Below are 141565 nucleotides of genomic sequence, written 5' to 3'. Positions count from 1 at the left end.
TAAAAGTGGTTCCTAGCTATATATCAATGGTATTTTCTAAATAAAAGTAATATTTATTTTATAATTAGAGTATCCTCAATCTAGTTTTCATATATCATTTTAAATTCATCTTTCAGGTTTAAAAAAAACTATTTATATCAAAATTAATAAATTCCTGAAAAAAATCCCTTCTCAACCCTTTTCAAGTTTAAAACCTAGTGGCGCAGAAACCTAAATAACATCGTATCAAGATTTATGAGGCATTCTATGCTCCTTTTATCCATTGCTGGGCTTCACAGTGCTGTTTTTACCCACCACACCTTCTTAGTAGACTCAAGAGTTCTCAAGAGGCCTTGCAAGGCTTCATAAATGTTGGGCTCTAAGGCCTGCTTAAACTTTTGGATCCAGACTCCCTTGCACACTGGGCTTCAAGACATCTCGAGCTGTTTTTGATTGCCCAGCTGTAATCTATAAAATTAAACTGCCGGGATGGAGTCAAACTTCTAAGCATGTTAAAACCGGCGGCGTATATGAAGCACGTATGGGGATACGAGGTGCAGATATAATACGATATCGACATCCAAATACGATAATTCTTAAAAGTTTTAGAATATGATATACATGGATATGTTAATTTCCAAATATTTTATTTAGTATATAATACTAATACTAATACTAATACTAATACTAATACTAATACTAATACTAATTTATTTTAATAATCAATAAAGTCACATTTAAAAAAATCAATTATTATAATCCAATGAATGCAAGATTACATGAAAGAAAAGGATAGGTATCCTTATATTTTAAAAAAAATATAAGGTCTTCACATTAAAATATAAGGTCGCGTATTACCAAAATTGAACTCAAAAGGCAATACATTGCTAAATCTCAAAGTACCTTAGCAGACGGTGCCACCAATCTTCGATGATGATCGATGCGGCTCGAAGCAATGATTCAGGAAAAAGTATTTCACATAAATCAAGCCGCCGTCCACATGTTTCTTTCATATTTGTGTCTTCTTTTAGATCTGGGACTAAATCAGATTCTTCTTTCTTTTTTTTTAGAATAGATTAATTAATTTGTAGTTGTGGCATCAAAATAATTTCACCACTCGGCCAAAATCTGAATCCTAAGAGGAAGCGGCAAACCGGGAACTTCTAGGTTCATTTCTTTTAGGATGCCCTATTTAGATCACATCCTCCTTGCTGGTAGGATTTTGGTACTCAGATTGAATTGAATTGAATCCACAGCTTTTATATCTCACCTATCATATAAGAGATGACCCTTTGAGATTTTATCAAAATGCAAACCCTACCTACAGTTGCATTATGATTTTGGTCAGTTTTCTCTCTGACGTCGATAAAAATATTTTTCGAAGATCCCACCTAGGCACCTAGCTAGCTTACCGAGGAAGTAATAACTTATTGTCATTCTATATAAGCACCTACGACAGAATGTTTAGCCACCCTTAAACCGAGGAATTAACCAATTTGTGAGTTTTCTTCCTTTGCAACTACTCGGGCTCAGGTTTTCTTGTTAGTTACTATAAGAAAAGGGAGCGAGCATCTGCTACCATGTCGAGATCATGCCGAGCTCTCAAAGTATTTGTTTTTCTTCCCTAATTTTGGTGGTCTTGCTGGTATGCATTAACTGTTATGATAACTCGAGCCATGAGCCATCTGTCCCCGTGTCAGTGTGTTTGGACTTTGGAGTATCATTGTACGTTGAACTTTTCTTCGAACAAGACTCAATTGAAGTAATGGGCTTAAAGGACATTGTCTTTGATGGCAATAGTTGTTCTGTGCTGGTAAAGTCATTAACAATATTTGTAAATGTATAGCTACCAAAACACAGCAGTAACTGCTTATTTATGCGTTTTTTTCGTCTTCACTTTTTCATACATCGAGTGGTTGATAATGAAATCGATAGAAATAGATTGCAGTTGTTATACAATGATTCTAGCGCATGCATAAAAGCCATAGCTTTCGTTTTATGTCATATATACTTAAAAGTAATTAATATGAGATTTTATTAGAATATATAGCTTTACAACTGTTGACCCAAACTTGATCTCTTAAATTTTTATTAGATTACTTCCGATTATTATAGTGAAAAACAGTTTTGTTATTTTGAATCATAGGCAATAGTTTGAAAGCATGAAAATTATATTGTAAGAAAATGTGATTTGAAAGAAAGAAATTAAAGTTTATGAGCTATATATGTTCAACTTGACTCACAATTCAGGATAATTTTGAATAGTTTAGGCTCGTTTTTTTTGTTTGTTTAAATGGATTTTCTGGTTGTATATTTTCTTGGATTTTGATTGTCTCGAGGAAATTAAGGAGTGATACCTTGGACAGATTTGACAATCCGTTCTAGATCCCAAGATTTTGTATATTTTACTTGTTGTCAGTGATACCAAACAGTCAGCGTTCAAAGTTCATAGTTGCGTTATCAAGCAGAAAAGAAAAAATCGATTATTATTTATCCTTTAACTTCTGTTTTTCCTGGCCTCCTGTTTCTTGATAGTTGTGTTCGTAAAATGCTCTCCTAGTCTTCTTAAACTGATCAGGCACAGTTAAATCGTATCACTAAAGATCTATGTATCACACCCTGGCTCCATATTGGTTTCTTTGAAGGTGACTGATCTAGTTGTTTTTCCATACATTTATCATGATTTAGCATGTCACCAGCTCTATACTAATTCAAAATATTGCATGTATTTTGGCTTGGGTACAAATGTTTATCTTGGTTCCCTTTGAAAATCTCTTCCCTTCGTGTTCAGATTTCTCTTAAGCAAGTAGTGTTTAGTTAATTCCTACAGTCATGCATATCTGGGCTTTTCTGCTCAACTTGTTTTTTTTTTTTGCTACTTTACATAAATCTATTCAGTTCTCATTTACTCTGGTAACTTAGCATGCATCGTCTGCTGCCATTTCTATTAAAGGAATATAATATAGTATATTGGATCTTTGACAAGTGAACCTTGTATTTTTCTGCAAGTTCCAACTGTCATGCAGCATGTTTCTTTTGGTCTCTTGTATACTCCTTGTGTACATTGAGTTGCTCATGCAGACCCTCTTTTTAGTAGCGGAATTAAAAAGGAATTGAAAGTAATTAAACCATGAATCTTATTGAAAACTAAACAAGAAAACATCAACTTAAGCAACATTCCAATGTCAACCTATCCTTAACATGGTCACCAAGTTGATCATAAGATAGGTAGCACATGAACCTAATTAAATAGCACACACCTACAAAAGATACACCAATTAATTATGCTTTCCACAAACTGAACTGTGAACATGAACAAAAGATAATCTCTCATCAGACTCTGGGCTTGAGTCTGCCCTCATTGGCCAGCTTGAAAAGATGTCCCTGTGCTCCTGCGGCCTTGTTGGAGGCTAGTGAAGCAACGAAATTCTCCCTGACTTGCCTGGTTGTGAAAGGGAACCTGTTGCTCACCATGGAGTTGAGCAAGGAAGCAGTACCTTCTCGGTAGAGTGTCCCGTACCCATCAGTACGTGTGTTTGAAAGTGCTTGCTGCAAGGTCATACTCGTTCCAAATCCTGGCAAGCTAGTCACACCAAATGCGTTTCCCATTGTTCCCCACCAGCCCAAAATACCCCCTATTAGTGCAGGGTGAGTTCTCCAGTAACTGTAAATTAAACAAACAGACATACATGTCAGTTGTTACTATATGGCCACTGCATGACGAGTATATATTTAACCTATTTCATTGCTTAGAATTTCATATTTAGTTTACATTTTGAGTGGTTTATGGAAACTTACTTGCATGAGAAGGGTGAATTTGGGTCAGGAATGAACGGAGGCGTGGGGGTGAAAGGGGTGCCTGGAGTGATACTTGGGGTGGTTGGTGGGCTTACAATGACTGGTATTGGGGGGCTGCCTCCTGTGGTTGGAGGGGTGGGGTGGTATCCACCTCCTCGAGGAGGGTTTGATGGTGTTGGATTGTAGCCTCCACCTGAAGGAGTTGATGGCGTTGAGTGAGATGGTGGGTTAACAGAGCTACCTCCTGAACCATGTGAAGGGGTCCCGTGTGAACCTGTCAATTAGAATTTGAACCATTAGCAGATATATATATATTGTGGAAGAAGTTGATTTACGGAGCTTTCTTTAGCTTAATGCTATTAATAATTTGAGCAATCTCCGATATGATATTTTTCTTCTCACTATGATCACTTGCATATTTAGTTAAAAAAATTATACTATAGTAGCTTGTATACGCGCGAACACATAATTTACAAGTTAGCTAGTTAGTACTCGCAACAAGAAAAAAGTTCGTCGCTTCACTACATGGAGTTGTTTCATACTGAGCATGCAGAAGTTGGAATCAGCACTTGACTATATGTATAAATCATGCATGAAAAGATGGGTGCCAGCACTGTCGTTTAAAGTACGAGTGCCTGCGCGCGCAAGCGTGAGAGAGAGAGAGAGAGAGAGAGAGACCAGAAGGGGGACTTCTTGAATGTGGATCTGGGAAGTAGAAGTTCTTTTGATCTTCAAAGGTTGTGGCCAATACAGGGAACGCCAAGTTGTGAGAAAGCAAGCCAGCGGCCAAAACCCACATCAACATTGAAGCCTGCTTGCTTTCCTGCTTCTCCATCTCAATATTCTTGGAGAACACTAGAAGTAAGCTGGGATATAACTGAAAGGTGCATTCTTCAGTGAAGAAAGCGGGGATTATATAGAGCTGGCTGAGTGAAGTAAATATTAGCAGGTGAAGGAGTATGTGGTTAGTTGATTTGTTGCCGGAGCATTAATTTGTGCTATTAATGACTTGCACTGATGCGATAATGCAAATCCACCTCCCCGCCACATGTATCTCTTTTCTCCCATGATGTATTTATTTTAACTTGCATAAGCTCAGTACTCTTGCTAATGGATTGTTCTCTCTAGTTTTAGGAACTCTGATGTGTGAATTGCCACCATTGCCATGGAGGTTTTGCCAAGGTTACTACGAAATCAATTATTATATATGCTTGTTGGAAGGAAAAAAAAAGTGTGGCAGGAGTTTATTAACAGCAAAATAATAAGTAAAACTAAAGAACAAGAATATTTTAGAGAAAAACAATTTTAATAAGTGTTTTCTCTTGTGTATTTAATTCTCTCAACATATATTAATTATGTTTCTCATTAAAAATCTATTTATAAACCTTAGGCAAATAAAAAAGAAACTATTAAAAAAAATCTTAATCTAAAGAGAAAATGTATTATGTCATCTTCATCGGTCAATTGTTTCTGAATTGATCAATTGATTCCTCTATTTTGCAAAAAAATCAAAATCTAGTTTGCTTTCAATATCCTCTTTTAAAATTGATTTCTTTATAACTTATAATATATTTTTTATTTTTGACAAAAACATCATATTTGAGTGGCTTTATAAAAATATCTACGACTTGGTCTTGTATCTTTATATATTTGACTTCAACTTCTTTGTTTGTAATACAATCTTATTGAAAATTAAATCTTGTGTGTATGTGTTTGCTTCAGTAATTAAATATTGGATTCTTAGTTAAAACAATGACTAATGAGTTGTTTTTATAAATTTTTGTAGGCTTCTCATGTGGCATTCACAACTCTTTTAATAATCTTCTCAGCCATATAGAATGGCAAACACTTGTTATAGTAGCTACATATTCATCTTATCAAGTTGATAATGTGACTATAGGTTTCTTCTTCGCCTATTGTCTTCTTTTTTTTTGGTTTAAGAATAAATTTTTATGTGTCATTCTTTTCAATTGATGCAATCTTTTTATTTATAGCAATTCTCTATTTTTCATCATTTATTTATTTTACAAACACTATAGATTCACATATAATAAGATAATAATATAGTGATAGATCATCACCAATTAGATTAATTATCTTATACAAGTCATCAAGACTCCTCATCTTTCTTGATGAACTGAGATTAAACTATAGAAGTAGGCTCAAAAGCTTTTACATAGACATGATTTTCCTGTAAGGCCATAAGGTGCTGCAACATTCCCGAGTGATCAATGTGACATTCAATTCCAACCTCAATAAAACTGATCAAAACCCATGTCTCAACTTGCTCCATGCCATGGGATTGAACCCTACCGTGTTTCATTATCTCTAGACTTTAAGCTGTTCGAATTCAGGACTAGGTTTTTTTTTTCAGAGACTCCGTTCAGCTGGTCCCGACTTCAACCACTAGAAATGATTCATTTCCCGAGCGGCACATTAAGTTTTTTTCCTCTAATTTATTAAATGTGGAAGAGAAGAACACAGGGGTAGGTGCCTTCCTATTCATTCTCTCATCGGACAAGCTAAGAAGTATTGAGCCCAAGAACAATGATGTCCTGCCCCAATTTTGTTTGGTCCGATAGACCACAAAGATCTGAGCCCTGCTAGTCCACAACCTCCACTATTTGATTATATCTCATATCCCCATTTCAAATAAATTAATGGTGTCTGACACCAGACCATTGAAAACAAGATCAAGCTCTTGTTGGAGCATTTAGATCTTTGTACTAGTGAGTAAGAGGGTAGTTTTTGTAATGTAAAGAAAATACACAATGGTTTCCCTTGACAGCACAGGCTGCTGCACTATATTTGTACACGTTCAACTTGAATTGTAAAGCAGATAAACGCACCGTGCAGGAACATGATCGGATGAAAATGAAAAACCATGACACTTGGCATACAGAGGGAGAAGGGACCCATGATTTCGAAATTACAGGTTGTAACCTTAATGGTTGTGGCAGAGAAGTAGTTGACGCAGAACAAAAATGTCAGGTGATGAGTAAATAAAGACAGCTTCATGGGTCATCCAAGGCAACGGAGCCGTAAACTGACACCAGTGTTGCTGCCTCTGACCACCTCTTCTTCTTAACATATGCAGGGATGGAGAGAGATCTGTGTATTCTCTTACTATATATTTTAATTTTTAAATTTGTAAATTGAAAAGTTATATTACTATTTTCTGTATATTTATTTTCTGCTTTAAGTTAAATGGACGTGACCTACTGAAGTAAAATTTATTAGGAGTGTGAAAGACGGCTTGGCCATTTCTGGAGGACGTTCTGAATTCTGATCTGTCTGGGAGAGGAATGTCAAGTCCCACATGAACGCCAGTAAATGTGAAAGGTCAGCTACCTCATTATCTTTAGCTGGGAGCCCTTTCTTGTGTCTTGAATATCAATCACACCGAAGTCCTGAGTCCTGACACATTATTTTTTCCGAATTAAGTCAATTTTTTGGGACCATTTTTAAAGTGGCCCACATGCTACATGGTAGCTTTTGTTTTTATTTTTTATATATATTTTACTTTAAAAATATTAAATTAATTTTTTTTATATTTATTAAAGATTTTAATATGTTAATATAAAAATTAACAAAATAATATGCTCTTAATTAAAAAAAGCTTTTAAAAAATGTTTTACACTTGTATATCAAACCCTTGCTTATTCAACTCTTTATTTTTCTAATAGGTTTGGTCTTAATTTTTTTTTTTTTTAAGTGCTTAGGATTTAGTGGGTGTTTATTATTTTTGTTGTTTGAAACTATTTTTAAAGTATTTTTCAGATTGTTTTTATCTAAAATTAAATATTAAATTAATATTTTTTAAAATATTTCTTTTATAGATTTAGTATGTTAATGTTAAAAAAATTTAAAAAGAGATTTTAATATATTTTTTAACTAAAAGTAGATATCAAACATTTTAATTCATTGCATTAAAAAAATTCATATGTCACGAGTTGTCAAATTTGGGCTCTCAATGATAGTTGTTAAAATCAGACTCCCGTCATATATAATTGGATTTGGATTAACTCACAAGCCATGTTCTTTGCATTTCTTTTTCTTCTTCTTTTTTATTTAATTGGGTTTTTGATAGGTCATTGGGGTTAACCAGATGTAAGTTTTAATTAGATAAATAACTTATACAAAGCTAACCTAGCTTAGGTAGGTTTTGAGTTATTGATTTTGAGATTAACCCATCATAAGTTGAACAAGATTTAACAATTATGCTTTTGAAAGCAACAAAAGATTTCTTCAATTAGCAAAAACAAGGTATTTTAGAATTTCAAATAAAAGTTTTAAAAAAGTAACATAGGTTAGAAAAGTATTAAGAAAATAACATAGTTTAAACACAACCGCTATTCACAATAACGATTAAACACAATTGTTATAAAAAATAACAGTTATTTCAAAAATCATGTTCTTCTCAATTCAATTAACATATATAAAAAGTCAAGTAACAAATTTATAAAGATCTAATAGCTAAAAATTGGGATTTAAGGTCCCATAATAAAAAAGAATGGTTCACTAAGGGCACATCAAAGCTCTATTTTCGATACACCCATCATTTTTAAAAAAACTTTAAAAAGATGATTAATTCTAACAACACCTTAAATGACAACCAAACATTGTTGTAATTTGTTAAGAGTTTTTTTAAGGGTTAATTATGACCTCTTTTGGTAATTTTTTAATGTGTAGTTAAAATTATTTTGTTGAGATTTTTCTAATGATATTAGATGTAAAAAAAACAAAGTTACAATATGTACTTGGTGACCTTATTATCTTCTTTTTGTTTCTTAGCTATTGAATCCTCAATCCCATCTTTTGGCAATTGAATCTTTAATCACTACTATTTACTATATATAGACTTTGTTACCATTAACGTCATTGATAAAGTTATTTTCTAATTTCAGATAATAAAAAATTACATTTAATTTTGATTTCTAGTAATCATTCCAAACACAATATTAAAAATGAAACATCATTTTGATTTTTTGTATTTTTCGTTCCTAATTTTTTCATTTTTATTCTGGACTATTGATTCATGGTATTAAAACGGGCACCTAACCATGAATTAGCTAGATTTAAGAAATTCCTGGAAAAAAATACGTTAGTTGTCGAAAATTACTTCGTAAGCATGAAGAATCATATGGATTCATGAGTCAAACATCGTAGCCGAGCAAGAGCCTCATGTCTTTTATATAGAAAACACAACACAGAAGATAGATCCATAACTTCTGCTCCGTCCCTTAGTAATTAATGGCAAAGCACAAGATTCAGCCAGTGCAGCGTATCTATATTTTTCACACCATTAGAAGGGCTCAGTTCCAAGGTTGAAACTCCCTCCTAACCAGCTTGCATCGTCGATCATGGGCGAGAGGATCAGATTCCACCCCCTCTTTTCCAGACTTCCTAACAAAGAAATTAATCTCGATTATATTATTTATTGGACTTGCCAGATCTTTAGGGATACTCTGATGATTAAATACTCATTGACGGCAAGGCACCAGGAGATTCTGAAATCTCCGGGGGGGGAAATATCAGAGACATTATGGTTGGACGTTGTCATTCTTCAAGAGCAAAAAACAGATTATTAGCACATGCAAGAACATGATCACTGTTTCGGTACCCTCGTTAATAAGTTATGCAATTCTTCTCTCAAAAAGTCAAAAATAATGGTGGGAAAAGGAGAGTAAAAAATATGGAGGGTCGGTTATGGCTGTGATCGGTTGACTTTCTTAGATGCTTAACGAACTTTGACTTGCTAATGTCTCTCATTCATGCACATGCATATCAACACTCGTTCACCTGGTGATGAAACAAAAGCTATAAATTTTGAGTTCTGAGACTAAAACTCCTCACACCTTCTAAGAAATGGCTATACAGATATGCTCTTTGCTTTCCTGGGCTTTGTTTTGCTCAACAGCAATGCTCCTCGCCATTTTTTTGAAACACAGAAAAGGCTGCGGCAAGAGTGATGGAAAACTACCACCAGGGGAAATGGGACTTCCTTGGATCGGTGAAACAATGGAGTTCTACAGATCACAACGTGACAACCAATTGTTCGAAGAGTTTGTTCAACCACGGATCACAAAATATGGAAAGATATTCAAAACGAGGCTAATGGGTTCGCCAACAATCATCGTTAATGGTGCTGAAGCTAACCGGTTTTTCTTGTCCAATGAATTCAAGTTGGTAATAAGCTCATGGCCTACTGCATCAGTTCAGCTCATGGGCATAAATTCCATCATGGAAAAGCAAGGGGAGAAGCACCGATGCCTTCGTGGAATAATCGCCACCAGCCTTGGCCCTGCAGAGCTTGAGATTTTAGTGCCAAAAATTTGCGACTCAGTTCAGTTGTACCTAGATAAAAATTGGAATGTAAGAGAAGAGATCAGTCTTTACCATTCGACCAAAGCCTTGACGTTTACCATAGTTTTGGAGTGCTTGCTAGGGCTCAATTTTGAGCCTGGAACCCTGAATACTTTTGAGAGAGTTCTGGAAGGAGTTTTTGCACCACCTGTTTCATTTCCTGGTTCCAAGTTTTCAAGAGCCAAGAAAGCAAGGCGGGAGATAAAACAAATGTTGATTAAAGTGGTGAGGGAGAAAAGGAAGAAGATGGAAAGTGGTTTAGGAGGGGATGAAGGAATGTTATTTTCCCAATTGGTGAGCGGGATGATTCGAGGGGAGATCAGTGAAGAGGAGATTATTGATAATGTGGTTTTGCTAGTGTTTGCAGCTCATGACACAACATCTTTTGCCATTGCCATGACCTTCAAAATGTTAGCTGAGCATCCAGACTGCCATTCTCTCCTCCTTCAAGGTACTCTTTTCTTCACTATTTTAAGTTTACAATGGAAAGATTTCTAAAATCAGAGGGGCATACCGTATACCATGACAATTCATAAGAAAATGAGTGCAGTTTCAAACTCGAATATGAATCTAGTGAACCAGCATAAGAAGCACTTTCTTTCCATGATTCTACTAAATCAGTATATATTATTACTCTTGGCAGAACATGATGACATAATGAACAAGAGGAGATCTGGAGAAAATCTAACAATGGAAGACACGAAGAAAATGAAATATACATGGCAAGTTGCACGTGAAAGCATGCGGCTTTTCCCTCCTATCTTTGGCTCCTTCAGAAAAGCTATTGCTGACATTGAATATGAAGGATTCACGATTCCCAAAGGGTGGAAGGTACATATCAATTCCGAGTCCTTTCCTTGATATCGCCACATAAAAAAAGCTCAAAGACAATAGAACTCATGGCCCCAATCTTCCATGCTTGATTAATTACAAGCATTCTAGATATTGGAGAAAACACGCAGCAACAGAAAAATGCATGTTACAAAAAATTAGCCTTGAAATATCTGAACAATGATTCATCACAGATCTGACTTCATCTTGTCTTCTGCAGGTTCTGTGGACAACATATGGCACCCACTACAATGAAGAATATTTCAAGGATCCTCTGACTTTTAATCCAAGAAGATTTGAGGAGCCAATTCCACCATATGCTTACCTTCCCTTCGGTGGAGGACCAAGACTTTGTGCAGGAAACCAACTGGCAAAGTTGAATATCCTCATCTTCATCCACTATGTTGTAACACGTTACAATTGGTCCTTACTCTGCCCTGATGAACAAATCACCATGGACCCTCTCCCATTCCCTTCCCATGGAATGCCCATCAAAGTTTCTCTCAAGTCATCTTAAGAGCAGAACAAACATCGGGATTTTTATACTTCGTACACAAATGTTTAATTTATCAAGAATCATGTCCTACAAACTTGGTTTCACTTTCTACATCTATTGATTCATCCAAAATTCATGTTCCAAAGCATTATAAGGGCTAATCTTGTTTGGATCTCACATCTAAAATCATATACAAGATCTCCGTGGATGCCTGAGATTGTACTCAAGCATTCTTAGCAGGCCTGGACCGAACCTTTTCTCCCAGCTTGTGATATAGCTTTGCACAGTAATGACTTCATGCATAAGCAAGCATTTCAAGCTCGACATATTCTGAAGGCTACCAACACAGCATACTTCAAGATGGAAGTAGTCTAAACAATTTCAATTTGTAACCCAACTCCGGAAATGCCAAACCCACCCTACCTAGATTTACTACTAATAATATAATATTGGTTACTGTATTAATACCTCGGTATCGCTATTAGTGCGTAAAATCACTAGATCCATCTCGACTGAATTTGCTTTTCTTTGGAGTTTCCATCCTAAAATGCTACTGATGTAGTGAACCTTAAAATTAATATCTCATTTTGAAAAGTTAGAAAGAGATCTAATAGAAATATAATACAGTGAAAACTTATCCTAAGAAATTATCATTATTTGAATGAAATTAAATAATAGCACGAAAACAATTAATCTATGATAAGTTAGATTTATTTCATTCAAAAAACAAAGAATACAATAATCTTTCTCATACATTAAACTATAAGGTTCACAATTTATTATTCATCAAATGTGTTGAAATTTAAGCTTTACATGTGTTTAAATACTTCTAAGAAATTAATTCTAATAGATTTACTCTTGTAGGTTGAATTGACTCACAAAAACTAACTCAAAACCTTTACTAATAAGCTCAAACTCTAATCCAAACAAGCCTTAGATTTTAACTAAAAACAAAATATTAATTAACACCAAATAAACCTTAAGTTGCAGCTAACAAAATAAAAATAAAACCTATAAGTCTAAGTCTTATTATGTCATGAGAAGAGAAGAAGAAAAGAAAACATTATACGTCTAATACAAGACTTATTTATAGCAAATAATACTGCCCAGGAGAAGTTATCGCCCCTTTGGTTTCCAAGTTAAAATAAGATTCTGATCTTAGCCTTGTATTTATCCTTCTCTTAGAAGTAAAAGGATGTTCCTTTTAATGCTTCTCTTTGCCACCTTATGTGTTTTCTAAATCAACTTGGATTCATTTGTTTCATTTATAGTGTTTTCTCCTCACCTGACAAGGAAAGTAAAATAAAATAACAAATCATAATATTTAAAGAAAATAATTAATGCTCTCACACATAATAGAAAATTCAAAACTAATTAGCGATTCATAAAACACATGGAAATATCACAAAATAAAACTGGTCGAAACTAATACAAAATCAGCAGTTTTATTATTGAAACTTCATGGACCGATGGATTGAATCCTTCTTGCACATTGATTAAATATAGTAAGATATTTTCTTGATACTTCAAAAGATCCTAAAGTTTAGCTTTGACCAAAGCTTCTACAATCAGTCTAGTCTATTTAATGCTTTTTTTAATGTCTTCGCCTTGTGATAGGCCATTTAGAATGTATAATGAATCCTTGGTGTTGGTGTTTGTGTGCTGATACACATCAGCTAGAATACATAAGTTAATTTGTTTCAGCGGTGCGGCAAATCTTAGATCGACGGGACTATAAAATAACAAATAAATAACCAAAACAAGGAGAAAGAAGAACAGCGTCATTGTATGGTTCAGTTCTCAAAGATGTTTACTCCTTACACCACTCCAGATATCATTGAATGCTCAGAAAAAATCCATTCCTCACATCAGTCCAAATCTCATTACTTGTAAAAGATACATCCCGGCTTGACTGAATATAGATTAGTATTTTAGTACCTCATAGCTAATGTAATCTGAAAGGATAGATCCTAGAACATGTATTTCCAAAACATAACAAGAACTGCAAGAATATTTTATGATGTCATCATTTCTCATGTATGACAGCATCACCTTATCTTACTCTCAGCCCCCCCCCCCCCCAACACACACACACAGAGTCTATCACAAACTACACGATCATCTCTTCATTCTACAGGAACTCTGCCTCCATACATCCCCCCAACACACACACACACACATGTATGGATGCAATTACATGTTGAACACATGTCCTCTAACTCGAATAAGGAATGTCAATAGGTTCACAATGCAAGGAAGAATTGATGATATCTGGCATACGTGGCAACCAATTGTAAATACCCGAAGACATTAATCATCTCCAGATAAGTGGCTCTCCTATAATAGAAAAAACTATGCCCTGTAAATTGCTTGATTGTGATATATGATCAATCTAAGATGAAATTTGCCAATCTAATGAGGCCTTTATAAGTGGAAAAAAAAAAAAGAATTGGCTTTTCATTCTCATTCAGATTGTAATTGACATAAAAACACACATTGGACAGTAATTAATCAATTAAATAAACAAAATTTGATTCCCACATGTAAGAAATGACCTAGCCAAGAAAATTATTGGTAGTTACAAGTATGATGTTGCACCTGACCAAAGTTTTCCTACTGAGGTGGTGGATCCTTGACGCATTGCATGGCATCTGGCAATAGATTATGACTGATTGGCTTCAATCCTCGTTTAAACCAATAGCCCATAAGAGAGGTTTCTAGTTTCCGCACCTGTCAACATTTTATTTCATCCAATCAATCAAGTATTCAGTGGAAGCAAGAACAAGCTACACATTTATCCTCTTATTCTCTGAGATTCCAACAATGCAGAACAAAAAGTATTAGCAAAGAGAACTTGCCGATCCATTGACAACTGCCATTTTAGTTCCAACAAGATTGTCTATCTTTCTTTTTCCTTTTTTTTTTTTTTTTTTTTGAGAATGAAGAGTCAGATTATAGAAATAAGAAAGATGGATACAAGTGAACAGGGCCACATGCTACGAGACAGTAGAAGCAATCCTCAGCTAAAAAAAGGAAGCAAAAACAGAAAATACAGAGGATAAGTCAAGCAGATTTGTCTAATCTTTCAAGTAGTTCTAAGAGTATGTGTAAATGTACAGTTACTTAGTATGGTAAAGCAACTTAAGTAACTATCTTTAGAAGCTACAGCTATCATGTCAACATCCATACGTTCACTTTATATTCCATGGCATCTTATGGAAAAATCTCAAAACATATTATTATATCAGTGTGTTATGCTGCTATAATTGTTTCTACATTCTTTCTCTCCTAAATGACACAAACTTCTTAGCAAAGATGAGAAAGCAAAAAACACAGGCGGTATCACGTGAGCAAGATCAGGGAGTTAGACCCACTTGTATTAGCAGAAACCTAGGTACAATTTTAAAGGGATACAACAGAAATAATGATGAAAATTTCTGAGGGAGAAAAAACTCCTTCAAGATGATAAATATTGATAACGTCAACTGCATGCCAGATAAAAATCTTGGAAACAAAAGGTTAATATTGGGAGGTTAGGATATGCTCCAATGTATACCAAAAAAAAGGTGTTGTGGCATCTTATTTGCAACACTTCAGCCCTTACTTTCACATCAAAACCTCTAGCAGGACCCTTTCAGCCATGAAGAAGAAAATAGCGTACATCTATTCAAAATACATCTACACACTGTTTTCTTATTTTACAAGGATGCCATAAACTCAAATCTAGCATCTCAAAGAGAGGATGACTAACCTGCCTAACAATGAATGGTTCCTCTGCAAGACTCAGTGGCTTCGTTAATACCGTCAAAAAGCCATTTCGATTTCCATAAACAATATCTGTGAAAGGCCGATCACCCACCTGAGTGAAACACAAGCACGCTATTCACATACAATAAACACAAAGAAACCAGGCCAACAACTCAAAGAAGCTCAGTTAGTGTGCACATACCATTATAAGTTGTGAGGATTTACAGCCAAAGTGCTTTTCAATTTCTTCAGATGTTCCAGCAGGTTTCTTTACCCCTATAGTGTGATACGTAAAATTATTAAAATTTGCAAATGGTACTGCGGGCGGCATATTAATTAAGAAATAAGTACAGCATATGAAATAAGCAAATTATGCACAAAAAAATGTCAGCTTCCACATTAGATAACCATAAAATAAAAATCCTATAAAATTAAAGCTCAAACTGGCAGAGACGAATCTTACTGTGCCTTATTACTTTAATTCCAATTGCCTTCTCAAGTACCCTGGCTTTTGAGCCATCATGATCATACTCAAGGAGACCTAACTCATTACACCAACAGCGCACAAACAGGTTAGTAACTTAATACAGGAATTAAATCACAATTGCAAAAGGGTCTTGCCAAAATTACCAGCAGAGTTACTGAACACGGCAATATCATTCCCGAAAACAGACTTACACCTCTCAATGGACGGACCAAGAGCACCCCAAAGCGTCAAAGAGTAAGGCACAGTAATAGTGTTATCCTTATCAAACACCACACCTTTAAAGCCTCTCGCTTGCAACCCTCCCCAGTCAATGTACCTTATGTCAGGCACTACAACATGAGGCAGAGCCAAATGCCGGTCCTTAACAAACACGGAAACCGAAGAAACAATGCCTTCGACGTTAATTCTTTGGCCTAATGCAGCTCTCAAATCCGTCCACCACGAGTTTGATAAAAGCCCTCTCTGATTACCAGTTTCGGTGTCTCCTGTTTCTTCAATTTCTTGGTTTTCGGTTTCTGGGTTTTGGTTAGCGTTGGTGTTAGTGTCTAAAGAACATTGAAATCGGTCAAAAACTGAAAGGTTCTGATCCGGGTCAGGGTAGCCTTTATTATTGTTAGTTTGGGAATTTTTTTGCTCTTTGCCGTTTCTTTTACAATTGCTTGTAGGGTGAAGCGCGACGGAGCAAATGTTTTTGGAGTGTGTTTGGTGCTGTGAAGAGTACAAGCAGGTGGATTTTACGATTCTGAGATGGGAACGATGGAGATGGGAGTGAAGAGAAGATGGCAAGGGCCAACTGGGTAAGGGAGCCACATAGGTGGTGGTGGTGCACTGCATTTCCAATCTACTCCTCTTTGGTTTTTGTGTTTTTAATGTTCATCTTTTCGTAAACAACTCCATTTTAATTTCACAGACAGGCCGGCCAGTTTGTGGACCTGTGCTTTGTGGTTGTGGGCTGGTTCCAGAGAAAAGAGCAGACTATGCACCACTGTGGTTCTAGCTGGGTCTGGTTTTCCTGGACTCGTTCTGGACTAAATGCTATTATACTTTGGGCTTTGAGCCTTAGTTGATTATATCTATTTACCTTAATTGAAAAGAATCACGGGCCTGGGATTTAGGGTTTGCGGCTTTTCACTTGCTCGCACATACGTAATTAAGATTTCTTTGTCCTAAGAAATTATTAAATATATTCTCTCTTATTAACAGATATGTTGTTGCTACCCAATTTTTGACCCATGTTTTTTATATATTTTTTAAAAAAATCCAAAAAAACATTAAGAAAAATTTGAAAATTCAAAAATATTTTTTTCTCTCTCTCGAGTCAACCGCATCTCTTCATTCAAACCATGTAGACTAGGGTAAAAAATGAGTTTCGGGCTGTTTCGGGTCAAAAAACATCATTTTCGACCAAAATCGGGTTCACCGGGTCAATACGGGTCATACCATGTCGACCAGGGTAAAAAATGAGTTTCAGGCTGTTTCGGGTCAAAAACATCATTTTCGACCAAAACCGAGTTCACCGGGTCAATACGGGTCATACCATGTCGACCAGGGTAAAAAATGAGTTTCGGGCTGTCTTGGGTCAAAACCGTCATTTTCGACCAAAACTCGGTTCATCGGGTCGATACCCATCAAATGTTTTTTTTTGGTATTCCATTTTTTGGCGGTTAAAACGGGATTTTTTCTAATACTGATTTGAATTTTTTAGTTTTACCCATGTAAATATTTATTATTATATATAATAAAACAAAATTATGGTAGTTGTGTGCAATATTTTTATTATTATAATAAAACAAAATTATGGTAGTTGTGTGCATTATTTCTTATTATATATAATAAAATAATTTTTTATGGTTGTTGTACCGTGGCTATAAATAGCCACGGGAGGGGGGCAGAAAAAAAAGAAAAAGGGGGGCAGAAAGAAAAAGAAAAAGAGGAAGAGAAAAGAAAAAAAAGAAAGGATCGATTGATAATTTCTAAATTTTTTAGTTTTTCTTCAGGAGAGTAGGATATTGTCTTTAAAAAAAAAACAATTTAACAAATACCAAACATATCCCGACTCATCTCAGCCATTGAAAGAATCCAGGATTTAATCTTGTTGCGCCACGTCATCCGGTGCACCGAGCTTTCGGTGCACCGCGCCACACAAAATCAAATACCAGACAATCTGGACCGTCCGATTAACCTACTGATCTAGCCAATCATAGCCATCCGATCGTTTCATCCAAGATCCAACGGTTAACATCCTTCAGCGGCACCGGTACACTATACACGCGTCCGCACTGTATCAAATCTCGGAGCATCTCTCTCCTCTCGCCGGCGATTCTCTCTCTCTCCTCCGATCTCCACTTTCCGGCCATATAAAGTCTCAGAACCACCACATAAAGGTAGCTACCCTGGTTTAAAGCAAAACCCCGGCGGTTTTAATCGTTTTCGCCGCCTCATCTGGCCGGAAAAAGGCCGCGATTCTCGCCGGCCACCGAAGCTTCAAGTCGACGATTCTCCCTCGTCAGCCATCAACGACCGTCGATACCACCACCAACAGAATCCTCGACCTCAGATCTACCAGAACCGACCATCGGTTGGCCAGAAATCTCGCCGGCAAATTTCGCCATCGTCAACAGTGACAGCGCGTGAGACACACGCTCCGGCAGTGGCATTTTCGTAATTTTTCAAGAAATCCGAGGGTATTTCAGTTTTATACCTATACTGTGTCACTCATGTAATTTTATTTAGATTGCTAATATTTTTTTTTTTATTTTGTATATAAAATTTTCTTGCATGTTGTAAAACAAAAAAATAATAATAAAAAAAAATAACAACGCGGGTCCAACACCCATCCTATTATGTCATCATTCGTGGGTCCAAAGCCCAATTTTTCAAATAATAGTTATACCCATATCTCAACGATATCAAAATAGTTTTATTTTTATAAACGAATATTTTTATCGACACGTCTCTTTTTTCATAAAAGGACCGATGTCAAAAGTTTAAATACCAAATATGGATTATGTCCATAGTTTTTTTGGTAATTCAGACGTATTTCTCCTTTTTAGGGTTAAACGTCAATATTTTAGACGAGTCTCCTATTTTTAGGGACTGATGTCATTTTTAACGTGTCTCCAAATTTTAGGGACCGACGTTAACTATTTTTTAAAAAAAAACAAAATTGCAAATAAGCTCAAAATATAATAGCATTTAAATCAAATAAAAAAAACACACAAGTAAGGGTAACCTTTCTTTTGAAAGGATGTTTTAAGGGTGGTGTCTACCTTCCCTTAATCATAACTAACCCAGTACCTGAATCTCTGGAACCAGTGTCTAATTTGGGATTTCTAGTTCCCTCAAATTACTAGATGGCGACTCCAATATAATTTTCATTTCCCCCAATTAAACAAATCTTTTAATTTTTTTTTTGTTAAATAAACAAAAATGAGCGGAGCCGTCGCCCGACGTCGTGTATCGACAGAATGGCGACTCCACTGGGGACTAGGGTTGAACCAATTGCTTGTGTGTGTTTTTTTCATTTGTTTTTTTATTGCTGTTTATTTTTGAGCATTTATGTTATTTGCGCTATTTATTTATGCGATATTTATTGTCAATCATTTCAATTTTTTAGATTTTGCACATGCATGCATGTTATTTATTTGTGTATTCACACACTTCACGGTGAACCCATAAAAGCTCTGGACCCGAGCTCGTCCTTTTTAAGATTAGAAAAGAAAGATTCAGGTGGCAAGTGTGACTTATGTCCACTGATGCTCATTCGAACTTTCGCTTGGATTGTAACTCACCCTATGCAACGGGTATTGTGGAATTTTCTTCCCATACTCATGTTGTATAAGGTTAAGAGGCTGATTACCCCATGGGTAATTCGGGCAATCTAAGAACCAAAGAAAATCTTTAAGATTAGAATCAACTGAGCCAAACCCTATGAGCTAGATCTTATCAATTAGGATATACCTTTAGGACACAAACAAATATCAATGCATTAACATACATGTTCATATACATTTAATATTCTCATTAAATCTCCACCGATCCTCATAGGAAGTGTGAGATTAAAAAAACCATTACTATTGAGGAATTTTTGACGAGATCAGATTTGAACCAACATGATGAAGGGGATTGTTTGCCATCAGAACATGACATCAAATTTCTCCCCTAAATCGGTTCAAGTCCCTGTAGGTTTGGAGTCCTCAGTGAGAACTTTTTTTAAGAGAATTTGATCTGGTCTGTTCCTCGTCATAATTTAAAAAAAATTTGAAACCAATAACAATCATGCATACACCATATGACTTTTTGCATCCATTTGTGCATTTCATTTAGTTTACTTGCATTCATTCAGGGTGAAATATAGGTCCCCCAAAAGACCATAAAATTCATTACACTCGACTACGAAGGAAGATAATGGAGAATGAAGAAAGAGCCCAACTAGAGGCTCATTATCAAAGAGAGTTAGAGAACATGAAAAACGATATAGCACGACTTACAAGTCTACTCGAGCAGACCCTAGTATCCAAGTCTGGGGAAGGTACCTCTACCCAGCCGGCAGTTGCAATTCCATCTATATCTATGCCATCAGCTCCCTTTGTATTCCCGCCTCAAAATTTAGGGGCAAATCCCTCTTCATTTGAACAACAGTTCACTGACAATGTTCCACCAGCACAAGTGCCAGTTACTGTAAACCTGGCAATTGATGACCCACAAAGGATGAAATTCTCCGAAAATGTCGATTATGATAAATTGACCGCTCTAGAAGCAAGATTGAAGGCAGTCGAAGGGGCAGACTTATATGATCTTGTTTATGCTGCAGAAATGTGTTTAGTTCCAAATGTAGTTGTACCCAAAGAATTTAGGGTACCAGAATTCATCAAGTATACTGGAACTGAATGCCCAGTCACTCATCTTAAATCTTACTGCAATAAGATGGCAGAAGTAGTGAATGATGAGAAACTTCTCATCCATTTCTTTCAAGACAGTCTTTCTGGATCGACATTAAGCTGGTATACAAGGCTGGATAATACTAAGATCAGAAAGTGGAAAGATTTGTCAAAAGCCTTTGTGGAGCAGTATAAATTCAACATGGAGGTAGCCCCGGACAGGTCAAGCTTGTTAGTCATGGAGAAGGGCAACAAAGAAACTGTCAGAGAATACGCTTTGAGATGGCGTGAAAAAGCATCTCATGTGCAACCCTCTTTGTTAGAAAAAGAAATGGTCACTCTATTTTCTAACACTTTTAAATCTCCATACTTTGAACACCTTGTGGGTAGTTCAGCTCAGCATTTCTATGATGCTGTAACTATCGCTGAGAGAATAGAACAAGCGATAAGAATAGGGAGAATGTCCCTTGGGGGCATCTAAAGCAGATATGAAGAACTTGAGAAGGCTAGCCATGTAATTTTACCTGGATGGAGAAATTCTATGTAAAAGATCATTCAATGGCACCGTACTAAGATGTTTAGATGAAATCGCAGCTAAGGTAGTATTGCAAGAAATTCATGAAGGAATTTGTGCAACTCATGCAAGGGGGCATATGATGGCTAGACAAATGCAACGATCTGGGTACTTCCAGATGACCATGGAGAAAGATTACATCGATTATGTCAGAAAATGCCATAAATGTCAAGTGTACAGTGATAAGATAAATGCACCTCCATCTCCTCTGTTTAGTATGACATCATCGTGGCCATTTGCAATGTGGGGAATAGATGTGATTGGGCCAATCAACCCAAAGGCCAGCAATAAACATCAATTTATCTTAGTAGCCATTGATTACTTCATAAAGTGGGTGAAGGCCCATAGTGAAGAAAGCATTTTCCGGAGGGGCTCTGTTGTTAACTAGGATGGATGGAGATGATTTACCTAGGCCTGTGAACTCTGATTCTGTGAAAAAGTATTATGTATGATGTGTTTCATCCAATCAAATCAATGAAGTTTTGGCTAGGAAATTCCCTTTGCATATACCTCACCAAAAAGCTCATGCATGATCTCAATTGCTCAACAATTTGATCTTTCAAACTTTTTTTACAAGAGAGTCCATTTTTCTTAAATGAGGTTTTAAAAGAACTGATTTTGTTTGTGATTTCAATGAAATAAATCAATGATTTGTTTAGAATAATGTTCAGAGTAATTCCCTTGAAAGAGATGACCAAACAAGTCAAAACATGTAATTGGAACAACTATCACCCAAATTATGTCTTGGATCCACATTTTATCAGCATGAATAATGGTTGGTAGTAGATTAGTTTGTCATGGACTTGCAAAACATGGTATCTTACAAATCCAAAGCATTACGTTGGATATGGACAAAGTTTATTGGTTTTAACTGATCTTACTTGAAATGAGGAAAGGCCATCTTTGATATTCCCTTCACTTTCTTTAAAATTATCCTTTGCAGTCCCAATTTGAGTTGAATCTATTTAAGCCTTTTCTTTCATGAGAACCTTAACTAAGATCACACCCTACACTAGGGGGCAAACAGAGAAATATGATTAAGGAAATTGTCTTGAAAGCATGTGAGCTTATAAAGAAAGTTTGACAACAAAGAATTCAATAAAATTCCAAACAATTGAATTCCTAACAAAGATAGGAATAACAAAAAAAAAAAAAAAAGTTCCTCATTTGGAATATTTAGCATCATTTTTGTTGTCAAGGTAGCAAAAGAAAATGCCAAGACAAGATAATAGTGATCTATAGTTTATAAGCCCTTAAACACTTTTTTGAGCTTATGGAATACTCTTTCTTTTATAGCCTTGAGCCATAAAATACATTACGTGCCTTTGAAGTCCTTTCTAATCAAGTAAGCAACCTGGATCAATAAATGGCGTTCTCAAAATATAAGAGACTTTTTCATCAAGAGTCATGGTGTAACAAATAATTACTCATTATTATTCATGCTGTTAAAAAGTGTTTCTAAAGATAAAAGACAAATCGCTTCTTTTGTCTCAAAATACCTGCAAGCAATCGCTTGAACACTTTGAAAACCAAAGCAGAAGGTCATCTCATCACTTACCTTCATCTGAGATTACTTTTACTAAGAGATTTGACATAAAGCCCCAGAGTTGCTTGAACATTGTTATAAACAGACATTGAGAGTTTCAGTTTTCGAGAACAAAACAGATCTTTTGAAAAATCATTTTTGGAAAAAGGTTTTCTTTGTAAGAAAAATGAGCGTATAACACATTATGAGGCACCATTAGAAAACCAGAGATTCTAATGACAACAAGAGCAAAGGAGGAAATGAAATGAGGCAGTTAATTCTCCCAGGGGGCAGAGAAGCAGTTACCAGATCCTTAACGGCAAAGAAATTTGCTTCCCTAGTGGAAAATACACGTGATAAACTGTGGGCTTCTTCTAGCATGAGGACTGAAATAGTATGATTTCCAGTATCTATGAAAGGAGATTGTTGACTCTTACAATATGATCAGTTAGACAACAAGATAACTGATACATCTTCAGTAAGAGAAATGCAGATGAAATCTCAGGACAATGTCGGGCCACGAAGAAGCTGATTCTCTTAGTGAAGTTACCAATAGAGAAACGTGCAGTGACTGTTGGGAAACTCAAAAAAATAGACAACATGGGTCAGCTTGAGTAGACTTGAAGTACGCGTAAATCAAAAGAGCTCACTCAAAGTCAAAACCCTCAAACAAGATGAACGGGGATCTATATTTCAAAAACAGGTAAGATGCATTGCATATCATCTCACTTCACAAGCATCGCATATTTGTTTTGCAGATATCTCTCGAAACAAAACTCCTCATGGGATCCAACGAGACTCGGATGAAATGACGTCCTTCTAAATCATATCAAGTATGGCAATTCCACAAAGGCAAAATTCATGAATGAAGACGAGAAGATGGATTTTTATTCATGGGCATAATGGTTTACAAGTACAAACGTTAAACACTACGAGGACGATTAGGGATATTTCCAGCTCGCTGATAATCCATCATTACTTGAAATTCCTCAAACTGGTTAATTATGCGTTCCATCTGTTCCTCGAACTCGAGGTGTCGTGTGTTAACATAGTCCCTCCAAAAGTCAACACGTGCATTGAGCTCTTCGTTTCTCCTCTCCAAGTCGTTTTTGTAACGTCTCTCATCATGGAGCCTTTTCCTTAAATTCTCAATCTGATTATGGAGCTCAGGAATTTGAGTATTCAACTCAAGTCTTCTGGCATGAAGACGCTCCGCAACGTTCACCAAAGACGACGTAGCTCTGATACTGAGAGCAAGTGACTGATTCACTGCTTCAATATCGGTCCTGGCTGCCAGTATTAATTCATCACGAGGAAGGATCATGTCTCTAGCCACGGCTACAGCAATATCTTCATTGTCCATTACAGTATCCTCTATTGTAACTGGACGACCATTCACTTCAAAAGTAGTATGCCAAACTACAGGCTCTGCCGCAGGAGCAAGGTTTGGATTAGCATTGAAAGAAGAGGAAGACATGGTTAAAACTTCAAAAGTTGAGAACTCTGAGAGTATTGAAAATGTGAGAAGTTGATGATGTCTTTTGCCCGATAGCGCGTGATTTATAGGGAATTTGCTCCTGCCATCATTTTGAATAGAAGCTCAGATCTCAGCTGTACATATAAGACTTTCTTGAGCGTCGTCTTTGAGATTGATTTGCAAATCAGATCTCAACTGTACATATAAGACTTTCTTGAGCGTCGTCTTTTAGATTGATTTGCAAATCAGATCCCAGCTGTACATATACGACTTTCGTGAGAAGCTTACATCATCTTTGAGATCGATTTACAGATCAAATCTCAACCGTACAGGTATGACTTCCTTTAGAAGTTTTCATCAACCCTGAAGCTCATTCACTTTCAAGCATTTTATCATCGGGCAGGTCGCCTGGAACAATTTGACCACTTGCGAGTTTCCTCGCATTTTATCATCAGGCAGGTCGCCTGGAACAATTAGACCACTTGCGATTTTCATCGCATTTTATCATCGGGCAGGTCGCCTGGAACAATTAGACCACTTGCGAGTTTTCTCGCATTTTTTTTCATTTATCGGGCAGGTCGCCTGGAACAATTTGACCACTTGCGAGTTTCCTCGCATTTTATCATCGGGCAGGTCGCCTGGAACAATTAGACCACTTGCGACTTTCATCGCATTTTATCATCGGGCAGGTCACCTGGAACAATTAGACCACTTGCGATTTTCATCGCATTTTTTTCATTTATCGGGCAGGTCGCCTAGAACAATTAGACCACTTGCGAGTTTTCTCGCATTCTATCAATCAGGCAGGTCGCCTGGAACAATTAGACCACTTGCGAGTTTTCTCACATTTTTTTCATTTATCGGGCAGGTCGCCTGGAACAATTAGACCACTTGCGAGTTTTCTCGCATTTTATCATCGGGCAGGTCACCTGGAACAATTAGACCACTTGCGACTTTCATCGCATTTTATCATCGGGCAGGTCGCCTGGAACAATTAGACCACTTGCGATTTTCATCGCATTTTATCATCGGGCAGGTCGCCTGGAACAATTAGATCACTTGCGAGTTTCCTCACATTTTTTCATCGGGCAGGTCGCCTGGAACAATTAGACCACTTGCGATTTTCATCGCATTTTATCATCGGGCAGGTCGCCTGGAACAATTAGACCACTTGCGAGTTTTCTCGCATTTTTTTCATTTATCAGGCAGGTCGCCTGGAACAATTTGACCACTTGCGAGTTTCCTCGCATTTTATCATCGGGCAGGTCGCCTGGAACAATTAGATCACTTGCGATTTTCATCGCATTTTATCATCGGGCAGGTCGCCTGGAACAATTAGACCACTTGCGAGTTTTCTCGCATTTTTTTCATTTATCGGGCAGGTCGCCTGGAACAATTTGACCACTTGCGAGTTTCCTCGCATTTTATCATCGGGCAGGTCGCCTGGAACAATTAGACCACTTGCGACTTTCATCGCATTTTATCATCGGGCAGGTCGCCTGGAACAATTAGACCACTTGCGATTTTCATCGCATTTTTTTCATTTATCGGGCAGGTCGCCTGGAACAATTAGACCACTTGCGAGTTTTCTCGCATTTTTTTTATTTATCGGGCAGGTCGCCTGGAACAATTTGACCACTTGCGAGTTTCCTCGCATTTTATCATCGGGCAGGTCGCCTGGAACAATTTGACCACTTGCGATTTTCATCGCATTTTATCATCGGGCAGGTCGCCTGGAACAATTAGACCACTCACAAAATTCTTTACTTCACATTCTTTCTATTTGGGTAGGTCGCTCATCACAACGAGACCACTTCATCATATTTTTTCCATCTGGGTAGGTCACCCATTACAATAAGACCACACTTCATATTTTTTCCATTTTTGGGTAGGTCACCCATTACAATGAGACCGCACTTCATATTCTTTCTATTTGGGTAGGTCACCCATCATAATGAGACTATTTTTTCACATTCTTTCCACCTGGGTTGGTTACCCATTACAATGAGACCACGTTTTACACATTCTTTTGTTTTGATTGAATGAGGTTGCCTGATGGGATCTCATGTAGCTTTGGGTTAAAGGGAATCTCCATATGGGATTTCAGGTTGACTAAGCTACACACATTTTTTGGTTTTGGTAAAGGAGGTCGTCAGATGGGATCTCAGGTTAACGAAAAAAGAGAGACAGAAAGACAAGTTTTTTTTCTTTACAAAGCTTACTATGCAAAACATCGAGGATTTTTGCTTCGTAAGCATTGTAAAGAGGGGGCATCTGTTGCTACCCAATTTTTGACCCATGTTTTTTATATATTTTTTAAAAAAATCCAAAAAAACATTAAGAAAAATTTGAAAATTCAAAAATATTTTTTTCTCTCTCTCGAGTCAACCGCATCTCTTCATTCAAACCATGTAGACTAGGGTAAAAAATGAGTTTCGGGCTGTTTCGGGTCAAAAAACATCATTTTCGACCAAAATCGGGTTCACCGGGTCAATACGGGTCATACCATGTCGACCAGGGTAAAAAATGAGTTTCAGGCTGTTTCGGGTCAAAAACATCATTTTCGACCAAAACCGAGTTCACCGGGTCAATACGGGTCATACCATGTCGACCAGGGTAAAAAATGAGTTTCGGGCTGTCTTGGGTCAAAACCGTCATTTTCGACCAAAACTCGGTTCATCGGGTCGATACCCATCAAATGTTTTTTTTTGGTATTCCATTTTTTGGCGGTTAAAACGGGATTTTTTCTAATACTGATTTGAATTTTTAGTTTTACCCATGTAAATATTTATTATTATATATAATAAAACAAAATTATGGTAGTTGTGTGCAATATTTTTATTATTATAATAAAACAAAATTATGGTAGTTGTGTGCATTATTTCTTATTATATATAATAAAATAATTTTTTTATGGTTGTTGTACCGTGGCTATAAATAGCCACGGGAGGGGGGCAGAAAAAAAAGAAAACGGGGGCAGAAAGAAAAAGAAAAAGAGGAAGAGAAAAGAAAAAAAAGAAAGGATCGATTGATAATTTCTAAATTTTTTAGTTTTTCTTCAGGAGAGTAGGATATTGTCTTTAAAAAAAAAACAATTTAACAAATACCAAACATATCCCGACTCATCTCAGCCATTGAAAGAATCCAGGATTTAATCTTGTTGCGCCACGTCATCCGGTGCACCGAGCTTTCGGTTGCACCGCGCCACACAAAAATCAAATACCAGACAATCTGGACCGTCCGATTAACCTACTGATCTAGCCAATCATAGCCATCCGATCGTTTCATCCAAGATCCAACGGTTAACATCCTTCAGCGGCACCGGTACACTATACACGCGTCCGCACTGTATCAAATCTCGGAGCATCTCTCTCCTCTCGCCGGCGATTCTCTCTCTCTCCTCCGATCTCCACTTTCCGGCCATATAAAGTCTCAGAACCACCACATAAAGGTAGCTACCCTGGTTTAAAGCAAAACCCCGGCGGTTTTAATCGTTTTCGCCGCCTCATCTGGCCGGAAAAAGGCCGCGATTCTCGCCGGCCACCGAAGCTTCAAGTCGACGATTCTCCCTCGTCAGCCATCAACGACCGTCGATACCACCACCAACAGAATCCTCGACCTCAGATCTACCAGAACCGACCATCGGTTGGCCAGAAATCTCGCCGGCAAATTTCGCCATCGTCAACAGTGACAGCGCGTGAGACACACGCTCCGGCAGTGGCATTTTCGTAATTTTTCAAGAAATCCGAGGGTATTTCAGTTTTATACCTATACTGTGTCACTCATGTAATTTTATTTAGATTGCTAATATTTTTTTTTTTATTTTGTATATAAATTTTCTTGCATGTTGTAAAACAAAAAAATAATAATAAAAAAATAACAACGCGGGTCCAACACCCATCCTATTATGTCATCATTCGTGGGTCCAAAGCCCAATTTTCAAATATAGTTATACCCATATCTCAACGATATCAAAATAGTTTTATTTTATAAACGAATATTTTATCGACACGTCTCTTTTTTCATAAAAGGACCGATGTCAAAAGTTTAAATACCAAATATGGATTATGTCCATAGTTTTTTTGGTAATTCAGACGTATTTCTCCTTTTTAGGGTTAAACGTCAATATTTTAGACGAGTCTCCTATTTTTAGGGACTGATGTCATTTTTAACGTGTCTCCAAATTTTAGGGACCGACGTTAACTATTTTTTAAAAAAACAAAAATTGCAAATAAGCTCAAAATATAATAGCATTTAAATCAAATAAAAAAAACACACAAGTAAGGGTAACCTTTCTTTTGAAAGGATGTTTTAAGGGTGGTGTCTACCTTCCCTTAATCATAACTAACCCAGTACCTGAATCTCTGGAACCAGTGTCTAATTTGGGATTTCTAGTTCCCTCAAATTACTAGATGGCGACTCCAATATAATTTTCATTTCCCCCAATTAAACAAATCTTTTTAATTTTTTTTTTTGTTAAATAAACAAAAATGAGCGGAGCCGTCGCCCGACGTCGTGTATCGACATATGTTATAGAAAAAATAGGGTATAAAAAAGTCGCTTCGTCTTTATTTTTACTCATGTGTTATAAGGATAGTAACATATTTAGTTTTTTAAGATTAAAAAAAAAAAAAAAAAAAAGAGTGAAAGAAATGGAGAGGAATTTTATTTTTTTTAAAAGTATTGTTTTCATGCTCTAACTATCATAACATCAGTTGACAATCATGTCATCGTTTACATAGTTCATGGAGCATGGTAATATTTGTTTTTGAATATTTTTTAAAAATATTTTTTACTTTGAAAAAATATTAAATTTATATTAATTTTTTATATTTTATGATAATTTTAATGTATTTATAACAAAAATTAAAAAAATATATTTTAATATATTTTCAAATAAAAAATATTTTACACCACATATTAAACACGAACTTAATATTTATATCAAATTTACATTAATTATCATCTAAAATCTCATTTATTGTTATAATTTTAAGAGTTTGTAGATAAATTAGAATAAATGAATTTATTGAATTGTAAAAAAAAATACAAATATTGAATATGTTTTTATTTCAGTGTTGTTATTGAAAAATCCGAATTAGATTTTTCAGGTTTCAAGAAACGAATTGGTCATGTTTATGGAAACAAGGTCATTGATTTGAAAATCGGTATCTAGTTTGTTTTTTTTTTTTTTTGTTCATAAAGTCAAATAATTATAACCACTATTAACTGTAGAAAAGAAATCTCATTATTTATTTATCTTTGAATAGAATTTTTTTTCAAGAACTTGTTCGTTTTTATATTTTAAAAATATTTTTTTATTTTAAATTATTTTTTTATTTTTTTCTTTCGTTTTAATATGCTAGTTAAAAATAATTTAAAAAAAATAAAAAATACATATTATTTTAATATATTTTTAAATAAAAAATATTTTAAAAAACAAATAACATTATATTTTTAAATACCTCGAAAAATATAAAACTATTAGCTTACAACTTTAAACAAGCAACGTTTTATATTGCAATTTGCGAGCATTAAATCTCAAGTATCAAAGCCAAAACTTGACACCTTCAAGATAAGCATGCTAGAAAATAATTGAAAGAAAAAAAAAAGACAGCACACGAGGAGGAAAGTGATCCTTGGAGTTGGAATATCCAGAAGCCATAAAACTCACGGCCTGTTGACCGAGGCTAGGCACGTCCAAAACAGGGAACGCCACTTGAAAATTTCTCACCCAACGCGTATTGTCTTTTCTGCCTCCAGTTTGACAATATGCTTTATGCTTTGCCAGCTCGGTGTCATTATTGCAGCACCGAACATTCATTTTGTATGGACAACTCGGTCTCGGCTCCATTAGTCCAACAACTCTCACCTCTCCTGTGCAATTGCGCCCTGACCAAACCTCCTCACTTTCACATAGAAGATAGAACCACTTTTTTCTACTTTCCTAGGCTCCTTCCTCGAATGACATTGCAAGCCTGTGTCCAGTCCTAAAATACTATTTACATATGCCAGCTATAACTATTCTTTAATCAACTAGCTACCCACGAAACCATCTATATAAGGGACCCGAGCTCAGAGTTCCAACATCACACAACACATTTAGCTCTCTCTTGATAAATCTCTTGCTAGCTGCTGGTACATATACATCTCCTGATTGTTTACTCGGAAAAAGATAAGATGTCGTTCGTTCGTTCGAGAAAGCTTTCTTCAATGCTTTTGTTTCCTCTGTTATTTGCCTGTCTGATGAGAGCCTCCAAGGGTGGCAATTTCTTCCAAGATTTTGACATCACCTGGGGCGATCAACGTGCTAAGATACTAAACGGTGGCCAGCTTCTCACACTCTCCCTCGACAAGGCTTCTGGTTCTGGCTTCCAATCCAAGAATGAATACTTATTTGGCCGAATCGACATGCAAATCAAGCTAGTAGCAGGCAACTCGGCTGGTACTGTCACTGCATACTATGTAAGCCTCGATCCTTATCCTCGATTGAATTTCTTCTCTAGCTCGTAAATTTGCGGTTTCTCATATTTTTCTTACTTCTGCAGCTATCTTCTCAAGGGTCGACCCACGATGAGATTGACTTTGAGTTTTTGGGCAATGCAACTGGAGAGCCATATATTCTCCATACCAATGTGTTCTCCCAAGGGAAAGGCAACAGAGAACAACAATTCTATCTCTGGTTTGATCCCACTAAGGCTTTCCACGCCTACTCCATTGTGTGGAACCAACAACGCATTATGTAAGTAAAAAATGCTCAAATTTAAATTCTTCTGTATCGTCACAAGCCGAATATCAAATGCTAAACTTGAAATATGTTGCGCTTTCATTGCAGTTTCTTAGTGGACAACATCCCAATAAGAGTGTTCCATAATCTGGAATCAATCGGTGTGCCATTCCCGAACAAGCAAGCCATGAGGATACATTCAAGTCTCTGGGATGCTGATGACTGGGCAACAAGAGGGGGGCTTGTAAAGACTGACTGGACACAAGCTCCTTTCACTGCTTCTTACAGAAATTTCAAAGCCAATGCTTGTATTTGGTCACCTGCATCACCTTGTACCTCCACCTCTCCCAATTCTGTGCAAGACAATGCGTGGCAAGTTCAAGCACTTGATGCTCCGGGGCGCAACAGACTTCGATGGGTGCAACAAAAGTACATGATTTACAACTACTGCACTGACTTGAAGCGGTTCCCTCAGGGTCTCCCACCTGAATGCAAGCGATCAAGATTTCTTTAAAGAAGCTACACGTTAATGAGTTTGTCACGTATCATGAAAGTTCTTTATTCTTTATGCAAATAAAAATATGTGAATGTAATGTGAAATAAATCAGTTTTAATTCTTTATTCTTTTTACAAATAAAATGTAACACCAAATGAATCGATTTCAATTTTTTAATTATTCTCTACTTCCGTTACGGTCATTGCAACTCGTCCTCCATCTTTTACAATGTGCATGAAGAAATTTTCTCAAGCATCCAACTTGAAGTTTACGGTGCAACCCGTTATAGATTAACTTTACATTTACGGTATGATTGATAGTAATGGATGATTAACTTGAAAAAAATTATAATCCAAAAGTTTTTACCGAAAAAATAAAATTGAAATTTTCAGAGTTCCACCTTTTGAATAGAACTCACAATACGTGTTTATTTGTTATTTTAAGAAAGATTTTATATATATATATATATATATATATATATATATATTAAATTAAGGATGGTCAAGAACAAGAAAAGAACTATTTAATTAACTTTGACGCCACAAGAACTAATTAATTCGTTTCAATAAAATACGAGGACTCGGGCATATTTTTATGTGCATGTATATGTTAAAAATAAAATTTCTCTTCCATAATCATATTCGTTCCAGAACAAAGAGCAATTTTTATTTTCTCACAAAATATGACAAAGAAAAATACGGTATTATTATATTACTCCTTAGCTTTGCAGTGTTTCCCTGCCACTTAATTTTAATTTTTTCCACCATAACTATTTGATTAAAAATTGATTGAGCAGGCAACCTCGTGGTGCTAAGATAAGACTCGATGACATGGAATTAAAGTTAAGCATGTTTGATGATACAAAATCAAATATATTCAAGAATAAAGTTCTTTTATTGAATTATAAGTTAATTAAATATTACTTTAAATAGCTATTTTCTTTAAAATAAAGGGAAATGTCTTTTGATAAATACCTCTGAATACCTACAAAAAAATCTTCTTTTGAAGAATTTGAGGCCCCTCATATAATAAATTCAAAAATCTTAATAAATATATTAGAAAAAATTAAAATTATAAGAATAAAAATATTTTTATGTTTAATATTGATGTTTTTTTTAATGTAAAATATTAAATTTTTTTATAGTGATAACATTAATGAGAAAAAAAAATTACAGGTGTATTAATGAGCGAAAAAATAATTGGGCTTGAAACACTTACTGGGCCCATGAACTTTAAGGTCATATTATTGGGTTTAAAATCAAGACAAGCCTATAGGGGCCCGGCTCATGCTCGAGCCCGCAGGGTGCCGGGCACGTGCCCAAAACCTGGGCTCGAGTGCTCCTCTCGAGCTCAAAGTGCATTTGATATGGGCCATGACTATTCTTGAAATCCATTGTAAGCTTTCTATTAAATATTAAAGAAATATATCTATAAATCTTGTTAGATCAAAGCGACATCAGGAATCTTCTGGGCAATTATAAAATATATGTTTCTAAATATTGGGCAAAGACCCACGAGAACCAAGTGAAACCAAGGCAGGTCAAAAACGGGAAGACTCTTCCACCGTTCGTATTGCGCATATATAGATTAGGAAAACCACCCAGCGCCTACTGTCTCCGGTTGTAAACTGTAAAGTCGACGCTCTGAGCAAGCAGCCAGGCTCTATCTGAAGTTGTCAACTGACCATCATTTAGTCACACAGCTGGGATTTAGTTACTTTATATGGTCAACTTGCATGGTTTTGGCTTCCATCAGTTCAAGACAAGCTTTCTCCTATTTCAAATGTTTCACTGAAACAAAAGGCACACGCGATTTTCTGCCTTCCTGGGTTTGCTCCTCTCTCCCTCTCATTAATTTGCAAGCCTGTCACCTGCAAAAAAGAATCCAAATATGTCAGCTCTCTCTGTGGAATTTTTATATCAACCAGGACAGGTTATTGCCTCAAAAGGACCTATATAAAGGAACCAAGCTGCAGTGCTTCTAACATCATAGAACACAATTCTAGCTCTCTCCTCATCCTTACTGCACATCTCCCTATCTTGGAAAAGCAAAGATGTCGTTCTCTTGTCCCAGTAAGCTTTCCTCAATGCTTCTGTTAGTTTCGTTGCTTGGTTATCTAATAGGATCCTCAGAATGTGGCAATTTCTTCCAAGATCTTGACATCACCTGGGGCGATCAACGTGCTAAGATACTAAACGGTGGCCAACTTCTCACACTATCTCTTGACACTGCTTCTGGTTCTGGCTTCCAATCCAAGAATGAGTACTTATTTGGCCGAATCGACATGCAAATCAAGCTAATAGCAGGCAACTCGGCTGGTACTGTCACTACATACTATGTAAGTCTCGGTCCTTATCCTCCAATTGAATTTCTTCTCTGACTCATGAATTTGAGGTTTCTCGTATTTTTCTTACTTGTGCAGCTATCTTCTCAAGGGCCGACCCACGATGAGATTGACTTTGAGTTTTTGGGCAATGCAACTGGAGAGCCATATGTTCTCCATACCAATGTGTTCTCCCAGGGGAAAGGCAACAGAGAACAACAATTCTATCTCTGGTTTGATCCCACTAAGGCTTTTCACACCTACTCCATTGTGTGGAACAAACAACTCATTATGTAAGTAAAAAATGCTCTCAACTTTAATACTCCTGTATCACCATAGAGGTCCCGAATTCCTAATGCTAATTTGCAATTTGTTGCGTTTTCATTGCAGTTTCTTAGTGGACAACGTCCCAATAAGAGTGTTCCAAAACCTGGAATCAATTGGTGTGCCATTCCCGAACAAGCAAGCCATGAGGATATATTCGAGTCTTTGGAATGCTGATGACTGGGCAACAAGAGGGGGGCTTGTAAAGACTGATTGGACACAAGCTCCTTTCACTGCTTCTTACAGAAATTTCAAAGCCAATGCTTGTATTTGGTCACCTGGATCACCTTGTACCCCTACCTCCCCCAGTTCTGTGCAAGACAATGCGTGGCAAGTTCAAGCACTTGATGCCCAGGGGCGCAACAGACTTCGATGGGTGCAACAAAGGTACATGATTTACAACTACTGCACTGACTTGAAACGGTTCCCTCAGGGTCTCCCACCTGAATGCAAGTGATCAAGATGCCTTTGAAGAAACTAGACATTAAGCGTCCATTGGTTCATTTTTTAGCAAGCTTGTCCTAAATGATTAGAACATGAAATTCTCTATTTTTTTCAAAGAATATAAATAATGCAATGTGAAATAACTCAATTTCTTAATTCATGTTAAGTTACTTTCTGTTCTACATTCTTTACAAACCTTACAACCCATCAATTACCTTGGCAATAAAAATCAAACATTCGATCAACACATCCCCAAATGAGCATTTTGATGAAATCTTTAGTGTACATCAGACGTAATCATGTTATTAAAGATGGTCTAATACAGGCCATATTTCATCTTAAATGCCCTGAAACTCCATTCCGGCTGCCAATCCTCTATCTTTTCAGTACCATGTTAGAAAGGAAAGGTTATTTTGTAAGAGCTGGGAAGTGCTTCTAAGAAGACAGTTTTGTGTTTTCTCACTCACTTACGATCACCGAACAATAGATATTTATTATCTTTTGATACATAATCTTCAATTAATACCCACACATCAAGTACATGAGTTACTACATTCAAAATAAATTACAGGCCACCATATCAAGCACTGGTCAATCTCTATTGTTAGCAAAGACGTCCCTTGTAACCGTGTATTTCTTTGGCTTGCAATTACAGCAACATATGGATCCAAAAATAGATATATAAATTAGTCATCACCTGATGAAAAACAAATCAACCCATTTTGAATTACAGCTTCCTAAACAAAGGAGGGACGGAAAGCAGGAAGCATGGTGGCTTGGGCATTAGAACGGCTAGACATCAAAATATTGCTCTGTTGGGTAAATTAAGTCGGCATGTCATTTCGGGCTCTAGTAGTTTATGGAGCTCGGTTTCGAAACAGAAACACCTTGGCCCTAGTGACTTAAGATACCATGCTCCTCAATCCTCTTCTTACATTTGGAAATCTATTGATAATGGTTTCAATAAATTGAAAGATGGGTTTATTTGCTCAAACTTCCATACGCCCTTTCTGGTAACGTTGTGGTTCTAACATCTCCTCGAGGTTATAAAAAAGAGAGAACAAAATTCAGATCAAACACTCTCCGAGAATTCAACCGAGAATTAGGCCATCGTTTTTCTTCTTCGTCTTGAAATCCTAGTCAGGGTGGTCCGAGTAAATACGCATCACATGTAAGCCCGGCCTACATAATCTGTCGATTGCGTCGAAACCCTTTTGGTATAGCTTTCGGGCTTTGGCCCAATTCAATAAACAAAAACAAGAAGTTACCTAAAACGGAAGCAAAGCGAATGATTGGGCAAGATTAGTGGGTGAGTTAAAGCTGTCCCTTTGTAACATCCGACAAATTTATGGATTAATTTTTTAAAATTTTAAACTCAAATCACATCAAGTTTTGAATGGAATTAACTGATTAGCGGTTACAGTTTTTTTTTTGGTTAAAAAAAGTTTATTTGTTATATTAATATATTAAAATTATCTAAAATCATTAGAAGAAATTAATTTAAAAAAAAAAACATTACTGCATAAAAACACACATTTTAAATTACGCTTATACAATTTAACAACTATTTGTCCCAGTTAACTTTTACTTCTACTTCAAGTATAATTATTATTGAAGTTATTTTTTAAAGAATTTTTTATGAAAATATATTAAAATAATATTTTTTTTATTTATTAAAATTTATTTTTGATATTAATATATAAAAATAATTTAAAATCAAAAAATAAATTTAATAAAAAATCGGCTGAATAGAGCTTCAATCATGGCCTTAATTTGGCTTGGCAGCTCAAGCGGAGCTACTTTAAAAACCTAACCGCCTTTCCAATTTCCAAAAGTTGCCAGATGTCAACCGCTTCAGTTCTTAGCTCTCCAATCAACGCAACGCAAAACCAGCTACCATTCTATTCTCTCCCTCTTCCACTACTTACATAAACACAGCAAACGGTCAAAGACTCTTGAGTCTAAAATTTGTCATTTCCCATCCTCCTCCTCCTACCATTCTACGTCAAGGTACTCATCCTCCTTTTCTATCATTTCAGGTTTTCCTTTTCTGTGGTCTAAACTTTTTCTTAATTTGTTGTTTTCTTTCACTGATATTTTAGAAACCATCATATTGTTTGACTTGTTTCCATCGGTTCTTATTTTGTGTTGAAATTATTGACCTGGAATCCCATTTAAATAAACAATTTGTGGTCTTTACTGAAATCCATAACTATTGTGTTCAATGTACATGTCCTTCCGACAGGAGGAAAAGAAAGAGACGCATTCTTTTTGTCTGTTAAATCACTAGTTTTAAACCAAAATGGAGGAGGCTTCAAATGGGAAGATTGAGGAACGACAGGAAGTTATTGAGGAAGTTGAGGTTGTCGGTTCTGGGGCTAAGCTAGCGAGAGAAGTTGTTATTGATAGTACTTCTGAGCTAGTGAAAGAAAGTCTTGATGAGAGTCTTTCGAGTTTGGATGGCAGCAATGGTTCAAAGGAAGAGGCTAAAGAGAAAAATGCTCAAGTGGAGGAAGCAGGGATACTAGAAATGGTGGAGAAAGAGGTGGTTGATGCAGCTCTTGGATCAACCGAGTTTGTTGTATCTGTGGTGGAAAAATTGACTGAAACTATTGAAGCATCAGTGGAGAAATTGGAAAGTTCTGATGTGGTTGAAGAAGAAGTGAAAGAAACCAAAGAGAAGGTTTCCGTGTCTTTGAATGAGAATGATGTGATTCCTCCAGCTGTCACAGATCAGACTGATGGGGAATTACCTGAGGTGGTATTGAATGCAACAGATGGGTCGTTTCCTGCTGTAACAGAAGTAGTGTCTGAAAAGGTTGAGGAGAAAGTGCTGCAATCTTATGAAGAAAGCAATGCCGGTCCTCCAGCTTTGACCGATGCAGAGTCAACGGGTAGCGAGGAAGTGAAGCAGGCTGCTTTGGAGGAAAATACTGGGGAATCGTCGATTAATGTTGACAGGGAAACTGTGGAAAATGTCGAATCTACTACTGTAGTTGGAAGCAGTGATGCTTTTCCTGAAACCACAAGAACTCCGGTCAGTAACTTTATTGGGATTCAATGTTGAAAGTTTGATTAATCGTCCTCATCTTTAGTATTTTTCAATATCTGGTACTCGTGTTCTGTTTTGAATTTCTTCACAGCCTATTATATCCCTTCGACAGCGTAGCCTGCGCCCATCTTGGAAGAGCTGCTGTGGCCTCTTTGAAGCTCTGCGGCCCTCCGATATATAAATTAAGGTGACCACACTCCTTGAGCAAAAAACTCCCTTCATTGGTTTTCCGCTTTTAGTAAATTGAAAAGTCAGTAAATCATTTCTTTTGTGTCTAGTATGGGTTTGATTATGTTGACAGTGGAATGTGAATGGTTTCTAGTAATTATCTTGTTTGCATTTAGACACGCGGCTAAAAACTTTGATGCTTGCAGTTCAGTCAGAAACTTATTCTGATTATCCGGGATTTTGTATGAACTGAAACCACTTAGCATTTACTAAAATGTTCGTATTTCCCTATGTTATAAGCTTGCGAATTGATAGACAGACGTTTATCTTCGACACTTAAAGCTGAACATCTGGCAGAGATTTTCAACCTAGAAGTCGTTTATTGGTAAATGTTGTCACTTAATATGTGTATTTCATCACACCAGGACAAACTTGTCCAATAATCAGTGATGTATTGGTCATTGCTTTATGCTTTTATTGACCTTAAGATCTTTAATTAAATCGATCGCCTGAAGTGTATTATATACAATATCACCTTCTTTAGAAGGTAGAGATTCTGGTTTCTTTTAAGTTTGAAAATTGGCCTTAAACGGAACCGGATACAGAGTGAAAAAAGCAGGTCCCTGTGGTCAACATCAAATAGTTGGGGCTGAAGTTGAATTGAAGTAACAGAAGGTTAAGCCATAGAGGGCAGGGACTGAAATGAGGTGGAATCTTGCATTCTCTTTTTCAGGAAAATTCACAAACTCTATTAATTTTATGCTGATAAAGACTGAAGTTCCAATAATACATTTTCCTGCAACAAAAGAATCCCTCTAGCGAAGTGTTTCTGTGGCATTATTTTTTCTCTCTTCAAGAACATTAGTTTCCTGTTGGTCAGGTATATGTCTTTGATTGGTGTAGAACTTTTGTTACTGCTACATTTAGGACGCTCTGCATCGATCAGATGATTGTGGAAAATCTTTGCCATGTGCATGGGGATTCTGCTCCTTTATGTTAGCATGTTTGGATTTTCTGAAACCGTATCATGAAAAGAAAATATTAGAGGGGGATCATATGAACTTGTTTGCGCGCAAAAGAACTTGAGGGCCCATGACAGGAAATGATAACCAAGTTTTTTGTACGCGCTGTGTTAGTTATCTTGTGATCCTATTAGCACAGAAGAATTTCAGGGTCCATGTCAGGAGAAATAATGCTAGAATCTTGTTTGAATCTGTCAGTTATGTGATCCCAGAACTTTTGTTCCACTAGAAGTTGGGCTGTCAGTGTGTCTGGACTTTGGATCATAGTGTGATTGTCGTTTATTGGGAATTGTTGAGTCCATTGGCTTTTGGTTAATTGGATGGCTTGATTAGAGCCTAGCCAAGACTCTGTCCTGTCAAGAGTCAGGACCTACCTGCTTTTTGTTGTTTACCTTTGTGACCTCATCTGGTTTGTTTTAACCTCACTCCCTTCGGCGAATCTCCGAGCTTGATGAAGTTATTCTCCTGATATAACTATAAAAACGCTGCTTTATTATAGGCATGTAGTTCGATGACACTTTCATTTTCCTAAATTAAGTGGAAAGTTATCTATTAATTACTCGTTGATGTGATGCATAGCAAACACCAATCATGAAGTTTGTATTTGGAAGTGATCCAATGCTTGGACATGAAGTGCTCATTCTCAACAAATTCTTTTCCTTCTGTGTTGCAGATGAAGAACATCATCAGAGAACTTCTGTCAAGAAAAGGCAACAAATTTTATAATTTGTGCAGTGGTTTCTTTCTTGTGTCGCGAATAGATGAAAACTTGGCAGCTGGCCTCCAGCTCATTGGCAATTGTGTGGTGTGTTTAGCGTCGTCGTCATTTTATTATATTTCTTGTTCTTTAAGGTTTTCTGATTGCACTCGAGTGGTTTGTACTTTTGAGTTTGATGGCAAGAATTTTCTTACTTTCGAGTGTTTATAAACAATGATTTATTCGACGGGAGAGGTAAATTGAATTATTGATGAAGTGTTTGTTCTTACTGTCTTTACATTCGAAACACTCTGAGGGGAGCTCCCACAACTCTTCAACAATCACTTGATCCATCCAACATTTTTTTCTATAATTTCTTTTAGAACTAAATTTAAAAAATGAACAATTTTAACAGCAAGAACAATATTCTCTAAATTACAAAATTGATTTAAACAGATTACAGAAAGATATATATATATATATATATATATATATATATATATATATATAGAGAGAGAGAGAGAGAGAGAGAGAGCAACTGACCTCATTGAAATCAGTAAACTTGAAATATTTTCCTCCTGCACAAATAAATAATCGAAAAGGCATCATTTTACACTAGGGAGATGTAATTGAACTTTTTAAAAAAACTATATTAATTTTAACGTGCTAGAGAAGCCTGCCGTGGTTAGCTTTAGGATTTAAAAATTGAATGGGACTAGTAATCAGGTAGCCCAATACTTCAGCCCAAATTCAATTAAAAGATTAATTAGAGATTCAATGCTTTTCTTTCCAGCCAGGATATTTCGGGGGGCGGGGCGGTGGAATAATAATAATAATCAAAACTTCCAGCTGCAGGAAAACAAAGCCGTTGGAGCACCGCTGCCTGTAGAGAAAGCGGTGCCGCTCCAGCTCAGTCAGTACTTCTCCGAAAACTGGTTGCCTCCTTTTTTTTTTTTATCAGGTGCTTGTAAGCGCATTCGTTACCTATATTATGAAGAATTAATTAATCAGTGAATGCTGTAGATTTCATGATCAGCAAAATGAAATTCCTTTGGAATTAGGGTGTTTTTGAAGAAGTATAGCAGGAATAATTTTTGAAAATCCTAGGGTGTTTAGAATTACAATAGCAATTATTTTTCAATGTAATCAAAATAATTTTTTTTATTTTTTAACATTATTTTTAATATCAACACTAAAATCATTAAAAAAGAAAATTGACCACTCTCCACTCTAAGAACACCAACTGCTTCCGAGTTTTCAATGAACCTTCATATGACTCTTCACAGCATTTTAACAAAAAAATAAATGATCTCCAGCAAACTGCATCATTGTTTCTTATGAACAAGAGTCCAATTTGGATGGAATCAATATTAATTGCAGACAGGGAGGTTCGATTGAGAAAATTCTATGACTTTGAAGACCAAGTAGACAAAACAAGAAAAAAAAGAGAATTTTTCCAACAGAAAAACACAACATAGGCGGGGGGAAACAACACATGATCCCATTGCCAATGCGGAGCCAAGTTTTTCACAAAGCAAAACTGCAAAACGTGCCAATGCAGGAGTTTCCATCCGTTAAATGCATTCAAACCAGCTCATGAGATGCCAAATATTCAGAATAGTTGCGTGAATTTCAACACCAAAGATGTCCTTACTCGGTAAGGTGTAGGAGAACGAGCAAGATTCAACAACACTTCTCATAAGCCCAGCATCATTGTGCTCACCGGGCAAAAAGAAGGTGAATTTCTACTCATAACCCATGCACCATTCATTTAGTGGTCTACACTTCATACTTTCGTAAGTTCCTTGGTGGGAACCATGATGGAACAGCAGTGTTGTAGTGAAACACGCTAGAGGAAATGAAAGGTTCCTCACTCACTGAACATAACAAAAAAGCCACATCCAGAAGATAAGAGTCACTTTCGATTAGTGGGAATTCTACGGAATTATCATATGACCTAATTATCAGAAGGCATCAACCAAAAAGGATGGCTATGAAGCAGGGAGACGTGCAGAGTACTGAAAATCACATGGGTGTATGCCTTGCAAAATCAACAACCCATAGGGTTCAAAAAAAATAAAAACAATTGACACAAAGAAACAGCAAATAGCAACCATGGTCAAGAAAAAAACAACATTCCAAATCCGGAGATCATAGTCAATCTAAATGCGGGTGTTCCAAATCTGGAGATCATAATAAATCTAAATGCAGGCATTCCAAGAAGTTGGGAATTCAGACGCTAGCAATCATACAATGATTGTACATGGAATCAGAGTTGAATCTTACTAAAGACAATTTGTCAAATGTTTTTCAAGCAACAGGAAAAGCTACCAGAAACAAGGAAGCAACAAAAATACACAACCAAGTCACTGCTTCAGAGACTATAACGAGCAATGGAACTTACTTGTGTGCTTCCGTTCACTAGAGGAACTCTTAAAAACTAAAAAAATATACAAGAAGTTCAAGAGTGTGCAAGACTTATCACAAAAAAAGGCCTCAGATAACATGATCTTCCAATCACATTGGCCATTCAATAGCACAAAAAAAGTAACATGCAAAAATGCGAAAGATGGAGAATGTTACATGTCTGCAGTATACCTTACTTAAGTTCAAAATTGAAGGGTAAACAAGCAATTACTAAAGAGCAATCTCAATCATGTCTAATATCTTCGATTAGACATCATTTTTAATTAGTAAATCCTCTATAATTTATCAAATAACTCAGCATTTTTAACAACAATTGAAAGCAAACATTTGAACTTCAAAACATGCCAGATATTAATATAATCAAAATCCATGATAAGGCTAAAAAAACAAAGCCAAGCAAAAAGACATCCATCCAACAAAACTGAAACATTTCTTTTAGTGATCAATGACCCTAACCTCCAAATCACCGCCGCCTCCAATAGCAAACATAAACCACAGCAGCGGCAACAACAACAGCACTCACTGACCCTATGGCCACCACGGGTGACTGCACCTTAAACCCCTTCTCCCTACTATCAATCTCGATCCCATTAATAACCTCCCTTGCCCTCTCCTTCAATCCACCAATCACTTTTTCCGCCTCTTTGGCCTCCTTTTGTAATCCCATCATCTTCCCTTCCATTTCCTTCACCTTCTCTTCCGACTCCCTCAACTTCTTCTCCAACCTCTCCTTCTCCACCACTAGACTCTCCAACTCCTTAATTCTCTTTTTACAGTCAATAATCTCTTTATCTTTCTCACTCAATTTTTCTCTCATATCCTCCTCAAGCCTCACTTTCTTACTCTTCTCCTCGATCTCCTTGACCTCCAAAACCCCAATTTTTCTCTCCAATTCCCTCACTTTCTTCTCCGCCTCCGATTTCTCCTTCTTCACCTCTTCAATTTTCACTTCCTTCTCACTCACCTCCCTCTTCAACTCAGCAACCTCCTTATTCGCCTCATCTCCTTCACTCATCGCCGAAATCAAGTCATGTTGAAGCCTAGAAACATTTGTTTCCAGCTCTGCAGCTCTCCCCGCTATTGATTCAAGCGCTCTCTGGGTCTCCTCAGATTGCTCAACTTCCCTCTCCAACTCCGCAACCCTCAGCTTCAGACTTGACTCCTCTGATTTCATCGATTCAAAGTTGGCCTTCAGTTTTTCGACCTGACATTTGACTTCTTCGTTCTCATCGGCTAGTGACTTCTTCTCGGTCTCCAAAGACGCAATCTTTTGCTTAAGCTTTGTCTCATTTTCCCCTTGATCAAGATCATAGAAATTATCTGCAGCCGCCTGATTCTCTTCGACACCGTTGGTCATTCCCGTCTCATCTGCCATTGCTCAACCCTAAAATAACACAAATATTAACAATTCAATAAAAAAACAAAATCAGAGAGGAAAAGTTATATACCGTTGCAATTTTAACTACACATTCATACAGAAATAGAGATAAAAGCATTGTTTGGTTGCCGAGAAAGGGTTGAATTGAATGTTAATTACTCATAAATTATGAGATTCTATAAACAAATCCGAGAATTTTTTATTAGTTCGAAAGAATAGCATTTTCTCGACAACCAAAGAAGAAGATAGGTTTGACCTGGGAAATCGGAGAGAATTTTCTTACAAAATTATTATTATTTCTTGAAAGTTACAGAAAATGGATTTTTTCAAGGAAAGTGAGGGATGGGGAAAGGAAAAATAGAAGAAGAAGAAGAAGAAGAAGAAGACCTTTACTTTTGAAATCTAAAAATGGGAATAATTCGATTCGCACATTAGGGTTTCTGACTTTCTGTTGTTCCGATTCCTTCTCGTCTTTTTATTTTTTTAATCAGGGTCTGCGAGAAATGGACGGCTGAGGATGGTTTTGAGGAGCAAGTGATGGAAGAATTGGGCCCACCTCATGATTTGGTCATTTGGACCGTTGAACCTGATATTTTCCAGTTCGGCTGGAAACATAATAGGTTGGACGGGTTTAGACGGCCGGCCCATTACGACCCCATCTCACCATATCCAATAGGGTTTTGTGGTAATTTTCCTCTCCATAAACCTTAATTTCAGGAAACTAAAATGCTTATTTCAACTGGGAGTTCTTATTAACCACTTCGTGTGTGATTTCTTGTATTTTCAGAGATTTCAAAAGATTCTAAATTATATATTCATGGATTTAAAATATATATTAAAAATATATTTATTTACATATAAACAATTAATTAGATGATTATTCATACTTCTGGTAAGATAAATTTTTTTAACATAAAAAATATCTAGATTGTTATTGGCATGTTTTTAAGTAGAAAACAATTTAAACCTTATACGAATAGTCAATCTAGTCAACATGATATATTCAAAAATGACTTAAACAACTTATAAGAAAATAGTTTGACTATAAAATTTTCAAGGCGATATCATTTTAAAAAAAATGTTATGACGAAGACATAATGGACCAACCCATATCAAACTATGTTAATCTATCAAATTCATGTCTCCGTTCACGAGAAAAGGATAACTCATATAAAACAAATTATGAAATCTAATTCTCAATAAATCTAATGTTGAAGAATGAAATAAAAAAAAACAAAAAAAAACAATTTGAGTTAACCTATTAAAGCCGCAACTTGGATCATATGATTGAGATGATTTTATAAAAAGTAAATTGAAACAAATTATACAACTTAATTCCCAATCAATCAAGTGTTGAAGTGTGAAATAAAAAAAAAATAAAAAAAAATGACATGATGCAATCTTGGCTAACCCACTAAACTAGTGTCTCAGGTAATAAGACAGTAATAACCTCTTAGAAAACAAAAAGAAAAAAATAGGAAATTTATTCCCAAAATCAACAAAATGTTAAATGATAAAATTGAAAGGGAAAAAAAATTCAACTAAAAAAAGACAAAAGAAAATCAAGTTCATCTGTCAAACCCACGACCTGAGGCATAAGACCAAGACAAGCAAACCTAATTTTGAAGGTTAATTTTTTTTTTTAAAAAAAAAAAAAACAACTCAGGTTAAAATTAAAAAAAATATATATAAAACATAATTTCAAACCAGTCAGATATTGACTAGTAAAATTAAAAATAAAAATAACTAAAAAATACATGAAAAATTAAAGTTAGCTCTCCATACTCGTGATTCTAATAATGAGATTGAGATAAACAAATTTAATATTAGAAAAAAAATTGAAGAAAAAAAAAGCCATTGTTGAAATGAAAATTAAGTGCTTTGAGATGAGAGTAACAATGAACTCTTCCTCCACTAGTTTATATTAATTATAGAGTCTTCATGCTCCAAGTGAACAGGATCAAATAAGAACTCTTCGATTAGATTCGATTTTGTGTACTCGTAAAAATGCCAAGATTCTAATTATGCATGTGCTGAAATGCTGGTTAGGAGATGTAGCATGCTTGTTGGATACTCACCAACGTTTAGTTTTATTTTTTCACCTGACAATAAGATTGGCAGCATGCTTGCAATACTTAATTCCAGGGCATTTCTTAATTTCTGGATATATTCTTGGGATTCGTTTTGCTTCAAACTAATTTTTTTAGTATGTGCATTATTTGTTTATTTTATGGTATTTTCTCTTTCTAATTTGTAATGGATTATTGAATTATTAATAAATTGAATATTTATCAAATCACCTGATTGCTTGAATTTTTATTTAGCTCTGTTAGCGAAAGAGTTGCGGTTTGTAAAGTTTCTATGTTACCTTTTAAGGGATCAACGTTTTTTTTTCTTTAAATAAAAACTAATTTTTACATAATTTAATTAATTTTATAAATTTTAAAATTAATAACTATTTAAGTCTATAGTGATTTTAAAAATATTCAAACTTAAAATCATTAAAGTATAAATTCAAGACTGACTAGTTAAATTACCACTGAAGTTAATTCAACGCTCACTTTATTCCAGCTCTCTGGGCTCTGCTAGCTTCATGAATCCTTTCTTTTTATTTATTTATTATTAACAAATGATTCAACAATCTATAGCCACATATTTTCCTCCGAAACTTAGGCAGACCTGAACCAAGATTTTCAAAAAATTCCTTTCTCTGGGAATGTTAGAATCTCATTTTAGAAAAAGAGAAATATATAAATCTCTGGCATTCTGACTTTATAACTTATCATTCAAACAAATAAATTCATAAGAACTTAAATTTCCGATCCGAGACAAGATCGAACACATTCTGACTTTATATTTTGAAACCTATAAATATCTCGAATTAATAATACATTCTTATACTAAAACATGTTTTCGAATTAATAAACATATATCATACTTTTATGATTTTTATTTGATTTTTAAGTTTTGTATTTTATGCTCTGTTATTCTTTCTCAAAGCATATGACAAGCTGTATATGATTTATTTGCAAAAACATTTTGCATAAAAAATATAAAAAAAACTAAGATTTAAAAATGTTGGGTCTATCTGCAAAGCTAGACCCAATAGTAATATTTATAGTATTAATTATAATTTCAATATTAATATTTATAATACAAATACTAATATTTTTAATATTAATAATAATATTAAACTTGCATGACTCAAGTTTAAATGGGTCTGTCTGCAACGTCCGGGCTCAATAGCCTTGGGTCCGGCTGCAATACCAGAACCCAAGAGCCTTGGATATGGGTCTAGTTGCATGGCCGCGTAATAAAAATGTGATAACTAAATAGAAAAAAAAATATTACATAATGAAATTAAACAAATAAAATATTAATTGACAAGGAAAAAATAAAGAAAAAAACAACAAAGCAAATAACTATTCCAATGAATAGTGTTTTGCGAGGAGGAGTATAGTAAAAACCCTTCTATGAGATCACGATAATCTAATAAAAAGTAAACAAAACAAATCATGAAGTTTAATTCTCAATCAAATCGATATTAGAAGATAAAAACTAATTAAAAAAATCTGAATTAATTGGTTTACCCTATCAAACCTGAAATTTGTGTCCTGAGAGTGTGATAACTAAATAGAAAAAAAAAATTAATATTAACAAACTAAATTAAAAAAAAAAAAAAAAAAAACCTATAACTAAAAAGCATTGCCTTTCATTGTGGATATATACAGTGCAATCCACAGTGAAAGGTTGACCTCTTTTAGTTATAGTTACAATATTAAAAAATGAATTTGGAAAGAAATAAACTAATGAAGAAGAAAAAAAATTCTGAATCAACGAGGTTGACTTGCTAAATTAGGTTAATCTATTAAACTTGGAATCCGTGTTATGAGAGTGTGATAACTAAATAGAAAAAAAAATTAATTACAAAGAAAGAAAAAAAAACCCTATAACTAAAAGGCATCCGCCTTTCATGGTGGATTTGCACATTGCAATCCACGATGAAAGGGTGATCTCTTTTAGTTATAATTATGATATTAAAAGACAAAAATTAAAATAAAAAAACTAATGAAGAAAAATAAAAAATCTAAATCAATTGTGTTAACTCGCCAAACCAAGTTAACTTGTCAAACTTGTGATCCGTGCTATGAGATGAGAGTGTGATAGCTACATAGAAAAAAAATTTAATATTAAAGAAATAAATTAACCTAAAAAAGAATAATTAAAAAGAAAAACAAAACAAAACAAAAAAATCTATAAGAAGAAAAAACTAATTAAAAAAAATCTAAATTAATTGGGTTAACTTACCAAATCAGGTTAACCTGTCAAATTTAAAATCTGTGTTACGAGAGTGTAATAACTAAATACAAATAAAATTAATTTTAATGAATTAAATTAAACAAAAAAAATAATTAAAATGAAAAAAACAAAGAAAAAAACTATAAAAAAAGCCCTATAACTAAAAAGCGAATGCATTTTAGTTTATAGTTAATGTGACTATCATTAATTTTTTTAACTAAAATGTGCTATTTTACTTTAAAAAAAAATACCCTAAAATATTTTATGAAAACTTTTGGCCAGGAGTAATAGAATGCAAAAATACGAGAAAAAAAAGGTAAAAATTGCATGAGGATGCATGTGATGGCCAGGACGGTGGTGCATTTTAGGCTTTTTAGCCCCAGAGGAACAACTACACCAGCCAGCAAAACCCATCACCGAATATCAAGTATTTATTATGCATTGTGCGCCCATCACTCTCACACGCACCACTGGACAACCATTATTTATAGCGAAATCCTCCATACTCCGAAGCTTCTCTAAGTCTAGACGCAGGAACATACCCATTTTTCAAGCCCAAGTAGACACTCAAATATATACCTCTTTCTGTTTTTCTTTTCTTTTTCAACTGGCCTTCTAATAAGTTTATTTACCTATCAATCATGCATTAGCGCCATATCCCATACTCTGGTTATTTGTATCAGATCAGATCAATTTCTTGGTGACTTCGAAAGAGAGACGGGAGCGATTAAAAGAGTGATTGCCACATGAGTGACGTAACAGCTTATGAATCATACCTTCTTGTTTTTTTTTGTATGATTTCTAAAGGATCTCTAGGTTACTGAATGCTAGCTTCAAGTGGACTCGATTTTGAATTGCAAATACGTACAGTTTCATTATTATTACATAGAATGCTGGGTTCTCATTGAATCTCTAGCTAATATATATCAAATAAATAATGGTGCAAGAGCAAAGAGCGCGGATTGTTCCTTTAGAACCCATCCTGTTTCCCCTAAAGTTGGCAGCAAGAGAAAATGTGGAATGTTAATGGATTAGTCGTGCAACACATCAGATATTAATTAGGTTTTCTTATTAGCGAGGCATGATTTTAATTATTTTGGGCCAGCATTAACTATTGTTTTCAACCTCTGTGTTAATTGAAATCAATGTCTCAAAATTAATTACGATTTGAAGCAAAAAGGATAAGATCAATGCAACAAAATAGCAACATGTAATCGTTTGTTGGATCTATCTAGCTGTGGCAAAACGAAGAAGGAGAGCTCCAATTAAAGGCAGATCATAACCTGGCAAATAAAACTCTCCACGACTTAAAAAATTCCAGCAACCATATGTAGGAAATCATTCTCACTCGTTAACTTAATATCTAAGAATATCAGCAAAAGGAGGAGGAAAAAGAAAGAAAGGGAAATCTTGCTCCCATCTTTAAGATAAAAATAAAATAAATGAACAAAGGGTGAAAAAAAATTATGTGAAAAAGAAGAAGACATGAACGGACCCTCGAAAGTGATACAAGATGGGAGTCCATGCTTAATTAACCTCCAGACTTCCTCTTTTCCTTTTCTAGACCTTCAAGAAAACCAGCAAGAACTCTCATGGCTTTTATTTGACACTGCAAAGCCATTATATAACCAGCAGTCTCTTCAAACAACTTGTCTACCCCAAACGACTCGCCCCCTGGGATAATCATTTGCAATGCCACAATCTTTCTATCTACTTCTGCCTTCTCGTCATCTTCACCTGCACCCACCGTCGACGCTTGATCCTTTTCTTGAACCTTTGACATCTCTCTCTTTCTTCTGCTTCTCTTGTGAACATTCTCTGCTCTCCTGCTCCTTTTCAAACTAACTAAAGATTCATGCTTTGCCATCTCAGATTTGTCGTGGGTGGTTTTCCTTTCTTTTCTTTTATGAAATGTGGGTATCATTACTTGGTTTAAGCTATCCTCCATGGATGCAATATATCCTGTAAAGAGAAACAAGGAAAGAAACGGAGGATTGAGGAGAGAACTTAAAGAGAGAGAGGGGAAGGAAAGAAGCTGGGTTGTGCTATGTGTTTTCCGAGCCTTGTGAGCTAGCGGTGTTGCGGTATGTATGGAGGAGAGGGTGTTGAATTATTGCTGAGTTCGAGAAATGTCAATGCCAACGAAGATGGGCCCATCTCTATTCGGCTTCCCAATTCCTAGTTTTGGACTCTAGTGGAAGGTGTCATGTACACTCGCTAATGGCGCGTGCTCATGCTGAGCCAAGAGAGCCGACATGTGACCTATCCTGTGGAGGTATTGTCACCGCACACAAAAAACTGTGCTGGACCCGACGCGTGGAGAAATTACATCAAAAAAATTAGGTTAATAGAAACATAAATAGGACACAAATACATCCATAAAATCATTACATAGGGTTCCATATTGATTTTTAACTCTTGTATCCTGTTTTTATTTATCAAGCATCTTTTGTAACTGTTAAAATATTTCCTGAATTAACGTTTCGTGTTCGAAGGTTTTCTCTTTTTTATTGAGTCTAGTTTTGAAAAAAATATTTAAATCTCTCAGCAATTTTTTAAATATAATACAAGAAACTAACCCATTTACCAGGTGAACTTAACAGCTCACAAACATGTATTTTCATTAATTTCTTAAGAGCGAGCTGGATTTACAAATTAAGGGTTTTTTGTGTAAAATAATTCTCAAAAAAGAAAAAAAGTTATTCATGTAATAACAAACGAAGCCCACAGGCAAATAGGACAAAAGAAATTAAAGATTATATATATATATATTGCCAAGTAAACCTTGGGTGATGATGATCACCTGTGGGATAGGGTCCATGGAGGAGGAAAACGGGTCCACCAAACAAAACAAAGGCAAGAGGGAGCACATGTGATCACATGATTTTCTTGAACCCAACACCGCCCATGTGCAGCCCTCTTCCCCCCCACTCTCTCTCCTATGATCTTTACCACTACCTCCTCGGCATGGAAACCACGTGGCACTTTTTCAAGGGACCCATCTTGAGCCCCACAAAGAACCTAAACACCCCTTTTTTTTCCTTACCACGACGTTTTTTACTATTTCTTTTGTGCTTTTTTTCCTGACTGGATAGAAATATGAAAGTGGAGCTAGCTAGCTAGCTAGGGTGGGTGGTGGTGGACAAGTGGTGACGGTGTAGGGGGAGGGAGGGAGGCAGGGAAGTGAGTGGTGGTGTTTCCAAGAAGGTAGGAGGTGGTTTGGTCATCGGGATTGTGAGAGAGAGATTTTGTGTTGGGGATATGGGGCTCCATGTGATCAAAACCACCTCATCTTTTGTTGGTCTTCCACACTACACGGCTGCTTCTTATATATTTTTATATTCATACCATACAAAATACAAATTTTCTTGGATCAAATCCCACATCTCTACATCTGTAATTTTATTTTCACTTTTCTTCTCCGTGTGCTGCATTGATTCCGTACTCATTTACGTACATAATGGCAACCTAACACGCTCCATTTATTCTCGTGGACATTGAAAATCATCAGTTTTTGTCTTCGGTTTAGCAGCAAGAACATCGAAGTTTTAGTTACGTTACTCGTTTCCCACTCTCGTCTTGTATATGATCCTATCAGTTTGTTTTTAAAGCCATTTGGAAGAAAAATGGAGTCGTGGGCTGTCGCTTCGTGCAAGCACAATTTAGGGAATTATCAAGTTTGAAATCTTCTCCCTATCACTGTTGCCATTTGCTGGGTCTCCACTTTTAACAATAAAAAACTCTGTAGTTGTGCCCATTTTCCCAGGAACAATGAAAGCGAAAGTGAGTCAAATGATTTTGAACTTTACAGAGGCATAAATCTAGGGTGAATATTGGTAATCGAATACAATCTAATTGGGCATAACTAAGTCATTTTAATATTTGGGATTCATTACGGGTTAGATAATTTTTAACAAAAAAATAAATATATAATTTTTAATTTTTTTTTAAATTCTAATTGTAGATTAAAAAAATCCATGCATGAATTTAATTAAATACATTGAGGACTATTTGTGGTAATAAATATACAAAATAAAATGTTGATGTATTTATTTAACTCATTTTGTTATAGGTTGAATAATTTTTTTCTTATTTAATGCAAAAGAATTAATATGGAGGTGTTATTAGTATATTTTTTACTCCCTAGTTGTTTCCATTTCCTTGGTCTTTTTTATAATATATTTTTTTAAAAAGTTTAAATAAAAAAAAGAACAAATTATAAAAGAATAAAGATAATAACAAAAACAATTATATAAAGAGATCAAGTGTGGAATGATAAATATTCAAGGTGTGAAAATAAAAAAAAATATTTTTTAAAAAAAATATAAAGAAAAAAACTAAAAAAATTACTAAAAATAAAAATAAAAACAATGATAAATAATTAAATAGACCAAGTATTATAGAGAAAAAAATATAAAAAAACTTGTTTTTCTAGTAACATTACAATTTTTCCATTAAAAAAATTGATGAGATTTACAAAAACACACTATTTCCAAATGTATAATGCAGTGGCAAAGCGGGTCCTGGGTTATATGGGGACAATGCATGCATGCAGATGGGGCCCTTCGGGAGACAGATAAGTAGGGTTTGATGAACTGATTAATGATGGGGGCAGGAGCACTGGACACATGCATAGCATCGAATTATGTCAACCCATAAATAAAATCACAAGAGCAATAGTTGCTCGGTTGGTGGTTGGCTTTCGCTGCCACCTCATCTCATCCCTTTTCTCCTTTGTCCAGCATTTTAATTTTTATTTTTTCCTGGCGGTGCTTGTCGTTTGAATCCTAGATGCAACGTCTATTCTTTCTAGTTATGCAACGTAAGCATAACACCATGCGCTATGATTGAGAGGAGTGCTGTGTTGAGTTTATTAAACTCGGTACACCACGACGAGTCGATTCTCAATTCTACTTTTCTTTCGTGTCAAGTTTAAAAAAATTAATTTAAAATTATCTTGATTCGACATGATTAATAAGTGGGTTCATTTCAGTCCGGTGAAAGACTAATTTGAATAATATTATTTTAATTCTGCCAGGTTAATTCACGCAATCCTTTACGATGGACACCGTACCAGTTTTAATAATTCTGGTTGTGTTGTGTTCCGAGAGTTACATTGACTTTTTAGTTTTTCCGAGACGAATGTCGTGTCAGTTCTTAGCTAATTTAGAGGGTGTTTGAGAATGTGGTAACGGTTGCTTTTCAAATAGCTTTTCGTACCGAAAAATATGCCAATAATATTTTTTTTATTTTTTAAAAATTATTTTTGACATCAGCACATCAAAACGATTCAAAAAGTACAAACCAAACTCAATTTTAACAAAAAAAAATTTGAATTTTGATGAAAAGTCGGTTTGGCCGCAATGCCAAACAGGCTATTAGTTGGGCTAGCTGCTTCAAGTGATTTTTCCAAGTCAAATGTTAGAATAATCTGCTTCCTTGTATGGAACAAATGGCTGTCCGATTTAGGTGCTAAGAACTAACCGATTGGTCCAATTTGACCATCGAAACTAAACTTGCTAATTAATTGGACTAGTAGAAGTTAGGTTACTGCTGTGGGATATTTACGAAAGCATGCCACACGTACAATTATTTATTTCTACGATAAAAAGCAAGGTTCATCTCCGAATGCTCACAATTGCAACTTGGAGAGCCAAACCCCATAAGCAGACGGGAGAATAGGTTAGGAACTTTGCTCGGTAGGAGGACGTCACGGGAGAAATTCCTTGACCGAATGATCAATTGCGAGGCACCAAAACAATTAGCCTGGATTGTGGGGTTCTTTTCAAGAGGGGTCATTCTCATGTAATATTTTTTTTAATAAAAAAAAAAACTGGCACAGAGGATTCACTGTGTTTTTAGAAACAATAGTATAATTATTATTTTACACTTTCAACAAAGAAATTGATGAAATTCGGTTTAAATTAGATTCTGGTTAATTCAGATTCTAAATAGGTATCCAGTATAAATGGCCTTTTAAAATTGAATTGCGTCAAGATTCTGTCTACAAAACGTTCTCGGTGAAGTAATTCACATGCTGTCATGAACAGTGAATAGTAATACCTAAGAGATATATTTGTCCTCGAATTAGGCTATATCTGTTTATTGAAAAATAATTTTTTAAAATTTTTTATATTTATTTATTATTAAAAAAATAGTTAACAGAAAACACTTTCCACTTAAAAAAAATTTTGATTTAGTTTTCAGGAAAAAAAAAAAAATTTTGGACGGAAAACACCTTCCAAAAGTTTGTAAAAAATTTAGAAATATCATAATATTTGCTGATTATATCAAATTTGATCCTCAAACTTTTGATATATATATATATATATATATATATATTCAATTTCAATTTCATCCCTTGAAATTTAATTTTTATGTTAATTTTGATTTTTATTTTTATAATTGTTATTTTCTTTTCCTTTATTATTTTTTAATTAAAATTTTTTATCTATCAAATTTGGTCCTCATTCTTTCGGTTGTTACTTATTTTATTTGAAATAATTTATGAAATGTTAATTATTATTATTAATTTGAATTTCTTCATCTTTCAATTTTTTTATTTTTTAGGATTGATTTCTATTATTTTGATTATTAATTATTTTATTTGAGATAATTAATGAAATTATACATATTTTTTCAATTTTATTTTTATTCATCTTTTTAATTTGTAAGATTTGTTCCTTATTATTTTAATAAACTTGAAAAAATAAAACATTAATAAGTTATTTTCCAGCTCATTTTCCATGATATAACCAAATACTAGAAAGTGTTTTCAAATTTAATTTTCATTACATTACAAAACATCAAAAAATAATTTATTTTTTTGAAGTTTATTTTAAATAAAAAAATTACTTTTCAGTAAATAAACGAAATCTTAATTTATATAGATCAATTCGAGAACAAAAAAAAATTCGGAGGTGATAATAAAAATAGGCACTTCAATGCCATGCTCCCACCGATTAGAGCAAAAATGTGCAATTTCTGTCCTTCTGTTTTTATCTGGAGTTGATCACAAAACTTTTGGAGTTTGGAGAGACGAGGGTTCGACTGGTTACGGTGAAATATCGTTGACAAATGAATGTATTCGAGTCAATTTCACTCCTCTGAGGCTGTATTTACTTAATTAGATTCATTTAAGCTGATATGTAAGTAGATTAAATTAGTTAGATGGCGAGCATTGAAGTATAGCACCGATGAAACATGCTCATTTTCAGAGAGTGGGATATGTGCTTGAGCCCTTGTGCTGATCTGCTTGATAACCGTGGACATGGATTGAGAATGGGATTCGTTTCCTTGGCAATCAATCCTCTTGGTATTCTTTTATCCCTATTACTAGCTGATATTGTGGGGGTCGTTTTGTCCTATTCAAGCTCTACTTTTTCTTTTTTTTTAGCTTGGACTTTTGTTCATTTGCTACCTAAAAAAACAAAGTAAATTACAGAAATATTCTACAATCATTTTTTTTTTAAAAAAAGAATAAAACGTTTTCTAATTTCTTTTTTATACTATCAAGAGTTTAAAAAACACAGATAAAAATGACTGAAAGAGAGTGCAAGGAAAAACGCAAAATAGAAACGGATAGTTATTTCTCAAAAAAATTCTCTACCTGCAGAAAGAAAAGTTAAAAGAGAAGATGGAATAGCACAAAAACAATGACAATCGAACCAAGCTAGTTGAATAGGAAATGTGGGTAAATCGCATCTTTCAGCCGTCTGTCAGGTTTGTATAATTTCTTCCATTTTTTTTCACTCGACGACGCGAAATCACTCGAGTCGGCCCTTCACCAGTCACCGTCCAGGCTATATGTTTTCCTCTTGTATTCCATGAATCAATGAATGATTCTTCAAATATGAAAAAATATATTAAATCATGCTTCTTTTATGTTTTTGTAAAACTAAATAAAAAATGCTATTAATTTAGTTCCCAGTGAACAATAGATATAGTAATAAGTTCAGTAATTAAGAATGGACCGTATGTTTTTCTTGGCTCCTGATAAGTTAATTTTTCAGTTTCTCTCTTTAACATTTTATTTTCAGTCTCTGTTATTTTAAAAAAAAAAAACTAAGCGAACTGAAAAACCCTTCAATAGCCATATTCGATTCTGCCAGATGAGTTCCATAGCTTCTCTTTAACTGCTCATAATATCTATTGATTATCTACGCGCCTGAACTAATTTTTATTTAAACGTCGTTTGTTTTGCTTTTAAGAAAACAAATCACCAGGCACTTCAACCGAGTTATATTGATTTAAATAATATATTAACCTGGTTTATTATTCATATAAATAAATAAATAAACCGAAACAGCAGATGCTGCGGCTGACCTGAGAAGAGACGCTTCTTTGTTAAACATGGAGTGGGAAATCTTGTGAAGAACGAAAGCTAATTTCTTTTCTTTAATTGTTTCTTTGACGGAGTGCCTTTTCCATTACGAAACTTGCCACTCCACGTTGAACAAGTGCTGCAAATCATTCACAGAAAGAATCTCTTGTCAAGTCATTCGCAACATTTGCTGTTTCTAGGTCTCGAGAATACAGTACAATTCAATATCTAATTGATGAACTATAGACTTTACAAAACAAAATGCAGTCCAGCAACCTCACATTATATCCACAAACTTCCTGTATCCTTATTCCTTAAAGCGATTTTCCCAGACCGAATCTGGCTCCACATGGATTTTTCCACTACGAGACTCAAGACACGTTGATCTTCTGAGACCTTTTCTAGTGCATCCTTAATTATGCCATACTGAACAATTCCAATCTTTCTGTGAGCAGCTGTCCTTTTCAGTACATCATTGTCATACCATGTTGAACAGCTCCAACCTTTCCTTGAGCAGCTGTACTTTTCTAGTACATCCTTGTCATACCATATTGAACAGTTCCAACCTTTCTGTGCGCAGCTGTAGAGGCGGCAGCGGCAGAAGCACCAATCCCGCCGTACTGAGCCTTGGCCTGCAGCAGACTTGTGTCAATCATCACCCGGTCATCCACATGCTCTACCTTGTTCACTCCTACCCGTGTCATAAAAAAAGGGTTGGAGTCTATGTTGATAGCAACATCTGGTGCATATTTGGCCGCCATGCCACATTGCTGGGCTTGCTTTTGTGAGGATAAGTCGCTATCAGCTTCCATGGTAGATCGTTCTTGCTTTCCCGAGTTGGATTTACGGTAACAATATGCAGAAGGGGCAGCGTGTGGAGGAAGGACTGCACTTCTGATGTGTGTTCTCGGGTCATGGGCATCTTTCATGATGCTCCCATTCTCGTATGATACAACTTGCCCTACAACCTTTCCAGGTTTAGCTACAGAGGCAAATTCAATGGATTATTACACTGGAAATGTAAAAAGAAATTCAGTTAGTTGAAAAACCATGGGCAACAAGAAAACGAGTACCCAGTGGAACTCTCTGCTGTGCCTGCAACGTCCTTGATATATTTACGGGAATTCCTTCAGAGTCTCTGGGATTTTTTTTGTATGCTTCCTCTGCAGCGTGCCGGTCCTTAAAGGAAGCAAGATTCTGTTGTTCTTTGGTACGGATTGCGCTTGAATGCACAATTGTAGACCTGCACATATCTTTCGAGGATCAGAGAAAACTTAACTGACCAAAAGTGAAATACTTACAAGCCAGGAGAGCAAGTCAGAAAACAAAGATAAAGAGGAATCCTCATAAAAAAAATAAACAAAATAAAACAGAAACATTTAAATCAACAAAACTCGGTAGCCTTGCTGAAATCCAGAAAATAAAATCCCCTAAAGAGTATCTGAAGCACAATACAAAAAAGCAAAATCAATTATCTTACCCTATAAAAGCACGTGTAAAGATACAGATCTTTCAAACCATCTAAACATACCAAACAACTGCAGACAACACATATCAGGACAAATAATCTAACTCCAAAGATTAAATGCATCAATCCATTCATCCTTCTAACAGTTGCTTTCAATTTCTTCCTCGACGCAAATGCAATGGGACAGCTAACAATTCAGAGCAACAACAACCAATAATTTTAATACAGCTAAATTACTGCCACTGCTGTCATAATTGTTTTATGCTTGCAATAGATTACATGTCACGCAGAACATCACATGTGCCCCAACTACTATAGCATCCTGTTATATTCTTATTGAGCTTGTCCCCACACCTCTATCTCTCAACAATCAGTAAAGACTTGAAAGTTTAGATGAAAAACTGAAAGGACAAAAAAATCTGATGATCATTACAACAGTATCCACTAAAGATCATCACTGACTTTCCTATATCAACAATTAGTGAAAACTACAAAAGTTCAGAAGAAAATGAGAATGCAACCCCATGATCATTAGAAAAGTTACCACCAACATCACTACCTTTCTCTGATCCCCATATACTATGTGACACACCATGAACTGCAAAAAGCAAGGCAACAAAAACAAGAATATTGCAGCAAATAAACAAGAAGACAGCAGAGCAGCATGCCTGGATATATTTACCTAGGAAGAGATACATGCTTTCTTTCAAGAGGAATTACTGGTCCACTTTTACCACCATTTTCCTCAAGATGTGCAAACTGCTTTCTGAATTGATCAACGGCACTGTGTACACCACCAAAAGTCAGGGTAAAGCGGAAGCAGACAGAAAGTTAGAGTAAACTATCTCCAAAAGCGAAAAAAAATAAAATGTAAAAGAAGAAGAAGAGGGGGGTCTCAAAAGCTAGAACCTTGGATAAAGAAAGTTAGTCCTCTCAGTTCCATTTACATAGTCCTTGAGCAGTTGAGGATGGTATTCCAGTATCTCCCGAAAAATTAACTCTCGTACATCCTCCTTTGTAACTCTTCGCCTCTCAAACTCAAACTCCATTTTTGTTATTGGCTGGCAGGAAGGCTCCCTCTCAACTTTTGCCAATCCCTTGAAGTAAGGATCTGCCAGTGCCTGATAAAATATAAGCAGGCCAAAATAATTCAACAGATTAGCCATGTTCAAGTATTAAGAGAGAATAACATGCAGTAACACAAGCAGAATGGTTCAGCAAAGAATGGCATAAAATTTCAGAAAAACTAAATTAATTTTGTAGAACACACCTCTTCAGCAGTTGGACGATCTTTGGGGTCAAAAGCAAGTAGCCTTCCCAACAATCGTAGTGCCAAAGGATCAGCATTGGGAAATTTCTGTGCGAGTGGAACAGGCTGCTTTTTCCTCATGCTGGTTAAATATCTCCTTGCCTTATCATTTCGAACCTGGATTCATAAAGACAAAAAAACAGTAAATACCATAAAATATACAATGTGTTCATTTTGTGTTTTATGAGGGCTGAGCATGCGTGCCTTTTTTTTTTGGGGGGGGGGGGGTTTTGGTGGGTGGTTATTGATGGAGGTTGAAGATATGAGATATGACAATAATATATGTCCAGAACAAAATACAAAATTCATCGCAACTTTGCACTTACCAGAGAAATTGTATCCAATGATGGTGTACCAAGTAGATCAGTCATCAAGTCCAACTGGTGAACTACATTTTTGCCAGGGAAAAGTGGTTTCCCCGTTAGTACTTCAGCAAAAATGCAGCCTATACTCCATATATCAATTGCTGGTGTATACTGCAACCAGATGCCATTAAAAAAATTAGAAAAAAACTGTAGAATTAAACCATATTGACATTTTTACAATTAAAATTGCAAGAATGCCAGTTTTTTCCACTGAACAATAACTCTGTTTACATTAAATCCATTGACAGGAAACCTTCTCTGGCTCTCGCCCTCAGAATTATGAACTAACAATCCAAAACAAAAATCAATGATTGATGGAAGTTTACAGATAAAACTCCAACATACCAAAATTGAACAATAGAGTGTTTTTTACAGAATTAAGAGATCAACACATCTACACCTGCTTCCTCAATCTTTCAGAACAAAAACAGTTTCAAATCTAGTATCAATACTTAATTAAAGGATCAATATTTTCAGCAATAACACAAGAATACAGGCAGAAAAATCATTTTCCATCTGCAAACCAGGGCACCAACAATTTTAACTTAACTATAAAATTGTCAAACCTATGTGTTCAAAACCATTTGGTTTGGATATACCTTGGAGAAAAAGGACCCACAGAGTTCAGGAGCTCTATACCATCTTGTAGCAACATAATCCTGTAAATTTACACAAGTTTTTAAGTCAATGCTCCCTGTTCCTATTAGATTTATTGAGCAAATATAAGCACATCAGGGACCAATCTGTTAGAAGAGTACCGTCCAGAATATTGTCGAGGGTGTGTCATTGAAAGCAACTCTTGCTAACCCAAAATCACAGATTTTAAGCTTACAGTTTGCATTTGCCAATATATTTTTTGGCTTTAAATCTCGATGATAAACATTTGCTGGAGAAAAGTAGATAAGAGTTAGATATACGCCACATCCTCAACAAATGGAAATAATTAAAAAAAATAAACAGAACAAAGAAAAGGTAGATGTGGACAGAGCAACTATATAACAAGGAATGCAGTCACCACAAGAATACCAGAGAAAGAAAATACAGATTGTCAAACTTATTGTCAATCTAAAAGTTGATGTATTACAAGAACACATTTTGAAGGAGGAACCAATAACGCCGATACCAGAAAAAAATATGCAAAATGACACCTTGCAACCATTTATCCACAGCTCCATGAGCAATTCAAATTGATTTACAAACTGCCATAATCTTTTCTTGTGCCGTGAAAGCATGTCAATTGAGATAAGTGATCTATAAATGTCACTCCCATGATTTATGCATGATATCCAAGCAGCCATTGATGAAGCTCCTAGAAAGAACTAGTAGGAAAGGTGGGGTCTGGTGGGGAGAAGACAATGGAGGCTAGTTCATTCTGTTTCTGATCCTAAAGAAGGATTTTTATAGAGAACTTGGCCATTACCTCATATACACATAGGACTGGGTGCGCCTACTCAATGTTAATGGGTTTAAGGACCAAATCCCATGAGTTTCTGAATATATGTCATTTAAAACCCTCTTTTAGAAGCTTAAACCTGCAGTGTGCGTAGTAGCCTCCAGTGTGTTCTCGTTACCAAACTCTTAACACAATGCAATCATCCCTAAGAGAACAGTCAATGGCTCCTCATATTTGGTTTATAAATCATGAAGGGGAATTTTATCTCCTCTTGATCTACACATTCATGACACATGAAGAGGGGTTGTGGTGGTTGTAAGGCAAACTGAAATGCTTATAGGACGGCTGGTGTGTAGGTAACCATTATGGCAGGCTTCCACCAAATTTTCCTTTATTGGTATTGGAGCAATGGGCCTCTTTTATTTTTATAATATCGGGAAACAATTAATGAATGTGCACATAGGCTTTTGCTGGAATTAAGTAAATTTTCTCATCAAAGAGATAAACAATATCGTACCTGTGTGGATATACTTTAATGCGCGAAGTAGCTGGTAAAGAAAAAATTGATAGTGCTCTCGTGTCAAGTCATCATTGGCTTTGATGACTTGATGAAGATCCGACTCCATGAGCTCAAAAACAACATAGATATCTTTAAAATCCCTTCTTGAAGGTGGTAGCATAATGTGTTTAATTTCCACAATATCAGGATGTCTTAGGAGCCTGAGCAGCTTTATCTCACGCAATATACGAGCAGCATCAGAAATGTGTTCGAAAATATCATGAATTTTCTTTATTGCCACTTTCTCGCCGGTGTGAGTGTCAATTGCAGAGCAAACAACACCATAACTGCCTTTCCCGATAACTTCCTGGATTTCGTACCTATTGGCATCACCATATTCAGAGAAAAAGTCCATCTCTGTTGAATTCTGCAACATAGGAACCCAAGTTAGTTGAGAAGACCAACAAATTTAATAAGATCAATAAACATTTCTATGCCTTTTTCAACTGTATGACACTAATCATGTCTGACAAGTTTATATTTTCTATTTGATATCTTCTTTTACTATGCTCAACAGCATGAAAATCAGTGCCGATGAGTCTTGGATCAAATGCAACTGTTTATATACTACTGATTCCAGCATGTGCCACTTCAGATGAATGAATCTTGCATCTTATGAAGAAGCGTCAGACCTCTGAAGGATCCCTCAAGTAAAATTGAACAAAATGGTACCCACATTGTAAATTTTATAAACATGGAAGTTTCTTATTCAAATGTCAAATGAATTCTAACTAGTAAAGGACAATCCAATCAAAATTGATATTTTTTTATATAAAAAAAAATTGCATCTGTCCTTCACACCATAAATTTTACTTTATTTTCCAGTGGTTCCATGTGATCAAAACCCTTGTTTTCTTCTTTGAAAAAATAATGGCTGTGGGCAAGAAAATGAGAATTCATCAAAAGCATAGAAAGGAGAAAAAGAAAAGGAATGCAATGCAGATAGTTTGAAGTAATGAGTACGTAACACTGACATTCTATAGCTTCCAGAATAATCAGATAATATAAAACCAACATAATAAATAAACTGAATGCTTACAAGTTCACTCTCCCAAATCCATAATCAATAAGAACAACAATAGGTATCTCAACAACCATAACATCAAACTAGCAGCCTCAAAATCTCCGCAACGAAATAGACAAATTCATCAGTTTCCACTTGTACAAAATCAGAATAGAAGGAAAGTAAATCCAAGTCAAAACATTTTACACTGAAGATGAAGTGGGGCAGAAAATTCCAAAAAGAGTATCAAAATCAAAACTATTTATTGATGAAAAAAATCCAAGTCAAGGCAATCTATAGATGAAAAAAATCTACTGACAATAGAATCAAATCCAATTATAAAAAAGAGAGATAAAAGTGCTATTTAATGAAACCATAGGGAAGCATGTGCGTTTAAGTCAGCGGATAACATTCACACAAAGCAAAGAGAAACCCCCTTCTCTAGAAAGTAATTCACATTCAATGATACCGTTACCATTACAAAAAATAAAAATAAAAATTCCAAAGTATCTCCCATTAAGAAAACAGAAAAAACATAAATTAATTCTTTTATCATGTATTGAAAAAAAAACATATAGATGATCATATAAATTGCTACATAGCTTAACTACCAAACACACTAATTCAATCTGCAAAAATAATCACAACTCTTAATTATTCACAATTTTCTTCATCTGATGATGTTCCCTTCTTTCCTCTCTTTTTAATGCATATTTTACCAAAAACACTTTCAGCACAAACAACACAGTCAATTCTGAATCAAAATGTTGAAATTCACATCCAAAACAAAATAAAAACAGTCTTAATTTCACCTTTTTTCTCTGATCTTGCTGCATATTTTTTGTCTCCAGTTCCAAAACTTCAACCAAAAACCCCAAAAAGAATAAAAAAATAAAACAGTTTCCCTCCACCAAAATCCGAAACTTTTTAAATCAGATGATATTGGGAAACAGATTACAGATCCTCGATTAAGCAAATCAATCAAAGTTGATGAACCGCATTTTCCCCGTCTCCCCCGGCTATCCCACCTTATTATCCTACTCGAACCCTTCACCGAGCGTACATTCAAAGCCAATCCCCTTCTTCTTAGACTCCTCCTCCAAATCCCCTCCCTCCAATATATATAATAACAATTAATACAATAAATCAACAGCCACCGTCTCTTTTTGACAACTCAGTAACAACAACAACGATGACAAGTCCTCCTCTTGCATTTCTTATTCTATCAATCGCTACTCTAACTAACCTAGCCCCAAAAAAATATTTTGTTGAGTTAACAGAACGGAACTGCTTTCGGGTTTGCGTGTAGAGCCGTATTTTGAATTTGGTAAGAGAATTTACAGTGTCTGTGAGGGTTTTTGAGTGTAGAGAAATGCGAGATCTGTACACCGACCGACACGAAGCTCAAAGTAGTAAAAAAAAGAAAGGAGTCAAAAAGGGATTGTGAGGGGAGATAAAACAGGGAGGGAGGGAAAGGTTTTTATGGCATGTGTCTAGGGGTATTTTTGGGGTTTTGATGCTTTGCTTCCTACTTATACATTATTAATGTTTTTTTTTATTAATCGATAGGATTAGATTTATGCCGTATGAATGAACGGATAAAAGGATTTGAATACGGATATGGCATCGGAGTGTAATTATATCCGGTTATATAGGGGTAGAAATGGTATGGGGTTGTGTTTTGGCAGGTGGAGTGGAATTGAGAAAGAGGATTAGGCGCAAGTGTTTCTAACTTTCTATGGTTTCATAGACACCTTTTCTGACACGTGGCGAGATCATGGAGTTTTGAGTGAAGAATCGGGGGGGCATAAACATGGATGGTGATCATTCTTCTTTTTTCTTTTTTCTTTTTTCTTTTTTCTTTTTTGAGATGGAAACAATTTGTGCCTTGGTAAAAGGTTTTTGCATGCGATTTGACCGTTTTATGTTTTATAATATATCAATGGGTTAGGCTAGGGTTGAATTATTATTTTTAAATAAAAAATTATATTTAAAAGAAGAATATTAGGTTGTTGGGAGTGATTGAAAATAAATATATTCAACTAAAAATAATAATAAAAACTAAACAAATTTTAATTTTTTATCTCTCAAAACATGCAATCTAATTATAAGATCAAAAATAACCTTTTAAAAAAAAATTATAAAAATTATAAAACCCAATTAAAAATATATTCAAGTTAAAAAAAAACAAATATTAATGAGCAAAAATCAATTCAAGTCAATGTGTCAAACCTTCAACCCGGGTTATTAGATCATGATAATCTCATAAAAAATATAAAATTCAGTTTCCAATCAAACCAATATTAAATGATAAAATCAAAATAAAATTAATTAAAAAAATAACTCGAACCAACTCGAGTCAATCTATTAAACTTGCAACTTTTATCACGAGATCATGATAAATTCACTGGAAAAAAAACAAAACCTCACTTTTAATAAATCTTGTATTGAGAGTTGAAATTAAAAAAAAAAATCTAAGAAACTTGTATATAAATCAACATAAAAAATTATAAAATAGATTTTTCAAGATAACAAAACAAAATACTATTAAAATAAATAATATTCTAAGGATGTGGCTACAGCTAGTGTTTTGTTAATATTAATAAATATAAATGGAGTGAAACAAGGATTAAAATGGTAATTGATAATCTTAATTTAAAATTGAAGATCAATTATTAAAGAAATTTAAGTTTTTTAAAATACATTAATTTAATTTAATGTTAAAACAACAGATTTAAGCCCTCTTTGTTTTTTTGTTTTAAAAGAATTTAAAAAAAAAATAAAAATTTTATTTTTTTATTTATTTTAAATTAATATTTTTTAATGTTTTTTATATCATTTTTAATGCGTTAATTTTAAAAATAATTTTTTAAATATTTATATATTTTAATATATTTTTTACATATTTTTTTTAAAAAAATAACAATAACCATACTCCTAATACTCTAGCCCCTAATCTCATACATTTTAACGCAGAATAAAAAAGGTCGAAGCGACGATAAAATTAATTGTTCTTCCTTGCGAATATTTCCAGGGGAAGAATGTTGGTTTTTAGTGTCTAGATGGGACGTCTTTGAAATATAAAAACAATGATGATATTGTCAGACAACACCATTCACTTGTGGAGGTGGAATTGATGTGTGGACGAAAATTCAGATAATTGGATAAGTCAGCCTGTTTATTTCAAATTTCAACTTGTGGAGACCGTTTGGTAGTGTGGTTGAAACTGCGTTTTGTTAAATTTTAATTTTTTTTTTTTGTTAAAATTGAATTTGATTTATACTTTTTGAATCATTTTGATGTGCTGATATCAAAAATATTTTTTTAAAAAATAAAAAAACATCATTAGCATGTATTTCGGCATGAAAAACTATTTGAAAAAGCAACCGCTGCCACACTACCAAACACGCTCTTAGTTTATAATCATGCATGCGTATAAAAAACAAGTGGTATATTAAGTAAATATATAAACTTGTAAAAATTATAATCATGCATGCGTATAAAAACAAGTGGTATATTAAGTAAATATATAAACTTGTAAAAAAATCATATAAGAAGAACAATTATACCATGCAAACTAAACAAGTCAACTAGACTAGTTTAAAGTAATTACTGGTTAAAGTCCAGGAAATAAAATCTAATTTTTTTTTTTTTGTGGTTATGATTAGTTTTTTGTTTTGTGTGCTTTCTTGGACATTGTTAGGTGTAAAATGATTTTCCTCAATAATTTTTTTTGTATTTCAGCAACTTTTTAGTATTTAGATTCATTGCTAAATAACGTTTTATAGATTTAAATGAATAATCCTCAATATTTTTCTATAATTATCGGACATAAACTATATAAATAGGGAAAAATAAAATTAAAGAACAGGCCTTTAGAAAAACCACCAACTAAAAAAAAAAACGCATGAAATTCTTAGTATCTTTTTTCTCTTCTCCGATACATCTATATTTACCGGACTTTGCTAAAATATTAAATATTTATAGTTCATGAACCACTCATGATCCATGAATGTTCAATATGGTTCGTGAATTTTTTTATAATTCATGGATATTTAAATTCATTAAATAATTAATAAATGTTCAAGCTCATGGATATTCATAAATAAAATTAATAAATATTTAAATTCATGAAATATATTCATGAATGTTCATGGTTCATAATAAATATATTCATTCCACATAACATAATTAATGTATTGATTCATGTACTGATATATTTTAAGAACTAAAAATAAATTATTAATCAAACAAAACTTAATAGCAAAAGATATTTTTTATCAATCAAACTTAAATCCAAACTTATAAGCCTACATGCTTATAACATATTCCATAAAACTATTTTGATTTTGAAACTTTTACTATTCAAATATTTATTGAGAATAATTTCTCATCAGTTTTTAAATAGTTTTTTAAAACATGTTAGTATTTAATATTAAAATGTTTATGCTATATCACATAATTCAATATGATATTAACCTGGAATACGAGCGGAACCTCACGTATGATTTGACTTTAAAAAAACTCTCGGTATATTTTATAAATTAATTCCAACACGATGTTTCATTTTGTAGTGTTATTCCATGTTACCTGGAATCAAATAGACCCATGTTTTAACGACTCGACTGGAATTGTATAAATTTTTATATTTTTTTTTTATAAATCAAGTCATCAATCAAACTGGTCTAGGATTAAACATTCAAATAAGTGATTTCCCTTATTTGAATGAATTAACTATAAAAATTCGAACATTTCACCTACAATCCTTCAATAAAACCAAAAAAAAAAAAATCTCTGGCCAAGTTAATTTTATTCATTTCATAATCATAGACTGGACACACAATTTAAAAACGAGTCCATTCAAATGATCCCAATTTTTTTTATTAATATCATAATGTCACAATCCAAGAATCTTGAAGTGAAATACTTGAGATTAGGATGGCTCTTGACCCTCTCTCCTTTCCTATCTTGTCGAGAGGAACGTGACTCTCTCGGCTTAGATTTACAACGGAGTTGCTCCGAATTTGATACTGAATTCAGATCTGCTGTTGAATATTATATTTTCGACTATAATATTACATCTCTGGGTCTATGTATGTTACCGAATTACAAACTTATGCTCTCTGCCATTGTTTTGCAATTAATGTTGATGCATAATTATAATTGCTATATAAAATAACATCCACTTGCTTTATTTCTGCATCTCTTCAAAGGATTCCAATAGCAAGTAGTTTGGACTTTGTTCGGTTTAGTGGTACGTGTTACAATTTATTTTTTTAATTTTTTTTATTTAAAAATAAATGTATTTTTGGTTATATTTCAGTATTTTTTATGTGTTAATATAAAAATTAAAAAAATATATTATTTTAATATTTTTAAAATTAAAAAAGTACATTTATAAAAACAATATACATTATCAAATACACTGTCGAAATTTGTTTTTCTAGGCTCTCGGGGTGAAAAAATCAGGTATCTATTCGACATTTTTTTTTAATTTAATAATCTACCATGTTCTTCACATGTTTTATGTTCATGGGTATAGTTGACCAGCACGGTTTCAATTAATTAATAATTTATTTAATCTTTTTTTATATGACAAGACAATAAACACCTTGAGTGAACTTGGAGTCACCACATGAAAAACCTGCAACGCGTTAGTTTAACCTTTCCGGCAGATGAAAACCAGCTCCTCACCGAATACTTGCCCTCCTACTTGGACGTTTCACCCTACTTGAATTGACGCCTATTTATTTATTTATGTATTCTAAAAATATATTGTATTTTTTTTTTTTTTTTAATTACTTTACTATAATAAAATAAAAAATAATTTTTTAAAAATAAGAAATAATTAATTTAAGATATTTTAAAAAAGGATTCACTACCCATCTTCATTTCTAATGTTATAGATTATTTGAAATTGTATTTGCGGTTATTTTTTAAATAATTTTTTGTATTAAAATATATATATTAATGATGTTTTTTTTTTTTTAAAATTATTTTTGATATTAGCACATTAAAATAATTTGAAAATACTAAAAATATATTTATTTAAAATTAATAAAAAATTAAAAAAATATATTTTTTTAAAAAATATTTTTTAAAATGTAGAAAAAAACAGATACTAAAGGATCTCACTAATTTTTGCTTGGGTTAGAAAAAGAAAAGCTTAACCCTTTTCCAATGCTTCAACGACGCTCCCGGTGCTTTTATGTGGCTGATGTTGACTGCAAACACTAAGATCTGGTGGTGGAATTGTTGCTGGTGCTGCAAGGCTTTTTTTCTCGTAGTTGTTTTCGGTTTAAAATAATATGTTTAGTTAAGCTGTGTTTTGTTTCGAAGGAACATCACTTGATCGTGACTAGGGCAAGTGCTATTAAAAAAACAATTAATTATCTGAATTTCTCGAACAAATCCTGGTAAAAATTTCTGAAAATCTCCGAAGAAGTAAAAATCTAGATAATTCTCCGAGACAAGTTTTCATTAAACATCAATTTGTTCTTGGTATTTCAAAGAGCCTCGATATTGTTGAATATAAAACCACACCAAACAAATCTTTCAGACTGACAGTGATCATCTTGCAAAAAACCTTGCCATTAACATTAAAGGCCACCCAGGTCACAAGGCATTATCCAATTGAAGCCTCTTCATGTTATAATTTTATTCCAAAGTTTCGAAGTCGCCGGCCAATGTAATCATCTTCATCTGTTCAAGAAGACTCATGCAGTACTGGTGTAATTAAGCTGCTCGTGTATATAAAAAGTTCACAAACAAGCCCAGTACTATATACATATAAATACCTACCCCGTCTCCAGAATATTTATATTTTTCCATTTCACAAAATTAAAATTAAAATACGTGACTAATTAATTAATCACATCCACGTAGAGTGTGGACACTGCTGGCAAGTATTTTAAAAGCACAAATAAAGGGAAGAGGTGTGAGTGGATTTGCAGTCCTCGTCCACTTGAAAAGCTATTGCATGTATCAATCAAATAGAAGGGAGAGCATAGGTTGAGGGTAGGCTGGTGCTTATAGCAACCAGCCCAGCTCTGGATTTTAAAATCTTTAAAGGATGTCAAATTAGCCATCTCCTTCAACTCTTTTCCTTTTTTTTCTTTTTAATTAACTTATATATATATCTTAGTTAACTTTGCATGTCCTAGAATTAATAGTCATATAAATCTATAGTTATTAAAATTTATAAAATTTAAATTAATAATTTTTAAATAATAAATTTAAAATCTGATCAATCAAGCTATATAATACTATAGAAGGATCCCACGCTAAACACCCATTTGTCAACTATAGGGACACTCTACTTCACGTTTTCAAGATCTCTCGAGCAATCTCATGATTGTGTCTAATGGGTGTAGGCTAGATCTACAAAGATCTTAAACGATGCTGTATTCTGAAAAGTTCTTTTTTTTTTAAAGGAGTTAATAGCATATAGAACTTGAACTTGATTGTTCTTTGATTGTGAAGGAGAGCTGATTGCTTAATTAAATAATTGGTCATTGGGAAATTTGATAATTTCAATGTTATAAATGGAGCCCGTGATCATATTTGTATACAAGTCCACCGTACCAGCTTGCTTAATCACTATCATATGGCAATAAAAGACATTCCTAAATCATATTATTTCGCCTTCTAGCTAATTTACTTGCTGTTTTTGCTGTCGATTGTATGTTTTTTTAATTTAAAAGCAAAATAATAAAGATAAAAAAATAAATATTGATCAAATTATTTAATCTCGTAATATAAAATATTTATTTAGTTGTTGTTGTTAATTTTTTTTTTAATTAAATAAAAATAAAAATAAATAAATACATATAAAACTAATTAATTTTTTAAAAAAAAAACTCAAGTTGCTTGATTTTTCATATATGTATATACACGCCTGCTGTATCATTTTTTTTTTTTTTCTATAACAACTTGGCAGGTTGCTTAATTTTTTTTCAGGAGCTGGGCAGTAGCTGAGGACAACGAACAGTTGAACTAGAGCAGCAAGTAGCGAATATTTACGCGTATATTTCTTCTCTCAATTGACATGTCGTGAGGGTACCACCAGCAAAATGATTAAAGAAAGACTTGCTGGCTCGTGATTTAACACCTGAACTCCCTTTTCCGGCACCATTGCATGTGAAAGATGCCTAAAAGGCTAAGACTTGCCCGTCAAAAAGTAGATCCCCTGTCATTCCACCGTTCAGTTCTTCTGTTTATAAAGAGAGGGGAGGCGGATAAAGCTAGAAACTCGAGATCTTTATCCATCTCCGGCCTCGAATATCCAGCCCCGTGATAATACAAATTAAGCTGCCGCCCCTAACATGTTTATCATGTGTTTACAGCTTCGACATTTTTATGCGAAGGTACCATGTGATGATTCCTTGAAATAAACCTCCCAGGTTCAAGATCTCTGCTTCTGTTCTGTCTTAATCAAATCTGTGATGAGTTAATGATACTGTTCCATGTGATGATTCCTGCAGCGCGGCATTAAACGTGAAATGGCGATTGGAAATAAGTTTTTACAGTGCTGCCGACAGGACGGCGTTGCTTTGCTAAACCAATCATGCTTCTCTGGTTGTTGGGGAAATAAAACTAATATAGAGACAAGATTTTGAATCTCCGGGGAGAAAAAAAACAAGGGAAATAATGAGATCCAATGTCTACGGAGGACAGAGACATCTGAACATCACACTTTTTGTATGTGTTATTATATTTTCCCCCGACTGTAATAACAAAAGTGATCTTATTTCCAGTTGGGTTTTTTTTTTATAATCAATTATTTTTGGTCATCCATTGCAACTAAATTAATTCAAAAACTTAAACTTAACTAACTCTCGAAGGAAACATTGCCAACTTCAGCTTCACTTTCTATCCACGTTAAATAGGCAAGGGAATTGAACCGTAATTTCTGTGCTAATTTTCGTAGGGTGTCTCGTTTTATTTATTTTCTTCAGGCAAAGGACAAGTAATCATGATGACTAAAAATCTAACTCTGGAATATAGCTTCTAAATAGAATAATCAGTAGTCAATTAATTGGTTACAATAATTATACTTGATTATGTAAGCTCAATCTCTATCTCGAATCTTGTACTATTATTTAAAAAAATCGAAAATAAAAGGTCAGGGTTATGATATTAGGGTTGAAGATTATATACTATAGAGTTAGGTGGAACAATATGAACCTTAAAAATGATTCCCAGTCTCGATTTTGATTTCAAATAATTTTTTATACCATTTATGCGCTCAAGTTTCAAAAATTCCCAGTTATGTTTTTCTATTTATATTTGATCGATGAACTCTTTTATTATAAACGATGTCATTTTTTAGTGAAATCTGTATTTTTCTTAAGAAATTCCAACATAAATCAAAATTATTAAAGGATAGATTTGATATAAAAATTTGTTCGAGAATAAAGTTGATATTTTCAGGTTTTTCTTGAGAAGAAGAAGAATCAAAGGATAATTGCATTATCAGTTATCAATTTCACTTATTTTTTCAATTGAGCACATTTCTTCATTCAAATACACTCATTTTTTTTTGTAATCTCGAATCTAGCACTTTCATCCAAATTCTAGCTTTGTTGACATGTGATTTGACACCTACATCATGTTTATTTTTATGTCTTAAAGTAATTTTTTTTAAAATTAAATTTTTTAATTTTAAAATTAATTTTTTTTGATGTTTTTAAATTTTTTTATATATTGATGTAAAAAAAATAATATTTTTAAAAGTAAAAAAAAATATTATTTTGAATACATATCCAAGTAAAATTACTAAAACAATTTAAGTAAAGGTATAAAAAATTTTTTGAAAAAACGATCCAAAAAAACCTAGCCGAACCGAAACCGGCCGTTTCGAACTGGTTTCGGTTTTTTAAAAAAAAAAAAAAATTCAGCTTGGTTACTTTTTTTGATAAAACCGAATCGATCCGGTTTTGCTCACCCCTACTTCTAAGCATTCTCTTCACTAAAACAATTACAATGCTGGTGTATCAACTTTTAATAATTTTTTCTTGAATTTGGTACGTGGGCTTTTTCTTTCTTTTTGTTTTTTCATTTTGACACACCACTTTTTCAATTGTGCCAGTCTAATACTTCTATGAAAAAATTCATTGATTTTTCTTATTTATATTGCAATCACATGATATTTATTTATCTTGTTTTACCAATAAATATTTTAATTGTATTAATAATTTATTTGTTAGTTTTAATTAATTAAAAAATATTTTTTACTCTTTATATAGATGAATAACGTACTATTGATGGCAAGAAGTTTATATCTTAAAATAACTTATAATATTTTAAAAAAAACATTTATTTTAAATTTAAACATTTTAATTTATTATTTTTTAAAACTAAAATATTTTTAAAAAACACATAAAATCAATGCCAAACATCAAATCCCCTTCTTGCCACTTCACTTCACTACTCTGCATCTCATTTTTACACCAGGAAGAAAAAAACATCCACATACCACCACCTATACGTATTTTGTATTATTTAGCGAGGTGTTCGTGTATGTAACGTATGGTACGGAGAGAGGATATACTTAACCTCCATCATAAGCATGTGGTATACCCTGTTGCAATCATCCCACGTGGCCACGTGAACGCTCCTTTGAACTGGTGATTGTAAGAGATGTGGGGCCCATTGCATGAAGGTCCACATCTTTTGGTGCGTACCATTCTAGACAAAGAAGGTCACACTGTCCGTCGTCACAAGTCACAGGATAATTGTTCCCATTTTTTTCTTTTCTTCTTTTAATTTTATTTTAAAAAAAAAAATAATAAGATTTTTTTAAAATTTTTATATATTGTTTTGGTATGTTGATATTAAAAATATTTTTTTAAAAAATATATTATTTTAAAATATTTCTAAATTAAAAATACTCTAAAAAAAAATAATTCTCACATAATTAAACGGGCTATAAGGGATAAAAAAAACAATTTGTTTTTGTATTTGTTAAGTTTTAAGTTTGTTTTGCAAATAACGATTATTTTTTAAAGTATTTTTTATTTAAAAAAATATATTATAATAACATATTTTTTTATTTTATAAAATTTTAATTTTAATATTAGCATATCAAAATAATATATAATTTTTTTCAAAAAATACTTTGCTTTCCAAACAAAAAAATAAACAGTATCTTTCCCTTGATAAACAAAACGTGGCAACATTTTAACATGTGATAACGTTTCTCCTGTCCTCTCCATGTCTCTTAACTCCTGTTTTTTTTTCTTTCTAGTTTTCCAGTAAGTGCTTTCCGTTTTCTTTGTGATGTCGCTTGATATTATAGATTCTAAGATCGTGGAAAAGCAGTTCAGCGCCTTTCCGCACTACAAATCTCCGATCATGCGTGGATAGTTCTTGAGTTTACTCTTAAATTGTCATTTACCACTTCAAACATTTTACACAAAAATCTCCATTTGCGGGTGGAAGGTTCTTGTGCAACAGTAGGCTTTGTAGCCCAAGTGCTTAAATAAGAAAGCCACAGGCCTCTGACTCCCCAATTAAGCTCACGTTTTGTTGGACCCACTGAAATTACGAACGGACTATTATTTACCAATCAGCGGCTCGTGATCAAGCCCGTGATCTTGTTTCCAAATTTACAGTCACCTCGTGATTCACATTTTAAGGCCCAAATATTCAGCCGACAGCTAAACATCAATCATTCAATTGACAGTAAAACACCGATGTTCGATGTCTTCATCGTGTTACCCTTGGTTCGGTAGGAGGCCGGTCTCCTCCTTACAGTATTTTTATTCGTGATGGGTTCAAGTGTGGTGGTGTTTATCAAGTAAAGACGCTGAAAGTCCACATGGTTTTCTTTTTCCCGAGCATAGAATTTGCGTGTTGTTTAATGGATTAAAAGTCGAAAATGTTTATGTGTCCTTCTACAGTTTACCCATGACTTTTTCGGAATGTATAAGTTTGTGGTTAGGATTATTTTTAAAGTATTTTTTTATTTAAAAATATATTAAAATAATATTTATTTATTTTTTATATTATCGTATCAAAATAATATAAAAACACCAAAAAATATATTAATATGAAGTAAAGAAAAAAATAAAAAATTTTAATTTTTTCAAAAATACTTTTAAAATGTAAAAAAACAAACAAGGTTTTATGTTTTTAGGTTATTAACAGTTAAAGCATAAATAGAGATTTATAAGTTGGGTTTAGTATCTTGCTGTATAATGTTTTTTAAAATATTTTTTATTTCAAAATAATATTTTTAAATTTTTAACACCAACTTATTAAAATCATTATTTAAAAAAAATATATAAATTTAATAATTTTTTAAAATCAACAATACTTTTAAAAAACATGTACAGAGGTTATGATAAACACCCTCCCAATTGAGTTATGACTAATCTAAAAAGATTGATTTATTATGAATAGATAGCTTATAATTTTTCTATGCATTCAAAATTTTAAATGTATTTTATTTGTGTTAAATACAAATGAATAATAGAAAAGAAAGAAAGTTTAATTTCTTGAGTTGGTTTGTCTTTTCATTTTAAAAGTATTTTTTAAAAAATTAATTATTTTTTATTTTTAATTACTTTTTTATATTTTTATATCATTTTAATGTTCTAATATTAACAATATTTTTTAAAGAATAATAATAAAAATTATTTTTATCTATTTACATGAAAAAAAAAATTATAATAGCAAAATCACATACATGAACTTGCAAACCATAGTCACCACTTTCCTTCCTTCTTTTCAGCCTCGTCGACAAGGGGCACCAAAATTGCGCCAATCACCCCTCCCTCTCCCTCACCACGCGCCAACCATATTGCCTAGTCGCCCATCCCTCCTCCGCTTCTTCAATCTCTACCGCCAACACACCAGCCATGAAGTTGTATAGAGGATAGTGAGAGAAATTAATGTTTTTTAGAAGAAAAAAAAACACTTTAAAAATGCACTTTCACATTAGGAAAACAAAAAAATAGGAAAAGGGGATTATCACTGAAAGTCTCGCAAAATTGGTGTAAAAACAAAATTCCTTACCAGAAACGTAGAGAAGACTGCCAAGTTGTAAAATCTCATCTCAAAGTAAATGAATAAACCACCAAGAAAAACAAGCAAGTAATTAAACTCGTTGAAATTTACATCACCGTCTCCCTTGTTAACAAAAGAATTATACTCTTCAGACAGATAAACTTGAACTTCATAATCTCGATCTAGTCATTTTCCAAGCTTGCACGTTCGAAGGTCAATAATAGATTGAAAGTACAGCTTAAACCGTTTGTCTCGCTAAACCTTTCTCCTGCGCAGGAAATTTTAGCAAAGACTAGTTTTTTTAACCTGGATTCCATCACGGGGTTGAATATTTCTTTTTTGAATAAAAAATAAATTAAATATACAATCATTCTTAATATGTTTTTTATACAAAAAAATTTAAAGTGTAAATTAAAAAAATCTATACAAACATCTAACTACATGAATCAAGAACCATGTATGCTGATAAATAAAAAAAATTTATTAATAATAACTAAAGATACAATCTTATATATTCAGTTGTTTTACTTGTTAAAATTAAATTTTAACTCAAACACCGTTTTAGAATTACGTTTCACATGGTATTTCATAAAATTTTGATTTTTTTAATTTTGATTTATATTTTTATATCGTGTTTTGATATGTTGATTTTTTTAAAAAATGAAATTATTTTAATATATTTTTTTAAAAATATATATTTTAAAAAAACAATCTCCACGTAATCTCATACTCCATCAAAATCTCAGTATAGAAGTTTTCTCAGCTTACAAGAGTGGATTGAAAGTCGAGCTTAAATTGTTTGTCTCACAGAAACTTCCCAGACAACAATTTTTAGCAAAAGATTAAAAGAAAAGATTGGTTGATGTACTTTCGGAATGGGACGTGTGATATTAACCATACAAACCAACGATCCGATAAAAAAAAATAATGATAAAATAATATTGAGAAAGCAAAAGAAAGGCGGTGGATGGGCTTCCAAGAACCAAGACCCAGAAGACAATATCTACAGTGGATTTATTTGGAAGTTTTGTTCGAGGAAAGATACCCAACAGGCCCGAAAATCCAGAGTGACACGGGACAGTTCCTCGAACCGTGTTGACAAGTATACTGGATGGCATCGACGGAGGCTGCCCATGTGATGACAGAGTCATGGATGTTCGAGTCCACACTTCACACGATGGATATTGATAATGAGCACAGATATAAACTCAGTCTGGGTCGAGGGGTTGCAGATTTACTTTGGCGACACGCGACAATAGCATGTTAATTGAGTACTGGGAACTCCGTTTGTTCTTGGTGCAAAATAGTTTTTTTTGGGAAATAAATTTTAAAAAAAATAAATTCTAATAAAATATTTTTGATATTTAATAGTGTAATGAAAAATGAATTGGAAAAATACTTTTCAGTGTTTTGGTTATGTCATGGAAAATGAGCTGAAAAATAACTTATTAATATTTTATTTTTTTATTTTTCTCAAGTTTATTAAAATAATGAAAAACAAATCTTACAAGTTAAAAGGTTGAATGAGAATGAAATTGAAAAAAAATATAATTTCATAAATTATCTCAAATAAAATAAATAATAATCAAAATAATAGAGATCAAATCTAAAAATTTAAAAAAATGAAAGATGAAGAATTAAAATAATAATAATTAACATTCCATAAATTATTTCAAATAAAATAAGTAACAATCAAAAGAATGAGGACCAAATTTGATAGATAAAAAAATTCAATAAAAATATGATAAAAAAAAAATAAATAGCAATTATAAAAATAAGAACCAGAAATTAATATAAAAATAAAATTTTAAAAGATAAAATTGAAAAATAAATATTCAAAACAAAATATATATAGCAATCAAAAATTTAAGGATCAAATTTGATATAATTAGCAAATAATGATATTTATAAATTTTTCACAACTTCCGGAAAGTGTTTCCCCCCCAAACTTTTCAGGAAAACACTTTCCTGAAAACCAAGCTAAATTTTTCTTTTACTGAAAAGTGTTTTCCATTGATTAACTTTCCTACTAGCAAACAAACACAAGAAAGTTTGGAAAGTGATTTCCCGGAAACCACTTTCCGAAAAACAAACACAGCTAAAAGGAAAACATTTTCCTGAAAACTAAGTTAAATTTTTCTTTAACTGAAATTGACCGGAAAGTGTTTTCCGTTGACCAACTTTTTTAATGAAAAACAAACACAAAAAAATTTTAAAAATTATTTTCCAGTAAACAAATATGGCTCTGGCCTCGGATAATTTTATCTCGTAATCTTAGAAAAAAAAAACCCATTTTAAGATGAACATCAACTATTAATATGTTTGGTTGTCAGTTTCCATTCTCTGACAGAGGACAGCTGCCATTAGTTATGCTCTAGCAAAGAAAGAAAATATATTGTGTTGCTAAGGATTTTTAGGAGGCAAGGAGGGGGCATATGAGATGGATTTTGTGCTAGCATGTGGTTATTTGTTAAAACATTAATCTGAAGAGAGATTGACGCGGCAAATTAAAGAATTTTTTATTTCGAATTTAAAATTTAAATTAATATTCTCAAAAAAAATTTAAACAGCTATTAATTTTTTTACATATAATAACAGCACAGTTTAGAAATTAATTCCAACTTCTTCTTTTTTTGTTAAAATTTGATTTTTGTTGTTTTAAATGATTTTTTTGTGCTTTTGTATCATTCTGATGTAATGATATATTTTTTTAAAAATTTTATAAAAAAATATTTTTTTGATATATTTTTTAATAAAAAAACATTTTAAATCACAACCGTTATCATATTTTAAAAACATAGTAATAAAAAAATTCTAGTTTTTCAGTGACAAATCTCGGGTGTGTTTGAGAACGCGGTGTGAACCGTGTTCCCTTAAATTTTAATTTTTTGCTTAAAATAATTTTTTATGTTTTTAAATTATTTTGATGTACTAATGTTAAAAATAATTTTATTTTGATATATTTATATAAAAAAAGAATTTTAAATCATTATTCCTACTAGGGGTGCTCATTCTCGGTTCGGTTCAATTTTTATAAAAAAAAAGCAATCAAACCGAATTTTGTTTTTACAGGAAAAAAAAAAAAAATCCGAACCGAAATCGGTTCAAATCAACGGTTTAGGTTCGGTTTGGTTTTTTAGGAGAAAACCCGGTTCAAACAGGTTTGACTTAGTTTTTTAGGTTTGACTTGATTTTTTTGGTTTTGACCCAGTTTTTTTCGATTTGACTGTTTTTTTCTGGTTTTGATTTTTTTGAAATCAAAATCAAATAGTCAGTTTTTTTCAACATTTTAATCAGATTTTTTTCACAACTCAATTTATTTAATTTTTTTTTTTTTAATTTAATCAATTTTTTAATTTTTTTTACTTAACCCCTAATTCCTGATCCCTTGTATAATTCCAATCAGATCAAGTTGACACCGCTGATTCCGGCTTTATAACATTCAAAATTCCCAAAGCAGGCGCAAATCCGGTTAATTGAAAAACAAAAGGAGATGTATCTCGGCGCGTGCAAGATGAAAGGACAGTACAATTCCTGGGAAGAGAATCCTTAAACTAGCACGAGAAAGCAGCAAGTAGCCCGTGCAATATACATGCCCCTTGGTTCCTCGATCTCAAGGCAAGGGACTTGCGAAGACAGTTTCAATGATCAGGATTCGTGTCTGGATGTCATGATCGGGCATTCTGCTTTTTATACTTCATCGGACTTTCCAAACATGGTTCGATTATTTCTCAAATAATCATAAGTTTTCTTGATTAATTCAGCTGCGTGCTGCAATATCTATAATAGGAACAACACTTTTTTTTTTTTTTTCTAAAAGCAGACACATTAAATATTTTATGTTCCTAGCATTTAAAACATGAATTCCATTGCCACGGAAAATTGACTATGAAAGTAGCTTAAATGATCCCTTTTTGAGTGTTATTTGGAATAATTATGAGTTTGAGTTCTTTACGGGTCGTAAACTTCGACTTCAATATTTTCACAACTTGCACCGCAAAAAGATTTTCATTCCAATTAAAACGGCCGAGTTCCGTGTGTCTCGTTTTCTAATGCAAACGGAGGTGGTCGAAATTAGCAAAACTCCTTCGTGGGATCCACGTGTCATAGGACCCCACATAATTCATTACAAATGTGGCGTTATATAATTGGTTCCATTTATTCCCCGAATGTATCTAAAATAAGGAGCTGCAGAATCCATCCACTTTTGCTGACGCTAACATTACGTCACTCACCCCACCACTTTATAAAGTGACACACAAAATGTGTAGCAATCAAGTACACTCAACCCCACGTAACTCCCTTAATCAACCAGTTATTAGTATTTACGCCAACCAAATCACGCCACATCCTCGACAAGGACTTTCAATGCGACTCAGCATGGCAAACTCGTAATTCAAATAATTCCAGATGTCAATTTTCTTATAAAACTATCTAAAGAGCCTATTCTTTTTTTACCCTTTAGATTTTTATAATTATCTCAACAGAGAGTATATTTTGAAGAGCCATGGATTTGCGTCAACGGACGCCAAACAAAATTCAAATACAGCGGAATTGTGTTTTACTATTTCTAATATCAATATAAATAAAAAAACATATTTAATTTCCTCTCGTCTCCTTCAATAATTAATAATAATAATTTCTCTGAAGAAGTTCACGACACTCACCACTACGCCCTTCCTTCCCTCTCCAATCATATTCTCTATTACTCTACACTTAAATTCTCTATCTTAAATATTTTATATTTGCTTATTATTTTTCTTTCTAATTTCCCAGCGAGAGAGAAAGCAGATGAAGTAGAAGAGTACAAGAAAGATATATCTATACTTCTAAGAAACTCTCTCTTGATTATAATTTATTTACTGTGTTTGTAAGTTAAATAATAATAATAATTTGATCGTCAATACAAAAGCTCAATTTGTCTGGAATATGTCTTCAATGGTCTCTTTTTAACTGCTCTGGTACTCTTTCTTCCTCTCTTCTCTTATCACTTTTTTTAAAGTCATTATTTGTTGAAGGTAATTCCGAGTTTAAGCTTTTTATAGTTTGATCTTCGATTGTTTTCTTTTCTTTTTGGTAAGATAGTTAATGGTGATGTTAGGGGTCTCTCTCTCTCTCTCTCTATCTCTCGTTTTTTGGGGATGCTAAATTTGAGTTTAATATTTTTTTGGCTAATTTTTGGTGTTCGGAGTTTAGGGTTGACTTGAGATTGAGTAAACTGTGAAGTGAACCTTGTGAGCTGCTGCCGACCTGTTTTTATTTTTTTTTTGCGTGTGTTGGTTGCATGATTTTGATTGTACTCAACTTTTGCTCCGTTTGGTGTTGATGGATTTTTTTTTCTCAGATTGTTGACTTGGTACCTACTGCTAGTGTTTGTGTTATAATTGTTATTCCGCAGCCGTGTTTAGCCTTTGATAAGATTTAACATGCGATTGAGATTGTAATTTTGCAGAATAAGAACGTGGGAGAAGGGGAAACAAGTGGAGATTTTCTTTAACTGATAGGTCGGGAGAACGTGTCTGCATTAGGGTTTAGGGATTAATTTTATTTAATTTTTTTACTGAAAGTGTCGGAAATTGTTTGTTGAACTCAATTTAAGTTCTCATCGTTTTTGAACGGTGCTGAATTGATCTTACTTTATTTATGTGCATGATGAATTTATGCTCGTGTCTGCCTTTTCAATGGTTTGACTCCGTTTTTTCTGTTTTCTGTGTTAGTGAGAAGTGATCAAATGGAGCAAGATTTGAAGGGCACAATGTCTGGTAAGTGTCCTGGTGCATTCCTTTTCATTTGACTCCTTCCTTTCTTGAAACCCAATGCGTGCACCCCTTTGTATCTTGTTAGTATATGTGTATGCAGTAAATCGGTAATTTCTCGACTGGCCTTCTGTTCTGTTTATAGGTCCATCAAAAATTCCAGTTGTTAATAGTAGTAAGAAAGTGGGCACTGGAGCATGGGGGATCCCGCTTAGAACTGATGCAAGATTGTTTTCTAGCTCATTGCCTGTCCTTCCACATGAAAAGCGTTTGTCTAAGCTCTTGTTGCTAAGTTATGGATTTACACTCAACAGATATTTTGATTTCTGAGACTTTTTTTTCCTATGCAGTGAACTTTCATGAATCAGAGAATTGTGGTCGATCTATTGATGATAGCTCACCTAACTTGAATAAACTCGACCTTGAAACTGAGGTTACAGATCTATTTGAAGACATCGAACCAAGTGCAATTGGAAATTTGCTTCCTGATGACGACGAACTTCTTTCTGGCATAATGGATGATTTTGATCTTAGTGGGTTGCCTAGTCAAGTGGAGGATTTGGAAGAATGTGATTTGTTTGGTCCTGGAGGGGGGATGGAGTTGGATTTTGAATCCCAAGAAAGCCTTCGAATTGGTATGTCCAAGCTAAACATGTCTGATGGGATTCCTGCAAATGGGGTTGGTCATTATCCTCTTCCAAATGGTGTGGGAACAGTGGCTGGGGAACATCCATATGGGGAGCATCCTTCAAGAACATTATTTGTTCGGAATATCAATAGTAATGTGGAGGACTCTGAATTGAGATCTCTCTTCGAGGTATTTTTATAATTGTCAAAAATGCCAGATATCACTTATCTAAACCACAATGATTTTTTTAGAATATCAATAGTAATGTGGAGGACTCTGGTTATATATTGTGAATATTGCTATTTGTCATAAATGTCTTCTTCAAGAGCACTGTCGAGGTAATGGAAGGCCTTTAGGTGATAGAATGGTTTCGTTGCAGTGAATCTACTTGCCTGCTTTCTTTCACTTTTGAAATTTTTTTTTCTAGTATTTTTGAGCAAGCTATCCCTCTGGTTTTAAATCAATATAAATTTGCAGAAGTTGGTGCAACTTGCATCTGTATTTGGCTATTGCGATGAACCTTTTTAATGATCACTAATTATGGTTTGACTGCATTGTATGATTATATTTAAACTGAAGTCTTGACCTCTTTATTGTATTTGTTGATATTCTGATGTCTGGATGTATGTAGTGTTGCTTTTTGTTAAATTGTAAAATAGATATGAAATTTTTTGTTTTGCATTGTGCTGCTACTGCTAATTAAATCAATTTAGTTAAATACTCTTCAATGAAGCAAGGGGTCATAGTAGTATAATTAAATAAATGTTGAGTTTTTGTAAATACCTAGTGCTCGCTCTCAAGCTTTCTCAATTCTTGTAGCAATTTGGGGATATCAGAACATTATACACTGCATGCAAGCATAGAGGCTTTGTGATGATATCTTACTATGATATTCGAGATGCTCGGACTGCAATGCGTGCGCTACAAAATAAGCCCTTAAGGCGGAGAAAACTGGACATTCATTTTTCAATTCCCAAGGTTTAAAGAGAGTTTAGATAAATTTGTTTGTTTTTTACGTTGTTGATCCCATCAACATCTTTACCATATTTTATTCCCCTGCCTCATACCAGGATAACCCGTCTGAAAAGGATATAAATCAAGGGACTCTTGTAGTCTTCAATTTGGATGCATCTGTATCAAATGATGATCTTCGCCTAATATTTGGGGCTTATGGAGAGGTCAAAGAGGTATGTATTAGGATGGTCTATTTGATTTATTTATTACTTGTTTAGAATGATTCTTCTATGTAAGCTTTCAAGACTTTCATTATCTTTATGGGTTGTTATTCCATTACTCAAAATACAGATAAGAGAAACACCACACAAGCGGCACCATAAATTCATTGAATTTTATGATGTTAGAGCTGCAGAGGCAGCTCTGAGAGCATTAAATAAGAGTGACATTGCTGGAAAGCGCATTAAGCTTGAACCTAGCCGCCCCGGTGGAGCCCGTAGAAAGTAAGTATTAGCATGATGGCGATGTGTAGCAATTCATGCTTCTGTGTTCTTGTTGGAGTTGATTCTTGCTCATTGTCAAATTGGTTAAATAAATGCAATGGAAAAAAATGTGCATGTGAGAAAGTAGTTTTGATCAATACATGAGGTTCTTATTGTCAATTTTAGACGGACTTGTTTCTTCAACGCTTCCCACAAAAATTGTCCCCAAAGCCTCTTTGTTATGTTAAGCCTATTATTAGGTGCAGTAGGAATCGTTCCCCCTTCCCTCTTTCTGGAAAAGGTTGTTGCAACAATAACTTTGAAAAATGACAGTCATATATATGCTAAAATAAACATTAATGGGAAGGGGCAGAATGATACTTACTTTGTGTGGGTATCTCATGACCAGAAACATCAGCTGGAAATATGTTGTATTAAGCAAAGTTTAGGAATTAGTAGTTGATTTCTAACATTGTGAATGCTATGGATTCCAGTTTTTTGCCTGTAGTAGAAATGGGAGAGTTTCTGTTCCATTTCCATCAATGGAACGGAATTAATGAGGATCTTTTTATTTAGGTAAAATGGACAAGATAATTGTATTTTTTTTAAGTCCTAATCGACATTAATATGAAAAGATTCTGAAATTCATAGGAAGGCCTTGCAACTTGGAAGCACATTCAGAATATTGATAAAAAACGAGACTATATTGCTAAAGATCCTTGGTTTAAGTAACAATCATCATTCTGTATTGGGTTCATATCTGCAGAGTGGTTGTTACTGTTTTACTTCAATGTTTGCTGGTATTATTCACACCTCATGATTATGGGCTTCAAAATATAAACTGTGTATATTTCTTGAATCTTCTTTCACAGCATGATTTATGTCATAGTCACTGATATCCTAAATTTGAGTCTCCTTTATCTACAGCATGATGCAGCAAATAAGTCAAGAGCTGGAACAAGATGAAGTTCGAAGTTTTCTGCATCAAGTAGGCTCACCAGTGGGGAACTCTCCTCCAGGTAAATGATTTCTTAAGTTTCTTTATACTTATCTGAGAACTCAATTATTGTTATTCATTTCCTATCAGCTCCAAGGTCCAGTACTGTTGAAATGCTTTTGGATTATGGGCTGAATCTATGATACTTTTGTGACAGGTGTCTGGCCACAGTTTGGCAGCCCAGTTGAACACAATCCATTGCATGGTTTTAGCAAGTCCCCGGGTCTTGGAACTTTAAGCCCTGTAAATGGAAATAATTTGCCTGGCTTGGCTTCAATTCTCCCCCCTCATGTCTCTAACCCTGCAAAAATTGCCCCAATTGGCAAGGACCATGGAAGGGCTAACCATGCAAACCAGATGGTTACCAACTCTGGATCAATGCAAGGAGCACCCTATCAACATTCTTGTTCATTCACTGACCAGAAATTGAGCACTAGTCCTGTTCCAACATCAAATTCATCTGGTATAGGCACGTTGACTGGTCCTCAGTTTCTCTGGGGAAGTTCTGCTGCTTGGCCGACATCATCTGTTGGAAATGCATTTCCATCACGTGGGCAAGGACAGGGTTTTCCATACACCAGTAGGCATGGATCTCTTCTTGGTTCACATCACCATCACGTTGGATCTGCTCCATCTGGTCTTCCTCTTGATAGGCATTTTGGCTTCTTCCCTGAATCACCAGAAACATCTTTCATGAACCAAGTTGCACTGGGGGGCATGGGTTTAAATCGCAACACTGGAAATTATATAATGAACATGGGTGGCCGTGCAGCTGTGGGTGCTGGCATAGGACTTCCAGGTCCCCTGACTGAAAATGGTTCACCTAGTTACCGGGTGATGTCATTGCCTAGGCCCAATCCTATGTTTATGGGGGCTGGTTCTTATTCAGGACCAGTGACAATCGGCAATGAGGGATTTGTTGAACGTGTTCGAAGTCGGCGAGTAGAGAATAATGGGAGCCAGATAGATTGCAAGAAGCAGTATCAGCTTGATTTGGAAAAAATCATTAGCGGGGAAGATACTAGGACAACTTTAATGATTAAAAACATCCCTAACAAGTAGAGCACTGCTGAGTGTTTGAAAACAGATGAGATGTTTGGTTTTGACTAAGTTGGCCACTTGGTGATTTCTTATGCCTTTGTTTTCCTTTCTAGGTACACTTCAAAGATGCTGCTGGCTGCTATTGATGAGATTCACCGCGGTACTTATGACTTTCTCTATCTTCCCATTGATTTTAAGGTGATGATATTTCAGAAAACATTCACTTGTTGTTATTACATAATTTGTTCAAGTTGAATGTGCTGATGGTTTAACTGCTCTGGTTGCAGAATAAATGCAATGTGGGTTATGCCTTCATCAATATGGTGTCTCCCTCACACATCATTTCCTTCTATGAGGTTCGTTTTGGTACCTTAATTGCTGTCTTAAAATAATTAAATTATATTTACTCTTATGTCATCTCTGTTCTAAAATCTGAATTAAGGTTGGTTTATCATTAACTGAACTTTGTTGTCATTTTCCTAGTGAATGTTTTGACTCTTAAGCGAAAAAGTATTGTCAAATTGTTTAACTAGGATTGGTGAATCACAAATTCAGGCAATTTTTGGCTTGACTCTTATGCATAAAAATGAACGCAGGCATTTAATGGGAAGAGGTGGGAGAAGTTTAATAGTGAAAAGGTTGCTTCACTGGCATATGCTCGAATTCAGGGCAAGGGTGCCCTCGTGACACACTTTCAGAATTCAAGCTTAATGAATGAAGATAAGCGGTGCCGCCCAATTGTCTTCCACTCCGAGGGCCAAGAGGCTGCTGATCAGGTAAAAAGTTGTAGTTAACTTATGCTTGTGATAAGAAAAGTACTGAGTGATTATTCTGTAAACCAGTTGGAATGTTATTCAAAAATACTATCTTTGAGCTTATTGTAGATATAATGCATACTTTGTTTAAAATAAGAAATCAAAGAGGAAAATGATGGACGTCATTTTGACAATAGTTAGTTATTTTATGTCTGACCAAATTAAGGGTTAGAAAACCTTACACCATCTGTTTTTCTCTTCTTTTTTTGATGAATTGTTACACCATTTTCTATTCGCTGACCTTATTTTTCATGGATCCTCCAGGAACCTTTCTTATCTGGTAATTTAAACATTTGTATCCGTCAGCCTGATGGATCTTATTTTGGGGATTCGTTCGACAGTCCAGAGGACATTCTGGATGAGAAAGCGGAGAAGAATTAACAGCCTAAACTTGCTCTTGGCCTTGAATGGTGGTCAGGAGTGCTAACCATTGTGTAGGCATTTTGAATGTATAAATTTGGAAGAGAGACTAAAGAGTGGGTACGATATTGGTTGAGTGATGAGCAGTCTCCACTTTTGGGCCATGGATGCTGCATGATATCTCACAGTTGGCAGAGTGCATTTTGTTCAGATGTAGAGCAACGCATTGTGTTTATTTAACCAAGGGTGAGAATAAGGCATAACATATTTTGCTGAGAAGTGAAGTATCTATCCACCATGAAGGCATTTCTCACTGATCTGTACATGGGAACTCCTATTGAGTTTTTGCATCAGGTTCTGGAGTCCGTTTGCAAATATGTCAAAACATGTTTTTATGCACACATGTTAATTGGATAAATCTGGGATCAAGGGCTGTTATAAGTTGTATAGAATGGAAGATGAACAGACCCTGGATCCGATTCATCCTCTCTTGTTATGTTTTCGCCAAAAAAACACGTCAATGTGTATATGCTTGTACACTGTACAGTCGTCCAACTCTCTCCCCAAGCGTGGGTAAAAAATGTCCTTTCAGCTCGCCAATTTATATTTGATTGCCTTAGGTTCCAATTTACGGATACAATGCATCCGAAATGATTTTAACAGGACGCATCGAGTATCCCGCACATTCTCATCATCCAAAATCACCAACTCAGATCCATTAAGAACTGATCATGGAGCAAATTTAAGCTCATCAATCGTATGGTGCTATACTCACCGAGTTGAGCAATTTTAAGCTCATCAATAGTATGGTGTTCTACACTCACCGAGTTGAACAAATTTAAGCTTATCAATAGTAAGGTGTTATACTCACCGAGTTGAGCAAATTTAAGCTCTATTTTTTACTAGACAACCGGGCCACCTGTATCAAGTGGCATAAATATCATGCTAAGGGCTTTCTTCAAAATTTATTGTCTTCAAGCTCCCTTGGGTATGTAACAGTTCCCACAATACGAAGCCCCCTTGAGTATCTCAAGTCATATTTGTAAAGCATCAGCAATGGATCCGGCAAGGCTCAAAACTTCAAATGGAGGCTTATTTGTGATGGCTTTCACAGTGTGAGGGCAGGAATCTGTTATCCAAAAATAAGCAAATGCATTCTCCATGCCTGAAAAAAAATGGCAAAGTTAAAAGGTTCAGCAGAAAAATATACGAGAAGAAAACAGAGGAGTATGCCTTGTAACACGCAGGCCTTTACCATTATCTTTGTGAGTAAATCGCTCCCAGGAGCGCTTAGGAAACACCCCGTGGGTGACATATGCACTGACTTTTGCTGCCCCATGAGCTGCCAATACTTTCTGAAGAACAAAGTGGCAAGGATAAAGAGCTAATTTGCCCGAGTTTCACAATTGTTGCAGATAGTCAACGTGAATAAACTTGACCAACTGGTTATACACAGATGCATGTGCTATATATACATTGCTTATTAAAGATTGATGGACCCAATTCCTATACACAATTTATCTGCAAAAAATAGGTGATTCCTCCTTTAAAAAAAAAACAAAATAAGGTGGCATCTAAACAAACTCAATGATGGCCAAGGCTTAAACTGATGGCCATACTCATAACTCTTGCTGATCTCCTATATGATAATGCTAATTAACACTCACAAAACTTTAATCATAAGCAAAACAAGGCAGGACCCTCCCTCAAACCAATGAGCTATAAACAAACAAACTAAATTGGGAACTTTATGTTACATGGGTTTTTTCTTGAAAATTGTCAGTGAAAAGCAGTTAAAGTTAAGTCAATTCCTGCAATAAATGGAAGTTTATTAACTTTTATTCCCACAATTGAGCCTGATGTTTTTTTCCAAAATTTGGATCAAAGGCTCTTCAGGATATCATAAAAATGAAGTTCAGATCTGAAGCGTATAATTTACAAGTCAAGAAAATTTAAAGTTTGAGAAAAGAGCATGGTGGAAAATTGGGAAGGTTATACAAACCACAACTTATATAGATGACAAAAGAAGTGTTGACAGAGATATACAAAATATGTGGGTTACCTATGTTAACAAAAAAAATCAGCCTGAAATTGGTAAGAATTTGAATTCTTAAATCAGAATACAGTGATTGAAAATGAAAGAAAGGAAAAAAAAAAAAAAAGGTATGTAGAACAGAATGAAAGAAAGAAAGAAAGCAAAGAACTGAGTAGAAAAGGATTGCAGGCCTTAAAAGAAAATGAGAAATATTTTTTTCCCAACTAAGTAGAAAAGGAATCGAAGGCCTTAAAAGAAGCGAGAAGTGATCTTTTCCGACTTTTAATTGAAAGATTCAGAGGAGCAAATGATTAGGAAAATAGGGTTTTCTGGAAAACTAGTACCTGGCACTCAATAAGGGTGCCTCCAGATTGTACCAAATCATCAACAATAACCACGTGGCAGCCAGCAGGATTTCCCTCCTTTATTCTAACTATCCTCTTATCATCTTCACGAACCTTCGCACATACCACCTGAAATTCATGCTCCAACAACATTAATTACCCATCCAACATGTAAACTGGAGAATGATATCATTCAGTCCATTTGAGAGAAATTAAACCAACCATAGGAAAATGATCCAACAGCTTGTGGAATCGCTTCCAGGCTCCATCATCCGGAAAAGCAACAACAATCTGAAATTAAAATTGGAGAACACAATCAGTGGCAAGCAAGATAACCTATTGAACTACAAAATTCTTCAAAGAGGCAATTGATTTATAGTCACGGCAATGACAAAAAAATCATCACAATGATCAGAAACAAGACCATATTTCACAGAGATGATCAGCATTGTGGTACTACGAACCTTATCAGATTCAGGAAGTTGGTGAAGACGTTGCTTTAACAGAGGAATCCCAGTAACAAATAAAGGCAAAACATGGTCCCCAAAATAGAATCTTTCCTGCACAAGGAAGATAGACAAACAAACTATTACCTTCTTACTTGACACCAAAGAAAAAAAAAAATAGTTGAGAAATGTTCAAAGAGTATAGATTAGAAGAGGAGAATGAGAACCAAGCTGTTTTTGAGATGCTCAATGAACTGAATATGATCAGAGGTTAAATTTTGGTAGATGACAAAAAAAAAAAAAAAAAAACAGAGAAAAGGAAACCCCTGGAGAATAAATTTAACTATGGTTCAAAGAGAAAAACAACTCGAGGCATGCCTGGCATCTCAAATGTTACAGAAAGACTAGTGATGAAGCCTGCTATTAATAATAGTAATTCATAACAAAGAACATATGATATGCCATTCAATAAGATATTTTCAATGCAACAAGGTGAAACATGTATACTTATTTATTGTGGGTTCACTTGTGGAGCAAGAGTGAAACAACCTGCAGTGCGTGTATGTCATAGATGACTAAACTAGTGGGGCCACCTCTTGAAATGGGAATATTCGACAATATCCTAGCCATGGTAAATGCAGTTGCAACATCCCCTTCTTCTTCCATTCGCTCAAAGGAGCCAGTTGGAAAGAAAGGCAACACCAATGAGAAGGAGGCAACAAACAGACGCGGCAGTGCATAAATGACAGAAAGCTGTTCGAAGATAACTCCTGGAGAACTAAAAGATGCAAGGAAGGCGACATGTTGACCTCGCAAATTTTCAGCATTGTTTATAAAAAGATTAGGAAATCCATCATCGAAACTCCTGATAACAACAAAGAATCATTAAGTTTTTCCGCTTAAATAACATTCAACCACAAGATAACGCAATAAACCGAACACCACAAACTCAAGGTCACTTGCCACTCAATCAAAGACTTGTTTGAATGGGATATGAAAACTGAACAATAAGTTAAGGGAAATATTCAAACAGAATAGATAGAATGACTCACATTCAGTAACTAAATTTCTTAACAGATAAATTCAGAAGTAATATTTCCAGCAGTCCCCCGGAACACTAAAAAAAACTTGTAATTCCACAGTAGTAGATAATGTTGTAGTATTTTTCATAATGGTTGTGAATTTATACAGTAAACTCTCTATTTCTAGAACCGTGAAAGAGAATTTATTTATGACAAAACAAATTCCATATGCACTCGAACACTTCAAGAAAAGGGGGTATTCTTTATCAGGGAACAAAGAAAAATGACTAAAACAGCAAATACCCACATCATATTCATGGATGAAGAACGAAAATAAAAGTAAAGAAAGAACAAAAAACAGAACATGATGAATATGAGCAGTAAGAGAGGGAAAGGGAGATAGGGAGGGACCTCCAGTTGATGGATTGGAGCGTGATGAACTCAGAGTGAGCGGCAACATTACGGGCAAGCTCTTCGGATTCCACGCAGTAAAACAGATGTACTTGCTTCTGTTTCTGTTGTTGTGTCTCTACTTTGTCCACCTCCATTTTCTCTGCTCTCTGCCTTTCTTTTTCCACGGTACTGCCCCTTCTCTCACTCCCCCGGCTCCAACACCGCTATTTCTTGGTGACTTGTTGTAACACGGGCTCCGTACTAGGTTGGGGTCTGTTTGGATACTTTACACGCGTGGGTGGAACGCTAATTCTAGCAAAGGTTTCTAATTTCAATTGTACTAACTAATTATTTTTAAACGGCGACTTAATTCATTGGTGGGGGTATTTTCTAGTAATTGTGAATAAGGTAAAACAATAAAAAATATAAAAATATATTTTATAATATTTTTTGATTAAAAAGTATTTTTATAAAAACATCTTGTATCATTACCAACACATACAAAATTAATAAGTCATTTTGACTTTTAACTATTAAATTTTTTATTATAATTAATGTTTCCATGTGATATCATAATGGGATTGGAGAATTATTATCAGTCATTATGTTTGAAGAGGGAGGATATACGTTTACATATTCTAGGGAGGAAATTAGTTTAATTTGTTTTTATATTTTATATTTTAGAGTTAGTTTTTGATATATTCTTCGACGTTTAATAATTCCTAATTTGTGTTTATATTTCATGACATTTTTAAATCTATTATTGTTGTAATATATTATTTTTAGTAGATGTTTTTATTCTTATTAACAAAAAAAAATATTAAAAAAATATAAATCATATTTTATTACCTTACCAACAATTCAAATTAAAAAATATATATATAAGATGGGCTTTGGAAGTGAATCCATTCCAACGAAAATGCTTTGGATTTTTTAAAAACGGAAGAGGTGTTGTAAGGCGAGAAGGAAACCAGCATAATCTATTTCTCATGCAGGCTATTCTACCCCTGTAGCCAAACACTTCTTGAAAGGATCTCATAAGATGGGCCTCCGCCGCGTCAATTCTGCTGGAGGCTGATTACCCTACCGTTTCGATTGGTGCGTTCCTGTACTTAAAGCGGCGAGATTCTCCCCTGCGTCGTTCTGCGGCTACAGCCTTCACCTTTTATTTTTTATTTAAAAAAATTAAAGTTAATTATACGAAAAATCGATTATTCTCCATAGCCCATGGGGCCTATACATATATTATTGTCCAGCTTGAAAAATGATTCCCACCCCTAAGAGTCCTGAATCGTGCCTTCTATTTTCTGGGCTCCAGACCGGCTCTGTCTATAATATTCTGCAGCACTTGAATATTATTTATCTTACCCTGCAGATATTGTGGAGAGTTATTAAACTCACCGTTCTCGCGGTTTAACATGCTTAACTTTTTATCTAGTTCAATGACGATGTTTCAAGATGCATGATGTTTAGAAATAAGATTTTTTTATGGTCGGATATTTTAATCAAGTCCTTTTCTTTTCTATTTTTTTAATGTAGGTGGTAGTTTAATGGAGAAAGCCAAGTATATATAAAATATATATTTCAATTCAAAAGTTTTAATAAAATTTCGTGTTTAGAATCTTATTAAATGTTAAGAATTTAATTTCAAATGAAATTCAATATCTAAAAATACTACAAAAATAATTAAGAAAGTTAAAAGTCTAACCTAAATTTTGGCGTTTTGACAAACTAATCAATGCCCTGCGGCCAAAAGAGTCAGCGGCGCACTGGTGGGCTACGGCGGCCCCATACTTCAAAAAAAGCTCTCAACTTTAATCTTCCAAAAATAGCGTAGTAATTTAATTTGTGCATAATGATCTTCTCAGGACAAAAGATTCAACATTCCAACCCCTCATGATCATCCTGTCTCTTTGGATCCATGCCCTGCATCTGCATGATTTTTCTTCCAATGACTGAAGCATTTACAGGTCCATGTGTGAAATTAACGTTGATCAGGGCGGTTGATCAACGTTCTTAAAATCTGGAAATTTTAATGAAATCAGATATTTACTATATTTTTACAGTTTGAGGAAGCATGGCGGGGACGGGAGGCGATGGTGGTTTTATCTTTGAAGCACATCCATGGGAGTTTCCCCCCTTTCCATACTATACTGATATGCGTGCTTGGTTTCAAATCCCCTGCACTTGCAATGAATGGATGAAAGGGTAATTGCAAAACTGTATATATTCGTGAAAGAGCTCGGGCATGCTTGTTAAACGATATGTTTTAAAGTGTTTTATATTTATAAATATATTAAAATAATATATTTATTAAACTTTAACTTTTAATGACAACGATCCTTTCACATTCACAAGCAACTATCCTTTGAAAACGAGCAGCCTATATTTTTATAGGCATGTCGAAGTCGTCGTGGAAAGTACTTGAGTTTCAAAGCGACCGGTGTGGCCCAAGGTATAAGAGATATGAATGGGCAGCGGCGGAACTAGGAGGGGCAAGCAGGGTCCCGCCGCCTGCAAGATTTGTTTTTTTTTTTTTTTTTTGTTCGAGCCCTCGTTCCACAAATTTGTAATTTTAGCTCTAAAACAAGAAGATTAATTTAAATTTGTGATTTTTTCTTTAATTTGTTAAAAATTCTTAGCTCCGTCCCAGGAATCACTATTATATTCAGGCGAGGCTGAACAAAGATCAGCCGAGTGCTATGACATAATTTGAGAATTCTGGGAATGTGTATTCATTTTATAGATCTCTAGGAGTTCTTGTAGGTGGGATCTCTTGGCCTGGGTTATGAGCACTTTTATTTCTCTCGTTTCCCTGCTGGGATTGGAAATGCGAGGCAATGTTTTAGCTGTCTCGGAGCTTTTGTCTATAGCAAGGCAATTCACAATTTGCGGTTCTGATTCTTGTCTTTTTTTAGGTTGGTTTGTCTAGACTCGGTCGGCATCAATGGTATAATCTTTTGCCTTTTGTCGTGAACCTGCAAGGTTCTTTTCGAAGCCTGAGTCCGTGCTTTTAAACTCTGGATTTCGACCCTTTTTTCTTGTGGAAACAATCGATTCATTCATGAAAGAAAGGGCTTCCCTTTTCTTCTTCAAACTTCTTCTAAGGTTTTTTGTTACCACTCAGATACATGTAATTCATTAACTCTTGTCTTGGTAATCTTCGTCAGCACCATATGATGCCCTATTTCTTTCTGTTGTGCTCTTAACTTTTTGGATACATACAGAGTCTTCCATGTCCAAGAAAAAAGAAACCAGAGGATTTCATAACATGGCGGCCAAGATTTCGGCGTGGCTCTCACTGCATTTTGTTCAATTAGTTTTCCCTGGTAGAAAATAATCTCCATTTGTTAGCTCCATTTGCTCGCAAGTTTTGTGAATTGGAAAAAAATAAAAAATAACATGAAATTTGTTAGGGTCTTCCATGAAAGGATGTGTAAAAAAATGAGTGGTTAAGACATAATAATGTAGCACAATGAATGGCTAGGGCCCTCTTAGTCTTTGCTGGCCAGAGCTCGAGTATGTGTTTATCATTCTATTATGTTAGAAGTTTGGTTTGGTTGCGCAACTGGAATAAAAAATCACTAATTTGGAGTCGAATACTGTTTAATCTCTACGAGAAATGCCTGATATTTAGTGACGGTTTCACGTCTAATAAAAATAAAAATAGTATTTTAAAATATTTTTATTTAGAAATATATTAAAATAATATATTTTTTATTAACATATTAAAACGATCTAAAAACACTAAAAAATAACTAATTTTAAATAAATAAATTTTAAATTTTAAAAAAATAATATTTTAACAGCATTGCTAAACAATTCTGTAGTGTGATTTTGATGTTGCCATGTAAGCACTTTTAAAAAATGTTATATCAACATGTTAAACCATTAAAAACAGAGCTCACTAGGTAGCCCACCAAACCAAACCCGACTACATAAAATTCTACACTGTGCAAGACATCTGAGACAAGCTTAGGAATCCAATTTCGAAGACAAATATAAATTACTTCCTCCGAGGACTGCAGGGCTAAGATTGTTAGAGCAAGCCAAGAGATTTTGTATCCTGTCCAAGAACTCGATTTTTTTTTCCCCAGATAAATCAACAGCTGGAGCACATCTTAGCAAACGAACAAAGTTAATTTCTTATTCTCATCACCAACAAATACAGAAAAAAGGAAGATATCTGCAAATTCTTCTACCAGTACAAAAAAACCCCACCAACAAAATAAGATTTCTTTCTCTACACTACCTCCCTTCAATGTGATCACTAAAGACTAATTTACACATCAAATATAGTTTTGTAACAAAAAAGCCAAGGCAACGAGATATATACCCCTAGCTTTCATCATCCCTGCACATGTGCTTCTAAGTCTCCTAAAAAGCATAGATTAGCAAGCTATCGATCAGGACAGTACCGTTTAATTAATGTACCGAATCGAATAAGTGTATCCACTCTAGAACGGAGATGATGTTAATTTAGCCAGAAACACGATGAGAAATGTCACAGACATAAAATGTGGTGTCTCGTTAATTCTGGCAGCCACCGATGGGGTAGGATTTGAAGGGACGGCGCCATAAACAGTTGCTCCATTTGAATTTGTGGTGTTCAAGATTGATGAGCTTGTGCTGCAAGACATTTCCAAATCCAGGTAAGTTGAGTTTGGAGAAAAATCAACCAGCTGAAGTTTATCGATTTGACGAAAAAAAGAGAAAACTATGGCTAGTAAGAAAGATCACCTCGTGGAGGGAAATTGACATGTCCCAGTACCTGAAATTGCATTGAAAAAAAAAAAAAAAAAAACAGAACAAGTAACTCAGAGCACAGCTTTTTTGTTCATTAGCAGAGTGAAGCACTGTTCAAATAAGAGCTTGAAGATGGGAAATTAAGCATAAATAAAAGAAAAGCATTGCTTTTTCTTTCTTTCTTTTTTGTTCAGAATAAGGAATAAAGAAGCCGAATCCCCTGAAACCTTTACGACCGATACTTACAGATGAGTGGAAAAGGTAGACTTACAAGTGTGTGACCGGGAATTTACCATTGATCATTCATAAAAATAATAATAATAATAAAAAAAGACAGAAATTCAGGTGTTAATTAAAAGGGAAAATTAAAAACTTCACCGTAAAGTGCGAACATAGAAAAGAAAACCGTGACTCCAAGCATTTGTCGAAAGGAAGTTGTGTTAACTGGTCAATCAATTAATTCGGTGTGGTAAGTTTTACCAACCCCCATTGTTGATTTCTAATCCAAATCCACTCGTAGGGTGTATATATATATATATGGTTGGATATAATGAAGAGTTAATTATAACTTACTTCCAATTGTTTATATATATAAAATAATAATTAATCCTAATAATATTAAAAGAGAAATTGTAAAATAACAAATAAATATTACTAATTACTCTTTAAGCACCATAAAATTTTTTATATTAAAACTTATTAAATAGTTTTTTGACCACTATTGAGTATACTCAATTTAGTAGTTTTATAGACCAAAAAATGCTCAATTTTCTCATTAATCTTTTATACCATCCACTTATTATCTTTTTTCTTTCTTTCAAATTTTTAAATTTTTAAATAAAAATAAATTGAAAATTAGCATAAAATGAACGAAAATGATTAAGCTATAGATGTAATTTTTAAAAAAAAATACAAGGATTAAATATTTAATTTGTGAAACCACGAGTGCTAATTAATTAATTCTGATAAACTACGGGGACTAAGTTATAACTAATCTCATATAATGAATGAAAATGCGACATAGAGAATGAGTGGATACGGCACCGTAAAGGCCCCAACTTACTTGGATTGGTGCTTGTAGTAACAGCAGTTCCTCCAAAATTACAGCTACTGGGCACTGGATTCTTCTGATAATAGCTGTTGAATGCATAAGAGGCATGATCACGGAGAGTATTTGGATTGTAACAGCTTCCACTTGGCTGAATTGCTGAGCAATCAGCACCGCCATAGCCACAAGCATAGTCCAAAGCAACTTGCAACGCTGTTGGTGATGCACTTTGGCTAGCGATACACCAGCTAGCTCCGGGAGATACAGGTGATGCCGTTGAGGTTGGGGTTACCATTGGTGTCATGGTAGCAGGCGATGTGGAATCAGGCTCGGAATTTGGGTTTATTTCTGGAGTTGAAGCAGTGGGAGTGGTGGGAATTATTGTGGGAACAGTTGTTATCGGGGTGGTGATGTCCTTTCGGGAACTGGAAATAGAACTCGCATCCACGACAACTTGTTTTGTTCCATGGTCTGCCTGTCTACTATTCTCATTTGCTAACGTTTCTGCAACACTTGAACCTGGATTTCAAATCAAGAGTAAAATCAAGCCTTCCTTGGAATCGTCGAGTTTTTTAGTGCTGTTCACACACTATTTCAGACTTAACATCAAGATATTATTATGTGCATGGTTCCAAAATTCACCGACTAGCCTAAAGTCACTAGTAGAATGGTAATTTACAGTGCAGCAAGAGTGTCCAACTGGAGTAGGCCACCATGTTTAATAACTGACAAGAAAAAAAAGGAAGGACAGGCTTTGAAATTGAATAAGAACCATGATTGGAAATTTGAAAAATCTACTTCGTACAATAGACTATAGCCCAATGGATAGGAAAGAATCATGTGTGCAGAAAGAAGCATCATTTTCAAAAAGAGGGCTAAAACCACATGGAAGAAAGCTATCAAATTCTGCTTCCGACATGTAAAAAAAGTAGCGAAAGCTTGGCTACAAAGAACAGAAATAAAACAAGAACTTGAATGAGGAGATAAGACTCACAGCAAACCAATTTAATAAAAAATAAATCTCCATATTGTTTCTGAAATCTAATTTAAGTATATCATGTATGTTTGAGTTAACAAGAAATTAAGAACATCAGTAATGATTTATATATCAAAAAGAAAAAAAAAAACAATAATGTGAAATTGTTGCTTCCTTGGTCTGATGGAAACGAAGTTGTGAAACACAATTTTTCTGCAATAGCGTCATTCCAATCATACAAAGCAAATCATCACCTGAAGAAAGGAAGAGACCGAGTAAGAAAAACATCAGGGAGTAGATGACTCTGCCACCCATGGGCTTAAACCCCAAGCCCTCTTCTTCTCCTTCTCCTTCTCCTTCTTCTTCTCTTCTCGTTCTCCTTCTTTCTCTTCTATGATGTATTTATCCAACCAGCTTACCCTTTATTCAAAGCAAGAAAAGGGAAAAGAAGCAAATAAATCTTAAACTACAGAAGCGCGCATCAATGATCTTGTTGAGAAAACAAGATTTTGCATCCTTTGTGCTTTATAAAAAATATATATCTTGTGGAATAAGTACAGTCTTGAGAGAGAAAGAGTAGCTCTGTGTGGGTGTAGATGAAGACTTGAGAAAGGAGACATGGGTGTAGAGGAGGGTGCAAGCAAGAGATGGAACAACAAAGGAGGGAAAAGGTGAGAAGAAGGGTTGAAAAAGAAGTAAAGGGAGAGAATCGTTTTGGAATTTAGATTTGGTTTGTGGGCTAACAAGTGATGGTTGTAATGATGACGATGATGTATACATCTTGCCTTTTGTCTTAATATTTTTTTTTAAGTTTATGCGTCTTCTTTCACCGTCTTATAAACAATGAGAGATTGAGAGCACAGGTCGAACTTGTATTGGATCCAGTCAATTTCTTTGCTCTATATTATGTGCTGCATGTTTTTGTGATCAATCTGGCACTGCACAACTGACCTTATGTGGGGTGATCGAGCCTGGATCTCCCGAAGTGGGGTGAGTGATACTCAAGTATACTCTCTGCTTTTTGGTTGGGTTAAAGTATTCGCTACAGTTTCTTGTTGGGTTGTTACTGATCAAGACTGCCAACTACATGGAGAGAATGTGCCTTTCATTTCTTATTCTTCTCGGTGACACAAACCTGTCGAAGTTTTCACTTCGACATGGAAATAGATAATGATTCCCTGACTGTAAAGAGTGGTGCTTAAGGCATACCATGCCCATCTCAGGTAACGCGTCGTCGTATATTGATGTCGAGCAGAAAAGCCGAAGCAAGATTTTTAAGCAACCACGCATGGAAAAAACTTATAAAAGAAAAGAAAAGAAAAGAGTAGAGTAGACTCACAGTCAGCTCCCAGGAAAAACCATGCAGGACAAACCGATCACAACTAAGTTTTATTCCTAATCTCGTGAAGAGGTCTAACAACTCCCTTTTCTTCTCTTAATTAATATTTTTTAGCCTAAATTGTTTTTGATTTAGGATCGGAGGGGATTCAATTTTAAAGAATTAGCTTTTAACCTTGTTTGATAGTTTTGTTGGGGAGAGAGGGTTAACACTTGATGATGCTAGGAGGGCGAGGGAAAAAATAACCTGAGAGGAATTTCAGAATTTGTACATATCATTTTTTAATTTCAATATTTATTTCATTTCAAGACTACAATTGGCTTTAACCATTAGCCATTATTTGTTATTTATTTATTATATTTGATTTTGATATTAATTAAAAAAAATTATTGAACCTCGTTATTATAAATAGCTTTTTACAATATTACCAAACATCATAACAATTTATTCTTTAATCACTTTTTTATATCCTGGGCACGTAATTCCTTGATTCCAATTTTTAACCTCAAACTAAACATATCCCTAAATTGATTATGACTTGCCTCAAAATATAGTTTTTAGACCTGATATGATTTAAGATCCGGGTTCTGATAAGATCATCGGATTACTCAGATCAATTCTTTTTATTTTAAAAAATTAAAGTGACATCGTTTTAGAAAAAAAAACAAAAAACAAAAATCAACGGGTTGCAGCGAGATTTTTTACCAGGTTTTGTCGAGTCAATTCGCTGGATCATACCGGTTTTTTCCTTCCTTTATTTTTTCTTCAATCAGGCTTGGTTCCAGTCCCGGGTCGGCCGGGTCCTGAGTCGCCTACTAGACCGAGCTGAATTTCAAAATTATACCTTAAAACGTATGTAGACCAAACGTGTTTTGGTCAGGATCTTAAGATAAAACTTAATTTTAATGTTTGCTATGATTCAAAGTTAAAATTTGAATAATTGATGATGTATTATTTTATCATTTCAAGAGATATTGTTAATTTTTTTTAATTTTAAAATGCGTTTCTTAAAAAGAAATGTGTCTTTTATACTTATAAAAAATAAAAATCATCGTCTCCTAATCAACGTGTAATTAGTGGCATCATCAATCATCTACTAGTGTTTAGCATTTGATGGCCACTAATACCAAACGTTCATATGAACCACCATTCCAACAAAATTTTATATTTAAATTTGCAAGGAAGGGGACCATTGTAAAAAATGTTAAGAAAATTACTAAAATTGCTCCTCAAAAACAAAAGGTGAGCCGTCCAGAACTCTATCCCGAGGCTGCACTTTTGACCAATTGGATACATTATTTAGTACTGCTATATAATATACTCCTAGTCTTAATTTTTTTTTATAAGTGCAATTAAAGCCACTTCTCGATCGTTGCTCTCTTGCTGGATTATATTAAGTGGGCATGTGTTTGATGGGGACAATTTGAAGTAAAAATATTTAAAAGAACAAGCATTATTGTTTGATAATAATTGCTATAGCCATCACAAATTTATCTTTTTAATGTGGATTAATCTTAAAACATACACATGCTACATGCTACGCACTTCGAAATTAAGAATATATCTGGAAAAGGAAGATAAAATCTCACCATTTTATAATGTCGTTTGAAGAAGGAACTCTCTAATGATAGATTCTAAAATTTTGTGCTATAATCTAAGAGTCCCCACCCAATAATGTCATCGAATTGTAAGATATTAGGGACTAAGAAATAAGTTTTGAGATTGAGTGACTAAAATAAAAACACTGATAAATATTGAGGATTATAAATTAGTTTACCGGTCCATCCGCTCCCCCAGAAAACAAGAGGTTGGGTGCCCACTTTCGGACTTCCCATTAGCCCACTCGAAGAAATAAGCGGGCAAGAAAACCCAAATTACTGGTGTGGATCTCAGAGTCACAGAAAGTCAAGCCCAAGGTAATAACCCAAAATATTACATTTTCGTCAAATAGAGGTGGCGGAAGGTAAAAAAAAGTTTGTGCGAATCAGTTCATACAATATACAAGCTGTAAATTGTGGGTTTTTGAGTGAAGCGGAAAAAAATATATTTGATGGAGCTATGGGTTTGATGTTGTTACGTGGAATACAATGATCTCAGGACTTGCTAAATGCGGAGAGATTGACAAGTCTCTAGGAGGTTGTTTGGCAACATGGTGCTGAGGAGTACAGTGTCATGGAATTCTGTGATTAGTAGGTATGTCGGGAAAGGAAGGTTCTTTGAGGCAACGGATCTGTTTAGAAGAATGAAAGAGGAGAGGACGAAGCCAAGTGAGCTTACAATGGTGAGCTTGTTAAATGCCTGTGCTTGCTTAGGAGCACTTGGACAGGGAGAATGGATTCATGATTATATAGTGAAGAACAACTTTGCGTTGAATGCTATTGTTGTTACAGCAATTATAGACCGTGCTCAAGTGTGGAAGCATTGATAAGGCTCTCCAAGTGTTCGAGAGCGCCCCCAAGAAAGCATTGTCATGTTGGAACTCCCTACTTTTAGGCCTAGCTATGAATGGCCGTGAGAATGAAGCGGTCCAATTATTTTCAATGCTTGAGTCTTCAAATTGCAAACCGGATCATGTCAGTTTCCTAGGTGTCTTGACGGCTTGTGATCACGGTGGTATGGTGGACAGAGAAACGGACTATTTCTTGTTAATGACAAAAACAATCAAGATCGAACTATCGATAGAGCATTATAGCTGTATGGTTGATGTTCTAGACCGAGCTGGACTCCTCGAAGAGCTAAAAAGAAGCATGCCTGTAAATCCAGGTGCCGTTATATGGGGGGGGGGGGGGGGGGCTTTACTCTCCTCTGCAGGAAGTACGGAAAAATTGAGATGGCGAAACGAGCAGCGAAGCACGTGACTGAGTGAGTTGAATCCAAAAGAGAGCTCAAGTTTTGTACTTCTGTCGAATGTTTATGCTGTCATTTGGAAGAAGCAATGCAGCAAAGGTTTTCTTTGAAAGAAAAGCAGATAGACAAAGAACCTGGATGTAGTTCGATTGAAGTTAATGGAGAAGTTCATGAATTGGTTTCCGGGGGAAGGCTGCAGCATCCAAAGAAATCTAACATGAATCTGATGATTTGGGATGGGTATTAAAGGCGATGGAACAGGATTGTTATGAACCAATTAAGATTGTTGTTTCTAGCGAATTATATCATGACTTGAAACGGGTTCTTTCGAGTCCCATGAGTCCTAAAATTTTCTATGTTTTAAATGAACTAGGATGCGTTCTGATACTGGTGGTTGAACTCCAGTGAAACAAAGAACAGCTAAAATCACCAACGATGAATTAGCTTCTTAAGATTTTAATGATCATCACTGATTTGCATGTTTTCTTTGATTCAAACACAAGGCCATATTTTAAAGGCGTGTCCAAACGAATCTCCCTCTCTCTCTACACACACACACACACACACACACGAACCTTGCACTGTGTTTTGAAGGAACTCCAGATTGATGGAAAATAAATAGTTCATGCCAGGTAAAACAGGTAGCTAATCTTACAAGGAAGCCCGAAAACAATAGTGAAATGACACAACATTGATTAATATTATGATTTGCCAATTTGAGAGACTAGAAGATGTGCTGCTAACTAGGATTTTGACATGGTTCGCCCTGGTGTCCAAGAGTAAATCTCAGGGGTCACAGCACCATTGGTAAGCAAGTTCTGCGGCATTCCGTACAAATCTGAAATATCAAGGTGGTGGTGACGACCATTTTGGTAATGCTGATTCTCCACAGCCGCAGTTATTTCATCGTCATCCAGTGGCAAACGATCAAAAGTTGCCTTCATGAATGATGCAGCCATGATTACTACAGGGCCCGAAGCAATGAGCGCACCGACTACACCTCCACCAACAACCTGCCCTTGAGCCCCTGCCAAGTAGATAGTTAGTCCCGTGATCCCCTGCGGAGCAGGTGGGGGCAAGACAGATCCTAGCAGTGAGAGTATCTCAAAACGCCCATGAAGGGTTACAATTGCCCCGGATGAAGTTGGTTGTCTTAGGGTAACATTGGTTACACAACCACTCCCGCTAAGTACAGATATTCCACGCTGCTTCCTTCTTGCAAAGTTAGCTAAACTCTCACACACATCACAGCCAGAGCTCACCTCCATTGCATGGGCTCGGAGTGCGTTTGCACTATCTCGAGTGACAATAATAGGAGGCTTTGGCTTGTTTTTTGAGCCAGCTGGCCTGCCACGAGGACGCCTGATAGTTTCACCCTCCGGTGCTGAAGAAACTGGTGGAACCGCCTTGGGCAATTTTGGGGCCATAAGGATTGGTTCTATGCTCGGTCTGTGGTTATTAACCTTCTCCGAGCCTTGGCTTCGATCCATGATTCTTTCAGATCCAACAGAAGGGAATGTCAGGTCTGCAGCTCCAGCCATTCATAAACAAAACGAATACACAGGAACTGTGCTCGGTTTCTGAGCTTATGTAGCACATTATGCACGAATAAATTTATTGCATGGAGCCAAAAGAATGATCATGTTTAGGAGGAGGTTAAGTGGCACCAACCTTCTAATTAACTAGTTTATACTTTATATGCATTCCTGGCCCTGCCTACCTCCCATCTGGCATGCCCGTCATGTCGATCGACTCCCAGAGTAAGTGAATGTTTGGGAATGCACAGCATTCCCAAAATTTTAAATTTTTTCTTTTGATTTTGCTTAAAATATATATATTTTTTAACATGTTTTTAGATGATGTATTAATGATAAAAATAATTTTTTTTTAAAAAAATTATTTTAATATACTTTCAAAATAAAAATACTTTAAATCAGTATAACTGCTTAAATTAATTATACCATGCCCACACGTTAAAAGAAATTATTTTAATATACTTTCAAATAAAAAATACTTTAAATCAGTATAACTGCTTAAATTAATTATACCATGCCCACACGAAGACTTCCATGATAACCTGCTCTCAATTTCGAGGAAACTATCAGATAGAAATCTCTTTTTTCCCCCCTCTATTTTTAACAGCACGGAAAGGTGAGGTGAATTATGCTTGTAAAGCATAACACCATGGAATCATTTTTCTAACTAATAGCATGAAGCAGACGTGTGGTACTTTCGCATTGAGGAGAAACACATTAGCGAAGCTACATCTCAAAACTTAAGACATCATGCCACAATCAATTTGGCAAAATACTTGGGTGCTGCATCTCAAAAACTGAGGCATTGGATAAACCTGTTTAAAGTATTTACAAATTGGACAGAGCCAAACCGTCGATTAACTTTTAACTGCAAAAACAACCTAATTTGCTGCTTTTTAACTCGCCACAAAAGGAGCTACAGAAACCATCAGCAGCTGTTCATTCAAAGTGGTCTGATCAGTTAGATGATAAGTAGCTCTGCTGCCAGAGATGTTGTAATTGCTCGGGTGCTGGCCCTTGAGAACTACTAAGGTCACTAAGGCTTTGGGGTGGTTGTTCTGGTCGGATTCCGGCTTGAGAATGATAAGCATTTGCATGATGAAATGGAGCACCGTAATCCTGCGAGAGCTGCTGACCTTGTTGATAATTATGTGTGTGCAATAGGGACCAATGATCATGTGAGCGCTGCTGCTGACCTTGTGGATATTCAGAAAGTGGTTGACTCTGTCCAGTCAAACTCAAATATCCGTTGTCTAGGAGGGCTGCCATCGTTCTTGAAGAGCCATCGTTCTGTTTTTTTTTTTTTTAATAGAGAGAATTACAAAAGCAAAGGACAATAAATTAAAGAAATCTCTTTTTAAGTACTGAAGATAGTGTAAAGAGCTTGCACAAGTCACATGACAAAGCAAAATGAATGTTCATACAAAAACAGAGGGAACCCTATTACCATTACCTGTTGACGTGTGGTGAAATTATTTCTCTCTTGATACTGAGAATGGAAAATATCATAGCCACCTGCAGAACCAGTAGGGGCAGCAGCTTGCAAAACAGCTCCAGGAAAGTTGGCAGGGATCCCTAAACCTCCATAACCAGAAATGTTCACATCAGACAAGGGCAAATTGCTCCTGGAAACACCTGTTTTGTATTGTGCATGGCTGTAGCCCATGTTTGACAGGGAATCATGGAACACAGTGCTATCTTGATAAGCTTGCTGAAAAGCAGATGGATTACGAGCATAGTTCCGAGGCATAGCAGGATAGCCAGTCAAATTGGCCAGCTCTTCCAAGGAAACAATAGACTGATTGTGCAAATTAGTTGACAGATGCTGGGGAAGTGTGGTTTGTGGGACAATATTAGCACTGGGCAGTGTCGGTGAATATGACATAGGTAGAGAAAAAGCAACCCGGCTCGGAATCTGAGCATTCACGAGTACAAATGAAGAAAAATTAGCTTTGTTGCATTCACCTATGAGGTTCTTAGCACTGCAATGTGACATGTATATAGGTGGCATGTAACAATAATACGCTAGATGCCAAACAGCCAATACAGGACTAATCAATCATATGAACACCATAAAGCAAAGTTTTTATGAATTATAGTTTATCAAAACCAATTTACATCACATTGACATATTATAGTTATATCAAAATCAATTAACATGATTGTACTAAAAATTGAAATTTAATCTCATGTATGCAGCCTAATCTAATCTTGCAAATCAAGCATACAAAGTTGATGTAGTTATAGAAGCCTGGAATTCTGAGGTCCATGATTCTCCATAAATCTATTCAGAGATTCATCACAGAGAAATTCTGTGTCCCTTACCTTAATCTTTTTCTTTAAGAGATTAACAAATTAAAATGCTCATAAAATATGCAGGCACAAATACATAAAGTCACCTAATTCAAAATTCAGCAGATATTCCTTACACACCTCTGACTGGGAGATGGCTGGATTGCCAGTGGATGATACAGTACTATCAAATCTTGAGGGCACTGATTGGGTTCCAAGGAAAGATGAAGCATAATCAGAATCTCTTGAAGATTGAATACTTGATGCAAACATATCCGTTGGCATAGTTGTTGCACTAGCTTGCTGCAACAGAATGTCTGAGATTAGGATCTAACAGTCCATGTTTACTAAAATACAGCAATTCAAAGTCCAGAAAAAGTAAATTAAATACCAGCAGTTTGAATAGAAAAAGATTAAGGCCGACAATATTATCTACATAAACCATATTGTCCAACAGCTGATGATGGAAAAATTAGACTTGCAAGAAAAAAAATTACAACCACAGGGGCATTGCTATTCTTTAACCATTTGAGATCAAAGAGAACTACTATGAAACAGAAGTAAACCAATAAAGAAATGCAGGAAAAGATCGCGCACACAAAAAAAATATAAATCTCCACATGTAATACAACAGCATCATAATTTCATCTTCACTGTTAGCATGTCATGCAAGACTGGTTCCAAGAGCAAGCGATGAAACTGAGAATAGAAAAGGAGAAGTCCAAACCAAAACGAAGGGGGCTATGAACAAATTTAGTTTGGTACAAATCCCAAAACACAGAAAAGAGATGGGATTTATAAGAGAAGAAATGACAACCACCCAATATTTTCTTTTTGGCAGGTTAGCAAGTAATTCAGTAAACAATGAGAGCTTCTCCAATAAATTCATGTTTAAATAATGAAGACAAGTCTAGATAGCATTTATCATCAAAAGTTACTATAATGGTAAACGAAGAAAAACAACAAAATATTGGAAGTATTATTACCAGTTCCATATGAAGAGAAGAAAGGTTCCTAGCTTGTGGATGTATCCTAACATTCAAGGGACAATCCCGTTCTTGGGTTTTCTTAAAACTAGAATCAGGTACAGATGATGGATGGCTGTGCCTATGGGATACTTCATGAATGTTTTGTCTCATTTGCTCTTGCTGTGAATATACATGCATGTTATTAATCCCAACACCTGCGGTAAATCGATGTGTATTGGATATGGATCTGAGTTGCTCATCTCGAAGGTACTCATCAAGGTGCTCTGGATTTCTGCGCAGAAAGAAAGCATGTGATAAAATGAGCCATTAAAGCACACAAATATTACTACTGGAATTAAGCTAAAAGACCCGTGCCTAATCTCCTTGCACAGAGCAGATGAACTATTTGCTGCTGCAGAAGTCTCCTCCAGGTTAGTCTTTACAGGAGTTGAAGCTATTGAGCCCCCAGAGACTGCATTGTAAGCCCCAGATTTGTATGTACCAAAACTCAAATGTGACCAGTCAGCAGCAAAGGCTTGCATATAGTCAGGAAACACCACCGCATGATTATCCTCAGATGGAGGCAATGCAGGCTCCTCCTTCCCCAAACTTAGCCGCTGAAAGTTCACAGCAACTGATGATACTTCATCATTCAAAGGTGCAGCACAATTTGGAAAACGTAAATGGAAGCTACTTCCAGTTCCTAAAATTCACAGTGATGGGACAAGGAAAGAAGAAAAAAGTAAGGCTTGTAAAATATATTTGGAGTATTAAAGAACAGAAAAGAGAACATTCTCATTTAATAGGCCATTACCTAAGCAGTATTTTCATCTGACCTATCACATAAAATATTTTGAAAAACACAATGTGCCACTGGAAGCTGAGTTAAATAATTGTGCAGTATCATCACTTGATCTCTTTTGAGCCGACAAAATGATGGAACAATGTGAAATGGTTCAATTCAATCAGACACTCAAGGATAATTATCCTAAAATGAATTACGAAGGAGTTAAAAACAAAACTCTAATAAATCAATGCTTTAAAAACCAGGGACTCTTCAATTCTTGTCATCTTCCAAACTAGGTTTAAGCTTTCATAAGAGTCCACTAAATTCACATAGCAACTCCTTTTCAGGCCATTCTCAGCAGGAAAAACAGTGTCCATTACTAAGAGCCAACATAATTTCTCTAGAATAGAAAATAAAATAAACCAGGCTTGCCTAGAAACAATTGTCTTAAACATTGAGCTAAAAATTAAGAATAAAATTATAAAAGCTATCTTCATTCTTATTCTTGATTTAAAAGCGAGATGAATCTGTTTGCTTCATTTTTGTTTTTTTTTAAAAGACCTCAAATAAGCAGACTTGAAACAATTTAACTTCCCTGTTGCTCTTGATCAAATGCGCCTTCATAACCAAATAAAAAAAAGGCTCCATTACATCACACCAATTAAAAGCCCACAACAAAGAAGTCAACCCCAAACCAAGAGGAGAGGGAAACAGAAAGAAATGTGAAAGAGAAAAGATAGTGGTAGGCAAAATGAGATTCTTAAAGAATAACTTTTGGTAGTTTCGGAATTTTTTGGTTTCTTGAAGATCCGGGGTTCAACTTAGGGCCTTTTGGGTTCTACAAGGGAGAAGTGATGAAGGGATTGAGAAGGTTCTTGGAACTTTTTGGGTTGTGTGTGGTGGCAAAGAAGTGGGGTGAACTGAAGAAATAATGCTGTCACATGAGATAGGCTATTTTTAATAGGGCTACATGCACATGCAATGATATGGGCATGTCAAGTTTAAGACCTGCAGCCCAGCCCATCATATCTATTACATGACATTTGAAATTTTACATGCTATATTACAAAGGCTTACTAAATTGAATTGGGGCAGCTTAGATAAAACTAATATAGCAGATTTTTCGATTCTTTAAACACTCCTGGTAAATATTGGATCTGTGAGAACGTGTAAATCATAGCACCATATGCTTTTTGACAAAGGCAATGTTGGCATTCACAGAGCGCATGATAACTGTTTGGCAAGGGATCACTCACATTTATTGGGAAAGGAGAAACAAATATTAGCATCAACCTAAAACCATGTGAATTACCTTCACAATGATCATCCATGCAGCTCCGAGAATCGTAATTTTTATCCTTCAGTAAACAATCACCCCTATGAGAATCACCTACAACAGTATTCACATTTTCCTGTCCTCTACATGAAAAGGCAGATTCAGCACAATAAGAACCTGGATTCTTGTTAGCAGCATCCCTATCTGATGCTTGTACCTCCTCTAATTGGTGGTCTTCATTCGAAATAGTTCCATCACCATAAAAGTAAGATTGATTAGAAAAGATATCAGTGCTGGAGGAATTAAACACATTAAAATTATATAACCCACCAGCAGCTGCTTGCTGCTCAAACACTGGCCATTCATCATGAGAGCTTGCAGCAACATCAGACTCGTGAATTGTCTCGGGCACCTGAGAAGGATGTGGGCATTGCAGACATTTGTGCATTTCTGGTGGAGATGGAGAAGAATCACATGAAGATTTATGACAGTACTGGGATGAGTATACTGAACCTACTACATCTTGAGGTGTGCAAGAAGTGTCCATCATATTTTGGGAACCTTTGCTGCGCGGCCTGCCCATCCTAACAATGTCAGCCATTGAAACATGTCCTGTAGTACCTCCTGACCAAGCAGCTTGAGTTCCTGATGACAATTGTGCAGATGACAAAATGGTATCTCCAGTTCCTGTAGCTTTAGTTTGCCTGCTGTCATCAGGATTGCAAGAATCACTGCAGCAGAATTTTCAAGATCAATCCAAAGAAATAATGAAATGTCTATACCATCAAAACATTCAAATGAGGTAATAAGATTGCACATCTAGAAAAAAAACCCATAAAAACAAAGACTGTAAATGTAAAACCTAGAAAAGAATAATAGAAATTCCTAGTCTTAGAAACTAGTTGGACGAGAATAAAGATTTCACAGTGCGATACTATTTTTGGAATGGGCTAGGGTCATGAACTTATAATCTATAATCTACAATCAAGTCAATTCCATGGTAAAAAGTTCATTTCATCTCAAAAATATCTCTATTAAGTTATTAAAAGCACAACCATTTAGCACAAGCAGCAAATTCCAAAACTAAATAGGCTAAAAACTAAGGAAGAGACAAATTATGTAAAGAATGCTGATGGTAACTAAGATGGCAAAAAAGTCCTAACTGCATAACATCACCCAGGACCAAGTGCAATGTTGCAATCAAGGCATCCACCTGGAAAAAATTAGAAACCCCCTGCTTCTCATCTATATGAAAATTTATAACTAAAATGAGATAGGCAATGCCATAATCTACTTGGAAAAAATTCAAGCCTTTTCAGAAGAACTAAAATATTTTCCCCTCTCATTTTTCTTGTAAAGATAGCATCATATACTTTCAAATGTTAATATAGCATGTAACTATCAAATACAGAATAACATTTTCCTAATTAAACTTAAAAGAAAAGGCAGCAAGACCCTGAACATTTATAGCACAAACATGAGTTTCTTCTGAACTCATACCATTTCAAGAAAGGGGTAACTTGTGAGATATTTAAAGAGAGAGAAGAATTGTGCATGGTAGAAATCCGATGGATAGAACTGAGAGATGGATACATGCATGCATTTACACATACCCAAATATGTGTGTATAAAACTGGCAAGAAGATTTTAAAGGACATAGTAAACAACATTTGCCGGCTGAAACAAGAGGAAACTTGACATGAGACAGATAGGTACGTGCAACATCATTTTCGAATTCAGAGACTAATCACTAGAAAAATTAGTTAACATTTTTAAGTTACTCCACCAAAACTAATCAATAATATGAAATAAAATTGAAGAAAACTAAGTATGGGTATATTATAGTATAGTTATTGATAATCTGTTTTAAAACTTCGATGTATACTGGAGATCAATTGACTTGAATTCGTAATAGAACTAACTTGTTGGATGAAGGCTGCTCATTTTTCAATTTCACACGATATATTAAAGTTGATGAAGGCCCCGGATGAGCAACCGACCCATTCTCTTTCCTATATGCAGCTTTACCAAGGTCTGAAGGGGAGAAAAGTTCACTTAGTAAGAATATACAATAGCAAATCCAACTCAGTATCACCAATTCATCCACCACAAGCATCTAACATTGTTCAGTATAATAAACACACCATTATTGCTGATTTGACATGGTACAAGCCCAAAATTATATTCGCCACCAGCTTTAACTCCATGATAACCATTGTTATTACCCCGAGCCATTGATTCTTGTGTTTCCTTCATCTGCAGGAATGCAATCTAAGATATTAAAAAAAAAAATAATAAGGCATGAATAAAACCCTAGTCTATGGTAAGGAGAATAAAGCGAGCCTGTTGATGTAATAAGCCAAATATAGCAAAATGATTGATCTGGTGCAGCACAGAGAATAAATAAAACGAGTAAAAGAAAGTGGAGAGAAAAATACTTGAGACCATAATTAACTAAAAAACCAAGCAGCAGATATATGCCAACAGAAACCTTCAGCAGCTGTTAAACACTGATTTTGAAATCCCTGACTACTAAAAATCAGCCTATAAACTGATCTCTTATGCTGAACAAGTTAATTCATAGGCAATATTTGGGAAATCATCAACACATCCCAAACAGCCAAAGAAAAACCATTTGACACATTTCACATGCCAAAGTTTATAATCCGTTGAAATGGAAAGAATACAGCCCCCTCCCCCTCCCTACCCCAAAAAAGGAAAAATACTTGAGCTCTTATTTACATAAGGTACCTCTTTTCTTCTTTCACGTTTGCTCTTCACTTGATGAAAAGGATCTACACAAATGAAAATACTAATTTAATAAGGACTTCTAACCGAGCACATCACAATCGGTAAACTTTACATTTAAGAAATGAATTAGATCAACTAACTATAGAAGAAGTGAATTTTCAAATAACAAGATCCACATATAAACCCTCTATTAAGGCACCAAGGGTAACTCAAGCCGAAATATCTTTATCAAAGCTACATATTGCCCACCAAGAGAAATTTTTATTTGCAATTTCTTTTATTCTATTTCTGCAAGCAAAATCACGCTAATCGAAAAGGGATTACAAAAAAAGTATATGTTTCACTAAAATAAAAACAGTTAAACATCAATCCATACTCTAGAAAACAATAGCAAATACAAAATCACCAGCATTTATCAATGCATTGATGTAAATTAAAATCAGAAAGAAAATCAAGTTCCGTTTTAAAAAAAAATTAATATGATGCAACTGCATTGGGGACTCGGCGTTTTCTTATAGCATAAAATAAAGAATTGAAAATCAAATTAAATTTAAAAAGCCTTTAGGAAAAACGCAACGGTACTAGTTATTTTGAACAGTTTTCCCAACAGCCAAACAGAATTCAACAGAGAATACTAAAAACATAATTAAGAAAATCTTCCTTATCAAAAAAAAAAAATCCACTATCAGAACCCTAAACAACGCCAAAACTTTTTTTTGACAAAAACAAAACAAAACTCTGTACTCCACTCAATGCCACTATTTTTATCAACAAAACACGCACTAAAAACACTCAAAAGAAAAATTCAAGTAACCTTGATTAAGGAGGTTTTGAACAGCGGCATCAGCGTCCATATTAAAATCGCAAAGTACTGAGTAGATCTCTGCGTCCGTACAGTTCTTGTTAACAATCTCTTTAATATTCTGCACTACCTTTTTTGACGCCCCCGGTATCTGCATAACTTCGTGTTTGCTTTCACTCCCCATCTCTTCTTCGCTCTCTATCTGTTCTTTTTATTTGTGTGTCTGCGGCCTCTTCCTTTTGGATTATCAGATTCCCAACAAAACGGAACAAAAACCTATTCTTATATTTTTTTTTTACTCTCTTTTAGGTTTATTTATATAGTTTACTTTAGAAGTATAAAGTATAAACAGTTTTTTGTTTTTTTTTTTAAGTTATAGTGTTTCGATCTAACAAGTTTGTTGGTTTTATTTTCTTACGGTTCTTATCAGCCGTTCGATTTGCATGCGTTTGAGAATCTAGTGGGTCCCGCAAAAGAGATGTTTTTGCGATATTTAATTAACGGTGTGACTGCTGTAACGGATATGATGTTGGGATTTTGTGTGGTTTTGTTTTGGCGTAGGGGGTTTGGTTTTTTATGAGTTTTTTTTTTAAAAAAAAAATTTGTAATTTAGACTGTGTTTTTACACTGTGATTTAACTATATTTTTTAATTTTAAAATATTTTTTATATATTTTTAAATGATTTGAATATGTTAATATTAAAAATAAATTTTAATAAATAAAAATATATATTTTTTAAAAAATAATATTTAATACACTTTCAAACAATCATTGTACTAATTTATAGTTAATATTATGGATTGGATTAGTGGATTTAATATCATCAAAAAAAAATATTATTTAAAAGAAATTTAAAAAATTCAAATCAAATTGAATTATTATCCAAATTTGATCTGTCAATTTTTTTTTTTTAATTTAACTTAAACTAAACACAGAATCTTTGAATAGACTCACCTAAAAAAATTTAATAACACTGCTTTAAGTGAAATAGTTAGAAACAAAAGAAGAAGAAGCAAAAGTCGACTTTGCTTTAGTTTCGGTTCCACGTTTCCCTTTACTGGAAAAGGAAAATCATCTCTTTTGATATAAATTATATGTTTGAGCTTTCCCAATGACATTCAATTTTTACTATTTTTCTTTTGATTTTCTATATCCTTTTTATTCAGATCGTAGGCTCATCGTGAAATTACCATTCCGGTCGTACTGTACATTAAATTGCCTTCATCCATTGTCGGTAGGGCAAATTTCCTTTGAACCCAACCCAAGAAAGTTTTGCTCCTCTTTGGTATGTGTTTTAAATAGGTTTTGGGTAAATTCTTATTATTATTTAAAATTAATTTTTTAATATTTTTAAATTGTTTTGATATACTATATCTAAAATAATTTTTAAAAATAAAAAATATATTATTTTAAAACATTTATCAAATAAAAAACACTTTAAAAAAGCAACCACTACCACACTTTCATATACCTCTCCTTAATTAAAATGCAATCAAGGGCCTGTTCATTTTGTATTACAATATCTTCAAGATAAAAATTCAAGAAGATATTGATTTTTTTTTGGGTAAATTAACAACATGTTGCAATTAAAAAACACATATTTTAAAATGTTATTGTTGGAATATTGTCAATTATGTTGCTGCCATTGTCAAAGAAGGAGGCTCCAATGGTGGGTTGTTGGTGGCAGTCAACAACCATTGACTAATGTCAAAGTTTAGCAAGTTTGGCAACCATCATTGTTGACAAAAAGAGCATGAGAAGCTACCATGGATGCTTATAAATAGAGGCATACATTAGAGAGTAAAATGAGAGAGTTGAGTGAGAGATATTAGAGCTAAAGATGTGAAAAATATAGGAGAGAGTGGGCTGCCATTGCAGCACTAAGAAGAGAGAAATAGAGTGAGGTTAAGAGTTGCTAAAGAGGGAATAATTCCTCCTTCTCTATTGCTGTAAATCTTGTTATCTCCCTATATAATCAAATGGCTTCTCCCGTAGATGTAGGCGGTTCGCCGAACCACGTTAAATATTGTGTTAGTGTGCTTAGTCTTCGATGGACAAATATCAGTATATCACCAGTCGGAATTCCCTACAATTATTAGTGAAAAACACGATATTTTCAAAGAAATTATTAGATAAGCTAGTATAAATTACAATGATAAAAGAAATAAAAGAAAGATTAAAAAAAAAATCTTAAAGATATATTGAAATTTCAATTATGATATTATTGATATCATCAAAAAAATTTCTATGAAACAAATTTAACAATATCAAAAGGATTATTAATGATTACTGAAATAAGTCACACATGACATCAAAAAAGGGTGGCTACCAAAAAAAATAATTTATTTTTAAAATGAAAATACTTTATTTTTAGTTGTGGTTGAGATCATGGCTTAAATCCCAAATTATTACGAGGATAAGTAGATCTTATCATATCATAGTACAAGATCGAAACAACATGCAGAACATTAATTAACAAAAGATCTTGGTTCAAAGGACTTTTGATCAAACCAAAATTAGCTAGCTAATCAGTTGCCGAGTTTGCCTCCCGAAATACGAGTTATCGTCGGTTTTCAATCTCTAGCAAGCAGTTCCTGCTTTGCTATTTCAATATCAGTGATCAGCCCCCAAGTTAGCTAACTAGTCTTTTTCCCCGGGCTTGACAAGGGTATTTCAGACATTCCTCGCTAAAGGACACTCTCTTAACACGTGTATCACTGATTATGTCACTTGAGGACAGTTGCTGCAACAAGGATCCGTAGCGTAATGTCTTCGAACCATCTTCACCCACATAGGCTTTGGAAGCCGACTGAATTAATGAGAAAGTACACCACTACTAGACTGTCTCCACCCAAATTCGCAGCTGGTGGGGGTGGCTAGCCATCGCCATTATTATTATTTTTTAAGTACACCACTATTGTTTGAGTGCGCAACGTTTATTACATCTTAACTAATTTTCTGAAATTTTAAAATTAATAATTAGATAAATTTCAGTAATTTTTATATTTATAATATTCAAATTAATAATTTTTAAAAAGTAAATATTTTAAGGTTATTATTATTATTACTATTATTATTATTTTTAATTAATATAAATATTCAGACTAATTTACGTGTATTTCAATTAATTTTATAAATCTTAAAATTAACAATTTATAAACTTCCACCAACTATAAAAATAACCGATCACTATCATTATATTTTTTTATTTATATGGAGTATCTGGACCAGCTTGTATATATCTCGAATAATTTTTATGAGACTTGAAGTTAACAAGATTTTAGTGGTTATTAATATTAATAATCACATTATTCAAATATAAAACTATAAAAAAAATTAAATCTTTTAATTTCAAGTTTTCATGTACCTACTAGATGCTTCCTATCATTTTTACCTGCAAAGGAAGTAGATGAGCGAATGACTGTCATCTCAACTCTTGATTCGACTGCGTCCACCGTCTTAGGCCAAGTTTTACATAAAGCTTTCGAAAGCGGAGAGTCTCTTCCTCTAGCCTGTGGAAAGGGTAGACTACCATCTGTCTTTAGGTACTTTCCCCGCAGCACACCTGTCCAGAGACTTGAATTATCATGCATTACTCCCCACCCTAATTTCATGAACCTTATCAAACATAGCACGAAAATATGCAGGGAGAGAGGATCCCCATGGGAGGGAAACTTTCAGTTGGACTTCCATTCCAAAGGACTCGCAGGGAGGCAGCTTCAATACAGCGCATTATAAGTGGTGATGTTGTGATTATTGTGAAGGCAATATAGTCGTTCCGAAACTAGAGAGTAACAGTGAAAACGAGCTTGATCATGATGAGTTATAATTAATTAATGGATGGATACGATGAAAAGGATGTTATCAGCAATGGCAATAACAACGGCGAAATGATTTGGCAATTAGTAGTAGTTAAAATGATTAGATGATGGTATCATCGAAGATTGAGATTTGATAATTGTACAAAAATAATTTTAGTCAAAATGATTAAACGATGATTCAAAATAGTTTTGTTTCATAAATATGAATTGCCCATCATTGTATTTGATAAAAAATTCTTCTAAAATTGATCTCTCGGAAGATGAATAAACATCGTCAATGGTAGCGATTATATTTGATTATTTATGCATATAATAACTTTGTCCTACTTGCTGACGAGTCAAATTAAGGCAACATGGGAGATCTTATTTCGATCTCTGTTCATGGAGTTCCAGTGTTCTGCCAATCCACACCAAGGTGTACAAAAAGGATAAACTTTCCAGGCTATGATGTTCCTCATTATGCTTGTGCTTCTTTCTGTAGGGAGACAGCCTTTCAGTGACATAATTTATCCATCATCACTGGAATGTTTTGGGATCCATATGGGTGGAATGCTGGAAGCTGTAGAGCTACCTTACGCATTCACTCTGTTTTCTGGCGTCCTTGTCTCTCCGGTAGTCATACTAATTGCAACTGGGTCGCTATGCCTTGGATCGAATAAACCCATTCCTGAAGAGCATGTTGCAGTTTGAAGATTAGAGCTCTATCAACTGGTTACGATGTTTGAGCACGAACACAGGTCAGAAAAAAGCTGTCCAATTATCAAGCTCCCAACTGTTGCAGGTGCATTCCCTGTTAGTGCCTCTCCTGTGCTTATGTTCTCGTCAGTTAAAGAAATTACATGCGAGAAAGCTAATGAATGTCGAGGCAGAAAGTGCAGTTGGTTCTTAATAGTGCATATCACTTGTATTTATGTGCCACATTTTGCCAGTAGTTGTCGACTATGGATGGCCAACACATCCACAGAATCAAGTATAAGATATTGCGGAACATGTTTTCCATACTCGTGTCCACCAGTTTCCCATGAAAACAAATTTTGACGAACTCATTGCCTTCGAGTTCTTCGCCATTTTGCGGTTTAAATTGACCACGACCAAGTTGATCCCCGTGGGTGAAAATCTTTAAACAACGATTCGTAGCAAGCTAAGGCCTATGATACTTCTCTCTTACTGCTGCTGCTAACTTTTTTTTTTTTTTTTTTTTTTTTTTTTTTGTGGTAGGGGACCTAAATCTGAATATTCTCCAACCTCAAGGCTTGTACTCGAGTCCTTGGGCCTCGGCCTCATCCCTTTCGCACTCTCATAACCCATTAATGAGATTGTCGAAAGATGAGATAATTCTGTCAATACTAATTCAGTGAGTGAGGCTTTTTTTGGTTGTTTAGAACCGAAAGCTCTGATTTATATACAATGATGCAGCAAGATGTGTTCGACGTATGGCAGCTCAGTCGCCTTGCCAAATAATCATTTTGGTCAAGATTTAGTGAGACGTTAGCAAGATTTAATACTATTAATTATATCACAAATTCACAATGTTGTAGCGAATGTGTAGTCGTAACCATTCAAGTAGTGATACTAGTCAGTCGCCACAAAACATTGATTTTTGCAGCTGCATGCGAATGTACTAGCAGCAACTTATAAGAGAATGGAATTGAGGGAGTGGCCCTTGCTTGATGCAATCGGGTTTATATCATTGACTAATGGCTTTAAATGGAGAGGGGTAGCTAACCCAAATGTTTGGAAGTTTTTCCCAACAACAACAGACACGTGAGTGACATTCGAAATAGCGAGTTGCTACATTTGACTGTTAGATGAACCAAAATCAAAACAGGAACTCTACCCCAAGTGTATTGACTTCTTGCTGGAATTGTTCGGTAACACCTTGGAAAACAAGAACATCTCTAGCATGGAAAACCAAAGAATTGATGCCCCCTGTCTCAAATCATGCTGATTTAACATGGATGAACCTTTTCTCTCCAAAACAGTAGCAGAAGAGATCAGCAGGTCATCACCAAGAAGAGAACATCCCTCTAACTACCTTGATCTTGGCCAGTCTCTACGTCAATCGACTGCACATCTTGTAACTCATGATGTCATTATCCCCATTATCACTACACCAAACACTTCTTCATTTGTAAATCTCATAGCCAATTTGAACAAAGAGAAAACAAGACTCGCTCACCGATCCCATTCAGCTCCATCTGTGTTTACTGACTCCAAGGAGTCTTTTACGGATTCTTTTGACCCCCGACAAGCCCCAAAATCTACTCCTTTGATCGTTCGGCAGGCTTTTATTGCCGTATTCTTGTATATATTGGTCGTTGTGTTGATATTCCTTGTCGGTGGTAGATTCAAGGGAACTGAAACAATCAAGCCTGTAGACGCCTTGTACTTCACCGTTGTCACTCTTTGCACCATAGGCTACGGTGATATTGTTCCAGATACAACATTTACCAAGTTATTTACTTGTGTTTTCGTTTTGGTTGGTTTTGGTTTCATCGATATTTTGCTAAATGGTTTGGTCACATACATTTGCGATAGGCAAGAAGCAGTTCTGTTAAGCACCATGGATGAGAGCAAGTCCATCACTATGGTCCAAGCTTATATGATAGACAAAGCTAAAGGTAGAATGAGGATCAGGATGAAAGTGGGCTTGGCTTCAGCAGTTGTCTTTGTTTGCATTGCGGTAGGAACTATTTCAGCGCACTGCCTAGAGAACCTGGATTGGGTTGATAGTTTTTATCTGTCTGTTACTTCTGTGACAACCGTAGGCTATGGGGATTTTGCTTTCTCGACCATACCTGGAAGATGTTTTGCCATTATTTGGCTATTAGTAAGCACATTGGCAGTTGCCAGGGCATTTCTATACCTGACTGAGCTAAGGATTGACAAGAGAAATCGCAGGATTGCGAAATGGATTCTTCACAGAAAGATGACACTCGGCGATTTAGTAGCCGCAGACCTTGATAATGATGGATCCATCAGGTAATGTTCATGATTTTCTGTAAACAGGATTCTAGTTAAGGCTAGGTTGATCAAAATCCTAATAACCCTTCGCTGACTGCTATATTCTTTTACTTTTCCCTTCCTACCTGATATTTCCAAACTTGATTTCAATCGATAACTTGGCACAATAATGCGGTGTTGTGATGGAATTAAAAACAGGGTTCCTCTAAGCTTCGCACAACTACCAGGCAACATTGATCTGGGAAGAAAGAAGCATGAACACAGCTTATTACATCTTAGGATTGTTCTAAAGGATGTCCTTAAAGTTATATCTAGCAATTTCGGTATTTGTAAATCAGATTATGTAGCATGTTTAAGATTTCAATGCAAGCATAATAATGGTAACACACTGTACAGCAATTTGTTCAGGCTGTCTGTGCTTGATACGCCTTGTTGGTTTCTTTTATGGTTGCAGCAAATCTGAATTTGTTATTTACAAGCTTAAGGAGATGGGGAAGATAGCAGAGAAAGACATGCTTCAGATCTGCAACCAATTTGATTCATTAGTTAGTACCAGCTGTGGCAAAATCACTGTTGCGGATCTCATGCAACGTCACTAGGGTTGTTCATGTTTTACTTTTGGAACAGGGCATCCAGATTTAGCCATGGGAATAGGCAGGGCTTGATGACGTTCTGCAGTGTAAACAAGAAGAAAGCTAGATGGTATCATTGCTGAGAAATTTGTTTAAGAACATCGTCAATGTTAACATTTGAACTCAAATGAAAAGTGGGTTCAATCATTTTTTAGCTTAAAACTTTTTTTGAAATTTAGTAGCGCTGTAACATGGAATATAAGGTCTTGTTTAACATTATGTTTTTGAAATTTTTTGATTTCTTTTTAGCTTTAAATTAATTCTTTTAATATTTTTAGGTCGTTTTAATATTTTAATATTAAAAAATATATTATTTTTGGGTATTTTCAAGTAAAAAACATTTTGAAAAAACAATCTTATATCACACTTTCAAACATGCCTTAAATATGATTTAAATAAATTATGGGTGAATAAAAAATTGATATTAAAGAATTGTTGATTGACATGTTTTGATAAACCCAAAACTCTTTAAAAGCTTCTATTTCATATAGAAAAAAAACAAGACTTTCTTAACATTTATAAAATAGGTATTTTGAAAGTTAAAATTAGGATCAAAGCATCCAAACTTTTAGAAGGGAGAGATTATAAATAAAGTAGACTTTTGATTTAAACTCATACATGCACGTCTTGGACTGACTCAGCTCATGTATGAGTTTGTTGTAAAATAATATTTTAGTTTATAAAAAATTATTTTTTACTAGCTAAAATTAGCTAAAATTTAAACTTTATTGTGGTCCATGAATAACTATTTCTTTCAACTTGTTATTTATTTAGTTTAATTTATGAATATTAACAGTCTCTTTTAGATACAAATCTAAACAGTTTTTTCAACTAAAAAAATATAAATTTAAGATCATATTTAATTTTATTTTATGATGGTTAATTAAATATTAATAATATGAGAAATAATTATGATTACTACTATTATTAATTATTTAACCTTTTAACTTTTAAAAAGGGTAAATGAAAAGTTTTCAATAATGTTTTTTCAGATTTTCATACACTTTTCTTAACTCATATTCTCTCTCTCTCTCTCTTTTTTTAATTTTAATTTTCCTCTCAAATTTAGAAGTGATTTTCATGTATAGCTACAAAAGAATAATTTAAGTTGATATTGTGGACATTGTGGCATAAAATAAAGTGCAACCATCCTCGAGCAGCATCTCACCAACAAATTTCCTCAATTTTGTCGCAATAATATTGCTCAGGATCCTCGGTGGCATACTTCCAAGGTTTAATTAATGAACGACCTTGTATGAGTCCAGGGAGCTTCATGCGGAAGCTGGTTCACAGATTTGCCTTCAGTTTTCCCGGCAGCTGTAATTCGAAGAAAGAACCATTAAAGATGCTAATAAAACAGTCAAAAACACAAAATGTAGGTGCTAACTTCTCCTTCTCAAGTTTTTTCTTTTAGACTACCAAGTCCAACCAACATACTGCTTAAATCTGAGATCAACACGAAATGCTTGGACCTGGTTGTCAATGGCTAAAAGAAGAAACTTGGGATGGAATAGTTAGCAGGTGTATTTTGACTCATATGGAGTCAAAGAAGATGAAAACAAGAAGATCACCGGAAAAAGAAATTAAAAGGACAACGGTCTTTCTCCTGCCATGGCAATTCCTCGAGGAATAATTTCTTTCAAGAACTAAATATACCCTACTGGAGGCCATTTTCAGCTGGTCAACCAAGCATAAGTAGCAGACAGAGGGGACACACATTTGACTTTTGGAAACGGTATTTGAACGCAAAATGAACCGCGCTATGAAGGTGACAAGAAAATTATTTCATCCAGCATCACAGCTGCAAAATGAGTAAGGTCATTATAGAAAAAGAAAGTGCATTTGAGTGCAAATCTTCTTTCCAGTTCCAAGTTTAGTTACCTTAGATCGGTAAGCAATAAGCACTCGAAAGCACAATAACTTTATTTATAAATCATAAACTTTGGTATAGTTGAGTGCAAAGCTGGTCTGTGTTGGAAGCCAAGCACAGAAGCGCCTTCCTCAGTTCAAGCCTACAAAGCATATAAGTTCGACCTTTTTTTAAAAAAAAAAAAATGTTTCTAAAATACTTTTAAAAAAATTAAAAATTTTAAAAAATACATCTTTTTTGATAATTGGAAAAGGAAAACGACTGTGAATTTGATTTGGGCAGACTCTTAAATAATTGTTAGGCCTGAATTTGGGGCTTGCTGAAGCCTAACGGGCTGTTAAAAAAAAATCTCCATACTAAACTGCATTGGATTTAGGCCTTTATGAAAGAAATATTTCCAAGGAACTGTAAGCCTTTACATCATGTAAATGGGCCTTAGATAAAAGTGGTATACAGTTTATCGGCACTATTCAATAATTATTCGCTAAAAAGTTCATTTACACGCTAAAGCCACCTACGCTTTCAGGAAAAAAAATATTCTAAATAAATAAATAAAGGAAAAATCTAAAAAACACGCTCCAATTATATAGATAATATTTGATGATATCAATTTTATTCTCAAATTTTAAAAAATCTTCAATAAAAAAGTCCTGATTAATTTTAGATTTTTATCCATATTTATATTTTATTTTATAATTAAACGACATCGATTTGTATAAAATTTGATGATTTCATTAAATGAATCTAACGAAAATATAATTAAAAAATCAGGATAATTTAAAGATAAAAATGATAAAAGAGAGTTGAAGTAAAAAAATCAACACTACCCTCGATAGTTTTAACTTTAAGAGTAAATATGATTTTTGTCTTAAAAATAAAAGGAAAGACTCCCCGATCAAACGCCGCTAACAAGCTGAAAAGGTTGCCATGATCAACAAAGAAAAGTGCGTGGGTTCTTATCTTGACCATGGTTCCTGGCCCCACTCCACCAGAGAGTGGGCCTATATGGGTTCCGTCGAATATGAGTCTTTTTCCTTGATTTCTTCCCTCCTTGGATTTGGTAAAATCAAGTCATCAAATGTTGGGTCCACATGAAATGACATTCGAGACGACTCACTCTCGAGCCCATTCTTTAATCTCCGAAAACTAGTTCGGAAACCAGCCCGCTCCGTAGTTGGACCCCGAATCCATCAGCCGGGGCTTCGAACCGGGGCTGGTTCAGTGACAAAACTCGGATTTTTTTATATAAAAAACATGAAAAAATATTTTATTTTTTAAAATATATAATGACCCGAACTTAGCCAACTAAAATTATACCAATACACACACACGCATATATAAATAAGCATGACAAGCTGCTCATCAACAACGTCCACTAAGAACTAAAAAACGAGATTTTGACCATCTCCTAATTTCACACTCGGGGAGCCATTTACTAAGAGACACAAGGAAGTCTTGCATTGCCTAAGACACGAAATTAAGGACCACTGGGAGAACGATGGTAAGTGAGATGTCGAGGAGAGGGAAATAAAGTGAAACGTCTTTTGATTTCTTAAAAAGACGACTCAAATACTATCTATAGCAACACATTTCTGATAAAGTAGCCAATACAAATTGTAGTCGTTGAGGATATAAACATCAATCAATCACTGCCTAGGAGCTATGATCTATGGAAGAGGTAGAAGTTGATTCGACATAAAAAGAAAAAAAATAAAATTGCTAGTTCAACCTAAGATGTAAGTATGTTTTTATCTCGGTCAATCTGTCTGGTAATTAATCCCTTGATACAGTTGGTCAACCAAAATTTAATAAGCCAAAAAATTAAAAGTTGTTTTGTTTGTATATTTAAATTTTTTTTTTTTGAAAAAATATATTTTATTTGTTTTTAAACTAAGCCAGACTCTTAAATATTTTCATTTATGTTAAAAAAATTCTCATAAAATTTGTAGCTTATATAAGTAGATGAAATAAATATCAAAGTTCATAATATTATTCATTTATGTTATAATATCATGTATTCACATAATACCTTCGAAAATAAATTAGATTATTATATATTTTCTTATATTAAAAATAACGGCATAAAAACAAAAACTATTGCTCACGCATGGTGAATAATATTAATCTCAGTAGGTGTTCAAATATGCAGAGCTATAGGAATTTCTACTTGAAATTTGCACGAAAAGTGACTTGTTTTACCAAGTAAAAGATCATTAATTACAAGTAGTGATGGTTGAGCTAATGAATTTAAGGCTCGGAGCTCAGACAAAAATAATTAATTAAAATTAAATATTTTTCTTTGTGATGCCTGGCTGTCTTTTCCCAGCTGTTGATTTTTGGCTTTATGTCTTTTCCTTTATTAATATCAATCTACTCTTGTTTTATTTTTAAAAAAGGTAGGTTCTAGCAAAGAGGTGTTGCTTTAGTCACTGTTTTATATTGTAGGGTTTTAATTTTTTTTAATATTTCTTAACTTTAAATTAATTATTTTTTACATTTTTATATTACTTTAATGTGTTGATATCTAAAATAAATTTTAAAAAATAAAAATATAATTTTCAAGTAAATAAACACTTTAAAAAATAATCTCTAATATATTATAATTCTCAGACAAGCAATTCATCTTCAATGGCTCTGAGCATCCAATTCTCACTCACATGCATGGCTTGCTAAAAGAGAAACTGAACTGAATTGATGTTAATTATTGGAATCTAGAAGACAGCTTACAATAACCTAGTCAATCTCCTATCCCCCACTTGATTGCAAGAGGATATATATATATATATATATATATAGACTGTCTGGTTCAAGCGTTTTTATGCTCGGACTGTAGCATCGCAAAGGTCAAAATTCCACTCGAGAGCGTTGCTTTAGCAGTTTCAAAAGGGTAGTTGTTCGGCTCCACCACATCACAATATTATTAAACCAGTTGAATATATATATATACAAGGATGTCATCATCTTGTCAATGCCATCCTCTCTCCAAAGAATAGTATCTTAATTCCTGGGTGGAGTAGGATTATGTGTGTTTAATCTTAATTAATCGAGATCAATCTAAGACAAGTGACTTCGGTAGGGAATGGATTCACTCATGGTCTAAACACTTCAGTGGTTGTTGGGAGCTACATAGTCAGGAACAATTCAAGTCCTATACAGCACCAATATTTTTAAAATAATCTGATTACGTTATTTGCTTTGGCTGGCGTTATATAATTGAATTATCTGACAGTATGATTCTAGAATTATTAAATTAAAAACTGAAACATGCATTTCTTTCATAAAGTAACAGGAATTTATATTGGGTAGGGTAGATACATAGAAATTAAGTGCACTAACAAAAGTCAATTGTCTGACTTTTGCAAGCACAATTACACAATTATTTGTTATCTTGGCAACATCTTTAATATTTAATATTATTTGTTGTTTGGTTTATTTGAAAGTATGATTATGGTTGTTTTTTAAAGTATTTTTTTATTTAAAATAAATATATATTTTTAAAAAATTATTTTTTATATCAAAGCATTAAAATAATTTAAAAACATCCAAAAAAATATTAATTTGAAGAAAAAAATAAAAGATTTTATTTTTTTTAAAATATTTTTAAAATATAAAAATAAAAAGAATCATAGACTAATATTCCTGACCGTATATAACTTCAGGTTTGCCATCATGCTTTATCCACTCAAGTCGTTCTTTGCTTAACGAGCTCATGAGTTTATTTAATAGAACGAACAAGTGATGATACCTTATCATTTATTGTATAGGATACAAGAGTTTTAGTTATTTATATAGTATAAAAAACATTTTTTCTCAAACAAAATACTTTTTAAAAGGATAAAATTTATTATATAATTCTAGTGGGATAATACCTCGATCCTAGGAGACCTATGATGTACAAGTATAAACATACATTATTATTGGTATTATTTGTGAAAACAATAGTCATGGGTGACTATTTAAGCCCCACACCTAAGGACTATTATGATGCTATTATTCGCACAGCAGCTAGGAAATGAGGATCTTAATTATTTATATAACACAAAAGATATCTCTTACCTTAAGATGAGTCTTTAAAAAAAACAAAACTCATTATGTAATTATGTAATTCTAGTGGAAAAATATCTTTTAAAAAACTTATTTACACACTTCATCATCAATCATGATCTGTGTTTCACCTGATAAGTGTGAATGAGTATTGAAAAAAGTGAGTTTTCAACATAATTAATGACTAAACTGTGGTGTGATGCATTCAGAGTATAAGAAAATTTGAATTCAATGGTCAGATTGTATTATTAAAAGAGTTTGAGATTAAAAAGTGAAAATAATTTTAAAAGTTTAATATCCAAAATACAAAGAATGAAAGTTCAAAAAAATCTTTTCGAATTTTGATTTTAACATCTGGTTTGAAGCGTCAACTGGTTGTTTAAAAAATCAGTTCAAATGTTAAGCGCAAGTTTTATAAAAATAATCTTGAACAAACATTAAGTTTGAGTTTTTAACCGCTTAATTGTTTATAATATGCAATTGAAGCCTTAATTTATTTTTTCAAAAGTCATATTGTTCTTGAGAAATTAATTGCACTTTCTAGATAAATAGCGGTATCGGTCACTCAACTCTATAAATACAATTCATTTGATTGTTTGGAAACTTTTCTCTTTTTTTTTTTTTTTCATTCTCTCTCTTTTACATGGAATTAAAAAGGTTTTTTTAAATGTTCTTTAAAGAGTTCTTTGTTTTCTTATCCAAGACTCTTGATATATTTGTATTAGTTCTAGAAATGTATTTATTTTAAAAATAACGAATCTTTATATTACAAATACACAGACAATCAATAACAGTTCAATTTAATATTTTCTTATTGCTATAAAATATATTTCTCCACCAAACTGTAGGGGCTATATATATATATATTAACTTCCGATCATTGTAAGATTGGTTCCCGAGCCATTAGATGAAATTGTATCCATCTCGGTCTCCTTTGCGGTATCATTCGGTCGAGAATTATCTAGTGGAGAATCTGGATTGTGGTTGTCTAGTCAACTGAGCTCATTGAATCCTGATTGTGATTTAAGCTATATATGACCCAACTACACAAGACAATTGTAGCATTTGTTAAGACTTTGCGCTCTTAATCAAATAAATTATATGCATAACGTCTCCGAGGGACTCTAAATAGTTAATGCCAGAGCAATATTCGGAAGGAAAAATCATACTTCCATCATTACTTGGGTCTAGATCAAAGCTAATTTAGTTCATTAATCTTGACCAAAGAAAATGAAACAAACGGTTGAAATATTGTGAGTAGAAATCATCGATAAAAGGCCACCTTCGCTTAATATCCCGACTGACTCTCGGTTTTATTGCTGAAAAAATATCGGTTCTGCATGCAAAATATTAACTGACTTAATAAATTATAAGGTTAGGGGATTATTTTTATTTCATCTTTACCATTAGCCTTTTCTTAAGGTCAATATCTAAATGATAAGGGTTTAAACCAATGGTTCTCTTAAAAACTCCAAGAAGTTCGCAAGCTACTCCTATATAGAAAATTCTACTAGTTGAAATATAAAATTATTTATTGAGTTTTATCCTACCGTTTTGTTTTTTTGTTGAAATACTTATTTAACCTGCCATCAAAGTTTTGGTTTTCTAAATAATTAAAATTTTGAATCTTATTATTTTTAACTTTTTAATAAAATGTAAAATAGTAGTCAAGTCTAAATAATTTTCACTTAAAAATAATAGGTCCATTCAAGTTTTAAATTTAAATAATTTTAACTCGAAGAGGTGTTATAATGACTTAAATTTTCTAGTAAAGTGTTGGAATTTAACGTAATTTATATAGAAATTTACTAGTCGTAAATTCGTAATATATAATAGATTGATAAGAAAAACATTCTCTGGCCAACGTTTTTTATAATAATCTTTGTGTTGTTGGATCCCCTACAAGAATATGAAAGTAGTAACTCCCTCCAGTGTTAACCGGTGGCCTTAAATTATCCTGAGTAATGTTTATTAGAGAATGATTATAATTTTGATTGATAATGAGGGATGTGTATTACGTGATTTTTGTTTTAGTTATTTTTATTATATTTTTATAAATTAGATTGACAAGTTCAAGAAAATAAATTAAACTAGTTAAAGGATTTTTTTTTTTAATAAAAACATACATGATTTTTTTATTTAACTGTTAATTTAAAATTTAGCCAACACATTCTACATGCCCAATTCCTTGTGAATTGAAATTGCTAGTGCTATCCAAGGTCAGTATTATATTCAAATTAGGAGCTACTATTTTGAAAAAAAAAATATTTTTTATTATTTTTAGATTCATTGTGTTAGAATTTTATTTAATTTCAATTTTAATTGGCTGGACCTATTTAGTTTATTATTTAAATAGGGTTGCACACATGTGTTTCAATCTTTATTTATATATCTTATATGCATCTTTGTCCAACTTATAATTTATTTTTAAAAAAGCTTCAATTAAAATATCAAAAAATTATTGTTTACACAATAGTTATCCTTCCTTTTTTTAGTGTCAACTGATCTATCGATTTAGCTAACAATTATTAATTGGTTGATCGATTTATCCTTCCTAATAATGCTGTAATTTAATTAATTTTGTGATTATGTACAGTAACATCAATTAGAATATTATTATTGTTATAAATTGTGATATTTAATTGATATTACAGTTTTTAATTATAATATTTAAATAAATATAGCATTTTTAAACCATGATATTAACTAAATATCACAATTCAAAATTATTACATCTAAAAATATGCAATTTTATCCTCTCTTTTTTTCTTGATACTATTATAATTCATCATATGTTTTATTTTTTATTTTTTATCCTAATTGTACAATTTGTCCTCATACTGCAAAAACCTAACTATCACCCTGCCGCCTGTTGACTTAACTTCAAATAATAATAATAATAATAATAAAAAACAATGGCAAGCAAGCAAGTCAACAATCTCAGGCTATTCATTGGTTGTCTTTAAATTATAATTATTCCGTTTTGGGCGGAAAGACCCTCCACCTAAATTATTCCACCCATATCAGATTGGACGGCTCTCATCATTACTTCTCATGTTCTCTCATTCAGAATTGATCTTGAACTCCTTTTATCATCGCCCCTCACCTTTCTTATGTGCATATCAAGTGACTGGTCGGAAGCCCTGCCTCGGCATAACACCGAAATTAGTATTTCTTTCTGATTTAAGAAAATAAATTTATAAATTATAGTTTTGTTTTACCCAATATTTTAAATAAATATTTTTTTTGTGAAATTCTTGCAAAACTATATTATATATTAATTAATCAAATACTTTCAATTTATAATTGAAATAAAATGCACACCCACACAATATCACAAAAAAAAAAAAAAAATGAATCCAGGATAGGAAATTGATCTATGGCTTGTTGTTCATTGGTTTTTCACCTTCTATAATGTTTGACATTGTGATGATTATTGTTTTTAAAATATTTTTATTTAAAAATGTATAATAAGGTATTTTTTTAAAATTTATTTGTGACATCAAATAATTAAAATTATTTTAAAACACAAAAAAATAATTTTTTTTAAAAAAGCAAGATTTTTAAAAGCACGACCACGTTTCAGAAGCAAACAGCCCCTTCACCCTCTAAAATAATATTTTAGATTATTTTTTGAAGTGTTTTTTTACTTGAAAATATATTAAAATAATACTATTTTTTATTTTTTTAAAATTCATTAATGACATCAGTGTATTAAAATAGTTCAAAATAAAAAATAATTTAAAGTAAAAAATTAAAAATATTTTTTAAATATAAAAAAAGAGACACTCTAACTTGTAATCATGGTTTTAAAAAAAAAAAACTTTTTTTTTCTGTCGTTGTTACCGGCGCCGAACTGGCACAAAAACACAATCGACGCAGATACAAACGTCTGTGGTCTAACCGGTGATTAGATATTGTCACCGAAATCCATGCTGATGTCGGCGTCAAATCAATTTGGCTCTTGACAATTTTGAAGTTTTATTGTCAAACATACGCTACGGCTTCTCTTTCGAGGGAGGCAGGCATGTGTTCCTTGCGCATCCAATTGAAGTCATGTAGGTCCAAGCGTGCCTAAGTAGAGAACACTCCTTTACTTTACGTGTTTTTTTTCTAATGTAACTATAAATATATATAGTTTGTATAAATTATTTGGTATTATTATTAAATTTAATTTAATAAATCAACTTTATAATATTTTGATTTAATTTTTTATCTAACTTAATTAAAATCAAATTATATAAAAGTTATTTTGATATAATCCAATCGACTAAATTAATTAAAAAACAACTTGATTAACAAGTCAAAAAATATAAGGGTAAAATTCAAAAAAAAAAATTAACAAATAAAAAATTTCTCCACTCGATTTCTCATCTAGCTCGGATTTAAAATAAAATTATATATAAGTTTTCAATTAACTTGATCGGTTCAAAGATAATAAAAACATCTAAGGAAAAAATATATAAACATTGAAGCTTCATGAAATTTCTTGAATTTTTAATACAATATGGTAATTTATAGGAAAAAATTATTCAAAATTAGAAGAATTTTTTAAAATTAAGCTTCGCACATAACAATTTTTTTTTTTCAAATCATACATGGCACTGGTGTTTTTGTTTTAACTACTAAACACATCTAAAACAAGACCAAACTTTAACTAACCAACAACAAATCCTACATTAATTAGGAAATCAATTTCAACAAGGACAAATAACTTGTAATAATTGCTAAAAGGACTAAGTTGCAAACTAATTGAAAAATATAAAGATTAAATAAATTGTCTCAAGAACTATAAATGAGAATTGACTAGCTAGCTTTGCTAACTATGATGACTAAGCGACAATTTACTCTAAATGCAGCCATCTGTTCTTCAATATTTGATATTCATGCTTGCTGAATGGTGGCAGAAAGCTCCCGGACCACAATTGCAATTATATAGGTTCGAGCTAAATATGCCAAAAAAGTCGACATTTGATAAGGAAACCTTTGACACCGCTTTTAGACTCGAGGAATACCTGGATTTATGCTAGGCTGCCAATAAGTTAGTAAAACACGTCTAACTTGATGAGCTGATGTGAGACGTTTCTCCTTCAATTAAATCCGGAGAAAATTTTGGATTTTTTTTTAAATTAGTACATTGAGTCAAAATTTTGGGCGAATAACATTATTCAAAATAAAAAAATTAGTGAAATTGAACTCTTTCACCTTATTGTGCTTCTAAAGTGCAATACTTAATAAATGTTAGGCTTGTTAATCTAGTTGTATCAATCACTTAACTATTTCACACAAAACTATAATTTTTTTAATATTTTTTATCAAATATATTTTATGAATGTCAATGATATAGTCAGGTTTATGATAATATATGATTTTAAATAATTAGATGTGAATCTATCACAATTAGATGAGAATATGGTCTAGAAAGATTATGTAAATGACTTAAAAGATACATTTATAAACTTGTGAGGATAAATCTAAGATCAAGAGGAGATTTGGTTATGCCAGATAAAGATGATGACTTTCATATTGCCTTATTAGCTTTTTTTCCCTTTCAATCACATCTTTTTTATAGCCTAGTTAGATAAAATTAGATTTGAAATTAAGATAAATTTACTTAATTAAAAGCTATAAGACTAAAAGTAAAATGCAAAGAGAATATATGTTGAACACTAAATCCATAACAACTATCATTTTAGAGCAAAAGTTTATTTTTTATTTTTTCAATCTTTTAGTTAGAGAGAGAAGAGAAAAATTCATCAAAAAATAGCAAAAGAGAGAGAAGGTTGTCGATTAACACGATTCCAAAAATCAAAATGGTCAAGCTTGATGTCAAAAGATTTCATTCAATAAAAAAAGTTTGATGTGGTGTTTTTTTGCCTTCATTGATCTTTGCTTGAAAGAGTAGATCATTTTTGAAAGAGTTTTTTTTATTTGATTTTATAGTTTTGAAGCAATTTATGGTGTTTTAAGTTGAGATATTATTTTTGTTGATGTTTATAGGATGTTTTTGTATCAAAACAGGTTAAAATTGAATCTTGAACCCAAAAACACCTCAACCTAATTTTTTAGCCACCCTTTGTTGTTGAAATCTAAGGCTAGCAAATGATGTATTGTTTGCTTATTTTTTTTTTTTTAAAAAAAAAAAAACGAACAACATATTGTTTATCCTTTAGAAAAAAAATTAAAAATAAACAAGGTCATGTGTAACTGGCTAACCTAAAATAACTTCAAATTCACTTGATCTTCTTCTATCTAGGTCAAGCCCTGGACTTGAACTATTTTTCTTCCTTTTATTTACAGTATAAAAAAATTATTTAACATGAAAATTCTCCAATCCTTCAATTTTTGACATGATTTCTAAATAATATTATTGGTTTTAATTAGAATGTTAACAATTTATTTTTCAATTATTATTATACATAATATTAAAATAAATAAATTAATAGTAATAATAAATTGCTCATGAGTATTCATTTAAAATCAACTTTTTAAAATTTAAAACTTTAAAATATATTTTAACATAATTTTATCACATTTATTATTGTTTTTAGCCTTAATCACATGTAAAAATATGGACCCATTGTTTATATACATATATATTAACTTGCTTTTACAACCATGAATCTTTCTTAAAATATTGATTCCACTTAAAAAAAAATGCTTTTAGTACAATAATCAAGAGATACATTAATAATATTTTTTTAATTTAAATTTAAAAAATACATGTTTTCTACTCATCTTAAATAGCTTACATTTTTAACAAGCCTTTGTTTTAATTATCACTTTTATTTATTTATTAGAAACGTGTGATTCCTGATAAAAAAAACAATCGTTGTTTTTAATTTTTTTATGTTGATACTATTAATTGCTCTATGGATAATTATGTATCAACATGATATGCCAAATTTTGATAATAATTTGCTCATTAATATTAAATGAGAAAAAAATATCTATATTTATTCTAATTCTTCTCGTTTTTATGAAATTAAGGACTCACAAAAAATGTGTTTTTTTGTTGAAAAAATATATTAATAAAAAAGCATGAATTATACTGCAAATGTTTTCTATGAAGTTTAAATTATTTATATTCTAACAAAAATAATTGAAAAGATTCTTGCAACATGAGATTATATATCTTAATATAAATATTTATATCAGATTTTCAACTCAATTTTTTTGTTGGAATCAATAAATTTGTTATTAATTTCAATTTTTTTACTAAACGCACGTAGTATTAACTTTCTAGTTTACAATTAAATTTATTTTATGATAGATAAAACAGTAACAACAACCAATCCTTTTTTGCATTGAAAAACAAAATTGTTGAGCCTCGCAATGTAGCATGGTAAATCAAACTAGTACTATACTAAATCTATATATTCATGAAATGAAACAAAATTGAAATGTTAACCATTTGAAAGTTAATCCCTGACATAACGGGGGGGAGTGGGTGGGACTTATAGTATTTAAAAATAAAAAAAGAAAAAGAGAAGTTACTATAGTTCTTGAAGAACGAAAAACCAACTTTAGCCACAATCCTTGTTGTATACTTTTTTTTTTTTTTTTCATGAGAAAGTTTGTTGGATCTTGTTCTGATTTTTTTCTTAATCACATGGTTAATTAATAATTAAAGTTATTGAAACTCAAACCTACTTAATTTCATGTAAATTATGGTGGAAGCACACACTTAATTTCGAGACTTTCAACTTTGGATGCATTGACTGTAGATTCAAGGAAAATGCAAAGGCTTTTATTTTTTTTCTCTTTTCAATCGACAAGACGGCTCTTTTTGCATCTCGGGTGAGAGAGAGAGCTAGTTTCCCCAACTTCCCGAGTGACGAAATGGCTTGAAAAGCAGCATTATTTTCTGAGAGCAGGACAAACCCTTAAAGAAACATGTAAAATCACTTATTCAATGCATTTTATTAAGCTGATAGCAATGCAATCATCTCAAGTTACGCTCAATGAATAGGCACGAGAGAGCTGGTTGACTACAAGAGATGCCCTAATTACTCCCCGAATTGGTTTTCTGTAGGGTTACTTGTACACCTCAAGGCTCAAGCATCGAGGGGAGGTGATACAATCTCTCCCTCCTCTTAATTTTGTCTGTAAAACCAAACTAAATAATTCTTGTTTCTCAGTCACCGATCATTACTAATAATGATTGATTTCTCTCTATATATTCTCTACAAGAATTTACCTTCAATTTTTTTTTAAAATGGAAACGTGATTTTTTTTTTTTTTATGGTAAATGTTAGTTTCCTTTTAATCTTTATACTTTCAAATGCTTTTGTAAGCTTCTCCTTTTTAGAAAATTCTCTTTCATATCTCATGAATTTATCAAACAATTTTTCAACTACAATATATACCAATAACTTATTCATGCCAAAAATCCTTTTAGATCCAAATATCAACGCTCCAACCCCACAAATTCTCAAGGAAACCTCTACACAACATGAAACAAAAATAGGGGCAGGTCCTTCCATGGCATCCAATAGCCTCGCATGAAGGGGGATCGAATTGAGGTGATTTAGCCATTGTTGTAAATATTCTTACTTTTATACCAAATTAAAGCCACTTTTGGATCCTTGTGTGTGGTAATTAGGAAAATTAAAGTAGAAATTCTAATTAATCCGGTGCCATTTCTGAAGAGCAGATTAAGGTGTGGTCAGTGCCGTTTAAAACATGAAGACAAGAGAAAAGCGTGTTATCATGCGAAGCAACAAACTCGACCGAGTGAAAGTAACTGAAATGTTACTCCAATTACAACACTTGGATAGCCCATGAACACAAAAACACAAGACGAGAGTGACAAACAGGAAACAAAAGCGACAGACCACCGTAACCTTTAATAGACAAGTTACGTTTGACCCGCTTTGATATAAAGTTTGGTTTGTTTAATTATCGTACCTATCTTTAATTTTTGAGGTGTGGGCTCATATAGTAGGTTAATTTGCTTCTTATTATATATATAAAACACAAGAAAGTTTTATAAATATGCAAATCTGAAAACCAAACTTATTTTTAAACTCAACTTAATTTGATGAATTAATTTTAAAAATTCAGGATTCGGAGGTTAATTCAGACTGGAATTTTAGTTAAATTGAACAATATATTAACATGGGTCAACTCAGTTTTACCCGGTCAATCTTAGTCCAAACCTTGTCGAGCCAACACTAAATAAAAAAAATGAAATCACATCATTTTAATAAAGATAATTCTTTATAACTCGCAAATCAAACTACTAATTTAATGATTTGGACTTTTTTTCGACTTAATTTACAAGTTAGATCTAATAACTATACTCAAAATTTAATGAAAAAAAAATCTAAATTAAAAGAGAGGTTTTCAATAAGCAAATACAAGCAATTTGATGGCATGCCAACTTTTTTAAAAGAGAGAGAGAGAGAGAGAGAGAGAGAGAGAGATAAATATATATATATATAAAAAGAACGAGAGAGAAAACATAGTGCTATAGGTTATAAATTTAATTTTCTCTCTACATGTTTATGTCTTTTTGTCTAAAATAAACACAATAAAATAAATAATTAAAATAGAAGCTACAGCGGATCATTTACCCGTCAAATAAAAAGTCTTTCCAAAATTACATTAAGTGCGTGCTTTGGACAAAAAGTTCGCCACAAACTTCGGTAAAGAAACGGAGATTTGTAGACGAGAGATGATGACGTGAAGGCCCAATCAGCCAAACGGAGGTGGAGAAATGATTTCAATTTGTTTTTAATTTCGGGAAAATAAACACTCACGTGCCAATCACGGTCAAATGACGGTGCCCAATACGGTACACGTGTGAGCCCAATTCTCCAATAGAAACCAAACCGTAATGTTGGAAACATTGACCGTGTATTTAGTTAGTCCCTCCACCTTTATTACATGACCGTGACTGCGTGCATATAAATAGTGGCTGGCCCCTCTTCTCAACCACAAACCATGGGTGCAGCTAATCTCCTTGCCGTCCTTATCCCTCCAACCTTTTTCTTTTCTTATGATTTTTTTTTAAAATATCTCCCCCAATTTATAAGAAAATAAGATGAGATTCAATTAATTGAATTTAAATTCAGGAACTAAATATTTAATTATCTCATATATAGGATGCCATGCGAGCTTGCTAGCTCTAATTAGAATATGGTTTGAGATAATTAAACTGTTTTCAAATTTACAGATGAAAGCTTGAGCTATTATATACCATTTTGTAATGATTTAGCATAAAACGAGAAATTGATTATTTATTAATTAATTGTATTCTCGTTGTATTGGTTATAATCAATTATCCACAAATTAATATACAGTATGGTACTCATTAATTCAGCAGAATAAAAAGAATAAATCATGGAATTAAATAATCATAGGCGTGTCCATTATACCATATGATATCGTGGGATAAGAATTATTTAGTGCATTTTTGGAAAATAAAGCCTCTAGTAATAATGATTAATTTTAGTTGTAATTGATCTATACAAGTATGAAATCGATCGGTGATAAAAATTAATCAATATGTTTTTTGAATTATAAATTTAGTTTTTGGCAATATTAATTTTATTATTGATAGATCATAAATTTTGAATGAGGATATTTTTTATTTGGTCCGTGATGCTATCGGTAAAATATATATATTAATATATTATAAAAATAAATGCTAATAAAAAATTTATTAATAAAATTATTAAATCTGTGTTAATTTTAGCATATGGTTTTTGAAAAGAAAAGCGGAGAAAATCAAAGGTTTTCCGGACTCAATAATGCAAGCTGTTAAGGATTCAGCCTTTGTGCTGGACATTGTAGAAAAACTTATCATTTCCATAATTAAACGAGACTTTTGATACTGTGGATTGAATTTAATTTTTTATTAAAGTAAAGGGTATTGTTAGATGAGTTTGTATATCAACAATAATTAATTAAGTTCTTTCTCTAAAAAATTATTTAAAGCGCGCCCCACTTCCTCGATAAATTAAATAAATAAAATTCTTACGGATATATATCATATATTATCCTTCAAATTTAGACACTTAAAAAAAATCAAGAAATACAATAACATACATTTTTACCTATCAAGAAAACATTTAAAGATTTAAATTCAATTAATAAGAAATGTATATAAGTGGAGATTAGCCAAACCTACCATCAAAACTAAATTCTCCGCTCCCGGCCCCTCTCTCTCTCTCTCTCTCTCTCTCTATCTCAATAAAAGTAAAATAAAAATCGAACGCAAAAGGTCTACTATTTATTATAAGAAGAAAACAAGCACCTTGAGAAAATCCCCCCCTCTCTGAGCTTTCAAGCATTGTAGTGTATCTAATTCCTCCTCCTCCTCCCCCCTCCTATTTTTCTCTCCTCTTCTTGATGTCAAATGAAAAGGAGGATCCATACAATTACGATCCCTTTTACTACAATATTCAGCACCGAACCAACCGGCCGGTGTCGGTGTTTCCATTCTTCAATGACAACAATCTCTCCGTGTACAATCAACAAGCACCCACACAAAGCTTACAAGGGTTTAACGATCCCCCGTATATGAGCTTCACTGACTGTTTACATGGCTCCGCGGATCACTATAACACCTTATCAAGAGCCCTCAACGTGTCTTGCTCGTCATCTGAGGTAATTAGCCCCATTGAAGACGGTTCAAAGAAAACTGGTGCTGGAGAATTATCAGCAGCTACTTATGAAAACCTACCATCCACACCGAATTCCTCCATATCTAATTCTTCTTCTAATGATGGAGCAACCGAAGAAGACTCTGGGAAGATCAAGAAAGATAAGCAGCCAAAAGAGAGTGAAGATGGGGATGGAGATGCTAAGAAAGTGTAAGTTTCTTGATTCTCCTTTGTAGTCTGTAGATTCATGCATGGTAAAGGTTAACAAGCTTTTTAATTACAGAATTAACTCCTTTAATTTCTTTTCTTTTCTTTATATAGTTGATTAGGGTTTGTGTATACCACTTTTTTTTTCCAAAGACAGTTTGTCAAAGTCTTTTGATAACTGATGAAGTTATTATTGCTTTTTCTCCCTGGTTGTTTTTCAAACTTATTATAAGACTTTTACTCCTTCTAGTGAAAGGGATATGGGCAATCTTTTTCTTATAAACTCCTGTACCATGCGTAGAACTATTTGAATGCTTACTTTCATCAGTTTCCTGGAAGTTAACGCAAAGATTTTCTGAATAAAATAGAGTATTATCCTTTTAGTGGGTAGAAACCCTAGTGCAAAAATGAAAGAAATCTCTGCTTGGACTATGAATATCTCTCTCTATGCACTTTGACTTTGTATTTTGGTGATTACTAGGAGCAAGACAAAAAAGAAAGAGAAACGGCAAAAGGAGCCACGGTTTGCCTTCTTGACAAAGAGTGAAATTGATCATCTCGAAGATGGATATAGATGGAGAAAGTATGGTCAGAAGGCCGTGAAGAATAGCCCTTATCCAAGGTCATTTTGCTCAATCACACACACATATATGCATCCATAAGATATGTACTAGAAATGAATCGATGAGAAATTAATCAAAGAATGCAGCTCCAAATAATTGATAATCATTGTTTGAGCTAAAATTATTTATTTTATGCAGTTAGATTTTTATTAGCCGGATATGCTGATGAATTGTTACTTCATGTATTTAAAGATCACATCTTTCGGCTATCATTGCATTCATGGTGTTAATTTTATCCTCTAACTCTATCAAATGATATTGTTGTCAAACCCGATCTTTTGTCACACTCAGTGTCTCTAGCTAAGATAGTGAGAGTTTCCATTTTGTGAAGCCAAATTGTAGCAAACAAATGAACTCCCCAAAATGGGCAAGCAAAAAACTAATTAAGAGCTTAATTTGGTGTCAAAGTTAGGAGAACTTAGACGACATCATAGGAGCATTAGTCCTCTTCGGACATACATTGAACCAATTATAGAGCCTATAAATCATTTGCCTATATATCAGTGTGATTTTCTAACTTGTTTCGAGCTGGAAGAGCACACACATATATATATACATCTAGCTAGATGACCACTGCATTAATAATGCTCTAATTATTACCCTAGCAGTGCTAGCTGGGTGCCTTAATTATCTACGTAGGTAGCCTCAATACCGTTGGTTCACTATATATCTTTCATTTTCTTGACCTTTGCTTAACTCTTAACACTGAACACTGCACATGACAAAATTTAGCTATAGGAAAAAAAACGAAAAGAAAAGGAAAAAGAAAATCTTGCAGCTGGTAGCTGCAAACTCAAAGTGTGGTGTTATCTGTAAAAACTCTTTTACATTGGAAGCTTTCTTCAAGATCATCACAAGAGAATATTTTTCTCCTTTGCTTTGAAATTGCAGAAGTTATTACAGATGCACAAGTCAAAAATGCACGGTTAAGAAACGTGTGGAAAGATCATTCCAAGACCCATCAGTCGTCATCACCACGTATGAAGGGCAGCATAACCATCACTGTCCAGCAACTCTTCGAGGTAATGCTACTGGAATGCTACCACCTTCCCTTCTGGCATCGACATCAATAGGGCAGAGCTTTCCTCAGGATCTCCTGACTCGCTTACTACCACCGAGTAACCAACAAGGCGACCAAACTTCGATGTTCTATCACAGCCTTGCTCCACAGAATCAGCAGCTGCAGCAGCACCAGCTCTATTCTGCTGATTATGGCCTTTTGCAAGATTTAGTTCCCTCCTTCATCCACAAGCAACAGCCATGAACTGCCCCCCGATATCCTCTCTCTTTCTTTAGTGTACTTAGATTCCCGTGGATGAGCTAATATACCAGTATGGTGCTCCCATAGAGCATTGAATGCATCTTTCAGGCAACTGGATTTTATATTCTCATTGATTCTATAAAAACCCTATTCGCTTTTGTCAAAAAATGAATGATGGGGTTTCCCTTCATAGGAATGGCAGTTTGCTTGCCAAACTGGAAATGAGAGCATTAAGTGACGACGGGAGACGGTGCTGGTAGGACTGCACTCAATTTAATTAGAATTGCGTTTATATATTGGACAGGGAGGTGAAATTGCGTGCGTGCGTGCGTGCGTGTGTGTGTCTATATATATATATGTTGGTGTGTGTGTGTGTGTGTTGTGTATATATGCAAGTGCAATTAATTCGGTACATAGCTTTTCGATCATGACGGGGCTGTGAAATTGCAAATATATATCGGAGATGGCTGTCTCCTTTACTTGTAAATGATCAATTTGATCCTGCTATGCTGTGTAAGGAGAATGGATAGTCGTAATTACTTTTCAATTTGAATATATATATTTGGCTTTGACAATTTATTTCTTCTTGTCAAAAGTTTTTTTCCATTTTGAAAGTTCTCTTCTTTTTCCTAGTAAATTTAATGATATTCTTCTGTAATTGTCACGACTAGCGAATATAAATGCCGGGGGCTAATGCTTCCTTTACTCTCTTTTTTCTTGCCTTCCCAAGTTTTTGTCAAACCATGCATAATCTTTCATGTTTTTAAATTGACTTTCAGTACAGGTGAAGTTGAATATTATATGCTTTGCATGTGAGGTAGAAAATATAAGAATAAAGATTAAAAAAGAAAAGATTTTCCATGAAAAATTTATCAGTACTTGTCCCAAAAAAACATATGGTAATTAATAGGAGCATTGAAGAGATATATCATATAATGTATAGACATTAAAATTTATATATAGTGACCCCAAATACATTCCCGTGGTACAGTCAAAATCAAAAGCTTAATTTGCTATAATATATGTCTACTGGGAGGGTAAGTCATGTACGAGAACCCGAGAAGGAATCGAGATAAATGATTTAATCCGACGAGTTCAACTTCCACTTGTTCGAACAGAAACAATTTTAGACAAGCGACAGAGACATGTAATAATTAGGTTTTCTTGAAATCCTAACCAAAACACGCTTGTCGAAATTGTTCAGTCTAAGAAATTAAAGAAAAATGAATGTATAGGTCTAGCATCTTTGTCTTTTATATACTAAAGCAGACTTGAGAAGAGGAATGGATACAGGGGCCTTTTTTAAATGCCCATGGAACAACCTCTCCGTCTCATTATTTAATTTTTTTAGTTAAAAGGTTCTTTAATATTAATTTAAGATTCTGTTAATTAAAACATTATCAGTTTAAATTTTTTTTTAATAAAAATACTTAATAAAATATATCAAAAAATATATATATATAAATCAAATTTTCAGACTTTATCACACCTACCATACGCAACTAGTGGTTTTCAGTAACCACAAGTAGAAGGACGTAGGGAGGTCAATTTAATATAGCAGCAGCGGTAGAGTCCGAATAATTTGCTTCTTTTTAAATTAATGTCTCCGAAATATTGTATTGTTAAAGCTCTTCATCGATTTCAAGAGTCAAAATCAACTCGAATCCGATAAAAAAAACATATTCAAATTCCCAATCACTGATCATTACTTAATTTTTTTCTCAAAGAACATAATCACTATTAAAAATTCGCTTAATACTAATAGATTTATCGGCGGATTTATATATATTTCATACAATGGCATTATTAAATTCACGCAGTAGCTGGGATTTGTAGGGCGTGTCCTTATTCATTGACGAACCTGCCAAATTTTGGCAATGACACTGAATTTTTTTAACACAAAATCTATGCAAGTCTTCATGTTCCCATTCCGACGAATCTCAAGAAACCGAGTTGAAAATATTGCATTCGAGAAATATCTTGGTGTGAACTGTTTCATTGACAATGAGCATTAGGAAATTTGTGGGATTAATGGTGACGTGATGAAATAACTAATACTAGCTTGGTGCTCATGCTTTGTTTTAAGTTTTAAGTGAATTATTTTTTTATACAAAAATATAATGTTTATATATTGAAATGAGATTAAAAAATAACATAAAAAACACGTCATAATAAATGTGTAACAATGTTAATTAATACTAAGACAACATTGCTAATTTTTTGACAACATGCAATCTCATAATGAAAAAAAAGACAACGAATAATAAAATTACATGATAAAAACCTATTTTTTACCGTCGAAAGCAGCCATACACACCGCCCAAAACACATGTGCTAATAGTTTTTTAAAATTTTAAAATATTATTTAAATACTAAATTATGTTATCACCATCCATCAAACCTACAATTGACAAGAGAAAAAACTGAGGCTAAAAGAGCTTAATACCCCTAACCCCTATTACTTACATTTCTTGGATTCAATGGCCTATGTGTAATTTGATTATTTATATATAAAAAAATACAAAGATACCGTTGCACCTATTGTATCGATTCTTTTATCCCTAAGGGTATTTTTGTTATTTTACTTTAATTAAAATATAGAATAGACAAATACCCCCAACCAAAATCTACAATGACTAATAAACAATGTGAAAATACATAAACACTATTGGCTCCAAGGCAACTATTTTTTTTAGGAAGGCTATAGACGTCACTTGACTATTGTAGTGAATATATAGTGGATTGTCTATATGGCTACAGAGAAACCTCTTTTCTTTTTAGTTGTTTTTTTTTTACCAGTTTCATTATCATTAATTATCAATGTTATTATCATTACTATTAGTATCATTATTATTATTGTTATTATTATTATTATTACTACTACCACTATCACCACCACATTATTATTATTATTATTATCATAATCACAATCACCACCACTA

General features: G+C 34.0%; 15 protein-coding genes and 1 pseudogene across 23 annotated transcripts; 8 read left to right on the top strand and 8 right to left on the bottom strand.

Moving 5' to 3' along the window:
* Positions 1-3081: 3081 nt before the first annotated feature.
* Positions 3082-4673, bottom strand: LOC118041535 (protodermal factor 1). The gene is made up of 3 exons (XM_035048930.2): positions 4456-4673; positions 3778-4051; positions 3082-3643 (listed from the first exon to the last, which is right to left on the bottom strand). Exons 1-3 carry the CDS (start codon positions 4610-4612, stop codon positions 3313-3315), a joined length of 762 nt encoding a protein of 253 aa, XP_034904821.1. The 5' UTR covers positions 4613-4673; the 3' UTR covers positions 3082-3312.
* Positions 4674-9667: 4994 nt separating this feature from the next.
* On the top strand, positions 9668-11622 carry LOC118041551 (taxadiene 5-alpha hydroxylase). The gene is made up of 3 exons (XM_035048954.2): positions 9668-10594; positions 10787-10974; positions 11195-11622. Exons 1-3 carry the CDS (start codon positions 9700-9702, stop codon positions 11489-11491), a joined length of 1380 nt encoding a protein of 459 aa, XP_034904845.1. The 5' UTR covers positions 9668-9699; the 3' UTR covers positions 11492-11622.
* Positions 11623-12355: 733 nt separating this feature from the next.
* LOC118041544 (phosphatidylglycerophosphate phosphatase 1, chloroplastic/mitochondrial) lies at positions 12356-16574 on the bottom strand. Its single transcript, XM_035048942.1, has 6 exons — positions 15848-16574; positions 15681-15758; positions 15420-15493; positions 15222-15329; positions 14069-14200; positions 12356-12755 (listed from the first exon to the last, which is right to left on the bottom strand). Exons 1-5 carry the CDS (start codon positions 16536-16538, stop codon positions 14084-14086), a joined length of 1068 nt encoding a protein of 355 aa, XP_034904833.1. The 5' UTR covers positions 16539-16574; the 3' UTR covers positions 12356-12755; positions 14069-14083.
* Positions 16575-30238: 13664 nt separating this feature from the next.
* LOC118041558 (xyloglucan endotransglucosylase protein 1) lies at positions 30239-31564 on the top strand. The gene is made up of 3 exons (XM_035048970.2): positions 30239-30625; positions 30709-30902; positions 30996-31564. Exons 1-3 carry the CDS (start codon positions 30341-30343, stop codon positions 31399-31401), a joined length of 885 nt encoding a protein of 294 aa, XP_034904861.1. The 5' UTR covers positions 30239-30340; the 3' UTR covers positions 31402-31564.
* Positions 31565-32970: 1406 nt separating this feature from the next.
* LOC118041562 (xyloglucan endotransglucosylase protein 1) lies at positions 32971-34676 on the top strand. The gene is made up of 3 exons (XM_035048983.2): positions 32971-33721; positions 33806-33999; positions 34097-34676. Exons 1-3 carry the CDS (start codon positions 33437-33439, stop codon positions 34485-34487), a joined length of 870 nt encoding a protein of 289 aa, XP_034904874.1. The 5' UTR covers positions 32971-33436; the 3' UTR covers positions 34488-34676.
* Positions 34677-36331: 1655 nt separating this feature from the next.
* Positions 36332-39695, top strand: LOC118041570 (uncharacterized). 3 transcript variants are annotated; one of them, XM_035049001.2, is made up of 4 exons: positions 36332-36484; positions 36720-37511; positions 37618-37713; positions 39390-39695. In XM_035049001.2, the coding sequence occupies exons 2-3, from the start codon at positions 36777-36779 to the stop codon at positions 37705-37707; spliced, it is 825 nt and encodes a 274-aa protein (XP_034904892.1). In that variant the 5' UTR covers positions 36332-36484; positions 36720-36776; the 3' UTR covers positions 37708-37713; positions 39390-39695. The 3 variants fall into 3 exon arrangements, with proteins under 3 accessions (XP_034904892.1, XP_034904901.1, XP_034904886.1); XM_035049010.2 differs by lacking the exon at positions 36332-36484 and having other exon boundaries at positions 36533-37511; positions 37639-37713; XM_035048995.2 differs by lacking the exon at positions 36332-36484 and having other exon boundaries at positions 36536-37511.
* A 2471-nt stretch (positions 39696-42166) lies between these two features.
* LOC118041594 (uncharacterized) lies at positions 42167-43726 on the bottom strand. Of its 4 annotated transcripts, none has more exons than XM_035049036.2 (2): positions 43606-43726; positions 42167-43224 (listed from the first exon to the last, which is right to left on the bottom strand). In XM_035049036.2, exon 2 carries the CDS (start codon positions 43213-43215, stop codon positions 42304-42306), a length of 912 nt encoding a protein of 303 aa, XP_034904927.1. In that variant the 5' UTR covers positions 43216-43224; positions 43606-43726; the 3' UTR covers positions 42167-42303. The 4 variants fall into 4 exon arrangements, with proteins under 4 accessions (XP_034904927.1, XP_034904934.1, XP_034904918.1 ...); XM_035049043.2 differs by having other exon boundaries at positions 43612-43726; XM_035049027.2 differs by lacking the exon at positions 43606-43726 and adding an exon at positions 43475-43604.
* Positions 43727-55765: 12039 nt separating this feature from the next.
* LOC118041625 (mitogen-activated protein kinase 20) lies at positions 55766-63400 on the bottom strand. The gene is made up of 10 exons (XM_035049077.2): positions 62750-63400; positions 60893-61301; positions 59741-59868; positions 59582-59641; positions 58944-59093; positions 58579-58734; positions 58218-58429; positions 57991-58092; positions 56914-57083; positions 55766-56822 (listed from the first exon to the last, which is right to left on the bottom strand). Exons 1-10 carry the CDS (start codon positions 62771-62773, stop codon positions 56368-56370), a joined length of 1866 nt encoding a protein of 621 aa, XP_034904968.1. The 5' UTR covers positions 62774-63400; the 3' UTR covers positions 55766-56367.
* A 16167-nt stretch (positions 63401-79567) lies between these two features.
* Positions 79568-86589, top strand: LOC118041634 (protein MEI2-like 2). Of its 3 annotated transcripts, XM_035049096.2 has the most exons (14): positions 79568-79909; positions 80401-80452; positions 80666-80710; positions 80850-80972; positions 81055-81521; positions 82152-82310; positions 82403-82519; positions 82638-82789; positions 83696-83787; positions 83923-84823; positions 84920-85004; positions 85094-85162; positions 85403-85582; positions 85886-86589. In XM_035049096.2, exons 3-14 carry the CDS (start codon positions 80680-80682, stop codon positions 86000-86002), a joined length of 2493 nt encoding a protein of 830 aa, XP_034904987.1. In that variant the 5' UTR covers positions 79568-79909; positions 80401-80452; positions 80666-80679; the 3' UTR covers positions 86003-86589. The 3 variants fall into 3 exon arrangements, 2 of the variants coding, with proteins under 2 accessions (XP_034904987.1, XP_034904979.1); XM_035049088.2 differs by lacking the exon at positions 80401-80452 and having other exon boundaries at positions 79569-79909; XR_004686347.2 differs by lacking the exons at positions 80401-80452; positions 85886-86589 and having other exon boundaries at positions 84920-84966; positions 85403-85459.
* An 83-nt stretch (positions 86590-86672) lies between these two features.
* LOC118041655 (ribose-phosphate pyrophosphokinase 4) lies at positions 86673-90477 on the bottom strand. The gene is made up of 7 exons (XM_035049121.2): positions 90240-90477; positions 89356-89671; positions 88825-88920; positions 88583-88651; positions 88361-88489; positions 87237-87336; positions 86673-87146 (listed from the first exon to the last, which is right to left on the bottom strand). The coding sequence occupies exons 1-7, from the start codon at positions 90374-90376 to the stop codon at positions 87016-87018; spliced, it is 978 nt and encodes a 325-aa protein (XP_034905012.1). The 5' UTR covers positions 90377-90477; the 3' UTR covers positions 86673-87015.
* Positions 90478-94342: 3865 nt separating this feature from the next.
* On the bottom strand, positions 94343-97783 carry LOC118041661 (uncharacterized). The gene is made up of 4 exons (XM_035049133.2): positions 97246-97783; positions 96031-96534; positions 94962-94992; positions 94343-94850 (listed from the first exon to the last, which is right to left on the bottom strand). Exons 1-4 carry the CDS (start codon positions 97304-97306, stop codon positions 94679-94681), a joined length of 768 nt encoding a protein of 255 aa, XP_034905024.1. The 5' UTR covers positions 97307-97783; the 3' UTR covers positions 94343-94678.
* LOC118052027 (pentatricopeptide repeat-containing protein At2g42920, chloroplastic-like) lies at positions 97610-101424 on the top strand (annotated as a pseudogene).
* Positions 101425-101754: 330 nt separating this feature from the next.
* On the bottom strand, positions 101755-102718 carry LOC118041257 (AT-hook motif nuclear-localized protein 16). Its single transcript, XM_035048525.2, has one exon. The coding sequence runs from the start codon at positions 102716-102718 to the stop codon at positions 101921-101923; it is 798 nt and encodes a 265-aa protein (XP_034904416.1). The 3' UTR covers positions 101755-101920.
* Positions 102719-103496: 778 nt separating this feature from the next.
* On the bottom strand, positions 103497-111942 carry LOC118041713 (uncharacterized). 2 transcript variants are annotated; one of them, XM_035049200.2, is made up of 12 exons: positions 111601-111942; positions 110787-110830; positions 110180-110291; positions 109958-110069; positions 108553-108766; positions 108366-108447; positions 108072-108269; positions 106348-106675; positions 105991-106264; positions 105146-105307; positions 104166-104627; positions 103497-104002 (listed from the first exon to the last, which is right to left on the bottom strand). In XM_035049200.2, exons 1-12 carry the CDS (start codon positions 111770-111772, stop codon positions 103670-103672), a joined length of 2493 nt encoding a protein of 830 aa, XP_034905091.1. In that variant the 5' UTR covers positions 111773-111942; the 3' UTR covers positions 103497-103669. The 2 variants fall into 2 exon arrangements, with proteins under 2 accessions (XP_034905091.1, XP_034905081.1); XM_035049190.2 differs by having other exon boundaries at positions 108366-108766; positions 111601-111941.
* A 5334-nt stretch (positions 111943-117276) lies between these two features.
* Positions 117277-119222, top strand: LOC118041687 (two-pore potassium channel 3). The gene is made up of 2 exons (XM_035049164.2): positions 117277-118392; positions 118829-119222. The coding sequence occupies exons 1-2, from the start codon at positions 117365-117367 to the stop codon at positions 118971-118973; spliced, it is 1173 nt and encodes a 390-aa protein (XP_034905055.1). The 5' UTR covers positions 117277-117364; the 3' UTR covers positions 118974-119222.
* A 16892-nt stretch (positions 119223-136114) lies between these two features.
* Positions 136115-138807, top strand: LOC118056002 (WRKY transcription factor 71). Its single transcript, XM_035068114.2, has 3 exons — positions 136115-136742; positions 137221-137361; positions 138254-138807. The coding sequence occupies exons 1-3, from the start codon at positions 136279-136281 to the stop codon at positions 138624-138626; spliced, it is 978 nt and encodes a 325-aa protein (XP_034924005.1). The 5' UTR covers positions 136115-136278; the 3' UTR covers positions 138627-138807.
* Positions 138808-141565: the final 2758 nt, after the last annotated feature.

The sequence above is a fragment of the Populus alba genome, chromosome 14 (genome assembly GCF_005239225.2).
Source record: "Populus alba chromosome 14, ASM523922v2, whole genome shotgun sequence".
Classification (NCBI taxonomy): Eukaryota; Viridiplantae; Streptophyta; class Magnoliopsida; order Malpighiales; family Salicaceae; genus Populus; species Populus alba.
Note: the sequence above shows the minus strand (reverse complement) of the source record. Positions and strands in the feature narration are given on the sequence as shown.

Coding starts and splice junctions, on each gene's coding strand:
- LOC118041544 (XM_035048942.1), bottom strand. CDS start 16,538: ATGCAGTGCACCACCACCACCTATGTGGCTCCCTTACCCAGTTGGCCC. Junction 15,330..15,419: donor AATCCTCACAACTTATAATG/GTATGTGCACAC, acceptor TGTTTCACTCAG/GTGGGTGATCGGCCTTTCAC. Junction 14,201..15,221: donor AACCATTCATTGTTAGGCAG/GTTAGTCATCCT, acceptor AAATGTTGACAG/GTGCGGAAACTAGAAACCTC.
- LOC118041687 (XM_035049164.2), top strand. CDS start 117,365: ATGGATGAACCTTTTCTCTCCAAAACAGTAGCAGAAGAGATCAGCAGG. Junction 118,393..118,828: donor GATAATGATGGATCCATCAG/GTAATGTTCATG, acceptor TTATGGTTGCAG/CAAATCTGAATTTGTTATTT.
- LOC118041713 (XM_035049190.2), bottom strand. CDS start 111,772: ATGGGGAGTGAAAGCAAACACGAAGTTATGCAGATACCGGGGGCGTCA. Junction 110,292..110,786: donor AACGTGAAAGAAGAAAAGAG/GTACCTTATGTA, acceptor GCATTCCTGCAG/ATGAAGGAAACACAAGAATC. Junction 104,628..105,145: donor CAGCCATCTCCCAGTCAGAG/GTGTGTAAGGAA, acceptor GTGAATGCTCAG/ATTCCGAGCCGGGTTGCTTT.
- LOC118056002 (XM_035068114.2), top strand. CDS start 136,279: ATGTCAAATGAAAAGGAGGATCCATACAATTACGATCCCTTTTACTAC. Junction 136,743..137,220: donor GATGGAGATGCTAAGAAAGT/GTAAGTTTCTTG, acceptor GGTGATTACTAG/GAGCAAGACAAAAAAGAAAG. Junction 137,362..138,253: donor AAGAATAGCCCTTATCCAAG/GTCATTTTGCTC, acceptor TTGAAATTGCAG/AAGTTATTACAGATGCACAA.
- LOC118041551 (XM_035048954.2), top strand. CDS start 9,700: ATGCTCCTCGCCATTTTTTTGAAACACAGAAAAGGCTGCGGCAAGAGT. Junction 10,595..10,786: donor CCATTCTCTCCTCCTTCAAG/GTACTCTTTTCT, acceptor TACTCTTGGCAG/AACATGATGACATAATGAAC. Junction 10,975..11,194: donor CGATTCCCAAAGGGTGGAAG/GTACATATCAAT, acceptor TGTCTTCTGCAG/GTTCTGTGGACAACATATGG.
- LOC118041558 (XM_035048970.2), top strand. CDS start 30,341: ATGTCGTTCGTTCGTTCGAGAAAGCTTTCTTCAATGCTTTTGTTTCCT. Junction 30,626..30,708: donor GTACTGTCACTGCATACTAT/GTAAGCCTCGAT, acceptor TTACTTCTGCAG/CTATCTTCTCAAGGGTCGAC. Junction 30,903..30,995: donor TGGAACCAACAACGCATTAT/GTAAGTAAAAAA, acceptor CTTTCATTGCAG/TTTCTTAGTGGACAACATCC.
- LOC118041594 (XM_035049036.2), bottom strand. CDS start 43,215: ATGGCAGATGAGACGGGAATGACCAACGGTGTCGAAGAGAATCAGGCG.
- LOC118041562 (XM_035048983.2), top strand. CDS start 33,437: ATGTCGTTCTCTTGTCCCAGTAAGCTTTCCTCAATGCTTCTGTTAGTT. Junction 33,722..33,805: donor GTACTGTCACTACATACTAT/GTAAGTCTCGGT, acceptor TTACTTGTGCAG/CTATCTTCTCAAGGGCCGAC. Junction 34,000..34,096: donor TGGAACAAACAACTCATTAT/GTAAGTAAAAAA, acceptor TTTTCATTGCAG/TTTCTTAGTGGACAACGTCC.
- LOC118041535 (XM_035048930.2), bottom strand. CDS start 4,612: ATGGAGAAGCAGGAAAGCAAGCAGGCTTCAATGTTGATGTGGGTTTTG. Junction 4,052..4,455: donor TTCAAGAAGTCCCCCTTCTG/GTCTCTCTCTCT, acceptor TCTAATTGACAG/GTTCACACGGGACCCCTTCA. Junction 3,644..3,777: donor AATTCACCCTTCTCATGCAA/GTAAGTTTCCAT, acceptor TTTAATTTACAG/TTACTGGAGAACTCACCCTG.
- LOC118041661 (XM_035049133.2), bottom strand. CDS start 97,306: ATGGGTGGCAGAGTCATCTACTCCCTGATGTTTTTCTTACTCGGTCTC. Junction 94,993..96,030: donor TACTACAAGCACCAATCCAA/GTAAGTTGGGGC, acceptor ATGCAATTTCAG/GTACTGGGACATGTCAATTT. Junction 94,851..94,961: donor TGTCAATTTCCCTCCACGAG/GTGATCTTTCTT, acceptor AATGTCTTGCAG/CACAAGCTCATCAATCTTGA.
- LOC118041655 (XM_035049121.2), bottom strand. CDS start 90,376: ATGGAGGTGGACAAAGTAGAGACACAACAACAGAAACAGAAGCAAGTA. Junction 88,921..89,355: donor ATGACATACACGCACTGCAG/GTTGTTTCACTC, acceptor TTCCTTGTGCAG/GAAAGATTCTATTTTGGGGA. Junction 87,337..88,360: donor GCACCCTTATTGAGTGCCAG/GTACTAGTTTTC, acceptor TTTGTTCTTCAG/AAAGTATTGGCAGCTCATGG.
- LOC118041634 (XM_035049096.2), top strand. CDS start 80,680: ATGGAGCAAGATTTGAAGGGCACAATGTCTG. Junction 80,711..80,849: donor TTTGAAGGGCACAATGTCTG/GTAAGTGTCCTG, acceptor TTCTGTTTATAG/GTCCATCAAAAATTCCAGTT. Junction 84,824..84,919: donor ATTAAAAACATCCCTAACAA/GTAGAGCACTGC, acceptor TTTCCTTTCTAG/GTACACTTCAAAGATGCTGC.
- LOC118041257 (XM_035048525.2), bottom strand. CDS start 102,718: ATGGCTGGAGCTGCAGACCTGACATTCCCTTCTGTTGGATCTGAAAGA.
- LOC118041625 (XM_035049077.2), bottom strand. CDS start 62,773: ATGCAGCAAGATCAGAGAAAAAAG. Junction 58,093..58,217: donor ACTAACTTTCTTTATCCAAG/GTTCTAGCTTTT, acceptor TGGTGTACACAG/TGCCGTTGATCAATTCAGAA. Junction 57,084..57,990: donor AAGCATGTATCTCTTCCTAG/GTAAATATATCC, acceptor AGATATGTGCAG/GTCTACAATTGTGCATTCAA.
- LOC118041570 (XM_035049001.2), top strand. CDS start 36,777: ATGGAGGAGGCTTCAAATGGGAAGATTGAGGAACGACAGGAAGTTATT. Junction 37,512..37,617: donor CTGAAACCACAAGAACTCCG/GTCAGTAACTTT, acceptor ATTTCTTCACAG/CCTATTATATCCCTTCGACA.